Source organism: Pan troglodytes, chromosome 14 (genome assembly GCF_028858775.2).
Source record: "Pan troglodytes isolate AG18354 chromosome 14, NHGRI_mPanTro3-v2.0_pri, whole genome shotgun sequence".
Classification (NCBI taxonomy): domain Eukaryota; kingdom Metazoa; phylum Chordata; class Mammalia; order Primates; family Hominidae; genus Pan; species Pan troglodytes.
In genome coordinates, this window is record NC_072412.2 from 24,416,163 (window position 1) to 24,560,341 (window position 144,179).

The 144,179-nt window shown below is 39.4% G+C and overlaps 3 protein-coding genes and 1 pseudogene across 11 annotated transcripts in view; 2 read left to right on the forward strand and 2 right to left on the reverse strand.

Annotated features, from left to right (window-relative positions):
* Nucleotides 1–1,001: 1,001 nt before the first annotated feature.
* On the reverse strand, nucleotides 1,002–41,590 carry MTMR6 (myotubularin related protein 6). Of its 4 annotated transcripts, XM_016925078.4 has the most exons (15): nucleotides 41,162–41,585; nucleotides 27,860–27,976; nucleotides 21,546–21,708; nucleotides 19,902–20,059; nucleotides 19,592–19,720; nucleotides 15,451–15,585; nucleotides 14,369–14,482; nucleotides 12,357–12,489; nucleotides 11,534–11,643; nucleotides 10,994–11,119; nucleotides 8,166–8,215; nucleotides 7,544–7,744; nucleotides 5,628–5,759; nucleotides 5,424–5,550; nucleotides 1,002–3,266 (listed from the first exon to the last, which is right to left on the reverse strand). In XM_016925078.4, exons 1-15 carry the CDS (start codon nucleotides 41,183–41,185, stop codon nucleotides 3,006–3,008), a joined length of 1,980 nt encoding a protein of 659 aa, XP_016780567.3. In that variant the 5' UTR covers nucleotides 41,186–41,585; the 3' UTR covers nucleotides 1,002–3,005. The 4 variants fall into 4 exon arrangements, with proteins under 4 accessions (XP_016780567.3, XP_024204249.2, XP_024204250.2 ...); XM_024348481.3 differs by lacking the exon at nucleotides 14,369–14,482 and having other exon boundaries at nucleotides 41,162–41,590; XM_024348482.3 differs by lacking the exon at nucleotides 5,424–5,550 and having other exon boundaries at nucleotides 41,162–41,552.
* A 12,880-nt stretch (nucleotides 41,591–54,470) lies between these two features.
* On the forward strand, nucleotides 54,471–103,811 carry NUP58 (nucleoporin 58). 6 transcript variants are annotated; one of them, XM_001155775.7, is made up of 16 exons: nucleotides 54,471–55,809; nucleotides 61,681–61,823; nucleotides 63,127–63,162; nucleotides 66,747–66,896; nucleotides 67,480–67,617; nucleotides 69,223–69,333; nucleotides 73,187–73,211; nucleotides 74,387–74,452; nucleotides 74,773–74,947; nucleotides 78,844–78,923; nucleotides 80,754–80,872; nucleotides 81,275–81,357; nucleotides 85,208–85,409; nucleotides 90,784–90,882; nucleotides 92,482–92,577; nucleotides 93,811–96,248. In XM_001155775.7, exons 1-16 carry the CDS (start codon nucleotides 55,703–55,705, stop codon nucleotides 93,978–93,980), a joined length of 1,800 nt encoding a protein of 599 aa, XP_001155775.1. In that variant the 5' UTR covers nucleotides 54,471–55,702; the 3' UTR covers nucleotides 93,981–96,248. The 6 variants fall into 6 exon arrangements, with proteins under 6 accessions (XP_001155775.1, XP_001155721.1, XP_016780568.1 ...); XM_016925079.4 differs by lacking the exon at nucleotides 93,811–96,248 and adding an exon at nucleotides 103,426–103,811 and having other exon boundaries at nucleotides 54,958–55,809; XM_001155721.6 differs by lacking the exon at nucleotides 63,127–63,162 and having other exon boundaries at nucleotides 54,794–55,809.
* A 15,714-nt stretch (nucleotides 103,812–119,525) lies between these two features.
* Nucleotides 119,526–119,922, reverse strand: LOC467237 (elongin-B-like; annotated as a pseudogene).
* Nucleotides 119,923–125,830: 5,908 nt separating this feature from the next.
* ATP8A2 (ATPase phospholipid transporting 8A2) overlaps nucleotides 125,831–144,179 on the forward strand; it is a 648,977-nt gene continuing 630,628 nt past the window's right edge. The window contains exon 1 of the mRNA XM_522636.9: nucleotides 125,831–125,995. Within this exon, the coding sequence (XP_522636.4) occupies nucleotides 125,920–125,995 (76 nt within the window). The 5' untranslated portion in view covers nucleotides 125,831–125,919. The remainder of the gene's footprint in view (nucleotides 125,996–144,179) is intronic.

Here is a 144,179-nt window from a genome sequence, read left to right on the forward strand (position 1 = left end):
ACAAATACTGTTTATTAAAATGTCAAGGTTTCATGTTTACATTTTCTTATATCAAGTACAATGGTATATATACTTTTTTTTGAGATAATTATTCTAGATTCCAGGCTTTCTTCTAGATGTAAGTTCCTAAAGCTTATAGTTTACATTGATATCTAGACATATATCTTAAACAGTCTCCAAATTTTCTTTAATTAATCAAAGTATGTTAATGCCACTTGGAATTCTACATGGAAAAGCCAACAAAATAACTAAAACTTGACTAATGAAGATCAGCGTCACTAATAAAAGTCTGCAACTGTAGTATTAGGTTGGTGCAAAAGTAATTGCGGTTTTGGTCATCACTTTCAATGGCAAAAGCCCCAATTACTTTTGCAGCAACTATATAGTTTTATAAATGATCAGCATTTAATCCAACTTAGCATGTCAACTGGAAATTTTTCAATATTTTAAAGCTGACCTTCTGCAAAAAATGTTTCAAAACAGGCTTGACTGACACCACCTCCCTGCTCTGCTACCCGACCAAATAAATTGAATTTGTTTTAAAAGAGTTCCCTTCATCTTTACTCAAGATTCCCTGAGCTACTTCTAGCCTAGCTGACCTTTTCAAAACACCCTCAATAAAATTATCCTCTTGTCAGCCAGTTATTTTCTTCCTCATATTTACATCCAGATCTGCCTTTGGAGAGACATTTCACCTCGAATGTTTGTACTCAATGGACCCTGCCTTCCATCAAGTTGGCAAGGGCACAAAAAAATAGTGATTGTGACATAAGCAAGTGACAGGAACAAAATGAAAACTTAATGACATTATTACCTACATCTGATGGGCCTTTTAGCCCACTATACCTATTTTAAATATTCTGGAAATTATTTTTGTATGAAACAGGTATTATTTATCAACAAACTTTTGGAAAATAAACTCCTCAAACCTTATGCTGTTATGTTAATGTAATGGGCAAGTCTACTTGCCTAGGTGAGAAGAAAAAAAAAACAACTACAACTTGATTCCACTTGTTTTATCCAGAAGAAAAACATTCAAAGTAAAATGTGAACATTTAATTACCTTTAAATAATATATGAAATAATTTACATGCTATACACTTCCAAACACACTGAACATAAATCCAACTTTATAAGACATATACACAGTCTGCTTTTGCCAACATATACCCTGTAGGTCACTTAAGATGTAACTGATTTCTCAGTCCACCTGTGAGCATATAAACACACAAATATATGTCTGAAGTTGAAGATTAAGATAATAAACCAGAGTTGAATACAAGAAGTAAGCCACAGAAGATTCTAAAACCACAATCAGTGACTGGAACACCAAGGCACAAAAACTTCCCTTTGTAGTCACAGAGATTAAGTTTCCATTCCCAGTGCTTAAATATGGAAGCAGGATTGGTTAATCACATACTATATTTTATAGTGCATTTCTGTTGCTGTTTAAAAAGGAAAATTTTTTAAATTACATAATGTATTACAGAAAAGCATTGGAAAAATAAACAGGATAAGATAAGCTCTCATACAATAAAGTTTTTTTTGGTCTGAAAAAGATGTTTATATTCAAAACTAATATAATAGAGGTGTAACAGAAAGTAGCATGAGGAACACTATGCAAATTGCCTAATACTCGAATTGTACTTCATGCCACCATGTTATTTAAATTTTCAATTTTAAAGCCAGTTGGGTGATATTGCTAATTCCAAGTGATAGTTTTGGGGTTTTTATGTTTTGTTTCTTGTTTTTTGGTAATTTAAAGATATGTACTAGTACACAGAATAAACAGTAAATATAACATGGCAAAATGAAATCTTTCCCAGAGTTTATGTTGCTTTTGTTAAACAGTAACTTTGTACTAGAATCTCTTTTTTTTTCTATATTTAACAAGAAGAAAAATAATGCTCCACATAGAAATGACTTCAAAATTCATGCAACCATGCACAACCTAAACTATCTGTACTTCCCTTTTTTATTTACCCAAAAGTTTTTGAGTAAACTGAAAGTTAGATACTCCAGGAACAGCAACTCATTGAGCAATAAGGCAGTTTAAAAATATACATATACATGTACTATTCATTGTTTCTCAGAACAGTTTTAGAGCTTTAGCTCTTTAAACTTACACAGTTGTGAAAGAAATAAAGCCAACCACAAAATAAGAATCAATGGAATGCAGTAATCCATATATAAAAGACAGTCAAATGTGCTTATACGTATTCAAAAAATCAATATTCTGTCTAAGCTGTAAATAATAAATTATCAAATGTAGCACTAAACAAATTATGATCAGAATAAACCTTCAGTTTCATTAATTTTGAATACAAAAGTGGGGCAGGCTAAACGTGAACAGTGTACTTCTACAAGTGTTTATATAGAAGTATTGTAGCATGCAACCCCAGCAGTAATGAGAGCACAATTCTTTACGAACAAAACAAGGCTGACCAGAAGAAAAACAAAACAAAAAATCTTGTTGTAGGCTGTAAAACTTAAGGGTAAAGAATCCACTGGGAATTTAAGGCTTTCTTAGAAATATTTTTCATGGCACTTTAACATTAAATATCACTAAAAGGCAAAATATGTAAATATTCATAGTTACAAAGCTACATAATTGAAAGTACATGCCATATCATTTATTAAGAAACTATGTTGTCAAATTTTGTTTTCTTGAAGTTAAATTGTACTTAAGGAAGGTTATTTATGTTTGGCTGAATTAACATAAATCATAAATGTCAATTCACTAGTGTACAGTGCAAATTGTGTTTTGAGTAAATACATCAAATACCACTCATTTCTTACAGAACTGAATGTCATTCCTTGCTGGAAATGCAATTAAAATGACTTATTTCTCTCACAAGGGCAGTTATTATCCTTCCTTCAACTATTAGCCTACTGTTAAACCCTAAAATTGTTATTAGACAAATTCCTTTTGGTTATGCTTACAGACCATCCTCACAATAATCCTTTTCTTGTACTGCAATCATTGCAGAAAAAACTCTATGAGTCTAACAAGTCATTCTTGCCACACCATACTCTAAGCTGACCACAGCAGGTTCTGATTTAGAAAACTCTTCTGCATATTCACTATAACGATTATCTGCCGGGCTGCTGCCCTCTATAGTTCGAAGAGCATCATTTACGGGTAGCAGAGTCTGCTCTTTAAAACACAGGGAAGTTTTGAGGTTAGGTGATTCAGGATGAACTGAATGTAACAATTCCTTGGTGAGGATGCCATCTGTTTGCTTATTTTTGCGTTGTTTAATTTTCTAGAACAAACACAAATTTGAAAAGAAAATTACTAATTGCATAAACCACAATAAGTTACATGAAAAAAGAAAACATGCTTTTGCAAAATATGTTCTCTGTATGTATAATGCAAAACTAAATCTCAAAAAATTAGAAACATTTAATGCATATGACATGGTTGAAAATCCTAATTGTGTACAATTTTTTGCTGTGGAAAATTGTTAGTTTTTATATTTATTAAACAAACAATCCAGCAAGACTTGACTGCAGGCGATCACTAGGCTTCCACACTTAAAATGGACATATATTACCTAGAAAGCATAACAGGTAAACATTTATAATAAAAGAAATGTGTATGAAACATTCACCCTGAAAACACAACAAACAAACTTGTGTAGCTAAAGGGCTCACTGACTATAAAGAGTTTTTCTTACATGGTTTTCCTACAGTGGTTTGTTAGGTAAAAATAACATACTTTAAACACAACAGAACTTTATTTTTTTAACAGAAGATTTTTAAAGTGTCCTGTGGCAGAGTATCATGCTCTCCAAATTCTTGGACTGTCCCGATAATCTTGTATTACCTATTATCCTGGACTTGCCTCTCTTGACCATATCCTTCTACAATTTACTCAAGCAGTCATTACCTCTTTATCTAAAAGATGACTAAGGGAGACTCCTGCCTGAGAGGTAGATGAGACAGTCGTACTGTTATAACTGTCTAGGATTTAAAAAATATATATATACTTACTGATCCTTTTTGCTTATATAGGATGGCAGAAAAAAGATTATAGGAAAGTCTTAGGGTAGAGAGGGATTTGTTAAACAAGACACACACAGAAAGCATAAAACATTGAGCAATTTGACATGAAAATTCAAAACATCTATATATAGCATACCATAAATAAAGTGGAAAAGACAATAGGCTGGACAAAACCATTTGTAATACATATAACTAACAAAGAATTAGTGCCTGGCATATAAACAACTCTTATAAATCAATAAGAAAAAGGCAAATATGCCAACAGAAAAATGAGCAAAGGTTTGAACAGTCCATTCACAGAAAAGGAAAACCAAATGGCCAACAAATATGGAAAGTCATTTAACTTCATTTGTAATCATGGAAATCCAAAACTGAAAACAATTTAAATATTCATCCATAGCTGAATGGATAGACTGTGATATATTCATATAATATAAAGTTATATAGTAGTTACTAATAAAAAGATGAATAAAAGCTACATGTATCAACATGGATAAATGTCAAAACACTGTTGAGCAAAATGAAGCACATAAACAGTATGGTAACTTTTATATAGTTTTAAAACATCAGTTTCTTAAGCAGAGTGAAGGGTATATTGGCCTATACATTGTCTGTTTCCCTTTACGACTCATACAAACATTATAGATAGTCTTTGGTATTTTTTCAATACACAGTAAAAATATTTTAAGTCAAGAAAAACAGTATTATAAATTGTGATACATGGGTGAAGACTGGGTAAGAGTATAGAGGGTCTTCAAATAGATCTATGTTTTATTTCTTTTTTTTGTTTGTTTTTGTTTTGAGATGGAGTCTCGCTCTGTCACCCAGGCTGGAGTGCAGAGGCATGATCTTGGCTCACTGCAACCTCCGCCTCCCAGGTTCAAGCAATTCTCCTGCTTCAGCCTCCCAAGTAGCTGGGATTACAGGCATGCGCCACCATGCCCGGCTACTTTTTTGTTATTTTTTTAGTAGAGATGGGGTTTCACTGTGCTGACCAGGCTGGTCTCAAACTCTCCTGACCTGGTGATCCACCCGCCTCGGCCTCCCAAAGTGCTGGGATTACAGGCGTGAGCCACTGCGCCCAGCCTATGTTTTATTTCTTAAAACAAGAACAAGAAAGATCTGAGGCATATATAGTAAATGTTAAAATCCCACAAAAGCTAGCTGGTGGGTACACAGATAGTTATTATGTTTATCTATACATTATGCTATATACTTCTGGTATTTTAATGTATTTTAAAATACAAAGAAAGTGATTCGAACTAACGTATTCAATCAAAGTAGGGTTGACCTGATTTTGAAGAAACTGCTTACTTCAGAAGTTTATGTGCTGATTTACACCAACAATACAAATATTAGTCTAATCGTAAGCTAATTTCACATTCCAAATATATTAGATACTTCAGAATACTTACAGATTCTAGGTCTTTAATATCTTTCTCTAATTGTTTATTTTGCTCATTCATATTCATAATTATATTAAATACAGACTGCCTAGGATGCAGTGTTCGATCAAATTGATGGTACATGTTCCTCCAAAACCTTTATGACAAAAAAAAGTTTCAATAAATTGTGTTTGAGAAAATTCAAGTATAAATACTCCAATGATGTCAACTTACTTAAAATTGAAAGATACTGTATTTGGCTCCAAAACTGTAAATCTGTGAGATTCGGAACTGTAGAGAGGATTTAAGTACTTCTTTTGGTCTTCCAAAAGAAATGGCCACAGGGAATAAGTCTTCTCCTTCAACCTTAATATAATGAGAAAAACACACAGATCTTTCCTATAGATGCAAAGTAGTAATGGTAATATTCATTTTTATAAATCAGGCGATGGCTTCCAAAGCAGATTTAAATTTTAGTTTTTTCTTGTATTCACAGTCTAACCTTGTCTCAGAATTCTGTATTATCTCTATTCTCCTTTTTCATTCATAATTAGGTAATAAAGTCATGTTTCTTGAACACAACACAGGTATAACATTTTCTCTCACAACCATATATTTTAAGGGATTCCTCTCAACTCACACAATTTCAAAAACTTGGTCTCTGTTCCACCTACTTCAAATCACCACAAACATACACATAGAACAAGACACTAATGCATCTTTCTGTCTGGCCTTCTCTTAACCCCACGTCTGGGCTGTAGTGGCGAGTATCATAGGGCAGGAGCACACGTAAGTGTGAGTGGGTACAAAAAGGGAACAGGCAAAATCAGGATGTTATGCAAGAATTTTAAAAGCCAATTATTTTGCAAATCTAAGAGTAGCTGGGCAAAGATAAGAATGGTTTTAGACTGGACATTTACCAAGTAAACATAATGTAGGTATCCAGGGGGAAAGTGGAAAATCTCCTGATTTTTCCATAACTCCTAAGATGACCCATAGGTGTGTCTTGGAGAAAAACTACTAGGAAATATCTACTTTTACTTCCATCTTTCCATTTTTGAGAATGTTTGGCACTAATTAAGAATAGTTTTTCCTAAAATAGCTCTGTACTCCAGGAAAAGAGTTACCTCTGTGCTCCAAATTATAATAAACTATTTTGAATCACTGTAACATAGAGCTAAAGCCTCAATGTTCTTTGATTGTTCATCTCCACCATTCTCTATTCACTTTTTATTCCCTTTACGCATTTTTAGAATTTTCCACATGCTCTCAGTTCTGCTGTTAACTCTGTTGGGAGTGTGAGCATGTGGCTATCTTCAAATACTACCAGACTTAGCTTCCTTAATATGTCCCTTGGATGTTCAAAAGTCTGTTAAGTGCTCTTTATTGCCTACTGTAAGAGGCAATAAAGAAATCCAAACTCAGAAGCCCAACCTAAAACAATATACATAGGACCTCTAAGACCTACTCCAGAGATCTTCCTTACAGCAAAATTTAGGCAAAAACCCCTATCCCCGAAGACTGGTCAGGAAATAACATGAACTAGGGTCAAGTCAAGTAGTGTCTCAGGGCTTTTCTGAGACCCTACTCAAGGATGGACACGCTGCAGCCAACATAGCTAGATTTATTTTCCCCAAAGAACTGTCTGTTTAGAAATGTGGGGAGAGCTATAAGGCTCCATCCTATCTTAAAACAAACCAACAGTTTAAAATATTTTACACTTTAAAACTAGCGACTGATACATTCTGGGAAATTAAACAGCATAAGGATTTCTCTGTTCTAAAATATATAAATGCAGACCGAAAAGAAGCATGAGGAGACTTTCCAGGGTGTTGACAACATTTCATATTCTGGGTGCTGGTTACATAGGTGTGTGAGTTAGGTAAGATTTACTGAGCTTCACACTTAACGCTCTATGTACTTTTCTGTATGTATGCTACACTTCAAAACACATTTTATAATGTGCTTTTACTATTAGCTGAAAGGTGGGGGAATATTAGAAGGGTACTCAGCTTTAGAAATACAAAAAATAAAATCTTTACAATAAACTTTCAAATTGTCCAGATATTTTATTAAGTTTCAAACATGATTTTTGTTAGAGCTCGGCTAAGTAGGGGGAAAAGGAGACTCTTTTAATTGAATCATCTTACTTGAGCTCTTCTCTTTCCTTCTGACAATTTCCAAGGAAGTTTCCAAACTGGCATGAATGAATATGCTCATGGATCTGAAGAAGAAATGCTTCACTGAATTCAAAGGCTTGTGGAAACTGTTCGGTCAAATGCCACACACATTCCAAGAACTGAGTAAACACTGGTGAGACTTCCTTTGGGTCACCATCCAACTGGCCACACCTAACCCCACAGAAAGTACAAGCTTTTAAAAACACCTCTGAAAGAGTCCATTGTTCAGGTATTGTTAATCTTAAACATACAAAAATATTCCTAAAGCACTGTTACATTAGCACGCAAAACTAGAATTTTTATTGAAACCATTTATGAGTTTTTAAACCACAGCTTTAAAGGATCTGTTACCATCTCTAAATAAAATGCAGCCCAAAAGGAAGGTAATAAATAGTCATGAAAATTAACAAGCGTACTAGAATTGAAAGAAATTACAGAAAAAAATTAAATGTCTTTACGTAAAATACAGTAAAAACCATGACACTCTTACCTCCCATCACGCATGTGAGTTCATAAGGAACAGAAACATTTTGGCATTCTAAACTTGGTTTACTAATTTTATAAAATATATGACTGTGTAACTGTGACTCACCTCTCTGAAAATTTATGTCCAAAAGAGATCCAATCCTTTTCTATTAAAACCTTAATGAGAAAAAGTAAAATTCACTTTCTGACTACTTTCAATTATTTTGTTTAGGCTGGATTAAATCTTATTAGTTTAAAAACAGTATTTACTGTACACTTTTAACTTATAAACAAAACAGCACAAAAAACCACAGGCAAAAGAATGCCAAAACCTTGATTCGAGGTGGGGTTAAAGAAGAATAAAAATGCATAAAAAGAAATAGAGTAGTTTCGTGACTGAAATTATTCCCGTTGAATTTATTACATTTTAAGTGAAAAGTACATGTTATAAAGCAGTATTACATTTAAGTTTTTGTATGTATGAAGATGATATATCATAGGAAAAAGGCTAGAAAAATGTAAACCAAAACTGCTAACAAAGGATAACTCTAGATGGTAGACTGAGGTGGATATTTTAAAACTTTTGGCTTACTTGTACATTTTTTATATTATTTATATACTACTTTTTTGAAGAAAAAAAAACTAATGATAAAAAGACCAATTATTTTAATCAAATCATCTTACTTGAGTTCATGTTCAGATCCAAGTGTTAACATCTATCCTCTTGAATGGACTGACTTTATGTTTTCCTTGCCACAGCTTCTCTACTTACCCACTCCACTGTAAAAACAGATTTCTAACTTTTTCAGTCTAATCTAAACACATATTTGTAGTATTTAGTACACTTTATCACTTAACTATACAGTCACCAAGCACATTCTTTTCATAGTGTCAAAACTGCTGGTTTTAGCTTCTCTGATTTTGTCTCAAGCCTCTGCTTTCCGCAGAAGGCTATACACTGATGTGGCTGAGGATGTAGTCGCTGGAGCTCAGGCACAGGCTCCAATCCCAGCTTCACCACTTTGTGTGACCTTGGCCAAGTGACCTTTTGGCTGGAGCCACAGATTTTATTCTGGTCTCTCTGCCATTCTTCTACAAAACCATGTTTAAAGCATAACTCAATATCTTTCTCACTAAATGTATTCTTTGGCTTATCTCAGTGAAGAGCCAGAGAGCAGCACCATCCATCCTGGCATCTAATTCAGAAACTTGGAAATCATCCCAGAGGAAGACTCCTCTCTTCTATCCCACATCCAATCCATGATCAATTCTTCCTGACTCTACTTTCTTTTTTTTTGAGACAGAGTCTCACTCTGTTGCCCAGGCTGGAGTGCAGTGGCGCAATCTTGGCTCACTGCAACCTCCGCCTCCTGGGTTCAAGTAATTCTTCTGCCTCAGCCTCCTGAGTAGCTGGGATTATAGGTACACATCACCATGCCCGGCTAATTTTTGTATTTTTAGCAGAGACAGGGTTTCACCATATTGGCCAGGCTGGTCTCGAATTCCTGACCTCATGATCCACCCGCCTTGGCCTCCCAAAGTGCTGGGATTACAGGCGTGAGCCACTGCGCCCAGCCACTGACTCTACTCTCTAAACATCCCTGGAACCCATCACCTCCCCCTTCACTTGTGTGTTACTATTTTAGTTCGGTAAAATTAAAAACTTTTGTCTCATAAGTTATCATAATAGTGTCTACACTGGCCTCCTAGCCTCCATTCCCACTCCCTTTGGCCTTCAAGATACCAAGCCACCTTTTTAAAAAGCACATCTAATCAAGTTACTGTTTGCTTGTTTAAAACTCTTTAATAGCTCCCATTATCCAAAGAGGGCAAAGCCCCATTCCAGCCTTCTGTTTCTCAGGCCCTGACCCCACTCTATTCCTCTGCCTCCAAGCCCCCTACTATTCTAATACTCACTCTGAACTCCACCATCACACATTACCTGCAGTCACCCAAAGAGGTTATGCTTTGGTTTACACTGTTCCTATTGCCTGGGAAGCTCTCACATCATCCCCATTTATTACATGATTTCATTTGGATGTCTAACAAATAATTAAAGCCAAACATGGCAAAGAAAATATTCCTTATCGTACACTCTCAAGGTAAGCTGAGCATTATTTTCTTATTAGCAGCACTCCCGCTTGGCCTGTCCCAGAGTCAGTATGTTAGCAGCAAAAAATAGCGGTGCTGAAAAGGGACTGGTGATTTTAAATCTTCCTTTGCTTTAAGATGGCACTGTATTTAATAATTCTAAACTAATGAAAATTTTCTAACATCTCTTCATTTAATTTACCATGAGTTAAGATGTAAATTTTGAAAACATAAGTTAATCTGCTCACACGTTTAAAAGCAAGCAAATAAAAATCTGATCATACCTTTAAAAGCAAAGAAACAAAAAAAAAGGAACTAGGTCTTTATCTTCACAAAGGAGAAAATCTATTCAACTAGAAATTTTATCTTCAGATGTAAAACATGCCTAATATGTTATTACACTTACTAATGCAGGTGTTTTAAATAGAAGGTTTCCTTCAGAATTTAATTTTAAGTACTCTTATTTGTGCATTGTTTTATTACATTATTTACATTTGTTAGATAAAAATGAGGGAGAAAATACTGAATATTTCCATTGCAACATTTTAGGAAAAAAAATTATTTAAATCTAAAGCTTATTGTCAGTGTTAGCACAAATGGAAATAAGTCTAATTCAAGGTTTCTCAACCTCGACAGTACTGACATTACAGGCCAGATCAGTCTTTGCTGTGAGGCTGAACCCCCAGCAAAAATTTTGTGCATTATAAAATGTTTAGTTAGCAATATCCCTGGCCACTCCCACGGATGCCAGTCTCATCATTTCCTTTAGTGTAAAACTGTCATACAACATTGCCAAATGTCCTCTGGAGGAACATAAAATTACTCCTACTTAAGAATCATTGGTCTAACCAAATAAATCCTTACCATGAATCCTTTGATTGTCCTGTAGTAGGAATCCAATAAAAGAGAACCCAGGGAACAAACCTGGGAAGTCCTATCCCAACCATCGGAACAATGCACCAACACACTTGCATTTTCAACTGTTATTGCCTGAAAAGAAAGATCACATACATTCTAGCGTACTTTAAGGTAAACCAATAAGTTCTACTTGAAAACCATACTAGCAGGTATTGTGTTACAAGGAAGTGCTATGCCTGCAATGATAATGTCACAGCATAATTTCCAAAATACACAACAAAATACGGTAACAACAAAAACACAAGCAAACAAACAAAAAAAAAACAAAGAAAAAATGCCACTTCAAAGTATTTAGGAGCATCTTTTTAAGTTTCTACATTAAGTGCTACATGATATTTTTAAGGCTGAAAATAAAGTGAAGCTCATTAAAGAGGTAAAAAATAATAAAAGTTATCTGATGAATAGATACCAGTCCCCAACAGAATACATCTACTCCTTCCCAATCATTATAGACCCCAAGACCAAATATGAAAGATAAAGTATTACTTTGGCCAAGAAGATTGCAGCATCCATAACAGCTTTGATATGGCGAAGCCATCCCGAGCTCTCCAAACCGGAGTAGAAATCATTGACAGAAAGCCCTTTAGTGCCATTGACTGAAAGAGGTATAAAAATATTTCAATTAGAATATGGCTAGAGTTTCTGCATTTCTTTTTTCAAGATCTCTCTAGATAAGTGAATGAAGAAAGAAGACAAAATAAACAGGCAAGACTCTATAAATGAAAAGATGCTATTAAAAGCTCAATAACTGATTCTTGGATATATTTTTCTATTATTCCCGTGCTTACAAAAATGCTCCAATCTCTTAAAAAACATTGTAGCAAAAGCATCTAACTAAAAATAATCTTATATTTTAATTTTTTAAATTCTATACTATGACTGGAATATTTAAATGAACATTACTATAAATTAGTATTTATTGTACTGACTACTCAAGAATATCTATCTAATAACAATTTTTTTGCAAAACCATTAGAATTGTACTGTCTAATACAGCAGCCACTAACCAAATATGGCTACTAAACATTTGAAATATGGCTTGTCCAAACTCAGATGTGTAGTAAGTGTAAAATACATGCCTGATTTCTAAGAGTTGATGAAAAGAAAAATATCTCATTACTGATTTTTTTATATTGACTACATGTTAAAATAATGTTTATAATATATTAAGTAAGGATATTATTAAAATTAATTTCACTTGTTTCTTTTTACTTTTTAAAATGTGACCACTGGGAAATTCTAAATTACATGTGACTAGCATTAGATTTCTTTTGGACAAGGGTGTCTAAAAAAGTAAGCAATAATATACCTTCCAATAATTTCTGAAGGCTGGACCTCATGACATGAATATTTTCAATTCCAACAAACTGAAATCTAATATTGGAATAGTTGTCTTCATTTTCATAACCTTTTCCAGCTGCTCTGTTGGCCATTGCATTCAGCTAAAATTAAAAGTTTTAGAAATTTAGAGACAAATTACTTTTTTAATTTACCAAAATGTCATGAAAATATTAAATAAGCAGTATTTTAGCTAGGAGGCAGTTTAAAGGAACTCATCAAAACTGAATAAGCTACCATTCATCTTTTAGTAAGTAAAAATGCCACATTATTAAATAGTAATGAAGGAGATAATAAAGTAATACGATTGCTATATAATGGAAAGGTCAAAGTTCCCATAAGTTCATGAAACCAATTCATTTATATTTTAGGCAGTTTCCATATGTTTGTAATATTTTAAAATTAAAAAGAAAGAAATGTCTCCTATATAATTTCTAAATGATTCAGTTGAGCAGAGCTGGCTGGGGGACTTTTCTTTTACAGAATGAACCTATGAGTTTACTTCAGAACAAGCCTAGAGCATTGATCATTCTGAGAGCCATAGGGACCTGAAAATCAGATCTGAAATATGCTTCAGATTACTTGAGGGAGATTATATGAGAGATTATTGGCGGCCCATACATCATATAATATGGCATATAATCGGCTATCCTGATACATCTCTGAGAATTGGGCCAAAAATAAACTGGTCTCCAGGAAAAAACAGATTGCTCATATGCCCATGGTCTTTAGCTATTAGATCAAAATGTTGTCAGCGGTCCCTTAGGATTTGTCATGCTTAATTCTTCCAGGCTAGGATTTCATATAGTATGTTAACACAATTTATTAAAAATTCTTATGAACGTGGATAAAACGAAGCCTAAATTAGAAGAAAAGGAGCTCTTCATTTTGTGGATTGGACCTCAGTTTGGTAACAAGTACAGTTAAATTGTATCCTACTGACTCACTAGTTATTCGGTACCTAAAGTAAAATCTACAGTTAGATGTTAAAAAATGCTTCCACATTATTACTACTTGAGTTACATTTAACTAGTAAAACAATCAAAGAATGATATATTTTCTGTGAAGAAGATAATTATACAAATAAGAGCTATGAGGTCCTGAAAATCACTGTATCAGACCTCATCTTCAAAAAGTCTACAATCGCCTTTTATATCTAATATTATCAAAAGTGTTCCAGAATTTTTCTTATGAGATATCACCAACACTCTCAACTCCTAATAAAGTCTTTTATTTTTAATAAAAGATTATCAAGTTATCAATTTCTATTTTTAAATAATTATTAATTTTTTTTTTTGTCACCCAGTCTGGAGTGCAATGGCACAATCTCGGCTCACTGCAACCTCTGCCTCCTGGGTTCAAGCAATTCTCCTGTCTCAGCCTCCCAAGTAGCTGGGATTACAGGTGCCTGCCATCGCACCCAGCTAATTTTTTGTATTTTTAGTAGAGACGGGGTTTTGCCATGTTGGCCAGGCTGGTCTCAAACTCCTGACCTCAGGTGATCCACCCACCTTAGCCTTCCAAAGTGCTGGGATTACAGGTGTGAGCCACCATGTCCAGCCAGATAATTCTTTTTTTTTTTTTTTTTTTTTTTTGAGACGGAGTTTCGCTCTTGTTGCCCAGGCTGGAGTGCCATGGCGTGATCTCGGCTCACCACAACCTCCGCCTCCCAGGTTCAAGTGATTCTCCTGCCTCAGCCTCCCGAGTAGCTGGGATTACAGGCATTCACCACCATGCCCGGCTAATTATGTATTTTTAGTACAGACAGCGTTTCTCCATGTTGGTCAGACTGGTCTCAAATTCCTGACCTCAGGTGATCCACCCGCCGTGGCCTCCCAAAGTGCAATTTACTCAAATTAATCTCTTCTTCTGGTTTCTAAATTATCTTTTGTGAAATTGCATAATGATGAGAATCACTTCTAAAATAGTGACCGTTCCTTTCACAAAGCTGCCTAAAAACCACTTGCGTTCTATATTGCTCACTCGCTTTTTCTCATTGCTTTCTCTTATTTTCCCATCATTCCGGATTTTTGAAGAAATCCTCACTATAATTCTGCCAATGTCCTTTTGTGTAGCCCACCAGCTCTGCATGCGACGCTATAACAAAAATTAAAAGTAACGTTAGCTATTACCACTGAGAATTTTAATTATTTTAGTTTCAGGATCCTATATGAATTGGTTGTTTAACTATGTTAATAAAAAGAAGAAGGGACTCTGAAATTTGTCCCAATGATAAAAATTTGGCCCCATAGCACACAAGATGCCTAAGATAACCCAAATTCCTGTTCACTATTTAAAATTCTCTAGTTCAATGTTTCCTAAGTTAACTGTTTTCCTTATTTTCTTGAAAATTTCAAGCTAAAATCCATTATTTTAACATAAAAATGTTTTGTCAATTGAAAATTCTTCAAAAAAGAATAATAAGAATTTAGGCTGGGCGCAGTGGCTCATGCCTGTAATCCCAACACTTTGGGAGGCCAACTGAGGTGGGCGGATCACTTGAGGCCAGGAGTTCGAGACCAGCCTGGTCAACATGATGAAACCCCATCTCTACTAAAAATACAAAAAATTAGCCAGGCATGGTGGTAAGTGCCTGTAATACCAGCTACTCAGGAGGCTGAAGCAGGAGAATTGCTTGAACTGGGAGGCAGAGGTTGCAGTGAGCCGAGATCACACCACTGCACTCCAGGGTGACAGAGTGCAACTCTGTCTTTAAAAAAAAAAAAAAAAAAGAATAGTAACAATTTATTTTTCATAACACACATTTTATTATTTCTTCACAATAACATAAGACTTGTATACTAGCAAGAGTTCTCAATATACAATTCAGCTTTCCTGAATTTATATATATCAGAAGTATAAGAAATCACCATGAGTTACTCAGAAATTGGTTTTCTAAATTGGTATCCTTTAAATAGAGGATTGATTTCCTTAGTATCATTAGCCTTAGTTAATTTAAAACTAGGATTCAGATATTTTAAATATGGGCAAGTTTATTAACTCTCATTAAGTAAAGTAATAAAAATAATTAAACTAGCAGACTGTACTGTATTTAAAATACATACTTTTGGCCTGGTATCCATGACGTACATATAGCGATTGACTGGATTGGCTTTACTAATGGCTTGAAGCAAATGTTCATCCTCCAGGCACCTGGCACTGAATCCAGAGAGTGGTTGACTACATCGACAAATGGCAGCCTATTTTTTAAAGGACAGAAAAGAGATTACGCAAAGATCTCTAAAATGTGTCTTTAAAGATGCTTACAAGAAAAAAAAGCCAAAAGTGTTAAAATCAAATATGACAATTAGGAGGCATTAACTTTAAGATCCTCTTTGAATTAAATTCTATTTCAATATTTTGACATTCCTAAGTTTTCCCAATATTCTATTCTCATAAGAAAACTAAATACCTCCTTATCTAGTTTGATGAAGAAACCTGGGTCCTAAGAAATAACACCCAGTCAATTCTCTGTTAAGTAACCTACTGTTATCTTCATTCTGCGCTCCATTTAGATTACAGGATCCTTCCAACTGAAGTTCAAGTAAAAGATTAGTCAATAAAAATAGAACAAGAATTTTTAAGTAGCAACATTGGAACTTTTACTTTCTAAAGGTTTTAAGATCTCTAATTAGAAATCGGCAATCTTAATATAAAATGAGAAAAATGACCTTCAATTCAAATTTGAGTTAAAATACAGTCAATCGAATAGAGCAAGAATTATCTATAAGTAGTGAGTGGTTGGATTCATTATTTACTGTTTTTTGTTTGGCTGGTTGGTTTTTGAGACAAGGTCTTGCTCTGTCACCCAGTTTGGAATGCAGTGGCGTGATCACAGCTCATTGCAGCCTTGACCTCCTGGGCTCAAGCAATCCTTCCAACTCAGCCTCCAGAGTAGCTGGGACTACAGGAACACACCACCACGCCTGACTAATTTTTGTATTTTTTGTTAAGATGGGTTTTTGCCATGTTGCCCAGGCTGGTTGTCAACTCCTGGGCTCAAGCGATCTGCCCACCTCACCTCCCAGCATGCTGGGCTTATAGGCATAAGCCATCATGCCCAGCCTACTATTGTTTAAAGTCCTAAAAAAAGATTTAAAAGATTTAGATCCATATACTTTTTCTCCAATGGAAAACAAAAATACATGCAAATTCACACAATTGCATATTTTAAACTCACAAAATAAAACCACGAAAATATGATAAAACAGTAGAAAATGAACATTGCCTTATTAAATTCTTTTCAGACCTACTTTCTGATTTGTTAAGTTGTTCACAGAATAACTATTTTCAGCCCAACTTTCCAATAAACAATGTTTACACATATGGCTGTGTCAAGAGAGGCCATAACCATTTAACCTCTCTGTGATTTAGTTGTGAAAAGCAGATTAGAAACTTCTGTCTAAACCCTTACCCCTTTGCCTCTGCTCCTTCCCAAAATCCAAGTCAGGTTCGAATAAAGAAAGTTAAAATGCATAAAACCACAGGGACAAAGAGAATGGGAAAAAAGACATAGAGATGTCAATGAAATTTGGGGAGATGATAGCTGACTAGCAAGTGATAACCAATTTTACAGGACAAAGAAAGCTGCTAACTCCCTTAAGTCAATAAGAAGCAAGGTATTTTGTGCAGCAAAATCTCAAAAGGCTCAAAACCTCTGAAGGCTTGAGCAGGTATATAACTGAAAAAAAGGAGAACTGCTTGAATGCCTGTACGAGAACTAGCTAAGACCACCAGATTCTCCCTTACCTTGAAGACAAAGTTTATTCCATGATAAGGATGAACCTGAAGACTCTATAGACAATAGACACAGCTGTGGGCAGCGGTGAAGCCCTATACTCACAAAGACTAGGAGCATTAAGTAAAGTCTACATAACAAAATGTGAAATCCTGACATCACTCTTCTCACCCTTGGATCATGGCCAGACTTACTATACACATTGGGACCAAAATTAGAGGTTTGTTCTTTAAGGAAACCAACTTATACAACAGAAAGAATCCCAAAGCCAGGCACGGTGGCTCACACCTGCAATCCCAGCACTTTGGGAGGCCGAGGCTGGTGGATCACCTGAGGTCAGGAGTTCGAGACCATCCTGGCCAAATGGTGAAACCCAATCTCTACTAAAAATATAAAAATTAGCCAGGCGTAGTGGCACATGCCTGTAATCCCAGCTACTCGGGAGTCTGAGGCAGGAGAATCACTGGAACCCAGGAGGCGGAGGTTGCAGTGAGCCGAGATTGTGCCACTGCACTCCAGCCTGGGAAACAAAGCGAGACCTTGTCTCAAAGAAGAAAAAAGAAAACAAAGAAAGAATCCCAAGATACAAACCATTCCTGCACACAAACTTCAAAACAGCTTGAATATGAGAACTCAGCCAAGAAACAGGTATTTGAAAGACATGAAAGACAAAAACACTAAATAAACAGAAAAAAATGGAACTCTGAGCAAAACAATAACTAATGTGGGAAGCATGAGAATTATTTTTTTAAATCTTTAACATCCTCAAAGAACTAAAACATCACATCCAAGAATAGAAAACTATCTTTAAAAATTTCAGAAAATAGGAAAAGCTCTCAGATATTAAAAACACCACAGCAAAAAAAGGATCTAAGACACAGACTGGAGATGAGGTTGAGGAAATCTTCCAGAAAATCCAAAAAAAAAAATGAAAAATAAAGGAGAAAGTTTTTTAAAAAAGTAGTTTATTCTACAAAGCCCAATTGTCAACTAATAAATAAAAAGGACAAAGAAAATTAATAGAACAGAGGAAATTATCAAAGAAATAGAGAAGCAAATTTCCAAAATTGAGACCTGAGTTTCTGGATGAGATTTAAAAAGACATTACTGTGAAATTTCAGAACAAGCAGGGCGCAGTGGCTCACGCCTGTAATCTTAGCACTTCGGGAGGCCAAGGCAGGTGGATCACTTGACGTCAGGAGTTCAAGACCAGACTAGCCAACACGGTAAAACCCTGTCTCTACTAGAAATACAAAAATTGGCTGGGCGTGGTGGCAGGCGCCTGTAGTCCCAGCTACTCAGGAGGCTGGGGCAGGAGAATCGCTTGAACCCGGGAGGTGGAGGTTGCTGTGAGCTGAGATCACACCATTGAACTCCAGCCTGGGCAACGAGAGAAACTCCATCTCAAAAAAAAAAAAAAAAAAGAAATTTCAGAACACTGGGGAAAAAGAGGATTCTAAAAGTTCTCAGAGAAAACAAAATCAGGTCCCAACGGACTGGGAGTCAGAAATGGCACAGAATTCCTCAACTTACTTGCTGTGAGACAAGGAAGTAATTTACCCTCTTTGAATGTCAGTTTCCCCACTTGAAAGTTACAGGTAATTAGTAAGGCCTACCTTACAAAGTTAGGAAGACATACATGTAAACCATTTAACATACAGTACCTCTTGGCCTTCTATTAGTAGGCTACAAAGGTAAGTTTTACTAATATAAGCAACCCTTATTACAGCATCTCACTATAAAGATGCCTCCTCCAGTGTTTCATGTTGCAAAATCCTTTTGATTTGAGCTTACTATTAAAATGGGACCCTGAAATGCCCTTGGTTCTCTCCCTTGTCTCAGCGGTTGTCTTATCAAAACTATCTGGTTTTCCCAAACACAAGCAGAATCAAAAGAGAACCACAGGAAAGAAAGAGGATCCTATCTGTTAACTAATTCTATTATTTTCAAGTCACTGCTGGAAGGAAGGGAGGGTCAAGAAAAGATGACAAGAAGTATGAAAATTTCTGTATTTGAGTAGTTTTGTTTTAAATTTGCAAAAACGTAATTAAACAAAAAGCCAGTGCTTCCCCATTAGCAATCTTTTAATGTAAAAAATAGTGTTCTTGATCCAGGCACAGTGGCTCACACCTGTAATCCCAGTATTTTGGGAGGTTAAGGCAGGTGGATCACTTGAGGTCAGGAGTTCAAGACCAGCCTGGTCAACGTGGCAAAACCTCGTCTCTACTAAAATTAGCCAGGCATGGTGGCACGCGCCTGCAGTCCCAGGTGCTCAGGAGGCTGAGGCACAAGAACTGCTTGAACCGAGAGGTGGAGGTTGCAGTGAGCCAAGATGGTGCCACTGCACTCCAGCTTCGGCAACAGAGCGAGACCCTATCTCAAAAAAAAAAAAAAAAGTGTTATTTTAGATACTTAAACCTGAAGATGAGTTATACTTTATTTCTAAAATCAAAAGAAAAGCATCCTACCTCCTTATCTTGATGATAGTAGGAAAGAACTGGGAATCTTCCCTTGCTCCGGAACTTGGAACTACCAACAATGATTGGTTTGCTTGCTATCCGGGGAACATAAAGTTCTCTGGGGTAAGTTTCACAAATCTGTAAATATCAAACAAAACATAACCATTGTACTCTTAGTTCAAAACCACTTTAAAAACCTTTAAACCTTATTAAATGCAAGAACAGCACATTTCAGTACACAGACAACTTGCTACGCTGACACTCTCTAACCCTCTGGTACTAACACTTTCTGAATTTCTCCAAAATGTTGTTAAGGTACCTTGTAGTCCCGGTTGGCATCAGACAACTGCCAGTGTGAATTTGGCACTCCCATCCTCTTATATTCCTCAGCGAGATCAATGAGCTGCCAGCCTTGTAGTCGTTCTGAATCATTTCGTTTGGGATTATAAGAAAATGCATAGAGATCTTCATATTTTGCTATAGAATACAAAATTTTAAATGTTAAGTGCAATTTATAAGACTTATACACTACAAATAAATGTAATTTTTCAGTTTTCTTCCTTCATTTTTCTCTTTACAATCTTCAAAGAGATGGCTAATACCTGAATACATTTGATGTTCAGTATGCAAATGATTATACCTAAAAAGCACACATATCAATCTGAGATTGGATTTGTCATCAACAAAAGTAAAGCTAATAAATACGGTCAGAATAGTTAGACTTACACGTTAAATCCTCTATTGCAGTATTTTTCTTAAAAGTAAAATTATAAAGACACTAATAGACATTTCCTACTAATCACTTTCCCAAATGAGATGTAAAATAGACTAATGTTATAATGAGAAGCTAGAGACAGATACAGAACATGAAACTGCATTATACATCCCTATAGGACACTGTTGACTAAAAATGGCAACTGTTGCACAGAGCTCTTGGGGTGCTTCAGAATCATCCTTACTATAAACTCTGGCTTAATTTGAGACAATAGGATGTTACAGGCTGATGTGCTCAGAGAGAAGAATGAACAAAGACCTGCTCTGAGACCACTCTTGCAGGCAGCAATCCAGATTGCTCAACCAAAATCCAGTCCGACATATAATTCAAGTCATGTTTGGGGAAGGAAGTCACCAGATCCACAGGGCATAAGTAGCGATAAGATTCTTCTTTAGTGGCTCATGCCTGCAATCCCAACACTTTGGGAGGCCGAGGAGGGTGGATCACAAGGTCAGGAGTTCAAGACCAGCCTGGCCAAGATGGTGAAACGCCGTCTCTACTAAAAATACAAAAATTAGCCGGGTGTGGTGGTGGCTGCCTGTAATCCCAGCTACTCAGGAAGCTGAGGCAGGGAACTGCTTGAACCTGGGAGGCGGAGGTTGCAGTGAGCTGAGATTGTGCCACTGCACTCCAGTCTGGGCGAGAGAGTAAGATTCCATCTCAAAAAAAAAAAAAGGTTCTTCTTTAGGACTGCTATCCCTCTCAACCTTACTTCTACTAAAATAGAATTCACCCTCTCTTGTTTCTCTGCTTATCTTCTGTATCTCCCACTCAAATCTATTAAATATTTTAGTCCCACTGCCACCAAAGGACCTTGACCTTCCTTTTATCATTCCGTAATATCAACTTCCAAGTCATTCTCTTTGATTGTGAAATACCCACTTAAAAAATACGTTGTGCTACTTGCCATCAATAGACTTAAAAGATTAATATAAACCTGTGGTTTTGTAAGTCTGTACTATAAATGCTTTACTTTTTCCTTACCATTACCCCTTCTGATTACACCATTCTTATATCAGATCAATAGTTTCTAATTACTTTCAGGCCAATATGGGGGAGATAGAGTACACAAGAACCTGACTGTCAGAGTAAAAAAGGATAAAATAACAATAATAAAACATTAAATAAAGTATCTTAGATAACCCATCTCAAATTGAGCATGTAAGCTTTGGTCTCTAAGAACAATACCTTGTTTTGACAGTTGTAGCAAAGAGTTGTAAATATCATGGCAATCTCTTTCTCTGGGAACAATGAAATGCACAGTTCTGAAGTTCTTGCACTGTATCACAAGGGGGCATCCAGAAGTAGTCAAAGCAAGTTTCTCTACTGAGGCAATATGGTGGTGTAATATCTACAGCATGAAAAAACATCCAGGTCATCAACATGGAAAGCACTAAATATTCTCTTCTAGAATGCATAAGTTTAAGAATGTCTTCCTCAAAAAAAGTTGCAAATGTTACATACTCACTCAAACTTCACGTTTTTAAAATGACTGAATACCCAAGTCAGAAATATGGGTGTCACTCTGATCCCTCCTCCATCACTCCACATACTCAAGACGTTATCAGACCCTGGGAACTGCATCTCCTACACGTTTCTGTAACCCATCCACTTCTCTCTATCTCTACTGTCACATCCCTAGTTGTAATGTCCCCACTGTTTCTCACCTGAACTACTATAAACAAACAACCTCCTAAATGCTCTCTCCATACCTACCCCTGACCCTCTGATCCATTTTCTACAACACAGTAGTGAACATTGAAAAGCAGATTAAGAAAAGGAAGGGAATCTAGTCATTTCCAGTCCCTCTCCCGATCACTGACTATGTTCTAGGGACAACAGCCTTCTTTTGGCTCCTCAAATGCACCGAGCTCCTTTACACATGGTCAGATGCTCCCACTAACTGGAATATTGTTAACACTACCGCTTCATCTAAGAACTTCTAGACACATTTCTGGTCTTTGCTCAAAACTCATAATATCACCAAAAGCGTAGCCTGACATGCCCCACAACTCTTTCCAAGTAAGTTAGGCCCCCTCCCTTTTCTTCCTGCAGATCAAGCTATACTTTTCCTTCATAGTGATGGCCACTGTGAGGATGCCAGCTGCAGTGGGGGAGGTGCAGCCAGGGTTGCGCGCTCTGCAGAGCAGGCAAGACCTGGGAACAGGTGATCCCAGTGGAAGCCCCATACCCTACCGAGTTGGCAGGGCAGGAGCCACACTCCTGGGCACAGCTGCAGCCGCCCAGCCATGGCTCTGGACCCAGGCATCCCTGTGCTCTTGGGGGCCTAGGAAACCCCCTCCCCCTGCAGGTTCGGAAGTGCCTGCTCTCACTCCCTGGCCTCTCCCAACCCCCATTGCCTGTTCTGTGGTAGAGCAAAGTTGTGGACATGTCCCAATAGCCGAGCCCAGATACTGTCGTGATCTAGCTGGGTGTGCATGTGCTTGGGGCGGTACTGACACACCAGCCCCTAGCTGCCTTGGCCCCTCTGGAAACTGCTTCTGAGGCTGAAACTTTGGGTGCCCATGAGCACAGGAGGGTGGCTGAGGACCTTGGGGGTGGCATGGTGCAGAGTTGATCAACATTACATCTCCAGCACCTAACACAGTACCTGGAACATTATAATTGCCCTCCTCAAATCAAAAAGCTTGCAAATGTTATATATCACACACTTCAACTTTAATTTTCTAAATGTGAATGCCCAAGCCAGAAATATGGATGTCATCCCTGATACCTCCTTTATCACAATAAGAGTTTACTAAATGAATGAATAAAAAGTCCTACTATAAACTCAATACTTGATGGTATTTTAAACATATGCTTATCGTTCTCACCTACTACCAATAATATTTTGTTTGCTACTAAAAATGCCTACTTTTTCTTAATACCACTCCTATTAAAATATTTATAGAAAACTTTTCTGGAGAATAAAAGATCATAGGCTCCTAATCATGCAAGAGATCCATTAATCCCAAATTAATCTAAAAATTCAACATAAATTTCAGTTTAAAAATTCCAATCTGCTTTGTTTTGTAGTGAGGGATGATTATTTATATAATACACATATATTATGTAATTATTACATTATATGTTAATATTAATTGTACATCTTAAATCTAAAGTTCACCTGCAAAATTAAATGCATTTAAATAATCAAGAAAAGCTTGAAAAACAATGAGAGAAGCAGTTGTCAATGGAAATTAAAACTACATAGAGAACAAATACACACACACACACACACACACACACACACACACATATATAGACCTTACGGCTAAGATTTAGCACCATGATGACTTATATTAATGCGCCTGTGACAAGTTACTAAAAATGATCTAATAATAACATTTAAACAGAGAATAAGGAATAAAAGCTAACTGTAATATTACAAGTTGAGAACCCTTTATCCAAAATGTTTGGGACTAGAAGTATTTCAAATTTTGGATTTTTAAAGATTTTGGTATATTTGCATTATACTTATCAATTGACATCCCTAATCTGAAAATCTGAAATCTGAAATGCTCCAATGAGCATTTCCTTTGAACATCATGTCAGTGCTGAATTTTTGGATTGGGGATATTCAACCTGTACATCACTGTTCTGATTTTAATTATAAAAACCCAAAAGTATTTGCAGGAAGAAAATGATGAAGAAACCTGGTCCTACCACTAACTAGTTATGTGATTTTGAAAACATAATCAACTGTAAAGTGAGAAAAAGGATATAAGGTTGATACGGCCCCTTCTGGATCTAAAATGTTCATTTCTATGGCTCTAGTATATTAAACAAACTTCATTTAGGGCAAACATAAGGGAATATACTGATAAGAAAGCATTTAAAAGACAACAATAGGAGAGTAGAGAATAACACAGACATCTTTTTGTTGCCCCTCAAACTACATTCCCAGCAGCTGAGGGAATAGCTATACGGGAAGCCTTCATTTATATCTCTACGAGATGGATAATAGAGAAAATACTGAAGCAAGTGGACAAAGGAGGGGTAGATGGAGTGGATGATAATATGACTAATTATTTCAGAAGGTACTGCTAGGTAAAATTCCTGGCAATTCTTGGACAAACACTGGATGAAGAAGGGATCCAGTGCCTCTAGGGAATACAACTTCTCCAAGATCAGTATCTCAAGTGAGTTTCCTTAACAGCTGATATAGAATCATATATCAATTGGTTAGCCTTCTTGGGGAAATCAGAAGAGTACAAAGAGAGAAAGAGAAGAGAACAGTATGACAGTATGTGCAGTACAGGGGTGTACCACAGAGCAACATGAATCTCTGGACTGGGAGGCATAATTGACCTCTAATCTTGATTTAACTGCTTAGAAAAATAGTATGAGCAGCTATGATTTACTGCCACTACTATGTTTTAGGCACAGATGTTTTTCATATTTTCTTTCATCTAAGACTCACAAAAGCCCGACATGATGACTGATGCTATATACCCATTTTATGTGGGTGCTAAGCTCGAAAGTTACATACTTTTTGGCAGACACTGTTGGTCTGCCATTCCTCCCCACCTTCCTTACTTGCAACATCCTTTTCCCTCAAGAGATAAAAAATACTAGGATCTGCATTCTCTGCCTCCTTTTCAGGTAGGAGTAGCCAAGTGTCTGGATTTTCAAACAATCAGATGTTAGGGAAAGTTAGCTGGGGGCCTTCTGAGAGAGCTTCTCCTCCCTGATAAGCGATGGGGCTACTGAGGAAAGCCTACCCACCTCTCCTGCTTTGCAAGGTTTGGCACCATGTTCAGTCAGGTATTCATTTACTTACAGCCAAAAGCACCCTGACATAGTCACCCAAGCAGTGAACAGCAGAGCTGACATTTGAACCCAAAGCTACCTGACAACACAGCCTACATGAGCTCCTTTTACTTCTCTACACTGCCTGTGTAACAATGAATGAATTGCCACTTGCCTGAGCTTCAGCTTCTTCATCTATAAAGTGGAGGTTCTAAAAGCTGGCAGAGCTAGTGGCACAGAAACATGCCCAAGTCTCTTCCTCTCAGGCACAGAGACACAAGCCCCATATTCTAACCACCTTTCCTACTTCTTTTTCTGCTTAGCACTTATCACTATGTATTTTACTTATCTACCTATTTATTGGTGATGTTATCCATATCTCTCAGCACTAGAAAGTTGGCTCCATGAGGATAGAATTTGTACCTGTTATTATTGGCTATTGTTTCCAAAATATCTAGAATAGTGATATGAAACACACTGTATATGCTCAATAAATGTGTGCTAAATGAATGAGTGAATGAATTCTAAAACAGAAAAGGAAGAACAAAGAGTCCAAAATAGTCATGGCAATTTTGAAGAACAAGTTGGGAGGGTATGCTCTACTTGATATCAAAATTTATTTAAAAGCTATAGTCAATAAAACAGTGTGGTACAGTGTAGTCAGTATACCAAACGAATAGAAAAGAAAACTCAAAAGCAGAGCCTCACATACATGGAAGATGTTTTTATGACAGAGCTGGTACTAAAGACGAATGGAATGAAACAGTCAATAAATGGCGCCAGTCGTCTATACGAAAAAATAAAAATGAATCCCTAGTCACATCATATACCAAAATATTTCCCAGATGTATTAACAACTTACAGGATCAAACTTAAGCTTTTAGAAGAAAATATAGAAGAACCTTTATGACTTTGACATAGGAAAGGATTTCTTAAGTCACAACAGAGCACAAACAATAAAAGAAAAAAATGAAAAATCTATAACATTAAAAATATAAACTTTAACTGAAAGACATATAAAATAAAAAACAGAGAAGACAAGCCACACACTGGGAAAAGCTATCTATGACACACACATCTGACAAAGCATTATAACCTAGAACTCTTTATTTCTTTTCTTGAATAGTACTTTTTTTTTTAATTCAGTGGGCACATGTGCAGGTTTGTAATATGAATATACTGAATGATTCTGAGGTTTGAGCTTTGACTGAACCCATAGCCCAGATAGTGAACACAGTACCCAAGAGGTAGTTTTTCAACCCTTGTTCCTCTACTTCCCTCCCTCCCACCTCTATTAGTCTATTAATGTCTATTGTTCCCATCTTTGTGCTCATATGTACCCAATGTTAAGCTCCCACTTATAAGTGAGAACATGCAGTATACGGTTTTTTGTTTGTGTTAGTTCACTTAGAATAATGGCTTCCACCTGCATCCATGTTGCTGTAAAGGCCATGATTTTGTTCTCTTTTTATGGCTGTGGTGAATATGCACCACTTTTTCTTTATCCAATCCACTGCTAATGGGCACCTAGGTTGATTCCATATCTTTGCTATTGTGAACAGTGCTGCAACAAACATGCAAATGCCCGTTTCTTTTTGGTTGATTTATTTTCCTTTGAGTATATATCCAGTAAAAGGATTGCTGGGTTGAATGGTAATTCTATTTGTAGCCCAGAACTTTTATAAAATCAATAAAAGACAAACAACCCAATAAAAAAAGAAAAGGAAACTCTTTCCTTTTTCTTTATCTGAAAAGGGTAAATTCTTTATAATCAGCTCATTAACATTACAGTTGGACATCTACTAGATAGGCAAAAAATTTTAAGTTGACAATATCAATGTTGTTGAGGATGTACAACATTGTGTAATACACTACTGAGAATAAATTGGAACAACCATTTTGAAGAGGTGACAAACTTAGTAAGGTTATATATGCACTTATTCAAGACCCAATAATTTTACTCCCAGACAAATATCCCAGAGAAACTCTGGCAAATATACAGAAAGAAACATATACATATGTCTCATATAAATACACAAAATGTTGTTTACATGTATATGTACATTGCAACATTTATACTAGCAAAAAAAATAAGTACCCTAATTAAAATTTGTATAAAAACACTGTGGAATATACCAAACAATCCATTTGATCTGTTAATGTGTACATATTTTTTAGATTTTTAAAAATTAAAAGGAACAATAGGTTTTTTTTTTTTTTTTTGAGACAGAGTCTCACACTGTCACCCAGGCTGGAGTGCAATGGCGCGATCTTGGCTCACTGCAACCTCCGCCTCTCAAGTTCAAGCAATTCTCCTGCCTCACCCTCCCAAGTAGCTGGGATTATAGGCACCCACCGCCATGCCCCGCTAATTTTTTGTATTTTTAGTACAGATGGGGTTTCACTATGTTGGCCAGGCTGGTCTTGAACTCCTGACCTCGTGATCCACCCACCTCGGCCTCCCAAAGTGCTGGGATTACAGGAGTGAGACACCGCATCCGGCCTAGGAACGACAGGTATTTCATAATTATTTATGGAGATAAGAGTGTGGTATTTTATAGAATTCCATGTTACATATTCTATAACTGATTTATTAGAAGGGAGGGCAGGAGTGATCTGGAGACCAAAAAATATTTTGGTTGAGATAGGTAACCAATGATTAAAAATTGTGTTATACACATTCAAAATAAAACATGACAGACCAAGTCCATTATTATTATGATAAATAGTACAGCTGCGGTCCTCCTTACCCAGGTTTCTTTTTGATGAGAGTCGATAAATAATAGATGTGTAGCCGTAAGATACAGTGTTCCTGTTAATGACTTGTTGCTGGTACTGAATCGGTCAAGTAATTTTACTTGTTCGACCTAAAAGAAAAAAAGATATTATTTCTCATTTCAAAAGTAGTATAAATTATTTTTCTGTTAGCCCAGGTCTTACATGCACCATTCTCAATTTTTTCTTCCTCCTGTCTAAAATCATAAGAGCTTATTTAATACTTACTGTTAAATTCCATATATCTTTTTGGGGAATGTATAAGCCACAAATAACATAGAGATTATTTACAGTTACAAATGTAACCAATAGAGAACCACATTGTAAAAAACAGTAACACTTATATTGAGGGTAGCAAGAAACAGGGGTACAGTACAAATAAGCAAAAACATTTTTCATACCCAAGAGTCAACATTTTTATCTAAAGTTGGAAAATCAAAAAATAAATATATTATTATCTAGTTTTAGAGTAAACTACCAGAAAAATTAAATCAGGAAACATTTAAATGGTTGCCAACTCCAACTTAGTCTCTATATTCTCTTCACTATCCCACACCAGGGCAATGATTGTTTTTTGTCCACCTCTGGGCTTTTACTCACACTGTTCTCTGTTTCTAAAATGGTCTCTTCTGCTTAGCTAAGTGGCAAGCATTCTTCAAGACTCACTAACATCCTGCCTCCTAACATTAATCCTTATTAGAAAATCAGTTCATTACTTATGTTTTGGCTTTGTATTCCTCTGCAGCTCTGAATTCCCTGGCATAGATTATGTCCTATGCTGCTTTGGCCTCCTCTAGTGCCTGAGCTGATAAGGCACATAGTATGTCTTTATGAATACTAGTAGACAGACACACACACACACACACACACACACACACACACACACACACACACGATGTTGCTACTGGCGTGGAGAGTAGGACTAGGGCTAACCAGGAATGTGCAGGAGGCTACTGCTGGAAATTTTTGTGTTATTCATCCTTATGAAAAAAAGTAAAATAACCACTACCAACCTAAAAAATGTTAATTTGGGCCAGGCACGGTGGCTCATGCTTGTAATCCCAGCACTTTGGGAGGCCAACACGGGTGCATCACCTAAGGGCAGGAGTTCAAGACCAGCCTGGCCAACATGATGAGACCTCTACTAAAAATATAAAAATCAGCTGGACATGGTGGCACACGTCTGTAATCCCAGCTACTTGGGAGGCTGAGGCAGGAGAATTGCTTGAACCCAGAAGGTGGAGGTTGCAGTGAGCCAAGATTGTGCCACTGCACTCCAGCCTGGGCAATAGAGTGAGACTCCATCTCAAAAAAACAAACAAACAAAAAAAGTTAATTTATGTGTACCAGCAGGTTGCAGACAGTTTTTTAAATTGTTTATATCTTCAAAATCATCTAGATAGCTAAACACTAGCTCATTAATTCTACAATTTTCTCCCATATATTAATATATTTCATTACCGCCGGGTGTGGTGGCTCACGCCTGTAATCCCAGCACTTTGGGAGGCTAAGGCAGGCGAATCATGAGGTCAGGAGTTCAAGACCAGCCTGCCCAACATGGTGAAACCCCGTCTCTATCAAAAATACAAAAAATTAGCTAGGTGTAGTGGCGGGCGCCTATAATCCTAGCTACTCGGGAGGCTGAGGCAGGAGAATCACCTGAATCTGGGGGTCAGAGGTTGCAGTGAGCCAAGATTGCACCACCGCACTCCCGCCTGGGCAACAAGAGCGAAACTCCGTCTCAAAAAAGAAGAAGGGAGGGGAGAGGAGGGGAGGGGAGGGGAGGGGAGAGGGGGGAAGGGAGGGGAGAGGAGGGAGGGGAGGGGAGAGGGGGGAGGGGAGGGGAGGGGAGAGGGGGGAGGGGAGGGGAGAGCGGGGAGGGGAGGGGAGAGCGGGGAGGGGAGGGGAGAGGGGGGAGGGGAGGGGGGAGGGGGGGGAGGGGAGGGGAGGGGAGGGGAGGGGAGGGGAGAGGAGAGGAAGGCTTTCTACTTAAAAACCTGAATAAAGATTTCTCTTAGAGGTCAACATTTATTTCACTGTTTAGGACTATTTCTCCCTTAAATAAAAATCTAGCTTCATTTTACAACACACTGCAAATCCAAACTTAAACACCTTTTAAGACAAATGGGATCAACTACTGTTTACTCCTCTTCATTGTGCGTGACTTGGCTGGAAAGGGCACTGTGGCCAACCACCACTGAGGAATTATTGCAATATAGATCTCACCTGTCTTTTCGGGTGGAGCGACAGAGCCAAACCATATCATTTCCTAAGCTATTAAAACAAAGTTTTTAAGGCTCTAACAAGAAGACAGTTGATGAATATATATGGAAATAAAGGTTACCATAAAGTATCAACACTACTCAAGCAAATAATTTGTGTCCACATCATTCAGTAGAGTTTCAAATAGCTTCTCAGAAAAAATTAAAAAGTCTACTGGCAAGTAGTTTAAAAGTGGGGAGGGGCTGATTTTATTATTATTTAAATAGGAAGTTTACTTTAAAAAGAAATCCATGTGAAAATTTAAATTTGTGGATTTTTTGAAGATCATAAATATTCCTGGTTGTGCTCCAATTATAAACCTCAAATTGTAACTTCTCTATGAGGCACAAGTATCTACAAAGCTTCTATACATGCAAAACAATCACACCTCTTTTCATTTGGATTTTATTCCTCTTCTGTCCATCCCCTGTTCACTATTACTCTTCCTCAGGGGTCCATTCTCTATAGGAATCTTACCTACTGTCATTATGTTAGCCTATATGTTAATGACTCCCAAAACCGTATGTCCAGCTCTGCTGTCTCCTGAGTTCACACTGTCTGCTACACAGATAATATTTCCTGACATACTAGTGAGGTCTCACTATGTGCCTAGTGCTGTGATAAGTGCTTACCATACATTATTTCTTTTAATTTTCACAACTCCTGTGTAGTATGTACTAGTACTGTCCCCACAGAAACTGGGACTTGGTGAGGTTGGTTAGTCATCTCAAAGTCATACAGCTAGAAGCAGCTAGTGGTATAGCTTAGTCATAAACCTATGTGATCTGATTCCCAAGCCAAAACACCTTCCCACTATGCTATACTGCCTCCACTTAGATGTGTTTGAGCCATGTTATACATACTGAACGCAAAACTGATTTCCCCTCTCACCCTTCACAAATACATTTCTAATTCTGTATTTTGGATGTGAGTTAATGTTACTCCTCCATCCTTATCAAGTCACCCACACTGGAAATCCGTGAATGATCCTGTGACTTCTTCTCAACCCCCAACATTCAATAAATCACCAATTCCTACCATTTTTATCACCTAAATATTTTTAAATCTGCCCCTTTCACCACTATTAAAGTAATTCCTAAATTATAATGAAAGCCTCTGTTCATGTATCTGTCTTTTCCACTAAAGACTAACATAGGCCAGGGCAAAGACTGTCTTTCATTTATGCATGAATATCTCCTAACGGCTAGTAGAGTGTCTGACACAATAAATGTTTGTTGAACTAAGATGAACGGCCACAGAAAAATTATTCCCCCAGGTGAAAACCAGAAGGTGTGCCCAATTTACCAGTGATCCCTTTTGTTGAAATCATTTGATTTATTAAATAAGATTCTTCTTTATCCCATTATACTTTTCCTCATCTCTCTGCTATCTTTTCCCTACACAGTGGGTGAACAGTAGGTACTCATTCAGTAATTCTTGAATAAACCAGCAACAAACTAAAAGCAAATAGAAAACTACTAGTAGAACACATAGGTATAGTTCAGTTTTTGGTTTTGGGTTTTTTTCTGTGTGTAGTACATGTCTGGACTTTCAATCCTCTATCCCCACTCCATCATTCAATTAGAATAAAATCACTCCTCTAGAACTGTATAGTTCTTTCTGGCTGGGTCTCTTATCAAGGTGGGAAATTTGTGGTGAAAATGTTCTTTCCAACACTCTAAGCCTATTTCCTGACTCCCCCTAGTTTTATATGCAAAATAATCTGAAATTCTCTTTGTTAGATCTTTAATTTTGGTCAGCTATACACGATTCAAATCCTAGCTGTTCATATGAATCACCTCTAAAACTTTGCAAAAGTACAAATCCAAAGCTTCACCCCAACTTCACTCAGTTATCTGAGGAGACAGAGACTAAGAATCCGTATTTTTCATAAGTTCACCTGCTCATCTTATGCAACTGACATTTCTTCTAACTTTAACTCCAAATTAATTCCTCTGACTCTTAACACACGAGGCTAGCTTCCTTCTCTACCTTTAGGCTCTTTTCCCAAATATTTACAGCCTCAGCTTATCTATTTCTCCCACTTTTTAAAGGAGCTTATTACAACTTTGATCCTTTAAAATGCACAACTGCTACTGGGTGTGGTGGCTCACACCTGTAATCTCAGCACTTTGGGAGGCAGAGGTAAGGCAATCACTTGAGCCCAAGAGTTTGAGACCAGCCTGGCCAACATGGCGAAACCCTGCTTTACTAAACATATAAAAATTAGCAGCCGGGTGCAGCTTGCAATCCCAGCACTTTGGGAGGCCAAGGTGGGTGGATCACCTCAGGTCAGGAGTTCGAAACCAGCCTGGCCAACAAGGTGAAACCCTGTCTCTACTAAAAATACAAAAATTAGCTGGGCAGGCACCTGTAATCCCAGCTACTCGGGAGGCTGAGGCAGGAGAATCGCTTGAACCCAGGAGGTGGAGGTTGCAGTGAGCCGAAATTGCATCACTGCACTCCAGCCTGGGCACAAGAGCAAGACTCTGTTAAAAAAAAAAAATTAGCTGGGCATGGTGGTGCACACCTGTAATCCCAGCTACTTAGGAGGCTGAGGCATGAGAATCACTTGAACCTTAGAGGCAGAGGTTGCACAGAGCAGAGGCTGAGTCATTGCACTCCAGCTTGAGTGACAGAGCGAGACTCTGTCATAAAATAAAATAAATAAAACAGATGCACAACTCCATTACATGCACGCACACACTCACACACATCTTTGAAGAACATGTAGATAAATATATACTATCAGGAAAGAGTTTACTAATTCACTCAACAAAAATGTACTGGCTATCAACTAAGGGCCAATCTATCTGTATCTCATTTCTTTATCTCTAAAATAAGGACAATAATCTCTTTTCAGAAAGCTACTGAAAGGTTGGATAATAAATGTCAGGTACTGATATGGTTTGGCTCTGTGTCCCCATCCAAATTTCATCTTGGATTGTAATCCCCATGTGTGCACGAAGTGACCTGGTGGGAGGTGATTGGATCATGGGGGTGGTTTCCCCCATGCTGTTCTCTCTTCACAGTGAGTCCTCATGAGTTCTAATGGTTTTAAAGTGGGACACTTTCCCCCTTTGCTCTCTCTCTCTCCTGCCACCATGAGAAGACGTGTCTTGCTTCCCTTCACCTTACACCAAGATTGTAAGTTTCCTGAGGCCTCTCCAGCCATGTGGAACTTGAGTCAATTAAACCTCTTTCCTCTATAAATTACCCAGTCTTGAGTTGTTCTTTATAGCAGTGTGAAAATGGACTAACACAGGTACTTTATTTGCCTAATAAATATAAGCAATAATATTTGTGCTCAAGTATATATTTGCAAAACTACTGTAGTTAGTAATCTAGTCAAGTAGGTAGAGCCCTGACAGTCCTCTATGTCAAGCTACTGTCCAGATAAGTTCAAATGGAGAAAGGAAGAAGGATGCATATGGAGTTTAAAAGGCAAATTCCATATTTTAAGGTGCTCCATAGTTGGAAAAAACTACTGTAAATGATGAAAGCACAGATCAGCAAAATGTTCTTCACTAATGGGAATAGAGAAAATACAAAATTCTCAACAGAGGAAATATAACATTTATGTCTCAATAGCAGAGGCATAACATTTTATCTGATGAAAAAAAAACCATATGTTAAGGTACAAAATCTGTGCTGTAGATTAAAAAAGATACAGAGGTTTTTAAGCACAGTAGTCCATTAGGAAATATGGCTTGTAAGATCATTCCAGTGTGAATGTGGAGAAAATGCTGAGTTGATTAAGGGCAACCAGGTAAGAAGCTAATGAAGCCATCTAAGTGACTGGCTGATATAATTAGGGCCTGGAGTAAGCTGTGACAGAGAGGAAGTCCATCTTGAGATAATAACAAAACTGGTAACGGAAGGAAGAGAGGAGGAAAAACAGAGATTCCTTAAGGGTTTTAAGCTTGTCACACTGGTTGCCATTCACTAAGATAAAGTAGTACAGAGAAGAAAATGTCTGAAAGAAAGGAATGTCTTTAATATAATAAACTGAGGACTATCTTAGCATATACCAACTTATATTCAAATCTATATAACAGAAAATCATTACATACAACTGCTTCAAAAGGGTAATCTCCATATGAATGTGACAGATAGTGAAATTAATCTGAAATCATTCCACAACATTTATTTAGTATTTACACTAAAGTTCTCAAGAAAATAAGAGAATTTCTGAGAAAATACACTGATTATTTTGCTCTTTGTGGCAAATCCCACCCCTCACCCCTAAGGAGGGGAAATCAAATGTTTTTCTTTGCTAAAATCATCGGCATACAAATTTCAAACCACAGACTTAGTCAACTTCTAAAAACCAACTGCTTCTTTATATTTCCCCCTTTCAGCAAGGAACTGAAAGTATTTTACAGATGTTGCTACAGATTTTCCCCAGTCTGTTCTTGGAAATGTGTTAAGTCAGAGGTTTAGGAAGCAACTACAATTCTTTCCGGTCACTAACACTGAAGTACTAAGAAACTATTAGGATCCTTAAATTATAGGTATCATCACAGCCAAAAAGTAAATGAAAAAAAAAAGAAAAAAAGACTTTGGGAAAAGAAAGAACAAACGAAAAACGAAAATGTGGCAAGGAGAAAGGAATTGGAAGATGTCACTTTGGTGAGGAATGGTAAATGCCAACACGCATTACTTTAAGGACTATTTAGTTGAATTGTTGCCAACTACGGGCCTGCACTAAAAGGTACCCTAATGGTCCACGCAGAAAGTTCAAATTTCAGCCAATTATAAAATTAGAACTGGAAAACACAGAGAACCCCACACATACAGAATCACACTCAGAAAATGTTGGGGCCACTACAGGTGTAGTAGCTTACGCTTGTAATCCCAACACTTTGGGAGGCCGAGGCAGGAGGATTGCTTGAGACCAGGAGTCTGAGAACCAGTCTGAGCAACATAGTGACACCCTCATCTCTACAGAAAAAGAAAATTATTTTCTAATTAGCCAGGCATGGTGGCATGCTCCTGTAGACCCAGCTACTTGGGAGGTAAAGGCAGGAGGATCGTTTGAGCCCAGGAGGTAGAGGCTGCAATGAGTTATGATCATACCACTGCACTCCAGCCTAGGTGACAGAGCAAGATCTTGTTGGAAAGGAAAGGAGAAAGACAGGAGAAAGGACAAAGAAGAAAGGAGAAGGGAAAGGGAAAAGAGAAAAGAGGAAAGGAAAAGAAAAGGAAAAGGAAGGAAAGGAAGAGAAAAGAAAAAAAAGAAGAAAAGATTCCAAATGAAAAACACAGGGAGTCACACAAACAGAATCACATTCAGAAAATTCAGACACCTCTTTATCCCCGAGGAAAAAGTGGCCTCTGGGACAGGAAGGGACCAATGGCCTTCTTCAGACTTCTGTGACCAACAGTTGTACTTATTCTACAACTACATAACAATAGACACTGTGGCTACTGAAGCAGAAAGTGCACCCTCACTGTTCCTCTGGCTTGTCGCACTCCTTCCCTATAGCCAGGCACTCATCTAGGACTCTCAGAATCATTTCACACTGACATCCTGCCAAGAATTAGCTTTCAAAAAGAAAGCACATCAAGTTGTGTGCAGGAAGTGGAGGGCAGAGATTATGTTTTCTGTTCATGTATCCCAATTTCTAGAACAGTGTCTGGCTGCATAAATTATCAAATGAAACAGTCATGGACCTCAAGAGGGGAGAGAGTAACCTCAGATCGTAAATCCAGTGGGCACTTTTCAGTTTTTTCTTACTTTGCTTATTCCATCAATGGCTTCCTATCTCACTCAAAAAAAGCAAAGATTTTACAGTGGCCTTCAAGACTACAGTAACTTGCCCCTGTCCCCCAACTTTAATCTTCTACTGTGCTCTCCTTCACTCACCCTGCTCTAGCTGTCTTGCTTGTTCTTAGCAACCAGGCATGCCCTCAAAGGGTTTCTGCCCCTGTTGTTCCCTTTGTTGGGACTCTCCCCGCCATCCCCCATGTGGGGATGGCTTACTCCCTCACCAGTTTCAGGTTTACACTCAAGAGTCACCTTCCCTGTAAGAGCTTCCCTAACCACTCAATTTACAGCAGTCCTCCCTTAAACCCCCTCCTCAACCCTCACACTCTTCAGAGCCCTGGCTTGCTTTATTTTATCCATAGCATCTACCACCATCTAACATACAATACATTGAACTTAATTTTGTTTATTGTTACCTCTTCTCCAACTAGGTAAGTTATAAGGGCAGGAGTTTTTGTCTGAACCTAGAACAGTGCCTGGCCCAAGGAGGAGGAAGCAGCCAGAGGATGGAGCAGAGAAGGAAATTAGAACACGGAAGACTGTCCCCTTCCCATCTGTGCTTCACCTCTTCCAAATGCATCCGGCTTCTCCTCCTCTGCTTGCCCGCCCTCTTCTTTTTTCTTTTCTTTTTTTTTTTTTTTTTTGAGACAGAGTGTTGCTCTGTGACCCAGGCTGGATGCTGTGGCGCGATCTCGGCTCACTGCAATCTCCATCTCCTGGGTTCAAGTGATTATCATGCCTCAGCCACCCAAGTAGCTGGGATTACAGGTGCCCGCCACCATGCCCAGCTAATTTTTTGTATTTTTAGTAAGACAGGGTTTCACCATGTTGGCCAGGCTGGTTTCAAACTCCTGACCCCAAGTGATCCTACTGCCTCGACCTCCCAAAGTGCTAGGATTACAGGTGTGAACCACCATGCCCGGCCTGCTTGTCCCTTTTTAAGTGTTTAGACTTTTCTCCACAGAGTCTCAACATATTCTCCTTGCATAAACTCATTCACAATAGAAATTTCAATGATTTACCTAAACACAAACAACTCCCTCCCAAATCTACTCAAGGCCAGACCTTTTCCCTCACACTAGATCCTCACATTCAGCTAGCTACTAGAAAAAAATCTGACGACCTAAGCTTCTTCTATCCACCCCTCCTCTCTGTTCTTACTCACACTGCCCCAACTGACTAATCAAATCTCTTGATTAGATTATTATTCTGTGAGGCAAGAGAGTGTGGTTAAGAGAATAGGCTTGCTATCAGAAAGACCTACATTCAAGTTCCCACCTCCACCTCTTCTTTGGTAGAACTAACTGTGTGAGCCAGGACAAGTTATTTTATTTATTCTCTCAGGGTTTCAGTTTCCTCACCTGTAAAATGGGATAGTATTAGTGAAAATCAAAATAGCACTTTACTTGGAAAAAAGCATTCAGGTGCTCCTCAAAACCTATTGGCTCTTATTTCAAAGACAATTTAAATAATATCAGTTTCTCCTTATTCTTGATCCATTCTTATTTTTATATCTCCTTTCTTCTTTCAGAGGGAAGGTATATTTGTATACATACATAGATGATCTCACATTCTAATGACAAAAAGAGGGAGCAAGCTAAAGAACAAGTTAGGCATAACTTTTGGAATAACTCAATTTGGGCCTTAGTAGGATCAGATTTTTATGGGACATTCCATTTGATTACAAACGCTAGCAATCAGTCTTTCATTTATAGCTTAAAAAAGGTTCTTCCATTCCATTCAGTAAAGTTCCATTCACAGGTAAGACAATATCATTTGACATCAATATATAATGTCAGCCAAAGTACTGGCAGGGAAAGGAGAAAGACTGCATGAAGAACTGTCTCTGCATATTTCTCATTGTTTCTTGGCAGGACTATGTCATTATGGCAAAATGAGAGCTCAAAGCGATAGGTAGTAGCTACATGATTCATAAGTGTAGCTTGGAAATACTCTTTCAGAAATCCAGATTCAGGGACTTGGCATCTTTGATGCTATACAGTTAGTAAACCAAATGTGACCAAAACAGAATGATATATATGTTCATTAGTATTCAGCTAAAATACTTAATCTGATAAATCTCTGGTTAGCAAGCAATAATGATCCTAAATATTATTTAAAAACAATACCGCATAAATATTATTTATTTATGACAAAAAGAGGTTTGGGGGGGAAGCTCTTAGAATTATCATCAGCATTTATTTCTGAATTAATACTAATGCACATTTAACAATTAGATTAAAACTAGAGAGGCACTGGAAAGAGCATACATAGTCTTTGGAGTTAAACACACCTTAGTTTAAATACTAATTCTATCTCTTGTGAGCTAATTGAGCAGGTTACTTAAATTCTCTAAGCCTATTTCCTCCTCACCTATAAATGGAGATAATACTACCCAACTGACAGGGTTATTTAAGAGATCAGTGATGATAATGTATAAATTAACATATTTATACAATTGTACATATTATAAAGTAATAATATTGTATAATTGGCTATATTGACATATAGTTGCTCAATAAATGGTAATTATTACTTTTCAAATAGAACTGACTGAACAACAAAAATCACTAAATAGTCATAAAGGACACTCTACGGTCAATTTTGATCCTAATGACTAAACTACATAGAGGTGAAAACAGCTAATAAATCTAAAACAATCCACTTTTGGTTTTTAAATACTTACACTTATTTTTGCAGCAAACTAACTAAATCCAGGTGAAGGCTATGCATAATGGAAACAAAAGTTTGGCTATGTTCAAACCAATCTTTTAAAAGTAAGTTATTTTCCCAATACATTAATAATTTAAGAAAATGTTACAGTCCCCACAACAATTAACAGAATGTACCCTGAGGTCCACCTCTATCTTGCTGTTATATACCCAGTGTCAATACAGTGTCTGGCACATACTAGGTACCTAGCAAATATTTATTTGCGGTCTACATACACTCACTTAATATTGCTCCAGAGTAGTGATCCAATACTAGAAAAACAACCCAAAGTAATAAAGGAGCATATTTGAAAAGTAGTTTTAATAGAAAATTCATCAGAAATTTCTTAGTCTCTAAAAAGGCCTTATTAAACCACTAGCATGGGACCACTGTGTAAAGATAAGTCAAAATCAGAGCATTACTTGAAGAAAAGTTCATCAGTTGGTAGATAAGGAGGAATATCAGACAAAATGAAAGTCACCAGTGACAACTTTCAAAGAGCTAATAAGAGGGGCTACAACTCTACAAATAAAAACAAAGATATATATTCATAATAAATTGAATGAGGAAAGATTTAAAATAACCAAGGGATCCTAAATATTTTCCAAGTCTGTTCACTCTTATCATCCACCTAAGAATAGGATTTGCTCTAGTTGATCAGATTCAGTTTACTTTTACTGATTTTTTATTCTTTTCCGCCCCCCCTCCCCCAATTATGTCACCCAGGCTGGAGTGCAATGGCGCAATCTTGGCTCACTGCAACCTCCACTTCGTGGGCTCAAGCCATCCTCCCATCTCAGCCTCCCGAGTAGCTGGGACTACAGGTACACACCACCCCACCCGGCTTTTTTTTTTTTTTTTTTGAGACTGAGTCTCGCTTTATTGCCCAGGCTGGAGTGCAGTGGTGCCATCTTGGCTCACTGCAATCTCCACTTCCCCGGTTGAAGCAATTCTCCTGCCTCAGCCTCTGAGTAGCTGGGATTACAGGCGCCTGCCACCATGCCCGGCTAATTTTTGTATTTTTAGTAGAGATGGGGTTTTGCCAGGTTGTCCAGGCTGGTCTCGAACTCCTTACCTCAAGTGATCCGCCCACCTCGGCCTCCCAAAGTGCTGGGTTTACAGGCGTGAGCCACCGTGCCCAGCCTTTTACCGGTTTTCGATTGTGTGCTATGCACCGTAGAAAGCATATGAAAAATAGAGGAGGTTCGAACTGATGCAGAAGGAAGTCACGTGCACTTAGCTACTACATAATACATATCTGGAACCAATACAAGAACCTGATCCAATGTCCACTCTAGTCCTCTTTTCCTCTGTGCACCTTCTACGAGTTTGGTTATAGACTTAAGCACCCTTCCATTTTCAAAATTTAAGTACCCACAACTTGAATTCTCAAGTTATTTTATCTTTCTTCTCTTAAAAAAAATGTTAAGGGGTTAGTTTTCAGCATCTTCAATTTTACTAGATACGGTATGCACAATGTTAAAGACAAGCTCCAATAAAAATTCATGTGTACCTTTAAAAGGTTTGTGAAACATTAAAAAAAATTTTTAAAACACAAATTCTTCTTGGAACAATGAAGATAACGAACATCTGTGGTTCCCTAAATGAGCCGTAATTTTAAGATGGGCAGCAACTAAAGGGCTTCGCTTTGCCAAAACGTGAAGAGGCTGCCTTGCAGTGGGCTCGCAGTGATTTTAAAATGTTATTCTTCTCGTCTCGATCTATGTTTCTCTCCCTCTCAAAGTTAAACTTAAATGTCGCTGGAAACGTAATTTGGTAACATTCTGATGTCATTTCCTTCCGTTTTTAAATTTGTAAGGAAATAAAAATATTTGTTCGTTCTCAAAATGAAGGTCTTCCACACACAAAAATTAAGCATGGAGTGCGATAAGGTCAATCGAATAAAGCTGCATCCGACCTTTTAAAATATGGAATAACATTTTTCCCTTCTCCAGAACTCCTGACTACTGACACAGGACAATGCCTGAAGTATGAAGCACAGACACGGAAAACACCGGATGCGAAAGACTGGAGACCGACACAGCAAAGGGAGGTGGAGCGGAGTGCTGATCTCGGCTCCTCCAAAACTCGTATTGTGAATCTGTGACACGGGACAATGAAATGTGAGCAAGGACAAGCTTACACAGCATCATAATGTTAATTTGAAGACGGTTTTCCGGTTGATGAGGCAACGAAAGGCTGAAAGACTCCAAAGTTAAAGGAGCCCCAATTTTGCCTGAGAAAACGTAGAGCTAGGAGGGCGGTGACCAGTTTTCCCAGACTTATCTCTATGCACTCCGAGATGCTGAAAGTGGGACCCCTGCTCCTGCAGGTACAGAAGGCCTCTGCACCCCGCTTGGCCCAAGCTAACCCTGCCCTCCAAGACCAGGCCTGGCCAGAACCTCCCGCCCCGGGCCGGGTCTCCGCCGGGCCGGCCCCCAGCCCCAGTCAGGCCAGCAGAGCCTTCGTCTCCTCCTGCCTCAGCCGGGTCAGAGCAGGGCCCCTGAAGACTGGCGATCCCGCGCCCGACTACCTTGGTCGTCCGGATATGCTCCATCGCAAGGAGACGTCAGCCGGCAGCCGGTCTCACAGGCGCACCATACGGCTAGAGAAACAGGGCGGTGACAGCGACAGAGAGCAAGCGGGAACTCCCTCCGCCAGCCAGCGCCGCGGGTCTGTCTGCCGGCCCCGGTAGCGTCAACGGCGCAGGCGCAGCCGGTGAGCGCCGTCTCCTAGAAACACTTCCCCAAACCCCACGGCCTCCCGGGGGACTCGGGGCAGGCAGGCAGAGCGTCTGTGGACCGAGAGCGGCTTGCTGGTTCGTCCCGGACAGCGGCGGATCCCACAGCGCCCCCTGCTGGAGGAGGCCGATACTGCTCACCACCCCACCCGAGGCGGTCTTTGTCATCCCACCGAGCGGACGCGCGGGGCGTCGGGGAGGAAGCCTGCGTGAGAATGGATCCCGAGTAAAGGGTTCTTGTGGGGTGAGGGCAAGACTGGAGGATGTTCTGAAGTCCATCGCCATACCAATGGACAGCACCAAATTTAGTTTGAGCTGCAGTTCTACTCATAAGAATGTATTCTAAGGAAATAATCAGATTTGGAGTTATTATTCTAAGGAAATAACCAAATAAGGAAACCAGCCTTATTTGAAACAATCAACTCTCCAATCCTACGGATTCCTTATGTAAAGTATGATGATTAGCTAGTCCTCAATCTGGTCTGGTGTCAGAGTCCCGCCTCCTACCTCAATTTCATACGATGTTAGCACCAGCATCCATTAAAACTCATCCTGTAGAGGGATATCACATAACGAAAATGTTAATGCTGCATTACTGAGTGAAGAAAAAACTGACTATGGAACAATAAGTTCAATGTAGCCGTGCTCTGTAATTTTTATTTATGTAAACAAAAGTTTACATTTCTAGGTGAGGGTTACAGGTAATTTTTTTCTAGGTGAGGGTTACAGGTAATTTTTGTTAGAACACGTCTAATGTGGTACTTCTCAGCCTGGAGTGAGTTTTCTCCCCGGGGGACATTTGGTAACATCTGGAGATATTTTTGGTTGTCTCAAATGGTGGTGGTGGGGGGGTGGCGGCGGGGGGCAACTGGTGGGTGGAGGCCAAGTCGCAAGTCGGCTGCTGAACACCCTACTAGGCACCAGACCAACCCCCTAACTACAGGGAATTATCCGGCCCAGAGATGACAACAGTGCAGAGGTTGAGAAACCCTGCTCTGTGCCAGGCGCGGTGGTTCACGCCTGTAATCCCAGCACTTTGGGAGGCTGAGGCGGGCGGATCACTTGAGGTCAGGAGTTCGAGTCTGAGCAACTCTGCTCTACGTTTTGTAAGTATTCTGTACTAAGCCGGTTAAGGTTTGTAATCATCTTTCATACTGTGATTGGTGTTAGAAAAGCCTAACATCTAAATTTTCTTTTATAATTAAAAATTTTGTTTCACTTATTTGTTTCATTTTGTTCAAGTTGTCTTGGTTTGTTTTGTTTTGAGTGCCTACGATGTTTCAGACAGATTGCCAAAGCAATGGAGATGGTTATTAAACACAACAGCCTTTGCGGTGGAGTTGCTGACTCCTCTAAGCTAAATATGTAATAAGAGTTACATTAAACCACCTAGAAACCAACCTTAGTACAGTATCACATCCACCCCCTCCCCCCGAAAAAAAACCCCACAAATCCTGCTCAGAAAAAAAAAAAAAAATATATATATATATATATATACACACATATAGAGAGAGAGAGAGAGAGAAAAGTAATGTAGGTCTTTACTGAGGATTGCTTTTTGAGAAAACAGAAAGAGGTGAATTGTATAGCATACAGCAAGACTTTCTTAACAAAACTGTTTATATCATTTTCCTCCCAATTTACAACTTCCTCCTTCCCCATTCCCCTACAGATTATCCTCCCTCTTCTCATCTCCTCACTTCCTGTGTCCTCTCTTTACCAATTCTCACAGAGAGGCAATCACAATGATGTCAGGTGACCAAATGTACTGAGTGCTTTACGGGTATTCTGAGGAAAATGCTATTGCTTTCTTTATTTTAGAGATGAGACAAGCGAGACACAATGAAGTGAAGTAACTTGCCCAATATCACATAGCAGATAAAGCCAAGATCCATGTTATAAAGCCAGACTTTATACAGGCTGACTTCAGAGTCTGTATTCTTAACAACTGTTTTGCATTGATTTGCTTCTCAAAATCCATGTTAAAGTTCTATTTATGTTAATATGATAGGCTAGAAAATTACCTAGCTTTACAGAAAGAAAGTAAAATAACAGACAAAATATTAAATGACGTTTCTTTGACTCTTGAGTTGAATACTCTTGCACTAGATAGAATATTCCTTATGGTTAAATCTGGCAATCACTCAGTTCCATTATCTTTCCTCGAGACATCTCTTTAGAGGTCTCCAGATGCTTCTAGGAGCCTTTTCTCCTTTTGCTCCAGTTTGCACTTGTGTTCTCTGAGCCTACTGAATGGATATTATCCTGGGACTCTCCTCACCATGGGCCTGAGAAATGTGTTGGTTACTTGTGCTGAATTTTTAGATCCTGTGGTTTATCTTTCTTGATTTACTTACTTGCATTGTTTTATTTTGATGTAGTATATTCTGTATTAACTTCCTGAGAAAGGGTGAATGGAGCATAAATCCTTGACGGGAAGTTTGGCTAGGTCTAGAATTCTGTAATTTTAATTAGGATTTTGAAAGCTCCCAGAGACATATCCTGACTTTCAATGCAGTTGTTCAGAAATCCGCTGGCATTCCGATTTCCCTTTAGGTGTCGCTTCTACTTTCTCAGGATGCTTTTTGGATCTCTTTATCTCCAATGGTCTAAAATTTCAACATAATAAAACAGCTTTCTTGTTTATTTTTCTGCCCAGTGTTTTGAGCTCTGTAATCTGAAAACATAAGTCCTTCAATTCTGGGACATTTTCTTGTATTATTTCTGTAATAATTACTGTTTCGTTCTTTTTCCTTCTTCCTTTTTCTTTTTTCCCTTTAAAAATTTTTTTTATTCTTCTCACCTGTCTTCTCTCCCTCATCTTTCTTCTTTCCTATTTCCCTCCTGTCCTTTCTCCTTTCTTTTTATTTTGTTTTATTTTTATTTATTTATTTTTGAGACAGGGTCTCACTGTGTCACTGAGGTTGGAGTGCAGTGGCACAATCTCGGCTCACTACAGCCTCAACCTCTCAGGTTCAAGCAATCTTCCCACCTCAACCTCCTGAGTAACTGGGACTACAGGCGTGCACCACCAAGCCTGACTAATTTTTGTATTTTTTGTAGAGACAGGTTTTTTCCATGTTGCCCATGCTGGTCTCAAACTCTCAGGCTCAAGTGATCTGCCTGCCTCAGCCTCCCAAAGTGCTGGAATTACAGATGTGAGCCACTGTGCCCAGCCCCTTTCTTTTTTCAGTAGAAATTCCTGGTCTGACTTCCTAATTTTACTATTCTTTCACTCCTATTTTTTAAGAATTTACCTTTCTAATCTACTCTCTAGGAAATTCTTAATACTTCATTGTTTCTAATATTTTTAGAATACTCCATTATTTCTAATATTTTTAATTGCTGCAATTATATATATGTACATGTGTGTATGTATGTGTATGTATATATATATACACATATACATGCACATACATATATAATTGTAGACAAACCTTGTGCTCAGATCTTGGATTCTTCTTTTTCTTCCTTTTTTGTCTACTGAGCACAAGGTTTGCCTCCCAAAGTGCTGGGATTACAGGCATGAGCCACTGTGCCTGGCTTATATTTTTAATTTCTAAGTGTTTTCACTTTAAATAGACTTTATTTTTATTTATTTATTTATTTTTTAGAGATGAGGTCTCGCTATAGTGCCCAGGCTGGAATGCAGTGGCTGTTCATAGGTGTGATCATAGTGCACTACAGCCTCAAACTCCTGGGCTCAAGCAACCTTCCTGTCTCAGCCTTCTGAGTAGCTGGGAATACAGGTATGCTATACCACAAGATGCTCCAGGCTCATCTTGCATCTTTCCCACCCCAGCCCTAGAATCATCCATTTCCCCAAGGAGCCCTGGTTCCTTTTATTGGAAAATGTTATTAGAATCCAAGATCTGTTCTGAACCCAAGATGACCTAACTGGAAAAAAAAAATCCAAAATCTGAGCACAAGGTTTGTCTACTAGAATGTTATTGTTTCTAAGTGAAGAGATCTTTTTGGTTACATACATTTTCCTATTTTTCTTTGTTTTTCAGTTTGTTCATTTATTTGTTTTCTAGCCTCCTGCTCTGATACATGTAAGAGCTCATCTCTCCTAGGTGAATAATAGTTTTCATTTATTTATATATTTCTTGTAATTTTTGCTTCCTGAACCCTATTCCTTTTAGGTTCTCTCTACGTTTGCTGTTTTGGTCTCTGACTTTGATGTCAGAAGCGATCCTCCAATATCTAATCATCTTTAATGGTCCTTTCCAGCAATAAAATGCTGATTGGAAACTTACTCTTTATAGGAGAATTTGCCTATTGTTAAGCTTCATTATTGAATGATGGGGTAGGGGCTTGGTACTTTTGTTGGGGGTCCCTACATCATTATTTGAAGACCCTGTGCATGTGAAGGGCACAGGGAGCTCTGGGAACAGATGTCCTGTTAGCAGCAGTAGCTGAGTAGAAGCCCCAGTCAGGTACCATATATAGGATCCAGATGATCCAGGCCATCTGCTTCTCTGTTGCCAGCTCTCCCCTTGGTGATTACTGCAAGGAACAAAGAGACCCATTTCCCCTCAATACAAGGGGTGGGAAATGAAGAGACATTGGAAAGAGAAGAGGTTCATTCACTAATATTTGTTTTATTGTTAGTAATATTTATAAAGCACATGATCCAGTTTCAGAGGATTCAATATGCACCTGTGTTCCTACATTCCTATCCTTCCCTTTAAAAATGTTGACATACAATAAAATTCATCAGATTAAGCGTTTTCTGCTGCCTGATCTCATCAATTATGCCAAGAGCACACTTAATACTGTTACAATTCAATTGAGTAGTCCACTGCAACTTACAAACTAATCTGAAGGAAGATAATCAGGAAGAGATTTGTTTTTAGGGTTAGTTAGACTGGTGAATATCAAAATACCAGTGTAATCATTGACCACAAGAAAGCAGATGGGAATGAAAGTCAGCATGTTCTCTTCCTATAAAGCTTGGGGGGAGGTCACATTACAGTTGAGAAGATTGCTTAGTTAGCATGAATTCAGAGCAGGGGAAACTAGCTGCATGATAGGAGAGGCTGTTGCCATTCAGCAAAGATCTTGATGCATCAGTCAGCCTATCAGGATGTACCAACCACAAGAAAAGGCAGGAGGGGCTCTGGGCCAGCCAGGCCTCTAGAGGCAGCCCTGAAGATTCATTATTTGAGGGAAATATTAGATTTCCCTAAACTAGGCCTCATTATTGAACAATCCTCCCTCTAAGGGCCCTATTCTGTCTTTAGATATGCCATTTCATCTGCTAGGTTCATATCAAGATGTGGTATAGAAGCTATGCTGTCTTTTTAAGGAGACATATCTGTAACTTAATTAATTTTGTTTTAATGTATATATTTATAATTTCCTTTATCATCCAACTTCTAGGAGACATCAGGTTTTTTCTTACATGTGCCTACAAAAACAACTTAAAATAGTGACATGACTAATAATTGATGATTTTAATAAAATATCATTTTCTTAATTGACTTTGCAATTAAAGACGGAGTTTTTTTGCACAAAAAGTTGAAAGTTAAAATTCACAAAAAGCATCAAAGAAACTATTATTACGATTTGAAATAATGAGGAATCAGATTTTTTTTTTTTTGAGACAGAGTCTTACTCTGTTGCCCAGGCTGGAGTGCAGTGGCACCATCTCAGCTCACTGTAAGCTCTGCCCCCTGGGTTCAAGCCTTAGTCTCCTGAGTAGCTGGGACTACAGGTGTGCGTTACCACACCCAACTAATTTTGTATTTTTTAGTGGAGACGGGGTTTCGCCATGTTGGCCGGGCTGGTCTCGTACTCCTGTACTCAAGTGATCTGCCCACCTCGGCCTCCCAAAGTGCTAGGATTACAGGCATGAGCCACCATGTAATCAGAGTTTTCTGCATTTGTTTCTCTGTAATGTTTAATGCTTATTTTTACACTACTAAAAAAAAAATGAAAAGTGCCCCTATAAAAGGCACAAGAGATATTTGATATTTTGATTATTATGTAAGAAAATATTTTACATTTAACAATAAAATATTGGTGCTGTTTTTTGGGGGGGAGGCTTAAACAACAGAAATTTATTGTCTTGCAATTTTTTTTTTTTTTTACTTTAAGGTCTGGGATACATGTGCAGAATGTGCAGGTTTGTTACATATGTATTAATGTGGCATGGTGATTCGCTGTACCTATCAACTCATCATCTAGGTTGTTCTGTTGTTGTTGTTGTTGTTGTTTTGAGATGGAGTCTTGCTCTGTTGCCCTGGCTGGAATGCAGTGCACGATGATCTCGACTCACTGCAACCTCTGCCTCCTGGGTTCAAGCGATTCTCCTGCCTCAGCCTCCTGAGTAGCTGGGACTACAGGCACATGCCACCACGCCCAGCTAATTTTTTGTATTTTTAGTAGAGACGGGGTTTCACCTTGTTAGCCAGGATGGTCTCGATCTCCTGACCTCGTGACCCGCCTGCCTCGGCCTCCCAAAGTGCTGGGATTATAGGCGTGAGCCACCACACCCTGCTGGCCCATCTAGATTTTAAGCCTTGCATGCATTAGGTATTTGTTCTAATGCTCTCCCTCCCCTTGCCCCCTAACCCCTGACAGGCCCCAGTGTATGATGTTCCCCTCCCTGTGTCCATGTGTTCTCATTGTTCAACTCCCACTTATGAGTGAGAACATGCGGTGTTTGTTTTGCGGCTCCTGTGTGTTTGCTGAGAATGATGGCTTCCACCTTCATTCATGTCCCTGCAAAGGACATGAACTCATTCTTTTTTATGGCTGCATAGTATTCCATGGTGTATATGTGCCACATTTTCTTTATCCAGTCTATCACTGATGGGCATTTGGGTTGGTTCCAAGTCTTTTGCTATTGTAAATAGTGGATGCTTTTATAATTATGTTTACTGTTTACCAGCGAATGGAATATTATAAAAGCAATCACAATTCCTAATCTTGGTGCTTCTTAAGTAAGCATAAATCGTTAAAAGAGCAAGAATATTTCACTTGATTTCATTTCTTGGCTTTTATTTCTAGGAGTTTTATGGAAGAAGGTAAAGTCTATGATTAGAATTCTCTGTGAAATCAAAGGTATCTGAATTCAGATCTCATTTCTGCCACTTTCTAGCTGTGAATTTAGTCAAATTATTTAACTTCTCTAACTCTTGATGTCCTTATCTGTAAACAGTGGTACTTATCATTATGTTATCCATTGAGTTATTTGTACGGGTTAATGAAATAATGAACAGAAGTACTTAGCATAGTAGCTGGCCTCGATAAGTGCTCAATAGCTGGATATAGCAGCCTTTGCCTATAGTCCCAGCTACTCAGGAGGCTAAGGCAGGAGCAATCAGAGCTCACTCAGCTCACTTGAGCCCAGCAGTTCGAAGCTGCAGTGAGCTATGATTGCACTATTGCACTCCAGCCTAGGTGACAGAGGAAGACCCCCATCTCTAAAAATAATAATAATAAATAAATGCTCAATAAATAATAGTTGTGTGTATGTACATGTTAAGCAGAATAAATCCTAGAGTTCCCAGAAATATCTAGATACCTGTCGATCCTCATTCTAGATCTTCACCATGGAGTTCAGAAATGTGCTTGGATCAGGCTGTGTTCATTTGGGGAGACTGAACTTGTCTCAGGATGAAATTTGTCTGAATGCACTGTATACTGTATTCAAGTGATCACATTATGTATTCTGCACCTCTGCAATTGAGGAGGTACACCTGGCCCAAGGAAGTGCACATGTCCAGGTTATACTCATGCTGGGCTGGAGGAAGACATACTAGTATTATGTTTCCATAAGGTTGGTGTGATGCTTACTCTTTCAGGACCTAGGGGTTCAGAGACTGGCTCCTCATTCTGTCTTTAAAAAGGTTACTAGCCATTTTTTTTTCTAAGTGTCCTTCTCTCTAAATCCTTTAGATAAGTAAACCTTGATGATTTAGCCAAGTGGTATCTGAGTCTGGGTTTTTGCACTTGCTATTGACATTGGCTGACACAGTGGTTAGTCATGCTTTAGTCTACATGACCACTTTATTGAACACTGGGTTCTGTGGGGTGCGAGCAGACAGTATCTTTCTTTTGCTCCACTGCTACCCTTCAAGCCTGCTTTGCTGGCTGTCTCTTCACCTCTCCTCAATAGGAGCTTGAGCTGATCCTGGAGAAGTACCTGTTTCTCTCATATTTTAGAGTAATCTGACATATATACTTCAAAATGTATCCAGTTCAAAGCTTCTCCTTTTCCCTATACCACCCAGGTTTGATGACAGTGGGATGGAGGTGGGACGGGGTAGGAGAATCTGTTTTGACCGTCTTGGCCCACTTTCTTCCTGCTTGCTTTCTAGCTCCTATTTTGGCTCCCCGAGCATCAGGTCTTACTTGACAAAACCTTTTATAATCTGGCATCACTGATTTGTGTGCAGCAGATGCCTGAATGCCTCCTCTTTCTCCCTTGGGAAACTCAGTCAATTACTTAACCCTTCATCCAACCTCTGGGGCTTGCAGAATGCCTTAATTCCCTGAAGTAGGTGCAGCTCTCTCTAGTTCATTTCTTACAAGCTGACTCTTGGTTTCTGATATACACAAGGCTTGGCTACTCCTGTTTTTCTGGATTCCCTTGAAACTTGTCTGTGTCTGTACAATAACTCTGTGTTCCCACACCTCCATCATATATGCACACATTTATGCTTGAACTACCTTGAGAGAGTTCCTGTTCTTAGCAATAAAAGAGGTCTAATTAGATTATGGGGAAACTGCTCAGAGCAAAGGGAACTGGGCAGGCTTAGGGAACTTTTATCCATGACATGGAAAAGACATGAATATACTCCTGCTTCATGGAGGTGGACATCTGTCTAGTGACCAGAATATGTGTATCCCTCAAGCACAATGACTTGTTTCCATGAAAGGTGAGAGCAATAAGTGCAGATATATTGTTCCTCTTTGGCTCCCATTTTTTTGAGACTACATGTTGACCACTGCCTTTCTGTTGGCGTGTTTCAAGGCAATTACATAATAGGTTGTTGGTGGCATTTTTTTGTTATATTCCAGCCCTATATATATTATTGACTTCTGTCAATCTTGGATATTTCCTAGGTTTCCTCAGTAACGCATGTAAAATTCATCTTTTGGGGTGAACTCCTACTAAAAAGGCATACTACATTTAGTTATGAATAATAAAGATTCAGCTCTAATGGACTAAATAACATACAAATAGACTTTTCTCTCATTTAAAAGAAATCTGAAGGTAGATAGTATAGGGCTGGTATGGTGCCTCTACAGTATACCATCATGGACCTAAGCTCATACTATTTTTTTGTGATACCCTCCTTTGCATATGACTTCCATTCTTAAAGTCACTCATGGACCAAGATGGCTATTGGAGATCCAGCCATTGTGTCTAAGTTCCAGGTAGTAGGAAGAAAGGAGAAGAAAGTTAAAACAGATGTATGCCAGCTATCTGTCCCCAAGAAAATGAGTGATTCTGGAAGTCTCATCTCATGTTTCCTACCCACCTCTACCTATAAAGGAAGCTGGAGACATATAGTTGTTTATCTGGTTAGTTTGCCACTTTGGAGAAAACTGAGGTTTTAAGGAAGAAGGAAGGAAAGAATAAATATTGGTGGCCAGAAGATAGCGTCCATCATTTATCTTATGTTGACATTGCTTAGTTTCTCTTCTCATCCTTCCTTATCCACTAAAGTTGTCAAGTCATAAAAGCAACTTTCTCAGGTCCCATCTCTGCCAATAGGAAGGGTGTATTTCAAAATAAATGACTATAGTTTGAATTACATACATTTAGCTTTATGGATAACTCCTTACATTTATTTTTCTCATTTATTGGGTGATGAGTGAAAACATTCATCAGGAAATAGACAATTACTGTTCTGACCTGTGATTGGGAACTTTTGTTTTAGCTTTAAGCTTTTCCCCCTTAACTTTTTAGTTTGAAAATTTCAAACCTACAGAAAAGCTGTAAAATTATTACAATGAACACCCATATACCTTGTTTTGACAGTCATCCTATAATTTGCATTATTGATTTATCTCTCTATATACATTTGGTTGTTGCTGTTGTTCAATCACTTGAGAACTTAATGAATTTTTAAAGTGGAAGGACACTACTCAAATATTTAAAACCCTAAAATATTTAAGACCTTTTCTGAGAATAATTTTCAAGATAAAGACTGTGATTGAAGGCAAATGGTTACATGTAATTTCTAAAAGATAACCTCTCTTCTGGATATTTCAGAGGACCAGAACTGGAGATATTACAGACTCCTTTCAATAGACTTCAGATTCCCACTTCCTTTCTGTCTTAGAACCGCTGCTGAGAGAGGTTCTCAAATGGTTATCCTGATCTGAACACTCCCACCAAAGCAAACCTATTTTAGATATATTAATGCAAACACAAATTAGAAGTTTTAGCCTGGGCAACACGGTGAAAACCCATCTTTACAAATAAACAAATTAGCCGGGCATGGTGGTGGACACCTTTATGTAGTCCGAGCTACTCGGGTGGCTGAGGTGGGAGGATCGCTTGAGCCAGACAGGCAGAGGTTGCAGTGAGCCAAGATGGTGCCACTGCACTCCAGCCTGGGCACAGAGCCAGACCCTGTCTCAAAAAGGAAGAAAAAAAAAAGAAAATTTTTTACAGTGCTATTTCTGTTTGGATAATTCAGTTTGATTATGACATTAACAATGTCATCATCCTGCTGGCAAATCAGCAAAAGATGCAGTTCTCTAACAGAATGCTTACGATATAAGAAGCAAGAAAAGACAAAATGGCCTACTCTAGAATTTAGAATCTGAAGCACTTGCTTCATCCCTGGAAGCAGCAATTCACATAGAACTGACACATAGGTTCAAGTCCTCTAATGTTAAAAAGCGTAATATTTAGAAGATCCTTTCGGATAGGATTTGTTACTCTACCTAGACTAGGTCAGGAAGGTTAAGCCAGATTCCAGTGCTCCATGGTTCTGCTCGGTTGCAGATAGGATTCAGACTTATGTATGCGTAATGCTCAGTTTCTGCTATTTTACTGTTTTCCATTCACTAACCAAACCATTGAGCTTATTGAAAACTGCTTTCTTTGGAGTTTCATTTCTGTAGAATGTAAGGATGTAATTTCTTTCTTCACTAATAGGACAAGTGGCACAAGGTATATGAGATGAGAAGGGGTCTCCGAGATCTAGTATTATACTTAGTGCATCTAGTGGTAGATTGCAATACTGCTCATCAAATATTCCAGATTTTGTCTCTGCAGTGCTCCTCCTTGAGTGATTTGGGGATTTATTATGTAGTATAACTTAAAATATTCTGCCAGATACAAGGCAAGAAATGCTACACTAAAATTTTGATAAAACAAAGTTAAAAGGATAGTTTGCTTGTTAATTGGAATGGCTTCCCCCAAAACCCAAACTTTAATCTAAGTCAGACTTCCTTTATTTCCTTTATAAACGTTCAGCTTCAAAACAGTTATAGATGTGGCTGGGCGCGGTGGCTTACGCCTGTAATCCCAGTACTTTGGGAGGCCGAGGCAGGCAGATCACAAGGTCAGGAGATTGAGACCATCCTGGCCAACATGGTGAAACTCCAGCTCTACTAAAAATACAAAAATTAGCTGGGCATGGTGGCGCATGCCTGTCATCTCAGCTACTTAGGAGGCTGAGGCAGGAGACTCGCTTGAACCAGGGAGTCGGAGGTTGCAGTGAGCCAGGATCTAGCCAGTGCACTCCAGCCTAGTGACAGAGTGAGACCCCATCCAAAAAAAAAAAAAAGTTACAGATTTACAGAATTATTACATAGTGTGGTCATATTCCTCACACCCAGTTTCCCCTATTAGGAAATTAGTCCCTATGATATTTTTACATGTTCTTTCTTTCCTGTGAATATTACAAGTCTTGTTCATTATTATATATTTAAGTGCCAGCCATTTTGCTATTACTAATTGTAGGTTGGTATTCTTCAATAGTTTTGGAAAGAATACACGAGAAAATCAAAAGACATAGGGAGTGCCTTTCTATCTTCCCATAAAAATCATGTGGATCTTTTTTTTTTTCAGTCAAAAGGAAGTCTCCTAGACTTTATGTGAACAATCCTCTTACTGACCACCCTATAGCCATCACTGAAAATAGCTTTCTCTATATCACCGAAGCTTTAAAACTCACAACAATCTTTTATTTTTGCCTCCTGTTCGATAACTATGAAGTTTTTATTTATATCTTAATCCAAATATATCCCTTTTTTCTTTTTTATCATTCCCATTATGACTTCCATGACGTTTAAAATGTTATGGCCGGGCACGGTGGCTTACGCCTGTAATCCCAGCACTTTGGGAGGCCTAGGTGGGCAGATCGCTTGAGGCCAGGAGTTCAAGACCAGCCTGGCCAACATGGTGAAAACCCATCTCTACTGAAAAATACAGAAATTAACCGGGCGTGGTGGCGTGCGCCTGTGATCCCAGTTACTTGGGAGGCTGAGGCAGGAGAATCGCTTGAACTCAGGAGACAGAGGTTGCAGTGAGTCGAGATGGTGCCACTGTATTCCAGCCTGGGCAACAGAGCGAGACTCTGTCTCAAAATAAAGTAAAATATAAATTAAATTTAAAAAACAAAATAAAATGTACGTTTCTTTTAATTATACAAACACAGAGGTGGTGTATTAGTCTGCTTGGCTGATACAACAAAATACCACAGACTGAGGTGGCTATAACAACAGACATTTACTTCTCTCAATTCTGGACGCTAAGTCCCAGATAAAGATGGGGCAGTTTGGGTTCCAGGTGAAAGCCCCTTCTTGCTCTGTCCTCACATGGCACACAGAGGAGAACAAGCTCTTCGTTGTTTTTTCTCATAAGGGCACTAATCTCGCCATGGGGGACCCACCAAGGTGACCTCATCTAAATTGAATTACCTCGCAAAGGCTCCATCTCCAAATACCAACATATTGGGGTGGGGTAGGGCTTTAACATATGGATTGGGGGAGGAGGGAAATAGTTCAGTCCACAGCTGGTGGCAATGCCCAAGCTCAACGGAAGATTAAAGTACTGAATTAGGGAGAACTGTGAGATGAGGTTAGAAAGACTAATCATACGGAGGTCATCAAGTGCCAAACTAAAGAGCCACTGGGCTTTTTAGATCATAAATCCGGGGGTTGCTTATGGGATGGATTTTGTTAGAGATCACGAGTAGGAAAACCATCTGGGGGAGTAATATAACAATCCCTGAGGGAAAAATAAAAACTAACACTATGATGACAACCCTCGAATGCACCACCACCAGGAAGCCTTTCCTGATGCTTCGCCAGAGAGGTTCTCTTTAAACGCGAATTTTTCTTGAGTTATCCTAGAAATGTAAGTTACACCTCACATTTCGCCTTCTTTCGTACATGTTCTTGTGCGTTTCCTAATCCTTCCACTTTGTAGTTCCTCCAGCACCGGTTGTGTCCGAGGGCCCTTCTGGCGGAGCCACACTCGCTCGGCCCAAGGTCCCGCCCTCCAGCATCAGGATGCACGGACAGTATTTGTGGACTTGACCGCATCCCAGGAAATCCAGCGGGCCTGGCCACTTCTGGGCGCCAGGACCACAGCCGGCCACCCCACGGACGCCTGGGACGCTCTTCTGGGCCCCCTTCGGGGCTGGGCGTCGGGCTCGCAACAACTGCGACCAACTGGCTCCGCGAGGCCTGGGGCGCAGGGGTGGGGCTCACGTCGTGGGACGGTTGTATGGATTATTTTCGATTGATTTCCGAACCTTCAGGAAGCAGACACGCTCCCCTTCCTTCTTAGGGATGGGGCGGCAGCCAACGAAAGCCCGAAGCCGCCTCCTTTTCTGTGTGGGGAGCTTGGAGATGCTCAGGAGGGACCTCCCCGATTCTGCGATTCTGAGCATCATTTTTGGCAGGAGGCTAGATAGTAGTAATTGACATTCATCACCCTAAAGTGCGGATTATGTCAGTACAGATGCTACGATAGAAGAACTAAAAAATGACAGAAATGGTTTTATTGTTTTTAAACTCTGGGAGCCTACTCCTTTAAGAGATTAGGCAGGGCGCCTATTACCGCCTGGTCCCAGCGTGCCTTGCGCGGCTCGCCGTCCCCTACTCACTTACCAGGGCTCATTGCGTGACGGTTACACTTCCGGCGGGCTACGTGCGCGCGGCGAGCGCCGGGCGTACTTTTGCGTGGTTGCTCCACCCCCTCAGCCTTGCCTTCGCTGCCGTTGGGGCTGGAAGTTCTCGCCAGGTCCGTGCCGGGCGAGAGAGATGCTGCCCGGCCGGCCTCGGCTTTGAGGCGAGAGAAGTGTCTCAGACCCATTTCGCCTTGCTGACGGCGTCGAGCCCTGGCCAGACATGTCCACAGTGTTCTCCTTCGGGTCCGGGACTCTGGGCTCCACCACCGTGGCCGCCGGCGGGACCAGCACAGGCGGCGGTTTCTCTTTCGGAACGGGAGCATCTAGGTAACCACACTTTCTCGCCTTCCTGGCCCGGATTCACCCCCACCCCCACCCCCGCAAAGCTCCCTTGGTGTCCCCATCCTCTCTCTTCCTGCTGGCTTCCTTCCCAGTGGGGCTGGAGAGAAGCACTTAATCTAGCCGCCCGGCGTCGTAGGCCTCTCGCCGCGGTACCCGGGCCCAGCGCGGCCTGGTGAAGTGGAGGGCGGGATGGGTTCTGTGCTGTGAGGTTTCCAGAATCCACGTATAGTTCAGGCATTGTTTGGACCTAGTGGGGTCTTGACTGCGTGGAAGGGCCTGGGGGTCTACCCCGGAGCTTTAGCGATGTGTCAGTCTTAGGCATAGAATGAACATTGAATGAATGAATGAAATTATAGCATACTGTGGAGTTTTATGATAGATAATTCCGATTTCATTGCAGCATTTGCGGTTTCGGATATGACGGTGTTTTAATAACTTTGTGGTTTTTAACCAGCTTTTCAAGCTTTTGTGCCACATGGGACCTTATCTGTTTTTGTTAAAAGAAAAAAACAAAAACACTTTTTTACAGTGTTTATTAGTGGTAATTTTCTGCAGTATGTGCAGATTAGTATATCTGATGCAAGAATGTTGTGTTGTAGTAACTCAATTTGTCTTTTACTTAAATTACAAAACGTAGGTAGCATGTTTCTTGTTTTTGTGCAACCCATTAGTTCAGGTGGCGACAAAAACATAACTATCCAGAAAGAAACAAAGTGGTGAGACATTTTAATGAGAGATTTAAGCTTTAGAACTCAATTTTTTTTAAGATAAAGGTGGAGGGGTTCATAAAGTTAAGGAATGTGCACACTGTCAGCAAGATACTTCCTGAAGCTTAAAAGATGTGACTGTAGATTTAAAAGGCAAATACTTAAGCATGACCTGCAGTTTAAAAAGGGAGGGAGGAGGAACCACGGACTACACAGTCAATTCAGAAATTTGAATTTTCATCCATACCTCCGTTATTCTTATTCTACTCGCTCAACAACAGGTCCTGATAATGTTACTTCTGCCATTTCTGTTTGTCTTTATTTCCAGTTCCACAACCCTGCTCAGGCTATTGTCATTCGTGGAACAAATATTTATTGGACAGATTCCCATGTGCAAGGCTCTGTTTTAGGTATTAAGAGTCTTGCTCTCTTGATCCTTACATTCTTATGAAAATAATTTTGATTCTTGTCAGATTTTTAACCAGCTGTCTTTCTTGTTTTAGATGAAAACTACTCCAATCAACTTCTTCAATCTGTTCTGCCACATTGTAGCCAGAGTAATTGAAAAACAAAATTCCCATTGCTCTCTCTTTAATCATTACCCGCCATCGTTAGAATGAAGTTTAAAAAAGAAAAAAAAACTTACCATAGTCTGCAAGGTCCACTTCTGCTGGAACCTCTGGGGACTCATCTTGAGCGGGACTCATCTTGAGCCCATCTTTTTATTTTAGCTATCCAGACCCACTGTTAAAAACAAACACACAACTACCACCCTAAATAACTGAAATAAAGTTTCAGAGAAAGATACCTTTACTTCATGGGATGCACTTTGATATTTTCTATTTCTTTTTTTTTTTAATGTTGCTTATGACTTGATGAATTAATTTTTATATTTCTCTCATGGTCCTGATCTTAGAAAGCCTGTCCTAGCAACATGGCCTTTTCTCTTTTCAAGTGGGCTTTGCCAGCCCCTTCCTTGCAAATATCAAATGGTCTTTTCCCCAGAGAGGCCTTTTCTGACCTGTCAGTCTAGGGGAGATTTCCATTCTCCTAGTACTCTTAGAGTGCTGATCACAATTGTAATCTGTTTGTTATATTTATTGTTAACTTGTTTGTTGTCAGATCTCAGCACTAGAATAATTAATATCTATGTCTCTCACTGACTAGAAACTGCCTGAGGGCAAGGTCTGAGTCTAATTTACCACCTCATTGTCAGTCCCAAGGACAGTGCCTGGCATAGAAAAAGGGCTTTAATAACAATTTGAATGACTGAGCAAATGAGTTATTAGTAATAAGCTATAAAAAATTACCCAAGTTTTAGAGAGGCTTGGATAAATTAATGAAAGAGGAGACTGTCCGACATAAATTTGTTAGAGTGCTGGTTGGGAGGCCTGACAGCCCCTAGTGCCACCTAGTGATTTGATGTCTTGAGGTTGGTCATTTTAGGGGAGTTCTCACATCTGGAAAAGGAGTATAATATATTACCTGAGTTGATGAGTGAGATGAAGTATTTAAATATTTAGCATCAAGTCTGGCACTTGCTAAGTGCTCAGTAAATCTTAGCTATTATGTTAGCTACCAAGTCTGCATTAGGGCAAGCTGGGCAAGTTAAAATGACATTCCAGATGTGATTGAGTCAAGTTGCCTTTTCTACAGTACATCCTATCAAGTCCTTGGCAGATAACATTGGTTTGAGGCAATAATTGGTCAAGTCTAGGGTAGCTTTTGTTTTTCTTGAATTTAGTAAATTTCACTGCCACCAAAATTTCTTTCTTGCTTTTGTGGTAGAGAAAAATTTCATTTTGATGTGTTTCTTTGGCAGTATTTTCAACTTTCATTATGTAATACTTCATAATGTCTTCAGTTATGTTGTCAAGACATTATATATATATACATATATATATATATATATTTTTTTAAGACAGAGTCTCACTCTTGTTACCCAGCCTGGAGTGCAATGGCGCGATCTTGGCTCATTGCAACCTCCACCTTACGGGTTCAAGCAATTCTCCTGCCTCAGCCTCCCAAATAGCTGGGATTACAGGCACGCCACCACACCTGGCTAAATTTTTTTTTTTTTTTTTTTTTTTGGTATTTTTAGTAGAGATGGGGTTTCACCATGTTGGCCAGGCTGGTCTCAAACTCCTGACTTCAGGTGATCCATCCACCTCGGCATCCCAAGGTGCTGGGATTACAGGCGTGAGCCACCACACCCAGCCGCCAGTAATGTTTTAGTATCCCCCAAATACTCATTTACCCTACTCCACATTATACACACAACAGTGTCAAAATAACAATACGATCAGACTACTACCAGCTAAGCTAAATGTTTTGGCATATATGCCCCTTTTATGGTTGTACTACCTATGTTGTCTGGATATAGCCATTACATACTATATTCTTTTGCTTGTAGCGCTCACTTAGGGTTTCTGTGTGTGTGATCTCACTTAGTTTTGATTGTAGCAATATGTTGTTAAAAATACATTTTAAATTAAGACTAAATGTTTAAAGATCTGTGGGGGTTTTTTTTGTTTTTTTGTTTTTTTGTTTTTTTTGAGACGGGGCCTCGCTCTGTCTCCCAGGCTGGAATGCAGTGGCGCAATCTCAGCCCGCTACAACCTCCACCTCCTGGGCTAAAGTGGTCTTTCCACCTCAGCTTCCTGAGTAGCTGGGATTACATTCAGGTGTGCATCGGCACGCCTGGCTAATTTTTGTTTTTTGGAAGTTTTTTGTTGTTGTTTTTTCGGTAGAGAGAGTTTCACCATGTGGCCCAGGCTGGGCTCAAGCTTCTGGGCTCAAGCAGTCTGCCTACCTCAACCTCCCAAAGTGCTGGGATTACAGGTGTGAGCCACCCGGCCTGGTCAAGATCTGTGTTTTAATTGTTAGCGAGAGCTTACCGCCCTGCTTTGTCTCCTGCCTCGCCTTCATATGCCCAAGGTGCACACAATCACATTTTAAAAATCAGTACTTCTCCTTTTACCTACTCAGTATGGATGGCACATCTCAAGTTCTACCCTTAATAAGCTCCTCCACCTCCATTCCCCTCACAGTGATTAGCTCTTTGCCTCAAACTTCTGCATTATCTCTTTGCCATCGTTTGGTACTTGATTATAATCTGCCTTATAGTAATTCTAAACTTACTGAAGGTGTGTACATTTCTACTGCTTGAATTATCTCCTGCTTGAGTATTTCTTTTCCTCCTTGTCCCCCAGTGTTTGCAAAAATTTGAGTGGCTTCTTAAGCTGATTATGAAATTGAAGACACCCGGACCCAAGTAACTTGGAGAACTCTTCTGGCTTGGAGTACAGTTATTTGTGTTGTTTATCCCCCTGGTAAACGGCATGTTCCTTGACTAGGGGACATCTTTCTGCTCCTTTGCTATTCCTGGCATAACGCCTTGTACATAATGTGTTTAGTTAAATTTATAAGTATCCCTAATGATAACAGTCATAACAACATTTATTGAAGTTAATTCATCCTGTGCTCTGAACCCTTATATTTAAAAAAAAATTCTGCTGGCCGGGTGCGGTGGCTCACGCCTGTAATCCCAGCACTTTGGGAGGCCGAGGCAGGTGGATCACGAGGTCAGGAGATTGAGACCATCCTGGCTAACATGGTGAAACCCTGTCTCTAGTAAAAATACAAAAAATTAGCTGGGTGTGGTGGCAGGCACCTATAGTCTGAGCTACTCCGGAGGCTGAGGTAGGAGAATGGTGTGAACCCGGGAGGCGGAGCTTGCAGAGTGCCACTGCACTCCAGCCTGGGCAACAGAGTGAGACTCCGTCTCAAAAAAAAAAAAAAAAAATCTGCTAAGTGGGTACTGTTAATTCCTATTTTGCAGATGAGGAAATAGAGGCTCAGAAAGGTTAAGTAATGGCACACAAGTACCAGAACATGGGGGGATTGGTACTGGAACCCAGCCACACTACTGCTGCCAGGGCTTTTGAGACTTTAAAAATGACATTGGGTTCTCCCATGGTGATTATTCTTTATGGAAGGGCAGCAAAGGAAATAATAAAGATAACTATGTAGGATAAAGAGAATTCGCCATTATGCTGTATAGTCTCCCTTAAATCTCCTACATAATTTTTGAAGTGTCAACTTGTCAAAATTTGCTTATTTTCACAGTTTGTCTTCCCACCTTTTCATAGCAAATCTGAACCCCTGAGTCTTGATAAGAGTAGTTGAAAAGTTGTGAAGTTTGTTCACTTTCACTTGTTTTTATCAGCTGTTTTTTTAAGCTTTGCAACGTGCTCTGAAGAGTTTCTGTTAATGAATACATGATCCTGAGACAGGGTGATTTTGCTTTGCGTTTAACTTTTGCCAGGAAATGTCCCCACTAGTTTTTCTATGCTTTTTTTGGTGGTAAAATACCTAACTCTATGCTCTCCCCAACACCACATTGCCCCATGAATGTGGTAATGTAGCAATGGAAAGCTAGTGAAGATAACTTAAAATAACTTTTCTATGGCCATTTAAAAATATGCTAGGTTTCAAAAATTGGTGAAAGCAGAATAATTGTGATCCCTACTTATGATTACCTTGAGATCTGGAATCCTTATTGCTGTAGACTGCTTTTCTTGAAATCTGGTATTGTATTTTTTTTCTTTTTGAGAGGGAGTCTCGCTCTGTCACTCAAACTGGAGTGCAGTGACACTATCTTGGCTGACTGCGACCTGCCTCCCGGGTTCAAGCAATTCTCCTGCCTCAGCCTCCTGAGTAGCTGGAATTACAGGCGTGTGCCACCACCACGCCTGGCTAATTTTTGTATTTTTGGAAGAGACGAGGTTTCACCCTGTCTCGAACCTGTTGCGAACTCCTGACCTTGTGATCCACCTGCCTCGGCCTCCCAAAGTGCTGGAATTACAGGCGTGAGCCACCACACCCAGCCTGAAATCTGGTATTGTATTTTTTAAGACTACTTTTACATGTGGATTTATTTTTAAGGAAGAACAGAAACATATTTGAACTTGGTGGGTTAAAGGTAAATTTATTTTTCTTTTTAGGTCCTATGACAATGTATTAGATATGTTACGTGAATGAAATTATCTTGAAGAGTTAATTTTTATTTTTCTTAAGTAAATATTGGCTCTAGCAGACTTCCTTTTGTGCATGTGATTTTTGTTTTGTTTTTGTTTCTTTAAATAAGCAACCCTTCTGTGGGGCTCAATTTTGGAAATCTTGGAAGTACTTCAACTCCAGCAACTACATCTGCTCCTTCAAGTGGTTTTGGAACCGGGCTCTTTGGATCTAAACCTGCCACTGGGTTCACTCTAGGAGGAACAAATACAGGTGAGGAGGATCTGATCACATTGTCAGAGAGTAGGCTTGGGATATTCTTTCCTAAATTGTGTCCTGTATCTCTCTTTACAAGGATCATCACTGGTAGTAGACCTTAAAAAATGGTAAATGCTAAGATGAAAAGAAATGCAAGGAATTGGAATTAAGGGCTAGTGATAGGCCCAATCATTGACTGTCATCTACTCTGATATAAGGAAGGAAAACATACAATTATTAATTTAAATTTTTGGATTATATAATGTAGTGTTTTTCCTTAGTGGAGATTGTTGTTTAAGCCAGCTTTATCAATTTGGAACATTAACATACATGAGATAATCAGCACCCTTACTGTAACATAATTTCTATTGTTTTTCTTTTTTTAGATACACAGTCTTGCTCTGTTGTCTAGGCTGGAGTGCAGTGGCATGATCATGGCTCACTGTAGCCTTGCAGCCTCTCGGGCCCAAGTGATCCTCCCACCTCAGCCTCCTGAGTAGATGGGACCACACGTGTGCACCACCATGCCTGGCTAATTTTTTTTTTTTTTTTTTTTTACTTTTTTACTTTTTGTAGAGAAGAGGTCTCCTCCTGGTCTTAAATTCCTGAGGTCAAGTGATCCTCCTGCTTTGGCCTCTCAGAGTGCTGGGATTATAGGCCTGAGTTACCATGCCTGGTCTATAATTTACGTTCCTAAGAGATGTTTTACATTTTTGTATTATTAAAACAATAAGTGGGAAAAGGGCGATAGGTAAAGGACTTGAAGGTTTCAAAACAATAGAAAGTTTTTGTTTTTAGTACAGCTGGAAAAATAATGTTTCACTGGAGCTGACCATTTAAAAAGTTTGCTTCTTTATTTACCCCTTATTTTCTACCCTTAGAGCCTCTTGGTCATTCTTACTACTTTTTGCGTTGATCTTCCAGCTTTGAGTGCAGCACATTTCACAGCCACATCTAGAAAAATGGAAGAACTACAGGAATAAATATGAGCAAATTAGTCAGTGAGCTGCTTGAGACAGCTCAGTATAGCATTTTGTTTGGAGTTGCTTTTTTTGGTCTTGCTTAATTTTGTTATAAGCAATAGTTATTTGCATTTTATAAATTTTATTCCTTAATCAAATTATGTATGGCTTGTAATATGAAAACCAGTGCTATGGGAAAAATGCGTGATTAGTGGCAGATACTATGATATGTATTGTTCTAATTAGAAGTGTTGTCACTCCCTGAGGGTGATTTTAAGTCTTTCCCTTATGACAGGTAAACCAAAAGAATGTCATCTTCATTGATGATTAAATTTTATTTCTCTTTTTGTCCCCAGGAATAGCAACAACTATAACTACAGGATTAACTCTGGGTAAGATTTTTGAGGAAAGATCCCAGCTCTGTGGTCTTCTAATAATTTTAATAAATTGAGTGATCTTTCTACTCTTCTCTCTTCTAATATTTCACAGAGCTGGGGTATAGAAAAAAGTGTGTATCACAGATGGTGACTTATCGGAGATCCTTTCAGTATTTGAGTAGTGAAAAAAAGGAATGACTTCGTAGAGTACTTTTATAATTCAGAAAAGTATTTTAAATGCAGAAATTGTTTTTAATGTGGAAGTTTATTTCATATTACTTTTTTAGTCATTTGACTCCAGTTAGTGGAAAAAACACCAAACTTTAAGCCAGAAATTTTGGAATTAAGCCTCTAAAATACTTGTGAGGCCTTAGGTAATGTTTGGGGGCTTTTAGTTATCTATAAAATTGAGGGTATTGAACTAATATCCGAAGACATAATACTTTCTGTAGTGTTAATGCTAAAGGGAATGTGAATAACTAGGGTTTCAGCCAGCTTTCAATCTGGATGGCAGTAAACAATGTGAAAGCAAAGGAAAAGGAAATGAAAGAACATTCAGAAGCTCTTAAATTTAATTTTAAGTTAAAGGAAAGGAAAAGGAAATGAAAGAACATTCAGAAGCTCTTAAATTGAGTTTTAAGTTAAGGATTGGCAGACTTTCTTCATTTGGATGCTACACCTGTTATTAACAGAAAACAACACATCTGTTTATCAGCAAAGTTTTGGACTGGATTAGCTGCAAAGACAAGCAAGTGAATCTTCTTGTTTTCTTTTTTGCTTTTTTTCCCCCCATCAGACAGGTTCTTCCTCTGTTGCCCAGGCTGGAGTGCAGTGGCACCATCACAGCTCACTGCAACCTCAAACTCTTGGGCTCAAGCGATCTTCTCTGGGGTTCCCAAGTAGCTAGGACTACAGGCACATACCACAACCCTTAGCTAATTTTTTTTTTTTTTTTTTTTTTAGAGACGGAATTTTGCTCTTGTTGCCCAGGCTGGAGTGCAATGGTGCAATCTTGGCTCACCGCAACTTCCGCCTCCTGGGTTCAAGTGATTCTCCTGCCTCAGCTTCCTGAGTAGCTGGGATTACAGGCATGTGCCACCACGCCTGGCTAATTTTGTATTTTTTGTAGAGATGGGGTTTCTCCATGTTGGTCAGGCTGGTCTCGAACTCCCAGCCTCAGGTGATCCACCCACCTTGGCCTCCTGAAGTGCTGGGATTACAGGCGTGAGCCACTGTGCCTGGCCTTTTTTTTTTTTTTTTTTTTTTTGGTAGAGACAAGGTCTCAGTATGTTGCCTAGGCTGGTCATGGACTCCTAGCCTCAAGCCACGTGCCCTCTTTGGCCTCCCAAAGTGCTGGGATTACAGACTTGAGCCACACCAAGCTTGAGTCTTGTTTTCTGAGGTTGTAACCCCATACGTGATTTCAAAGCACTGCACTCTGGCAGGAACTTCTAGTTGTGATCAGGGCAATCCAGAAGCATAGTTTCTGGCTTCTTTTCTCTCAGTGATTTCAGGTTAAGTCATGCAGGTCATTCATACATTTCTTTATTTAATATTGTTTGAGCAGTTACTACTTCCTAACCATGCAGCCTTGTGTATACATAATGCCTTGAACATTGAATATTGTGGCACTGCTGGTGAGGATGGTCCTTGATGATGACATTGGGAACTGCTAAGGGTTGGAGCAAGACAGTCAGTCTGTTGTGAGGTGAAAGGGATAGGCAGGTATATTAACATGTTCTTGTATAATCTGATAAATGTCTTAAAAGATGTAGAGGCACCATGAAAGGCAGAGGAAGAAAACAGTATGGTTTACTTTATGGGCAGGAAGCATTTCAGAGAGAGGAGTGGCAAGTGCAAAGGCCCAGTCATAAAAGCGTTCTGGGAAATATGAAGTATTTTGGTTTTGGAGCTTAGAAATCAGAGGTGGAAATGGTGGGCAGAGTTGAGAATTGAGGAGCAGGTTGGGACCAGATAGGAAAGGGAGGTATATGTCATGCCTTTAGACTCTATTTTAAAGACAATCTAGAGCCAATAGGAATCTTAAATTGGGCAGAATCACCAGGATATTTGTGGGGGTTTTTTGTTTGTGTTTTCTTTTTGTTTTTGTTTTTTATGAGACGGAGTTTTGGTCTTGTTGCGCAGGCTGGAGTGCAATGGCGTGATCTCAGCTCACCACAACCTCTGCCTCCCAGGTTCAAACAATTCTCCTGTCTCAGCCTCCCAAGTAGCTGGGATTACAGGCATGCGCCACCACACCCAGCTAATTTTGTATTTTTAGTAGAAACGGGGTTTCACCATGTTGGCCAGGCTGGTCTTGAACTCCTGACCTAAGGTGATCTGCCCACCTCGGCTTCCCAAAGTGCTGGGATTACAGACGTGAGCCACTGCACCTGGCTTTTTTTTTTTTTTTTTAAGGTAACCGAGATAATTTTAAGAATAGATTAGAGGTTAGAGGAGACTGATACCAGAGAAATAAATGCTGTTGTTGTAGTTCTTAAGAGAGTTATGGCCTAAGCTAAGGTTTTTAAGGATGCTTGTAGTACAGGATATTTCTGAGGTAGGATCGACAGGATTTGTAACTAATGGAGTACAGGAGAAGGAAAGGATGTCAAGGATGACTGGTTTCTGGCTTGAGCAATTGAACTGAGCAAGGTTGGAGATTTAGCAAAAAATGTTTGTGGTGAGATACGTAGGAGGCCAAAGGGACATCAAGATAGAACTAGACAATGAGGACTTAGGTGAATGTCAGTTTAGACTTAATCACCTGTAGGAGAAATGATGAAAGTGAGTGAGTCATTGGGGAAGTAAGGAGGTAGGAATGGAACTCTAGGAAGTGTCAGTTAAGACATGAACAGAGGAAAGAGAGCTACAGAAAAAAAGGACTGAAAAGGAATAGGGAGACAGCTGGGGGCTGACAGAGACACAAGGGCCAGAAGAAAGGAATAGAGAATGGTTATTGATAGAGTATTAGAGAGGAGGGACCATTTTTCTGCTGAGAGGGAAAGGAGGAGGATAAATGCTGCATTAGAGGTAAATCTAGGAGTAGAATAAAAATTGATATGTTACATCGATTGGATTTTCTTTTCTGTTTTTATATTTTTTGAGACAGAGTCTCACTCTTGTCTCCCAGGCTGGAGTGCAGTGGCACGATTTCAGCTCACTGCAACCTCCCCCTCCCAGGTTCAAGTGACTCTCATACCTCAGCCTCCCGAGTAGCTGGGGTTACAAGTGTGCACCGCCACATTCAGCTAATTTTTGTATTTTAGCTAGAGGCAGGGTTTCACCATGTTGGCCAGGCTGGTCTTGAACTCCTGACCTCAAGCAATCTGCCCATCTTGGCCTTCCAAAGTTTTGGGGTCACAGGCGTGAGCCACTGTACCTGGCCATTCTTTTGTTTTTCTTAAAGAGCCATCTTTTTTGTGTTCACCATGGTTTAGTCTCAACTTTTACATATTTTCTCTCACAGATACACCCTTCTTCTATTGGTAAAAGGTAGTATCATGAACTTTTAGGGATCCTTATTGAAACCAGTATAATAGAACACTTACAGGTAAAGTAGGATTTTTGTTTGTTTATTTATTTATTTATTTAAATAGGAACGCCAGCCACTACATCTGCAGCTACAACAGGCTTCAGTTTAGGATTCAATAAACCTGCAGCATCTGCCACACCATTTGCTCTACCTATTACCTCTACCTCAGCTAGCGGTCTGACTCTTTCGTCTGCTCTGACATCAACTCCAGCAGGTGAGGCAGAATGAAAAACCGTTGCATTTAATGGTTAAATTTCAGTTTTATCTGGTTAGAGAACATAGATAGTCACCTTACTACAGAAATTATTGATTTATAAAGAAGAAAATTCAGCTTTGAGCATTGAAGCAGGAGAGGCTGTCTTGGGAGATAGTCCCTATTTAGAGAGCAAAGCAGGGGAGAGGGCTAGAGAGGTAAAATGTAAAGCTGTTAATATTGACTTTGTTTTCAAGGAGGCATTTAGTGACGGGAAGACAAAGACTTGGCATAAACCTTGCCTGGCTTATGATTCATTTAATATGAAGGTGAAGTTGGTGGCCTGGGTTGAAGACAATATTGCTATCTAGAATCAGATACCTGGTACCATTCTAATACTCCTCAAAGCCCTTATTTCTGTCACAGATTTTCGTTTGAAGCTGCTATTTCTCTTTATTCTTAAGTATGTAATTTTTAGCAAGTAGTTCTTCCAAAGAGCCAATTTTATCATGGATGTCAGTTTTTAAAAACATCGTATTTGTATTTTTCTATGGTGCTGTTAAATAAGTTGCCTTTTGAAAGCTTACTATCTCTCTTTTTATAGCATCCACAGGATTTACTCTAAATAATTTGGGTGGGACAACAGCCACAACTACAACTGCATCAACAGGCCTCTCTTTAGGGGGAGCCTTAGCTGGTTTGGGAGGTTCACTTTTCCAGAGTACAAACACAGGAACATCAGGTAATTGATGGTATTTATTCTCCAGAATAGTAAATATTTATATTTAAATGTACTTATTTTTATTTTAGTACTTTCAGCAGGTCACTTTTTAATCTGCATATTTTCCTTTAAATATGAAAACCAGATTATAAAATGATGGTTTTCATACATAATTGGATGTATTAGCCGTATTCTATTTATTTATTTATTTATTTTGAGATGGAGTCTTGCTCTGTCACCCAGGCTGGAGTGCAGTGGTGTGATCTTGGTTCACTGTAACCTCCACCTCCAGGGTTCAAGAGAGATTCTCCTGCCTCAGCCTCCTGAGTAGCTGGGATTACAGGTGTGTGCCAGCACACCTGGCTTAGTTTTGTATTTTTAGTAGAGATGAGGGGGTTCACCATGTTGGCCAAGCTGGTCTCAAACTTCTGACCTCAAGTGATCCGGCTGCCTTGGCCTCCCAAAGTGCTGAGATTACAGGCGTAAGCCACCGCACCCAGCCTATTAGCCATATTTTAGAAATACATTTTCCTCTTTCTCAATATTGACTAACCAGATAAGGAAACAAAGAAGAGCCTGTTTAAGGAGTCAGTCAACTGATCTAGAGATAACATCTCTTCTAAAAAGAACAAAAATTGTATCAGCTCAGGAATGCATGGTCTTATAGAAGTATAGATTTATTAGGCTGGGCACGGTGGCTCACACCTGTAATCCCAGCACTTTGGGAGGCCAGGGCAGGTGGATCATCTGAGGTCAGGAGTTCGAGATCAGCCTGACCAACATGGTGAAACCCCATCTCTACTAAAAATACAAAATTAGCTGGGCATGGTGATGCATGCCTGTAATCCAAGCTGTTTGGGAGGCTGAGGCAGGACAATCACTTGAACCTGGGAAGCAGAGGTTGCAGTGAGCCAAGATCGTGCCGTTGCACTCCAGCCTGGGCAACAAGAGCGAAACTCCATCTCAAAAACAATAATAACAATAAAAAAGAAATACAGATTTATCAACACAAGATTCTTGAAATCTTGCGCTTGACTCACAAGTATACGTTAATGACTTGTGATTAACCATAGTCTGGTCCTTTTTTTTCCTTTTGTCAGTGAGGGAAGATTTAAAAAAACAAATGAATTCTAATACTTTTTTTTAAGTTTTGTGAAACGAACTTGGGAGTATGAAATTATATTCAATACATGTTATATTCAAATCTTATAAATTCACACTAGATTATCTTAAAAGTATGTAGTTCCAAAGTGTGTTTGGAAGACAAGATGTATTCACCTGAAAATACACCAACTGAAACTGCTTTTGTAGAGAGGGTTTAAAAGCCCTCTGTTACAAAACCCCTTTATAACAAATAAAGATTGAGTGCCTACATACTGAATTGATATATGTTCTGGCCCTCGTAATAATGAAAAATCGCATCATCCAAACTGCATATACCATCGAATTCAAGAAAGGTTATCAGTCTTTGGCCAAAACATCTCCAGGCTTGTTTCTTGTTATTTGCCTAAATCAAATATGAAGAAAATCTAGGATCCAACTTTAAAAGCATTAGAGTCCTTTGATCAGTAAGGGGAAATTGTTGTAGTCTTTCGATGGAATTTATAAGTTATGTTTTATTTATAGGACTTGGACAGAATGCTTTAGGGTTGACTTTGGGAACTACAGCAGCTACTTCAACTGCAGGCAATGAAGGCCTTGGTGGTATAGATTTCAGTAGCTCCTCAGATAAAAAGAGTAAGTAATGCTGTTGTAACTTTATGTTTTAACAGTTCTGTTGAGGGAATGTCTAGGTTGCTCGAAATTCCTTTGTGTGGAAGATTAGCAGTTATATATTTAGTAGTAACAGTTTTTACTTTTAAATTTGTTTGTATTAATATTTCACAAATGTTGTGTGTGTTGTTCATTTAAGGTTTTATTTTTGTAGATAACAGATTTGTATATGCATATGTCTTATGTAGCTATCTTAATGTGTATACGAATATGTATTTTTTAATAGGGATCATGATACATATGCAGTATTGTTTTGTAGTCTGTTCTTATCTAACATCAGAAGCATTTGTCTGTCAGTAACTGTTTTTAAATATTTTAATGCTGCTTAATATCAGTTTTATGGATGGATAAGTTAGTCAACCATTGTTCTCTTGTTAGATGTTTATTTCCATATGTTTTACTCTGGGAAGTAAAACACTGGGCATTTATCTAAAAAGGCAACATAATATAGTAGTTTAAGAGTGTCTGCTCTGGAGTGGAATTGCCCGGGTTCAGATCCTGGCTCAACTGCTTATAAGCTCTCTGACCTTACTGAAGTTACTTATATTATGTGCTTTGGTTTTTCCTTATCTGTTAAATGGTTTGAGGGTTACTATTTGTAAAACCCTAGCAGAGCCAGACATGTAGGTGTCTCCTTTTATTATCAATGCTTGTTTATATTTTTGGTTATTTCATAGGGAAAATACCTGGAAATTGGATCATTGGCTTAAAGAGAGGGATATTTTGGAGACTCTTAGTGTATAGTTTGTGAAATCGCTTTCCCAGAAAGATTTTACCAGTTTACCCCCTAACCAGTATGAAAATACCTTTCTTGCTGTGCCCTTGCCACATTGAATCTTGGTTTTAAAAATTTGCTAATCCAAATTCATTTTGAAAATGTTTTCATTGTTTTTTGTGTTACTTTGTTCTGCACCATCTCTTCTGCTTCTGATGAAAGCATGTTTCACTAGAATATATACTATATATACTAGGGTATATATATACATATTGAACTTCTCTGAAGAAAGATAAATGGATGAAGCTGTGAAATAGTATCTGTGTATCTATATGACTTTTTTTAAAAAACTGGACACAGGTTTTATTATAAGGAGATACTATTCTAGGGTGAATTACTATTTTAAAGTTGGTAAAACCTTTTTAAACTTTTACAAAGTTTAGATTTCTCTTTCAATGAAAATGGACAAATTTCTAAACAAAGTTTGTTTTTACGTAGTTTTCTCTGTAGCAACTCCATAATTAGGAAAGCAGCCTTAGCAGCTTATTTGTTTACTCAAGTGGAATAGCTTGGTACCACTTTTATTACTTTTATTTTAAGCATGAGAGTACTTCTCTATTATAATTGTTTTTAGGCTCAAAGAGCAGGCTAAGGCAGAAGAGTAAGATAAATAAATGTAAGAAATTTATCTCCTCTCCTCTGCCCCTCCCCACATCTTCCTGCTTTCATAGTGTACCTAAGATAGAGTTGAGCAAGGAGAATATATAGAATAAATGAAATAAATGTCTTAGATATGACATTAAATTTTATAAATATTTATGTACACACAAACATGTATATAAAAAACTTGGGTGTGTTTCTACTATGGATCTCTGATTACTACATCCCAGTTCCCTTTTATCTATTGCTTATATCAAGGGATTCTTTTTTTTTAATCCAAATGATTTCTGTGTTTCTAGTAGCTGTATCAGTTAGCTTGGGCCCTGCAGTACCAGTGTGGGATTTAACCAGATAGAGAGTAGCAATAAACAGCATTCAGTGAAGAGGGGACAGCGTCAAGTGAGACTAGAGATGAGAAGGACCTTGACCCTTTTGAGGAAATGATAGAAGGCCAGATTAGCCATAGAGCAGAAAGATGAGGTTCCAGAAGTCATGGAGTCCTTATTTGCCATGTTGAGTTTTGTCATTATATTAATACCTCAGGCAATTTGGGTCTATTAAAGGGATTTGATGAGATTTGTATTTTAAGATTAAGAGCATTCTGACAGCCATATGGAAAATAGCATTCAGTAAGGCAAGAATTGTCATGGAGAACTGTTAGGAAGCTTTTGTAGAGCTCCACGTGTATTACTGAGGCAAAGCTAGGTAGATTAAGTGGGGGTCCATGGTAATCAGGGATCCATGGTAGAAACAGGCTCAAGTTTTTTTTATATACATGTTTGTGTGTACGTAAGTATTTACAAAATATAATAAAATGTCATATCAAAGAAATAATATGCTAGTCAATTTAAAAGTTGGTGAATTATTTGGAGAAACATAAAATTAAATCCTTATTTTTATTTCCATGTCTCATAAAATCTAGGACATCTATAGAAGATAGGTGGCAATTTTAGAGATACTAAATATGAAAGAAAAAATCTTAATAAAATACAAAACATGGAAACATAAATTACAGTTGGATGAAAGAGGTAAAAAAGTAAAACCCCATGTGCAGAGGTAAAAGGTAAATGAGGAAAGTAAAATGCTTGATTTTTTTTTTTTTTTGGATACAGTGTCTTGCTGTGTCATGCAGGTTGGAATGCAGTGGTGTGATCTCACCTCACCGCAACCTCCACCTCCCTGGCTCAAGTGATTGTCCTACCTTAACCTCCTAAGTAGCTGGGACCACAAGTACGCAGCACCACGCCTAGCTAATTTTTAAAAAATTTTTTGGCCAGGCGCGGTGGCTCACGCCTGTAATCCCAGCACTTTGGGAGGCCGGGGCAGGTGGATCATGAGGTCGGGAGATCAAGACCAGCCTGGCCAAGATGGTAAAACCCCGTCTCTACTAAAAATGCAAAAACTAGCCGGGCACAGTGGCAGGCACCTGTAATCCCAGCTACTCGGGAAGCTGAGGCAGGAGAATTGCTTGAACCTGGGCAGCAGAGGTTGCAGTGAGCTGAGATCACGCCACTGCACTCCAGCCTGGGCACTAGAGTGAGACTCCGTCTCAGAAATAAAAAAAAAAAATTGTAGCCACAGGGTTTTGCCCTGTTGCCCAGGCTGGTCTCCAATTCCTGGGTTCAAGCAGTCTGCCCAAAATGCTTGATTTTTAGGTGCTTATTTTTTCACATTTTAACATCTCTGAAATTGAGATACATCTTACAAGAGTCTAATATTAGAAATACATATGAAATTATGTAAATGAGACAAATAATATACTTAATGTTGAAATAGCTCTTAGAAATATATAAGAAAAATACCGTAAGAAAAGTGTGCAAATCACAAGTAAGCAGTTCATGAGAGGAGAAATATACTTGTCTCATGAGCATTTGAAGAAAATGGTTTTCTTCACCAAATATAAACTAAGAATTATTATGAAGTGGCATTTTTCACCTACATAACTGGCAAGGTTTTTTATAAAATATGTCCGTTGTTGTGAGGGTGTGATAAGGTATTCATGGCAGATGGGAAGATAAATTGTGATAGTTGTTTTAAGGGATTGTCAGATTGGAGAAGTTCAGGTAATCTGACATAGTATTCTGTACTGATAGGGCCTTAAAAAGTGTCAGGTAAAGTTATCAGGAGTTAAACTGGTAGGCAACAACGTAAATTTTCCATACAGGATATTTTTCACGGAAGATGGTTGAGAAAGGGAAATTCTTGCCCTTGAAAGTATATGTACATCTGCCATATATCTGCTTATGTGTACAGATGTCTTCATAAAATGCTTTGCTTTTGAGTTCATGACGAGTCATGACATCACATGATGTTTATGAGGCAAGCAAAGAAATGCTTAACAGTTTATATTTATACTTTAATTTGTGTTAATTTAAAGCTTGTATTTGGAGTATGTTGTTCAATTACCAATTTTTTTTACATGAAGCTTCTTGAATTTTCTAGGTGATAAAACGGGAACAAGACCAGAGTAAGTTTACAAATTTACCCTTAAGGCATTTTAATTGAAGAGTTTAACTTATTAAATTGTAGGCAGATGGTATAATTGAAAGTAAATATCATATACATTTAGGAGAAAAAACTTTTTTGTAATGGTATTCGTTAAAAGTAAAATAATAGACGTATGTTCTGGTAAGATAATGAAAGGTCAAATCTTTAGTTTTTAGTCATTAAGAAAATTTAAAACTATTTCTGGAAAGGTGTTTGGTATTTCTCTGATATAAATAAATACAAATATGTGTTTATTTCTTTAGTCTGTTAAATATTGAACAACTCATGGAACTTTACTTTTGGAGCATTTAAAAAATATATGAATTATTGTGCCAGTCCTGTTTTATGTCCTGGTGTTTTCAGTGAAGAGAATAGCCTCCATATACATCATATATATGTTTGAAGATGGTCATTCTTCTTATTACCAATTATATTTTCTCACATGATTTGTACTATATTAAATAAAGCATTCACAAATAAATGACAAATTCACTCCTTACAAACATCCTGTGTATATTTTAGCTTACTATTTAAATGAAGAAGATTAGAGAAACTAAGATCTGCATAAGGGTTATGAAATCTAACTCACGATTCCATTGCGGTATGCCAAATATCACTTGTTCTTGTTCTCATTAAATATTTATTATTCCTGTAAGCTCTGCCTAGGTCTTATTTTTTCATTCTAATGCATGTTGAAGAACTAACTGAAGTTATTTTTCAAAAGTATTTTGAGCATCTCGTTGTGAGAAGTTTTGTAGACTTTCTTTAATGAATACATTAATATTTTGGAATGGAATAAATTGTCAGTCAGAATCTTTAAGCCAGAGGGAACTTAGTTTAATATCTCACCCAATTTGCAGTATTCTCTGATTTTTTTGTTAGACATTTAGTCAAATGCTTTTAAGTATGTTTTTAATAGATGCCAGTCTTCTTAGATAAGAAATCTTCATGTCAGATGAATTGTTAAAATTATTTTATAGATCCTATTTACAATAAATTTGTTTTTTATAAAGAGCTTTGAAATCATCCAGAGAAGCCATACGTGCTTTTTTGCTATATTTTCTTGTGTCTTAATACTCTAATACTCTATTAAAACTCAGCTGTCAACTTTTTAAAATCTCAATGACCTTAATACATGTTTTGCATTTTTCTTAGGGATAGTAAAGCTCTGAAGGATGAAAATCTACCTCCTGTCATCTGCCAGGATGTTGAAAATCTCCAGTAAGTGTCAAATATAATTAGATAAATAACACTTGAAGAATTCTAGAATACTTCTTAAGGGGAGCATCTCTTCCTTCTAAAATCGCATCCTAGAGGAGCATCTCTTAACTAGGGTTAAAATGTTAATGCTTTTAGAAATCAGAAAAGCAGAACAACAGGAATTAAAATTGTATAACTTCCATTCTGTAAAAAAGCGTGAACTATAGATGAATTTTTAGTTTTGTATTTTAAAACACTTGGACTGTTTTAAGTATATATATATTTTTTGTAGGAAACCAAAGATACATTTTTTAAAACTCAGTTTTAAATATATTTTTTAGGAAATTTGTGAAGGAGCAGAAACAAGTTCAAGAAGAAATTAGTAGAATGTCTTCAAAAGCAATGCTTAAGGTACAAGAAGATATTAAAGCTCTGAAGCAGCTCCTGTCGTTGGCTGCCAATGGAATACAGAGAAACACTCTCAACATTGACAAATTGAAAATAGAAACTGCTCAGGTATACCAACTTATGGCCATTTTACCGTAGGGTTTTTTTGTTTTGTTTTTTCCGAAATGGAAATAAGGTGTTTTGTTTTGTTTTTAATTATAAAATTTGATACATGCATACCGGTAGAAAACTAGATAACTCATATACTTTAATAATGAGTTTTTATTAAGCGTTTTCTGTATACAAGACAGTATCCTAAGCAATTTATATCTGTTAAAACCATTAAGTATTTCTGAAAAGACCCAACAAGGTAGGAATTATTATCCCCATTATATAAATAAGAAAAAAAGCACAGAGCTTTGTTAGTAAGTTGAAGGGCCTAGATTCAGACCCTGGTAATCCAACTCCAGAGTTTATGCTGTTAACTAACTAGGTTTCATAAGTGTGGTTGCTGGCTAAATTGGCCTATTATATAAGAGGAAACATAGCTAGTCAGAAAATAATGTTTTTTAACTGTCGGTTTTTAAATAAAAATTATATCATGCTGTGTGGATATTAAATTTGATGACTTGCAAGTCGTGGTTAAATCTTAGTTAATAAAAATAGTAGGCCGGCCCTGGTGGCCCACTTCTATAATCCCAGCACTTTTGGAAGCCAGGGCAGGTAAATCACCTGATGTCAGGAGTTCGAGACCAGTCTGACCAACATGCTGAAATCCCGTCTCTACTAAAAATACAATAATTAGCCAGGCGTGGTGGCGCATGCCTGTAATCCCAGCTATTCCGGAGGCTGAGGCAGGAGAATCGCTTGAACCTGGGAGGCGGAGGTTGCAGTGAGCCAAGATTGCACCATTGTACTCCAGCCTGGGCAACAAGAGCAAAACTCCGTCTCAAAAAAATACAAATAAAAATAAATAGTAACGTGGCTAATGTTGTCTGTCACTAATGTCTACTTGTTTTTCCTCCTTATGGTGTAATATACAATACATATTAAATATATGTCGTTCTTTTCTACCTCAGTGGGAAAGGATGACGATAGGTGATTTATTTGTGTTGTAGTTATCGTAATTACAGAATATACTTGATCTCATCATAGCAGTCTAGAAATCTTTCCGTGAAGTTGTCCCTGATCTGTTAATGAACTTCATGTGAGATACGCCTTTTTGCTGTGGATTTATCAGAGGGCTGTGATCTTCACAAACGAAGTGGTAGTATTTTAAGTAAAATTTTTAAAGGTGCTTTTGGGTCTTTAAGTCCACTATTGGAGAATATCTTGTAATCTTTTTAATAATGATGTGTTACTAAAAGAGCTACTCTAAACTGTAACGGCTAAAGGGATTTCAAAGACTTTATTGTCTGTCCTCAGACTTCCTGGTCTCTTAACACATTTATTTGGTTAAATATGAATGTAATACAGGTTGAGCATCCCTAATGCAAAATCTGAAATGTTGCAAAGTCCAAAACTTTTTGAGTGCTAACATGATGCCACAGGTGGAAAATTCCACACCTGAACTCATGGGATAGGTTACAGTTAAAACTTTATTTCATGTACGAAATTATTAAAATTGTATACAGTTACTTTCAGGCTATGTGTATAAGAAACACAAATGAATTTTGTGTTTAAATTTGGGTTCTATCCCCTGTCCCCAAGGTGCCTGATTTTATGTATGCAGATATTCCAGAATCAGAAAAATTCTGAAATCCAAAACACTTCTGGTCCCAAGCTTTTTGAATATGGGATACTCAACCTGTATTGCCCCATGTTTCCTTTCCACTTACTCTTCCTAATCATCACCTATGTCCTTTCTAGGGAATAGAAAGAGTTAATTATGTTTTTATACTGGAGAATGTTTAGACTGTGATTAAACATCACATGAAACTACGTGAAATATTTGAAATTATATATAAGTTATTTAGAAAACATAATTAGAGCAAAATAATGGAGGAGGCAAACTCGAAAGAAAGAAGTGAATGCTGTAATGGGACCCATTTTAACTCGAAAACTGAATGATTGCATTCACCGCTGTTTGTGGAGTAGCTGTCATATAATGGGCACATTAATAGTCTTTTGGAGATAAAAAGACAACTCCAAAGGTACTAAAAGTCTAGTAGGGTGAATGAAATAATAAAAGATTGAGAAGAGCATAAAGGTGGCAAAGGAATAAGAGGTTGGGAGTCAAAGTTTCCTTAAGGAAGAATCATCTGAGCTGAATTCAGGAATTTTATAGTTAATGCATGCTGGGCTTAATACCTAGGTGATGAGTTGATAGGTGCAGCAAACGACCATGGCACACGTTTACCTATGTAACAAACCTGCACATCTACCCTGGAACTTAAAAAATTAAATTAAATTTTAAAAAAAGATTTTTATTTCATGCTCACCAGGTCAAAGGGGAAGAAGAAAAAGAGAAAAAAAATAAAAAAACATTTTTAAAGAAATTTGATCTAAGATTACTCTAATGTCTAGTAGCTAGGAACTCTTACTAAGAGTCTAGTGAATTACCAATTGAAAAAAATATTCTGAATCCTCTATAAAGTATCAATCTTATTTAACCCTAAAACCTTTTCTTCAAAGAAAGCCTTTCTGGGAAATATAAGCAGTTCTGCAGTTAGAACTGATGTAGACCAGATTCTTATGGAAGACAAAGTCTTTTATATACTTCATTTTTAATAAGTAACTTGAGTTTAAATTAAAATAGGATGGTTCTTCTTTTGGGGTAAGTGGGGGCCGCATGGTTTATTGAAGTTAAATTACTGAGTTCAGCTCTCCAGTCATTCAACTAACATTTTTAAAAGATCTGTTATGTGCCAGGTGCTTCAGCAGGCATTAGGGATCAAGACTTAGACTAGGGAGAGAGTTAAATCCATCAGGTGATATGATCCAGGTACAAGGGTTTTGTAGGGGCACAGAGGCCTCAAGTGGGCATTTTTATCATCTGTCCAGTGTAGAATAATACCTTTACATTGAGTCTTGAAAAAGAGGAAAGTATCATGAACGAGAGTATGGGCATGTCTGAAGATCTACAAGCAGTTTAGTGTTAGGAGAGTCTGGGCCTGGCTAGAGTCAGTGCTTAGAGAGGTAGCAGGGGTCAGAGTCTTGAATCATCTACACATGTATTTGTACTGGAGTAGGGTGGGATGGAAGCCTGAGTTGAGTGAAAAGGATGTAGAAAAAACAGTCATCAGCTTAGCAGCTTGGCAGTTTAATGAGGAAGAGATGTTGCCACAGGGAATATAAAGTTAAAGTAACTCATTGTGAAATAAAGAATACTTAAATAGAGGTCAAAAATATAGTGAAATGATAGGAATGTGGAATGTAAGGGGGTAAACAATACTAATCTTGAAAAAACATTGGCTGGAATTGTAGAAAGCAATATAAGAATGGTTGAGTGTGTAAGCTTTAAAAGATCCAGTTCTCCGGTCTTCTAGCAGCATGATATTGGGCAAGTTACTTAATGGCTTTGTAAATCCATTTCTTCATCTATAAAAAGAGAAACATTCCCTACATTGTAATGTTGTCCTTGAGAAGTAACTTTTAGCATAGTGTTTGGTACATAGCAAGCACCCAAATGTTAATTGTGCCTGCCTCAGCCTCAACATCATTATTGCCACCTGCCTTTAAAAAAAAAAAAAGTATTTTCTGCGTTTATATTAATGATTTTAAGTAGTATAATCTTTACGCTGTAAATGAATTCACTTCGTGAATCCTACAGAAATCTATAGTTTTAAAAATAGATCTACAGCTCTTTATAAGTTTGTTAAAACTGTAATTTGTCTGCTCTTGAAAGGTTTTAGCAACTTGTGAAGCAGCTTCATCCATAATATGTTCTTATAGCATGAACCTCCAAGGTATTGTTTGAAGTTTCAGTCCAGAGACTGAATATTTTTTTTCGTATGGTATTTTTAACATAACTCTTAACTGGCTTTTTTTTTTTTTTTTTTTTTTTAAATCCTCTGGTATATTAGGAGTTAAAGAATGCTGAAATAGCTTTAAGAACCCAGAAGACACCACCTGGACTTCAACATGAATATGCAGCTCCTGCTGAGTAAGTTGCTGGATTTTTAAAAACAAATGTTTCTCACTTTCAGAAAGCAGAACAGTAATAATAGTATACAAACTAAATAATTTTAGTATACTATGTGGAAAGGCTAAGCCAATAAGCACTTTACATGGATTTTAAATTTCATAATAACCCTAAAAAGTTTATCTCCATTAACACCATTTGACTGCAGGGTAAGTGAAGGCTAAGATCTGAGCTTTTCACCACTATTATGCCTTTATACTTCATGTACATATTACTTACAGAGTCTACTCCATTTTATTAAATTTTACTGGTAATGGAAAATTACCATTATTCATTTAAATAGGTAATACGTGTTCTGGAAGAAAAATTAGAAAATATACATAAGTAGAAGAAAAAACCAACCTGTAATCACATCACTCAGCTTGTATATACATTTGGCTTTCATACATGTAAAATACATCTTATCTGTTTATGTCCTTCCATGTTGATGAAGATAATAACAACTGATGTTTACCAAATGCTTACTATTTCCCATGCAGTGTGCTTAGGACTATACATGCTTTACCTTCATATTTCACAAGATCTCTGTAGCTGTTGTTATTCCAGTTTTAGCGATAAAGAGACTGAGGTATGCAAAAGTGAGTTGAGTGGTGGAGGTCTGTTTGATTCCTGGTCCCTCACAATTAATTAATTAACTTGTAGAGATGCCATTTCACAGTGTTGCCTAGGCTGGTCCTAGGCTAAAGTGCTTCTCCTGCCTCAGACTCCTAAAGTGCTGGGATTACAGATGTGAGCCACCATGCCTGGCCCCTTACTTATTTTATTCTTTTAGTTTTTTATTATAATTTTGGTCTACAGAAAAGTTTCAAGATGAGAACTAAAAATTCCTGTATGCCTTTCATTCCAATTTCCTACATATTAACATTTTTACCATATTTTTGTTCCTCACATTCTATGTGTATATATACATTTCTCCCCCAAGCAGAAATAATGTTCACTATGCTAAAGTACTTCAGTGGATATTTCTTAAAAATAAGGATATTCTGATACTTAACAGTTCTCAAAATCAGGAAATTCATAATGCCCATGATATTCGTCTTACTCAGATTGGCATGAGATATGCTTCCTCACTGGACTTCCTCTACTATTTTATCCCTCTGTCTTGTACTTAATACTGCCATCAGAGCTAATTTTGCAAAATGCATTCGTGGTTGCCCGTTTTTTACTGAAAGACATTCAGATTCCTTTGTATACTATTCAAGATACCTTCTTTTTTTTTTTTTTTTATCTATCTAGCACTCTCTGTGGGTAAATTTATTAGAAAAGTAGCAATAATTACATGTGCTTTCTGTAGTATACTATGGTGTTCTCAGATTATAAATTTCATTGATAAAATGACTATAAATTCTTAATTCTGAAATCTGGTTGGTAGACGTTTCTACTTTATTTTAAATTTATTTTAACCTTACAGAAAACTTCCAAAATAGTAGTACAGAGAATTTATTTATATCACTTCCCTTGCTTCCCCTAATGTTAACTTACAACTATAGTATAATTACCAAGAACAGGAAACTAAAATTGTTACAATATTATTAACTAAACTACTAAACGTACTGAAATTCAACCAGTTTTTCCACTAATGTACTTCTGTTTCAGCATCCTATTTGGGATTCACAGTGCATTTGTAATTTCTCCTTAATATCTTCCAGTCACAGTTATTCAGTCCTTCCTTTCCTTGGATAACCTTGATACTTTTGAAGACTATTAAATTATTGCAGAATATTCCTTAATTTGGATTTGTCACTCCAAATTAAAAAAAATTTGATCTGACTTTTTAAATGTTTTTTAAAGCTACTTCAGAATCTTGGTTCAGCAATTTGAGGTACAGCTTCAGCAGTACAGGCAGCAGATTGAAGAACTAGAAAACCATCTTGCCACTCAAGCAAATAATTCACATATAACCCCTCAAGGTAACATGCTTACTGTGGTAATTTTTTTTGAACTTTTGTTTGTAGGAGATAGATGTGGTTATATAATAGGTATTTTGGATAACTACTGGTAGCCCCTTTAAGAAAATTTCCTTAAAAGTCATTTACTACTCCTTTATTCCCTATAAATATAATATGCTTTATTATATGAATTGTTACTGTGGTAACAAGGACAGAAATCTTAGGGCCTTCCCCCCAGATTTCTTTTGTAGACATTCTTCTCTCAGTCTGCTACTCTGTATGTTCTCTGGCCATGAGAACGTTGATAGAGTTTTTTTCTCCTACACGTTAACTGTGCCAAAAATTGGACTCAAATAGAAAAATAAAATGGATTGTGCTATATATGTGTATATATTTGGGTGATAATGTAATTTTCTTTTATAGATTTGTCAATGGCTATGCAGAAAATTTATCAAACATTTGTAGCTTTAGCGGCACAACTTCAGTCTATTCATGAAAATGTAAAGGTAAGTTTTCATTGCCCATTTATCTACCTGGATATGTAGACCCAAGTATTTGTTCATCTGGGGACAAATGTGTCCATGCTTGATACAGAAATAGCTAAAATTACATATAAGTGAAAAGATGAAAACTACTCTAATCCATAACATACCCAGACATAACGATTGATAATACCTGTTCTTTTAAAAAAGATCCAAGTACCCTGTAGTCTGTTATTATAACTTTTTTTTAAGCAGTGCATTGTGAATAACTTTCTATGTTAATACACATATTTCCTGAATATCATTTTTAATAGTTAACGTAGGAGTTTGTTGTATGGTTGTACATTGTTTAACCCATTTTCTGTTGGATATTTAGGTGGTTTCTATTTCTTTACTACTATAAATAGCACTATAGAAAATAGGCATTCTTAGTCAGGCACAGTGGCTTACACCTGAAATCCCAGCACTTTGGGAGGCCGAGGCGGGCGAATCACAAGGTCAGGAGTTCAAGACCAGCCTGGCCAATATGGTGAAACCCCGTCTCTACTAAAATTACAAAAATTAGCCGGGTATGGTGGCGGGCACTTGTAGTCCCAGCTACCTGGAAGGCTGAGGCAGGAGAATCGCTTGAACCCAGGAGGTGGAGGTTGCAGTGAGCCGAGATCGCACCACTGCACTCCAGCCTGGGCAACAGAGCAAGATTCCGTCTCAAAAAAAAAGAAAATAAGCATTCTTAGTAGCAAATGATTTTGTACTACCTTAATTTTATCTGTTTTAAGTGTTTATTGGCCACTGCATTAAAAACCGGCTTACAGCATTTCTCCCTTTTAAATACAGGGAACTGTTTGTGTTTATTAAATAATGTAAATAAAATGATTTATCACTGAATATTTAGACTGACTCTCGCTTTTTTTTTTTTTTTTTTTTTTTGAGACAGACTCTTGCTCTGTCGCCCAGGCTGGAGTTCAGTGGCATGATCTTGGTTCACTGCAACCTCCACCTCCTGGGTTCAAGTGATTCTCATGCCTCAGCCTCCTGAATAGCTGGGACTACAGGCACGTGTCACTACGCCTGGCTAATTTTTTGTATTTTTAGTAGAGATAGGGTTTTGCCATGTTGCACAGGCTGGTCTCGAACTACTAAATTCAGGCGATCCTCCCTCCTCGGCCTCCCAAAGTGCTAGGATTTACGGGCATGAGCCACTGCACCCAGCCTGAATATTTTGACTCTCATATAATAACGTTAGTTTTTAAAATGTATTTAAGTGAAATGTTCAAGGTAAGTACATCTTTTCTAACTAACTGAGCAAATGTAATTAAACTCTTTAATCTTGGAGTGTATGTGGTCCAAAATACCTTTAAAATTCAAGCGGCGAAACCTGAGTCTAGATAAATTATCAACTGTGTAGACTAGAGTTTAATTGGAATTATCAACATTTTCATTTTTATTTTGATTTCATGCATAGTAACAGAATTTTTTTAAGTAAACCATTTAAATTACACCATTTTTGAAATGGTAGTGCACTTTAGACCTTTTGCTTTAGTAGATTTAAAACTGTAACCCAAATCTTTAAATTTTGTTCTAAAGGAGGAATTTTATCAGATTTAAAAAAATTCTATTAGTCTATAATAAATGTTACTTTAATTTTTTAATAAAATTAATGTATGGCACTTTGAAGTCCATTGCACAGAATTCTTTTCCTTAATTTTTATTATGAAATCTTTCAAATATACACAAAAGTAGGCTATCATTATACTGAATGCCCAGGTATGACTACCTAATTGCAACCATTATCAAAACCCTGCTGAACTTGTTTTATCAATGCTCCACAGAAGATGCTTTTTCCCCCCCATGAAGTATTTCAGAGCAAATGCCAGGTGTAAACGTACATTTTTTTTAGCAGCACTGTCTCCTCTCTGGTTTGGAAAATATATCATTTTTGGTAATATGACCATAAAACAGTGAGACCAAGACCACATAAAACTGCCCTAGATCACTTCAAATAAACGTTGTAGACATAAAATTTTGACCTACTCTTTAAGCAACCCAAGAACGAAAGGATATTCCCAAGAACCAAAGAATATTTTATAATCAGATTTGGTATGTTGCCATTATTTTTAGCTTAGTTTAGTGAGCAAACTAAGCTCTAGGTTTCTTTATTTCTTGTAGAAATCTCACAAGACATTTTTTTGTTCGTTTTGTTTTTCATTAGGTAATCTGTTGAAACAGGCGTTAACTATTCTATCCAGCCAGGCCTCAGGAACATTAACACATTTGGAAGTTTTAGCAATTTGTTTTATAAATCATGGCTGATGTCAAGGTTTTTGTTTGTTTGTTTTATTATTTTGTTTTGTTTTGTTGAGACGGGCTTGCTCTGTTGCCGATGCTAGAGTGCAGTGGCGTAATCATGACTCATTGCAGTCTCAATCTCCTGGGCCCAAGCGATCCTCCCGCCTCAGGCTCAGCCTCTTGAGTAGCTAGGACTACAGGCATGCACCACCACACCTAGCTAATTTTTTAACTTTTTGTAGAGAGGGGCACTTGCTGTGTTGTCCAGGCTGATCTTAACTGCTGGCCTCAAGGAGTCCTCCTGCCTAGACCTCCCTAAGGGCTGGGATTATAGGTGGGAGCCACCGCGGCCAGGCTGTTTCTTTTAACTAATGGTCTTGGTCTTAAGTTTCTAAGGTGGATCATTATTTTCCATTATCTGAAGCAGAACTAAAATTTATGGGATACTGATGCTTGCCCAGGACAAGGAAGGGTGGATTTGCAAGAGATCGGTAGTGCTTGTTTTTCTTACATCATATGTCTTGATTCTGGCTTTGTATCTTCCCCAATATCCAGTTCTTGGCAGGCCCCCTTTTTTAATACGTCATAAATGTAGCAAAGTTTGGAATTGGAACATCAAACACTGACATCCACACAAAAAGGGCGATGATAGCTTTTAAATACCATAAACAACAGTAAGATTTTTAAGTGCTGTATTTGTTATAATCAGAACCTAATGTTTACTAATTTCTGCTAAGAAATGTAAGAAATATGAAAAATCTGTGTCTTTTCAAAAAGTGGTTAAAAACCTATCTAAATTAGGCTAAATCTTCAATGAAAGCATAAAACAATTCTAAAGTGAAACAATTGTTGCTGTTGATGGCCTTAATCAAGGCAGATGCTGCATTGGGTAAGAGCAGCTCACTTTATGAACTTGGGAATTTTTCTTACTCTGGAGTTACAAACACTTTTTTTCTTTGAGGTGGGTGGTTGGGTTCATAACTTTAACATGAATCAAGTCTCATTGTACAATGGTCAAATAATAGCAATAAAGTAGAAGCCCTCATCATACCCTCCAACCACTGCTGAGGTGCAACACCTTATTTTAGCATGTGTTACCCAGGCCTTCTAAAAAATGTATTTAAAAGTATATATATTTAGTGCTGACTTTTTTTTCTTTCTTTTTTTTTTAAACTTTTAATCAAAAGGCTATGAAAAGGTTGGACATTTGAGGGGAAAGTTTCTTGAAAAACTGGAATATTTATTTTTAAATTCTTTTCATCCATCCATCTGCACATTGATGGAGTATTTAAATATTACTCTTGTCTAAAAGCTTAGCTGATTTATTTTAAACAAGGCCTCACAAAGACAGTATTTTAGAAGCATATTGTAAAGATAGGGAGTAAACTATTCAAGGGAGCAGTAGAACTCTTGAACTCATCACTTCCTACACCAAAGTGCATTATTAGCACTCTAATTTGCAGTTTGGATTGAATGTATAATATTGGGACTGTCTTTGGTAACTTATGGTTATATTCATCCACGTATTAACCATAGTCAATGTGAAACTTCATTTAGCCGTTTTGTTTATTTTTTATTCTTTTAGGTTCTGAAAGAACAGTACCTTGGCTACAGGAAAATGTTCTTGGGAGATGCTGTTGATGTGTTTGAAACAAGGCGAGCAGAAGCCAAGAAGTGGCAGAACACACCCAGAGTTACTACTGGACCCACTCCTTTCAGCACCATGCCAAACGCAGCAGCCGTTGCCATGGCTGCAACACTTACACAGCAGCAACAGCCTGCTACAGGTCTGAACGCATTCAAGTTATAGCTTCTTACTGTTCCAATGCAGAACATTTATGTGCGTTTTTATAAGTCTTCCATTTGTGTGAGCACTGAAGAAATTTCTATGAGTAGCTGTTCCAATACAATCTAAAATTGTGATGGACACAATTATAAACATACCTGATAAAAAAGGCAGGGTAGTCTTAGCAATAATTATACATCAATTAGATATTGAATATTGTGAATCTACTTAATGTTATTTGCTGTATTGCTATAAATGCCCTTTAGAACATGGTGTTTCACTAGTGAATTACATTTAAGAATAACATTAGATTCTGAAATCATGATTGTACCATTTATTGTTTTAAAGTCAGAGATCATCCATCCATTCGTTGAATTTTTCATATATGATACTGATAGATGGTGCATTCTCATTTTCCTCATACATAGTGATTACAAAGTACCCACATTCAGGATGAAGTATGCTTTTATTGACTGAAGGTATGTTGAAGATCAATAGGCTTGTTTGTATGTATGTTGACTGTAAACAGAATACAAGCCCTCTAAACCAAATTTTGAAGACGATACATGCTAGAATTGTACCTTTCCAAGGTGAACAGAACAGCAAGAGCAGGAAAAAGATGTTTTGAGATGTGGATTGCACATTAAGGAGCAACTGGGAAGTTGAACAGTGAAAATAATTGGTGACATGGAAAGCAGATTGTTTTATTCCTTGGTTTAGTTACACTTCTAATTAGAGAAACATTTTTTGTGGTCATTCTACAGTGTTTTATTTGGTCCTGTGTCTTTTGGAGGTTAATAGTTATCTTAATCCTGCTATCCCTTTTGTCAGGTTTGAAGCTTGACATGGAAAAATAGTCTTAATTGATATTGATTTTTTTATTTTAATCATTCATAAATTTCTTAGTAATGCTTATTATTCAATAGCATGTGTCTTTCTGAGAGTTCCATATAGTCCAGTAGTACATTATAATACACACAAAAAAATTAATACATATTTAGATTGCATTCAAGCTACCTATACTAGGGAAGCATTCTCTGGTTTTCACTATTGGCAGTTTAAAAAATTGTTCTTCATATTTGGAGATGACAGAATTGACTTGCCATAAGTAAAGGGTTGATGATAGATTTATGCTAAATCCTCCATATCCCGTGGCTGGACCCATGTGAATAGTGGCTCGCATGAGCACTGTCTGGTAGCTCTCTAGCTGGCTGGAGTGTAGGATTGCATTGTTAAGATATGGAGGGAAAAAGTCATTATGGGATTGATTCCTTTGAGGATTGATATTTCTTCTTAAAAGGACTCAATCCCATAATTATGACCATCAGCTCTCATGATTACTTAACCAGTTAATCAAACCAACCATAGTACTAGTTTACTTTTTAGAGCCAGTATTAATCCTAAAGTAGATAAGTGTAGATTTGGTTAAGTGTTCTTTAAACATAGTGAATTTCCATTCTATTAAATAGAACTTGAGAAATGTCAGTTATATAAAAAGTTATGTTGTAAGTGAATATATTCTATGATAAATACCTAAACTTGAAGCAAAACCTCCTGTCAAGGGTTTGTGTGTGTGTGTGTGTTTAACTTTCTTATCTATAGACTATTATTTTGAGAAATTCATAGGTTTTCACTTATACATTTTGAGCTCGTGGACATATGGAGATGTGTGTTCATTTTCTAAATGAGTGCCTACTATGTGCTGGGCTCGAGGAATACAAAGGTAGACAATATAGATTTGGTCTTTGCCCTCTGTGGTGGTTGACAACGTTAGCTTAATCTGGAGTATTCTTGAGGAGCCTTTTGCTCATAGGCTTTAATTTTGTCTGTGACTTTTGCCAGGCTTTGGGGAAATTGACTGCCTTCACTCTTCCCTGAAACTTTGAAGTCCACATAAGGGCTTTCTAATCAGATGGCAGAAATTATAATTTATTAACCTAAACAACCTTACAGTGTTTTCGCTTTGAATTGTATGAATTCTTAGAACTGAGAAGCTAAACAACAGTGATAACAATTTTACGTTATCTTTTCTTTCTCCTTTTGTTTCTCTAAAGGTCTCCCAGGCCTTCCCAGTCAAAATTTTCGTTATTTTTAGTCATGTCACCATGATGTGAGATTTCTGAGCTCTGTTAGATACATTTAGAAATGTCCCTATTTGTCAAATGGTGTTTTGTACCCCATAAGTTATCCCTTATGCCCTGTGACTTCTGTGAAATCTTTGTTTTTAAGTGCCAATAACAAATTTTAGACCATCTAGATGAAGGTAGAGAGAGCTTATGCATTGTTTTTATACATCACTGTTGATCTATACAAGATTTGAGTTATCAGAAGGGTTTTGCTTTTATTTGCATATGAAATTTTTATTAACATGAATATGGGCACAGAGCAAATAGCTTCTTAGACTGCTGCCTTCTGAAGGTGGCTTCTGTATCTTTCTCAGAGGAGGAGGAATAGACTTAAACGACTTCTTTGTCCTCCTTCAATTTTTTTTTAATGAAAAAGTATACTAGGGCTTAGGCATGTGTGATTTACAGTTATTTGTTCTGAAGGCTGCAGAGAATTGAAAATCCAGCAGGCTATTTGTGTATGAAATCATGAGCATCGATACGTGGATAACGTAGTTTCATGTTGGCAGAACTTGACACTTGTCTGTAAGTGCTTCCCAAGCCTCCTGAAAAACTGAAGACATTTACATTAGGCTTTTCAGTATAATTTTAATTTAGGATAGGTTTTTTAGCAATGTACCTGGGATTGAGTTTTGCTATTGTGTTTTGACACTTTAAGAGTTCTTGATGTTTACATAATAAGACTTTCTTATGTGACTTAGCTGCTGTTTTAAGGAGAGCCAAGATGTTTTGTTAGGAATTCCTACTTTTTAGCTTAGTGTAGGTTTGGACATTTAAGGTGTAGTGTTAAATAGGAAACATTAAGTATTTCATCTTAGTTTCTTGTGGTTTTGTGATTTTGTTGTATTTAATAACCAAAGGAACATTCCCCATTAAATCAGTAAGAGTAAAATTTTTCAAACTGGGGAAAACGCATTTTAGGTTTTTTAAAGAAAAATTATTTTAAAATGTGACTTAGAAATAACCATACTAATTACATTAGGCATTTGGGGTGATCATGGAAAATTATAAAATATTTTTAGCACTTTAGTCCTTTTTCTGTTAATGCAGTTTTACTTTTAAGAAAGTAAAATTTATTCTGGAAAATATGAATTACAGTGCTAAACCTGGTTTTGTTGTGTGTGAATATATTATATGGTAACTTTTGTAAAATGTTACTCTACATGAAGATTTCACTTTGGCCAGTCATTGGTATATATCACTACAAACTTAATTTTATTTATGGAAATAAGAACCTCTCATTGAATGACTATTCAAATTTCAAAGCAGACTTCTTGAATTGTTTACGTAACTTTTGCCTGAAGGATTTAGACTGCTTTCTAATAGTGAAACTAATATATATGGTGGCCAGAGTGTAATATATGCTAATACTTTGGCATGGGAGATATTTATCATGAGTTTTTACTATTAAAAAATGTTATACATTTGCCTACGAGTTTTATAAATGATGTTGCCTTCAGAATTTGTGTGAAGGTACAAAACTAAAAATATCATGTATCTGATGTGCAATGGAAAGTCTTGTCATCATTAGATATGAGTTCTTGATTATATTCTGAATATTGATGATTAGAAAAATCTTATGTTCTGTTGCTCTTAACAACAGACCCACACACAACAAAAAGCATGCTATTTGAGTAACTCTTATGACTTACAAGGCTGAGGGCTGTGGTGTGCATTATTCTTTAGGGTCTTCCACCAGCAGTGCCTCCTATTAACCTGTGACAAACAAGTCTCTCAATGTTAAAGAACTGGACATGTGTTTTTTATGTTTTTTGTTAGGAATCAGAAAGTATAATAATATGCTTGGTTTCTTTTTCCTATAGTAACATTTTACAAAAGAGCTGCTAGGCAGGTATTTTATTCTCAAAGTGATCTCAAACTGGATGTAAAATTTTAAATTATTTTTTTAATAGTAGTATAAGAATTCTGGCTGCTATTAGTTATTGTTTGTTTTCTGGGTTAGAAGCTATTCGAAAAGTCCAGTTTCTGTCCCAGTGTAGCAAAATGTAGTTCCTCGGTTGTTTTTCTTTAAATGCTTTATAATTTTACACTACCTTTTTAATATACAAACCTCATTCTTCATTGGATAACTTGAAGGCTTTGATTTCTTTAAAAATTTAAATTTTAGTGTGTATATTACTTTGACAGTTCCCTCATCTTTGAGATGCACTGATCACTGTGCTTGAAAAAGACAATACTGAAGATTGTACTATGAAGTTTATTGAATAATTTTCATAAATTATTTATCCAAATGAGAGATTTTTAGATTTTTGTATTCTGCTTAGTTTTAAAAAAAAAATAGTAGTTTAAAAGAGAGGCTAGTAAGTTTGATGCTATTCTTGCCAAACAAACTCAGCCAAAATCTTTAAAGTAACAAGTGGGAAAAGGATGACTAATCGTTCTGCTTCTGAGTACATTTTCCAAAACGTTGGAAAGAAACTTCTGAATTGAAATCTTGAATGTATTGAATCTGTCAAGGTACACAGCGGTGCCTTTGTAAATGTTCATTACTTTATTTAATCAGGTGATAAGTGGTGTAATGTAGCAGAGCTTAAGAATAGAACTCAATTATCACTTTTTGTGAACAAGTTGGAATTGTCATGTTACTGTGTAATTGATTTGCTTTACAATGAACAATAAATTTAATAAAATAAAACATTGTCTTGTTTTTTTATCTACTAATTGTATATATCATTTATATTTCATATGAGAAATCATGCCTAGTTTTTTGGGTACTTACTCTTATGAAATAACATGATAGTTTTGCCATGTTAGTGTCAGTCTCTCTTGATCAGTTGAGACTTGACTCTAACACTAAGGAGCTCGATTAAAAAAAGTAAAAACCATTTACTGATTATACCAACTAGTTTTATCAGAAAACAAGTGAGGAGATCTAAAATAATTCTAGAAGTAAATCTAAAGGAACGATAATTTATGATACATTAAAGATTTCAAATTATTTAGTAGATTAAACTAACGTCTTTCATTGCGGTAAGCCTCTTTTAATTGTCTAGTTCTGAACAGGTTAATTTTTTTAAAATCTTTTTTTAATTTTTAGATAGATAAATCAGTTTGGATAGATAAGTTAGACTGGAGAGACATCCTGAAAACTAAGTTTTAACAAATGGAATCAGTTAAAAGTAATCACTGTTCATTTTAAAAATAATTTCATAAAGAATCTTTAATCTTGAAAGAGTAAGGCAAATTTGTTTTTTTTCCCCCCCATTTTTTTTTTTTTTTTTATACCAGGGCCACAGCCATCTCTGGGAGTTAGTTTTGGAACGCCATTCGGCTCAGGTATTGGCACTGGCTTGCAATCAAGTGGCTTAGGTTCTTCAAACCTTGGAGGTACACTTTAACTTTTCTAATATTTCATTGAACTATTATATATTTGAATTGATACTAGCCTGTAAAAAAAAATTTCTAAGAGAATCTCCTGCTATTTTGGAAGTTAAGGTTCCATCTGGCAAAAACGATTCTCAAACATAATTATTGCTTTCTAATATTAGATTTAGAACTTAAAGAATCATTCCATCTTCTGTGAACAGCAAATATAAAGTATTAAAATTAAGTGGTAGGCATGTTCATGTTTTCAAAGCAATATGCTGACACATGAACTTGAGAATTCTTTAGTTTTAATCATCTTAATTAAAAATCTTAAAATTAATAGTCTTAATGTTAGTTTGGAGTCTGAACTACTTCTGGATGATATACATTCTCCTAATCAGTATCTTCTTTTTTCTGAAAATGAGTACTTAGGGAAATTATTATGAATTGAACAGCTCAACTCATGTCCATTTCTAAGCACATTTGGCAAATTTGCCTATATACATACTTGTTTACATAAGCAATTGAGCTTATTTTAATACTTTAATAAGTTTAGTAAGGTAAGTCCTGCAAAAACATCATGCTAAATACAAATGCATTCACAATTCTTTGATATGGATAACTGAAAGTTGGTTGTATTTTCACAGGCACATTATAATGTAATGAATAAGTTGCCCTTATTTCCACTAAAATATAAGACGGGAGACCTATAAGCTATTACGGTTGTTTAATATAGACTCTGTTCTAAATTAGGAATTATTAGAATCTGGCAGATAGCATAATTCCTATAATCTATAATTAATTTGCCATCACATTTCTTATTGTTACAGGCAATGATACTGTCACACTCAGTATTTTAGATAAGCTATTGCAAAATAACCGAAAAAGAATTTGAACTTTATTTGTAGAGCACCTGTCTCTTAGGAGAGTGGAAACTAGTCTTCAAGTACTTAGAATGTCATGAACTTTGTGTGATGAAAAATACTTCTTTTTTTAAATGATGAAGATAGTATTGTTAAGAGAAAAACCATGATCTTCTCACCACCAATTTTTCACTGTTAAACTGGCTGGTAGTATGGCAGGAATCTACTGTTACTGAGTAGATTTAAAGTGCTTGATTATGTAGTTATGCAGAGTTTTTCAGCGGTTCAGATTCTTAATTAAAAATGTTTTGGGAAAGAGCAGAGTAAAATAACCTTGTAGTATTTAGTGTTTACATTGTAGTGCATGTCATGCTTATTAATGTATTTAGTCCTTTTTTTGTGAAATGAAATACCCCTAAAGTGGAAATGGTTATAACTGACTAAAATCATACTTGAATGGTGGGTAAAATTTTCTAGCACATTTAAAAGAGAAAATACTAATTTCTTTTTTATGGCCTTGTTCTTTAAAAATTGATGGGTCACAAACTTAGTCTAAATAGATATAAACGTTTTATTTCAGAATTAGTCTAGTTCTTCTAAAAGTCTCATGCAAAGGAGTAAGCAGATTTCCTTAATAAGGCCATGTTTTTCAGCACTGTATCTGTTAGACCTCTGATGATTTTCGGTTGTACTTGTCCATATCCTTTAACCTGTGTTTTATGTGCCATTGTATATTTTTCTATTACCCTTCCACTAGGATTTGGAACTAGCTCTGGTTTTGGATGCAGCACCACAGGGGCCTCCACATTTGGATTTGGAACAACAAATAAACCCTCAGGAAGTCTTAGTGCAGGTTTGTGTGTTTCTGCCTGGATTTCAGGCAAATTTAAAGGTGTAAATTATTTAATTTAAAAGTATGTGTTGTTATTTCCAGTAACCCAAAAAGTTCCCTCCCTGATTCAGTTTTTACTCCCTGGATGAAGTGTGCAAGCCTAACTAATCATTTTACTTTATCTCTCTCATAAACTAAAGGGCAGGTTTGTAAAATACTTCTAACGAGACTTCTTAGTTTGATTTAATAATTAATTACATCTTCTAACTCAGAGATTCATTTGAACTCTAGTGACTAACTTCATGGTTAAATAATTTTCTTCATTATTACAAAAAGGAACCCATCATTGTGAAAGTTTAAGTTTTTTGTCATAATTCATCCTGGAGAATGATTTCTATTCCAGGGTCCCTCTGGTTTTAAGAATACCACAGTCTTACAAATGATTATTAATTTAGTTTCTTGTTCATTTTTGAAATAGGTATAATTTTTTGACTCTTCTTATGAAAAATTCCAAATTTCATCTGCTTTTGCATTTATATTGGTAAATATGGCTTGTTTTAATGTGCGGTGCTTAGGGACAAATACCATATCTAATATAATGACATAATACTGTGGAAGATGTGTTTAAATTTAGAGAATTTGAAGGAATTAAGTAGCGTTTAAAATCAGCAGTTCCAGTGGAGGAAGATAATAATAGGATTCCATGTTATCAGGATTATAATTGAAATATTGTATTAGTTAACTACGCAGTAGTAGTACTAGATCTTAATTTTGCAAAAGCTCTTATAAAATCAAAACAGTAAGTACTGCTCTTTTGTTTGTTCATTGTCTTGAACGTTGTGGGTTGAAGCTTTCCTGGAGGACTTGGGATTGCAAGGGTAGGTCCAGATATGTGAATGTCTCTCTTCTACATGTTGATAAAATGTTTTTGGTGGGTCTAAGGAGGAAGGCACCTTGACATATTTAATTAACAGGAAAGTTTCTGGCAACTTGAAGTTTCTATAGATTTTAGTAATTTGTGCTAAGGTTTCTCTTTTGGCCTGCATCACTACACTCTCTTTCAGGGTGCCACTTAGTTGTTAGCTAAATTATTTTCCTGTTAAAATTTCATGTTAGAAATTTAGGGCTTTAATATATTTGCTATTCTTACAGATTATGTATTCTTTTAGATAGAAATTTACTGCTCCTCCCTGTTTTTATATTTGTTTTTGGAATTCAACTTCTGATATGAATATTTTTTTCCCTAAACATAAGGCTTTGGCAGCTCAAGTACATCTGGGTTTAACTTCAGCAATCCTGGCATCACGGCATCAGCTGGTTTGACTTTTGGGGTGTCCAATCCTGCCTCTGCAGGTTTTGGAACAGGAGGACAACTCCTTCAGTTGAAGAAACCTCCAGCTGGAAACAAAAGAGGAAAAAGATAAACATGGGTTGATGTGTTGAGAGAATCCATAGCAGCACCGTTCATTCTATGAGTCTATTTTTCTAATGATGCAGTAATTAAATTGCGTCCCAGGAGATTTATAAAGTTTTGATATTTTTCCCTACTCTGGAATTTGAACTTTCTTCATGTTTGCCATACTGAACATCTTTTTTCTTGTGAATTTAAAGTCCAGTTGTGTTTTCTTTTTAATTTGATTCTCAGTGTAAGAAATGTTCTGATTACATCACTGATTGGTAATGGTTAGAAACCATTAACCTAAAACTTACTATTTAACCTAGTGTTTTTGTTGATGAGGTTTACATTATGTGAATACATGCACATTTGTTTCTTATACAGGTGGTGTGAACTCTAGGGCCTATACTAGAATCAATTTGTTCCTTGTTAAAGGCCTTTTGAATTATACTGCAGGGCATCTTGTGAATATGTATGTAAATATATACAGAATAATACACACAGTTGTGTGTGCATATAAAATACATATTTACGCCAGGCGTGGTGGCTCACGCCTGTAATCCCAGCACTTTGGGAGGCTGAGGCAGGCGGATCACCTGAGGTCAGGAGTTTGAGACCAGCCTGACATGGTGAAACCCCATCTCTACGAAAAATACAAAAATTAGCTGGGCATAGTGGCGGGTACCTATAATCCCAGCTACTCGGGAGGCTGAGGCATGAGAATCACTTGAAGCCGGGAGGTGGAGGTTGCAGTGAGCCGAGATCGCACCACTGCACTCCAGCCTGGGCAACAAGAGCAAAACTCCGTCTCAAAAAAGATGAAAATAAAATAAAATATGTATTTACAGGCCTACAACTTTTGCCTCAAACTGTTCCCCTTTTCTAAGGGTATTCAAGTTTTCACCTTTTAAGCTTCATATCCTCAGTGCTTGTAGAATGATGAGCTAGAGGTACCAGGTCATTGCAGTTGTTTGCTTAAAGACTTACTGAAATGGTTACTGGCGTAAATACTTGGCCAACTCAACTTTATTGCCCCTGGTCTTTTCCATTTTTGTTTCCACCTTAACCTATAGCAGCTCCTCCAAATGAGGAATGCTGTAAGACTCATCAAACAGATTTTAACCATTTTATTATCCTGTGTGTCCTTACATTGCTTCTGTGAGATGTTTTTTTCTTATCTGAGATGAACTTTCAGGAGCCTATTTGAACTCCAGACTGGTGTTCTGGGGCAAAGAGCTATTAGCCAAACTGATTCTATGCAGGTGAAGGATGCACTAAAGTTCTCACTTTAGTGAGAACTTTTCTAGCTATTCCAATACAGAGTTCTTTCTTATAGGGCTATTGATATTGACACCAAATGGAGTGGCTTCTCAGCCTCTTAATGTCTTAGGTAAGTGCTTAATTTGGAATAGAGAAACCAGTATATTTTAAAAAAGAAAAATATTCTTTGTAGCAACTGTAAATTCTCCCATTATAACAGTGAACAGAGCTCCAGGTAATAACGCATAGGCATGTCAGGTTGCATCTGTATATTTGACTACATTAGTATTAGTGACATCAGGTGGATATAAAAGAAAACCCTTGGAAAGAGAACTGCCTTAGCCATGATTTCGTTAGTAGACCTATTTATGATTCAATTGCAGTTTTCAGATAGGATGTGAACATGGAATTTCATTGAAAATAGTTTAATTTTTTATATAAAAGGTTTTGTATATAATGTGTGTCAGTGACTATTTTCAAAATCATTTTCATCAAGACACCTTTTTTCTAAAATAGGCATTGCATACACATATGCACACGTATGTGCGTGTGCCACACATATTTTTTGTATAATGTTGGGTTTGATTATAAAAGTGTTGTCACATGTTTTATTTATCTGCATATAGCAGTGGTTGGCTTTTTTGAATTGAAATTTTTGCGCATTGATGCATTGAAATAAGGAAAATTATTTATCTCTGAGTACTAAACTTATTTTTGCATATTTCTGTAATATTGCAGTCCCCAGATCCAGAACATGGGAAGTTAGGGAAAATGTGTGATTTTGTGTTTTGAATTACTGTCAGAATTAGATACACAATTACAACAAACTTTTTTTAAAAGACATTTCATTGTACTGCAAAAATCTGAATATTTATATTTCTTGTTTTTTTCTTTATATATTTTGCATTTTAAGATGTTGAGCCACTGGAAATTTGTAACAGATTAATTTGTTATAGGAGTTTAAATGTGTTGTCATTGTCTCCATTGTCTTTGTCCAGAGCCTATTATTATGGAAACAATAAAATTTATTGTGTCAGTTGCTTTGATTCTTTATAGGTGTCAGTAGCTGTTCTTAATATGTAATTTTCTTATTATTGCTCTTTTAGTCTCCGGTTGGGTTTTAGTATATTCCCTTCATTGGTTTATACATCTTGCTCTTTTTTAAACAGAAGAGTGAACATAAGATAGTAAATTATTTCTCACTTGCTTTTGCCTTCTCAAAATGACAAAAACAGTGAACATTTTTAGTTATAAAGAATAATATTGAGTAAAAAAGGAAAAATCCCTTTGAACTTTTGGGCCCTAATTCCTTTCCATTTCCTAGTGTGCAGTCTAATGGTTTGATATGTATCCTTGTAGACCCTTTTAAATATGTCTTAAAAGAATATATAAATGTTACTTCTCTTTTCTTTTTCTTTTATGTTCTCTCTGATTTTTTATCACATTTTATTCTCTTGGATCCCTTTTTACTTTTTTAACAAATAGGTTAAAAAGTCTGTGTTCTGGACTTGTTCTTTTTCCCTTCTATTGGTATATCATCAGCATCTTTCTGTGTCTATATAGATTTACTTTTTACATACTGTCCCATAGAATGGGTGTACAATGATCTGTTCCAACGATTGTGTGGTTTTTTTAGGAAATGTAATTTAAAATTTTTTTTTTATTTCCATAGATTATTGGTGAACAGGTGGTATTTGGTTGCATGAGTAAGTTCTTTAGTGGTGATTTGTGAGATTTTGGTGCACCCATCACCTGAGCAGTATGCACTGACCCAGTTTGTAGCCTTTTATCCCTCACCCTCTTCCCACCCCTTCCCCTCTTAAGTTCCCATAGTCCATTGTATCATTCTTAATGCCTTTGTATCCTCATAGCTTAGCTCCCACTTAGAGAACATAGGATGTTTGGTTTTCCATTCCTGAGTTTCTTCTCTCTTTTTTTTTTTAATTTTTATTTATTTATTTAAATTTATTATTATTATACTTTAAGTTTTAGGGTACATGTGCACAATGTGCAGGTTAGTTACATATGTATACATGTGCAGTTTCTTCTCAGAGTAATAGTCTCCAATCCCATCCAGGCTGCAAATGCCATTAATTCATTCCTTTTTTTTTTTTTTTTTGAGATGGAGTTTCACTCTTGTCGCCCAGGCTGATGCCATCTCGGCTCACTGCAGCCTCTGCCTCCTGGGTTCAGGCAGTTCTCCCTCAGCCTCCTGAGTAGCTGGGATTGCAGGCATGATTACGCCTGGCTAATTTTTGTATTTTTAGTAGAGATTTTAGTAGAGATGTATTTTACCATGTTGGCCAGCCTGGTCTCAAACTCCTGACCTCAGGTGATCTGCCCGCCTCGGCCTCCCAAAGTGCTGAGATTATAGGCGTGAGCTACCATGCCCAGCCAATTCATCCATTCCTTTTTAGTGGCTGTGTAGTATTCCATATATATATATATATATATATATATATATATATATATATATATACACACACACACACACACACACACACACACACACACACACCCCCCACACCAACTATTCTCTGTTATGGATGGTTAGGTTCATTTGACTATTTCAGTTTCTTCGGGGTTGATTCTGGAAATAAATTGCTGAAAAGTCATATAAATTGTGTGTTTTAATGTCACATTGCCTTCCCAAAATGCTATACAAATATATACTCCTACCAGCATGTATATCCATTTCCTAGTTTTCTTTGTGATCCCAGTTAATTGTAATCCTAATTATAAGTCTTTGTGAGGTCAACCTTTTTAATATGTATCAGCTATTTGTATGTTAATGTAATTGCTTATTATATCCTTTGACAATTTTTATACCAAATTAGGGTTTTTTCTTAATGATTTGTAGGACCTCTGTAGATAATAGGTATTAATATTTTTCCTGAGAGATATGTCTAGTCAGCTGTGTTCAGAATCCCGCCTTGACCATGTGTGATCTTAAGCAAGTTATGTAACTTCTAGACTTCAGCTTTATCCTGTAGAAAATAAGGATGATATACATGGGTGGTTATATTAATAATATAATCTAAAGCATTTGGATAGTGTAACCCCTGACACCTGAGAAGCATTAGGTCTTCCTGCACCAATACCCCACTGCCTTAATCATTGTAGCCGGATGCTTTATTTGTATACCTTATAGGAAGCTGCTTTATCTTAGCCTTTTTGTTTGTTTTTGTGTGGGGAGGCTATTCTAGGACACTTAGTCTTTAAGATGAACTTTAGTGTCTATTTTATTGAGTTTGATTTTTCTTTAAAAATTCTGAGATTTTTATTGGATTTACACAAAATATGTCCTGGGGGAAATTGACAACAATAAGCACAGCATGATATATGCATCTGTTGGGTCTTTTGTTCTTTTAGCAAAGTTTTTATTAGATTCTTGTTTGATTATTTTTACTAACCATCTTGATTTGAATTGAGTGCAAATTTTTATCCTGTAGTAGGTATGAGGTCATTTACATTATTACAACCAGTTATTTCCTGTCCTTTCTGATGATGATATAGTAAATCCGAGTTAATGTCCTACCTTTTCTGTGAATAAGGCTGACTTTGCCACACTTTTTGAAGCACACACCAAGACAGGCTTATTCAGTCACAGGATTCTGGGCCTTGCTAACATGAGCCAGTGTCCTGGGAAGTCTGAGTTGGCATACCTAACTTAAATCTCATGCACAAAGTCCTCTTTGCCTCTTACATCACATCTCCATTTATTGGGTGCATAGTCTGTCCTGGGTACCACTCGGCATTTTATATACTTGACCATGTTTAGTCTGAATATTACTGTGTAAAGCAGAAATACCCAATTTATAGATGAAGGAACTGAGGCTAAGGTTAAGCAATTTACTTGAGGTCACATAGCTAAGTCATAGGGCTGGGTTTTAAACCCAGACCTGTTTAATTCCAAAGCACAATATTTTACTGCCTGTCTCTGATCAAGGAATAGCGTGCTGATTTTCATGACTAACTGAAAGGCACTGAAGGTAATGTGATTACACAGTTCATATGGGGGAAACTACAAGTATGTGATAGATTAGATCAGGGCAAAGTAAGGTAAGTACCTAGGTCTATGTGATTTAAAAGCAGAGGGAATACTATCTGTGGTGTAAAGAGCGTTATAAAGAAGCAAGAGCTGGACTTGAGCAGCCCATCTTTGACCTTTTCTTGCTGGTTCCCTATGAAGAGGTTTATGGAGAAAAGCATCATCCCAGCAACTGGATGATGGGGGCGGTGGGGGGGTCTCTCCACCTTGGAAAAGGTAAGCAGAGCCATTTTGACTATTTGAATTTTAGGTACTGTCAAAGAGAAGTTTAACAAGAAAACCCTTCCTGGAAGGCTTGTATGACTCCCCTGTGACTCAAAAGAGCACCACATGCTCAGACCAAGTGAGACTTGCTGGTACAGATCAACTGGCCCTTTAAAAAGCTCAAGAGAACCAGGGAGACAGGCAAGAATGAGAGGCCGCAACATACATAGGAGAGAGTAGGGATTAATGGAAAAATTGATTGTGGCCCAGAATGGTTTTTGCCTTTTTCCCATTCATTCAGTAGAATGCGTTTGTTTTTTTCTACCTAGTCTATTTGTCAGCTAATGGAAACAAAAAACCTACCAGGCTTACAAAGGTTTCATTGCTGACAAGTGTGCTGCAGAATTAACTTGGGGAGAACTCCTTTCTTGTCATCACCACCCCTCTTTTAATCCCCCGGGAAGCAAGTCAGTTTAATTCAGTAAACATTCCTTAATAATTTGTGTGATCCACTGCTGGGAATTTAGGAATATAAATACATATGGGTAGGATATTGTCTATACTCAGTAGCTAACAGTGCTAAGCAGGGGCCAGGATCTACTCTTACGAGCTGCCATACGTTAACTCATTTAGTCCTCAATCCTGTGAGCTGGGTAGTGGTGTTCCTTTTTTTTTACAGGTGAGAAAACAGGCACAGTTGTTAAATAATATCACCACTCAACTAGCAAGCGAATGGGCCAGAATTCAAACCCAGGCAGTCTATGTAGAGTCTATGTAGGCTTTTAACTTTACATAAATTAATGATATAAAGTGGGCTTTCTTAAGTTAAAGGGATACAAGAAGGCCAGGCGTGGTGCTCGTGCCTGTAATCCCAGCACTTTGGGAGGCTGAGGTGGGCAGATCACCTGAGGTCGGGAGTTCAAGACCAACCTGACCAACATGGAGAAACCCTGTCTCTACTAAAAATACAAAAATTAGCCAGGTGTGGTGGCACATGCCTATAATCTCAGCTACTCGGGAGGCTGAGGCAGGAGAATCGCTTGAACCCAGGAGGCGGAGGTTGCAGTGAGCAGAGATCGCGCCATTGCACTCCAGCCTGGGCAAAAAGAGCAAAACTCCATCTCAAAAAAAAAAAAAAAAGATACAAGAAAAATTCTCGAGTATATGAGGAGATTAATTTGGCCTGAGGGAATCAAGAAAATAGGTGGCTTTGAGGAATAAATATGAATATGGTTTATATTTTATGAAGTATTTACAAGTTTAAAGAACCATGTATTTAAAATGTTAAATTTGAACAACATAAAGGGGTTCAAAATAAAAAGCAACTAACACTTCACCCTCCAGAGGAGGTTTGTATCCCTTATCTCAAATGCTTGGGACAAGAAGTATTTCAGATTTTAGAATATTTTCATATACATAATGACATCTTGGGGATGGGATCCAAGTTTAAACATGAAATTCATTTATGTTTTTTATACACATAGCCTGAGGGTAATATTATACAATATTTTAAATAATTTTTTGTGTGAAATATAGTATTGACTGACCCTTCACATGAGGTCAGATGTGGAATTTTCCATTTGTGGCTTCATGTTGGCACTCAAGTTTCAAGTTAGGGATTCTCAACCTGTATTTGCATTCCAGCTCATGGGAAGAAGGAATGAGTGAAGAGAATACCTTTCCTTTCAGGAGTATGAGCCAGCAGTTGCATACTTCTGCTCATACCACATTGGCCAGCACCTAGTCACATAGCTGCAAGTAGGTCTGGGGAATGTCTTTTGCTAGGTGCCCTGCACTCAGCTAAAACCAGCACTGGTAAGGAAGAAGGGGAGAATTTACCTAGGGTACAATAAGTAAATCTCCACAGGCTGCTGGGCCTCGGCTTGCCTCCTGAGCAGGGTTATAACCTCGATGTCTTTGTTAGCAACCACAAGTCTCAGTGCTCCAACGTTTTCACACTTTCACTTCATTTTTGGTTTCCAAGGATTTACTTTTTGGCTAATTCAGCTATGCATCTAAAAGACGTTTTTAAAAATTGCCCTCATTATTTTCAGGTGTTTTGTAGTGGGGCTGTGTTTTAGGAGTCTACTGCATATACAGCTAACAGAAGGCCATAATGGAGCTTGTTTTTGTAGATGTTTTTATAGGTGCATTAGTAAAAATTCTTTCAAATCATTGTTTACATCTTCTCAATTAGCCAAACAAGGATCGATCTAAAGAACAATACTCTTGTTTTAGTAACTTAAAAAACAATAATGTGCTGAGCATTTACTCCTTCTGGTGTCGAGAATTTCTACTCCTCTATACCATGTTTTACTTGCAGTTGATTTAGAACGAGAAATTCTTCCGTTTTAAATCCTGATAATAAACATATTTTGTGGACATCTATTATAATCCAACAAGGGAGTGTCTGGCAAGTGGTTCTCCCTTGGTTGAGAAGCAGTGCAGTCTGCACTGTCCACAGTGGTAACCACTGGCCATGTGTGGTGGGCGTGATTGAGGAACTGAACTTTTAACTTTAATTTTTATCTATTTAAATTTAAAAACTGACACACCATTCAAATATTGGGCAACATTTAAGTGTGTTTGGAAAAACTTGAGTATATGAGTCTACATTGTCAATTGTAAAATTTATAAAATCTAAATGCAAATTAAATTTCAAAGGAAATTTAGCATTCAAATTGAAAATTCTTTAGGTATAAAATTCACACTGGATTTTGAAGACAGTATGAAAAATGCCAAATATTTTGTTAATGATTTTGTATTGATGACATGTTGAAATATATTAAGTATATTTCAAAATGTTTGTTTCCTTGTTTTAATGTGGTTAGTATAAAATGTATTATTATTATTTTGAGATAGGAGGGTCTTGTTACATTGCCCAGGCTGGTCTTGAACTCCTGGGATAAGTAATCTTTCCACCTTAGCCTCCCAAGTAGCTAGGATTACAGGCACACACCATCACACCTGGCTAGTATAAAATTTAAAGATATATATGTGGATCGCATTATATTTCTGTTAGACTATGCTGCCTTAGACGGTGCAGACCGTGGTTCTGGGACCAAATACGGCTTATATGTCTAAAAGAGAAATAAATTACAGATAATTTAATTTGCTTCTTTTGCCTCTTATGTCAATTGTTAAAGCACTTTCCTACTTGGTATCCCTGCTTTCTTTGTCTACCCTTGTTCATCATCAGAGCTCCTACAGTTATCTTCACAAACAGGGTCATGTCAAGCCGATACTCATTGGTGCTCTTTATTTCAAACTCTTTTTCGTAACATACAAAGCCCCTCATAGTCTGGCCTCTACTTTTACCAGTCCCTTCTGACACGTTCCCACACCAAGACCATTCCCGAACACTATGCTCTTTCACACCAGGGGCTGTTTCTTTTGTCTGGAGTAACTGTTAGCCCTTCAGCATCATCTTTCCTCATCCTTCTCTAACTCCCCCCGACAAAGTTAGTTTGTACCTCTTCACTCTGGTTAATACAGGCTTCTAATACAGGCTTACCAAGTTATATTTTTATTATTTGGTGGTATCTTTGTCTCCCATATTAGGCTGCATAATCCCAGGACAGGAGCCCTGTCTTAGTTTGGGTTTATTTTTGCTTACGGTCTAACCAGATTCTATTAATGTTTATTAATTAAATAATGCAGTGGGAAAAGGGTTACTTCAGTGACCCTCCCTGCTGATCTTTCTCCATATAGGCCTTGGAACCATGCTACTAGGGTTAGAATCTCAGCTTTATCACTTGGTAGCTCTAGTTAGGCAAGTTATTTAACATCTTTGTGCCTCATTAGTGAAATGAAGATAAGAATCCATCTTATAGGTTGACTGTGAAGATAAACATGGGTTAGCTTACGTAAGGTGCTTAAATATATTCCTGGTGTAAGCTAAGATGCAATAAATATTAACTATTGTCATAATACAGTCTAAACGATTTTTCTCTTTCAGGCAACAAATCACAGGTTTTAACTGAATTTCGAAAACCCAGTGTTACAGAAACCAATGAAATAGGAAGAAAAATACAGTTCTGAGCAGTCCTTGAATCAACAAATATCTACCTTTAAGGAACTTCTAATTCTCATTTTGTAAATCGCATTATTCAAGAAAAGCACATTAAGCTTAGAGTAGGTTTGATCAAGATGTTTAGAATTCAGGAAATAAAACTTGCCTTTGGTGTTTAAGGACAATCTAATGGCTCATATACCAGATCCTCGGAGTATTTAGAGGAACTGGGAAGCAGACCACTAATTCAATGTATAGAAGGCACTGGTGGAAAACTCATGGAGTAGGAAAAGTCGGTGCAAAATAAAATTTACCAAGTATAGTGAATGAAATACTTCTAAGTTCCAATTATGCAACTCACTCTTTTTTTTTAAAAAAACACATTTTATTGAGATATAATTCACATACCATTACAGTTCACCCATTTGAAGTAAAATTCAGTAGTTTTTAGTGTATTCACAAAGTTGTACAATATTATCACAATCTAGTTTTAATTAAAAAAAATTTTTTTTCGGATTGCCGGAGCTCAGAAGTTCAAAACCAGCCTGGGCAACATGGCAAAACCCCGACTCTACTAAAAATACAAAAATTCGCCGGGCATGGTGGCAGCACCTGTACTCCCAGGTACGCGGGAGGCTGAGGCACAAGAATCGCTTGAATTTGGCGGCGGAGGTTGCAGTGAGTCGAGATTGCATCACTGTACTCGAGCTTGGGTGATAGAGCGAGACTCTGTCTCAAAAAAAAATTTTTTTTTAGAGATAGTCTCTGTCACCCAGGCTGGAGTGCAGTGGGGTGATTATAGCTCACTGCAGCCTCCATCTCCTGGGCTCAAGCAGTCCTTCCGCATCTGCCTCCCAAGTAGCTGGAACTATAGGCATGTGCCACCATACCTGGTTAATTTTTTTTTTTTTTTTTTTTTTTTTTTTTTGAGATAGGAGCTCTCTATGTTGCCCAGACTGGTCTCGAACTCCTGGCCTCTAATGATCATCCCACTTTGGCCTCCCAAGGGGCTGGCATTACAGGCATGAGCCACGATGCCCGGCCACAGTCTAGTTTTAGAACATTTTTTTCACCACCCTCCCGACCCCCCCCCAAAAAAACCCATAAGAACATTTTGTCACTCCTTATTCCACCCTAAGTCCTAGGTAATCATTACTCTCTGCCTCTGTAGCCTGTTCTGGATTCGTTTATATAAATGTGACCTTCTTTCACTTCTTTTTTTCATCTTCTTTCACTTCACATAATGTTTTCAAGGGCCATCCATGTTGTAGCACATATGAGTAGTACTTCATTCCTTTCTATTGTCAAATAATTTTGTTTTGTTTGGCTTTTTTTTTTGGAGATGGAGTCTCACTCTGTCACCCAGGCTGGAGTGCAACAGCATGATCTCGGCTCACTGCCATCTCCGCCTCATGGGTTCATGCCATTCTCCTGCCTCAGCCTCCCAAGTAGCTGGGACTACAGGCGCCCGCCACCATGCTTGGCTAATTTTTTGTATTTTAGTAGAGACGGGGTTTCACCTCATTGCGCAGGCTGGTCTCAAACTCCTGAGCTCAGGCAATCCACCCGCCTCAGCCTCCCAAAGTGCTAGGATTACAGGCATGAGCCACCATGCCTGTCAAATAATATTTGATTGTGTGGGTATAACACATTTTATTTATCCATGCATCAGCCGATGAACATCTGTTTCCATTTTTTGGCTATTGAGTATTACTGCTGTGAATATGCATGGACAGATTTTTGTGTCAATGCATGATTCCAATTATCTTGGGGTATATACCTAGAAGCAGAGGTGCTAAGTCATATGGTAACTCTATATTTAATATTTTGAGGAACTGCCAAACTTTTCCAAAGTTGCTGCACCATTTTACATTCTTACCCGCAATGTAGAAGGGTTCCATATCCTTTATTGTCTGTCTTTTTTACTAATAGCCATCCCAGTGAGCATGAAGTAGTATCTCATTGTGCTTTTGATTTGCATTTCCCTAATGACTAATGTTGAACATCTTTATTCACATACTTATTGTCCATTTGCATATTATGCAACTCATTCTTATGTATATACCATTTCTGTGTTCATCCAATTAGCCAACAAATATTTGTGAACAACTATTATGTGTCAGACATTTTTTAAAGTGTTGGAATAGGTAAGTGCACACATCAAACAAAAATTCCAGGCCAGGTGCAGTGGCTCACGCCTGTAATCCCTGCACTTTGGGAGGCCCAGGCTGGAAGATCACTTGAACTCAGGAGTTCAAGACCAGCCTGGGCAACATGGTGAAAGCCTGTCTCTACAAAAAATACAAAAATAAGCCGGGAGTGTTGGCGCCCACCTGTAGTCCCAGCTACTCAGGAAGGTGATGTGGGAAGATCGCTTGAGTCTAGGAATTCGAGGCTGCAGTGAGTCAAGATCACACTCCTACACTTCAGCCTGGGTGACAAAGTGAGACCCTGTCTAAAACAAAACAAAACAAACAAAAAAAATCCAGCCCTCTAGTTGGGGGACATTCAACTAGAACATATATTCTAGTTGGGGGACATAGGCAATATATAAGATAAATAAGTTAAATATGTAGGCTGTTAGGGGGTGATAGTACTATGGAAAGAAAAAAAGTAGAGAAGGATAGAGACTGCCGGGGGTGAAGCTTGAAATTTTAAATAAAGCAGCTAGAGAAAGTCTTGCTGAGAAAATGGTGACTGAGTAAAGACAGATGGCCATAAGGGAGGAAGCCATGCAGAGATAAGGAGAAAAGAGGCCCAGAAAATAGCATTTGAGAACAGAGAGATGAAATGTCATCAGATTGCATAGAGCCTTGTGGGCTTTGATAAAGACTTTGGCTTTCACTGTGAGATCCTGTTTTTGGAGGATTTGTATGGAGAGGTAACATCTGGCCCCATCTTAACAGGATGTTGGAGGTGTGTGTATGTGCATGTGTGTGAGGGGGTACTGGTTGCCACAATGACTGGGGACCAGGGATGCTAAACATTTTGCAACAGAGAACGATCTTCCACAAACTGTGAATTTAGAAGCCAAGCTGGGAAACACCACAGCAAGAAGGAATGAGGACATGAGTTGAGAGGCTATTCCTGCAATTCAGGTGAGAAGTGAGGGTGATTTTGTTGCCAGAGAAAGGGTCTTGATCCAGACCCCAAGAAAGGATTCTTGGATCTCGTGCAGGAAAGAATTCAAGGTGAGTTGCAGAGTGCAGTGAGAAGAGATAGTTGTATTGAAAGCTACTCAGATACAGAGTAGGGTATCCTCAGAAGGCAAGAGGAGGAACGTGCCATCTTTGTATTAAACTTTTCTTATATAAGGGTCTTATCTACGTAAAAGCTAAGCTAAGTTATGTCTATGTGTGGGTGGACTGACAGCATGACAAAATTTAGTACTTTGTTGATTTAAAGAAAGTTATTTTTGGCATTTTAGTGCATGAGTACATCAACACATGGCTACATCTTAAAAGCATATATTGTTATGCGATATTGGGACATCTGGACATTCTGCTGTCATGGTCGTTTGTCCTTGCAGGCATTCCTAAATTGCTTCCTTAGCTGTAAACATCTTTTTTTTCTTTTTTTTTTTTTTTGAGACGGAGTCTCGCTCTGTCACCCAGGCTGGAGTGCAGTGGCATGATCTCAGCTCACTGCAACCTTTGCCTCCTGGGTTCAAGCAATTCTCTTGCCTCAGCCTCCTGAGCAACTGGGATTACAGGCACTTGCCACCATGCCCAGCTAATTTTTATATTTTTAGTAGAGACAGGATTTCACCATGTTGGCCAGGCTGGTCTCAAACTCCTGACCTCCGGTGATCTACCTGCCTGGGCCTTCCAAAGTGCTGGGATTACAGGCGTGACCCACCGTGCCCAGCCTTTAGCTGTAAACATCTTATGATCATGGGTCATCACTGGCAAAGGAGTGTGCCTTGCTGGCTTTAAGATGGAGTTGATTTCAAAATGGTGTCATCCTGGCTCTCCTATGCTCCTGTTTCCCTATGAATTTGGAGCAGGCTGGGGCAGTGTGGAGGATGACTCTGGATATATTCTGAAGTTGGAGTTGAGAGTACTAGCTGACAGATGGAATGTAGGGTGAGAATAAGAATCAGAGAAGACTTTGAGGATTTTGGTCTGAGTGTTGGGAAAAGTGGAGTTGGCATTAATTGAAAAGGGTAAGACTGGAGGAGGAATAGGTGGGGAAAGGGCTGCAGAATCACGCGTGCAGTCTGAGACATCTGAAGTTTGAGATGTCTTTAGACATACAAGTGGGCATGAGGAGCAGACAGCTGGAAACACAAGTCCAGTTTAGAAGAGAGGCCTGAGGGGTGATATGAATGTGGGAATCTCATCAGGTCAGATGATCAACAGATGAGTGACTTAGAAAAGAGATAAGGTCTGGGGCTTCCCAACATGAAGAAGTCGGAGTAGTGAGCAGGAAGCAGCAGGGAGGCTCTGCATGTCCATGAGATAGGAGAAAGGAGTGAACTGTCAAGGATGGGAATATCTGGTTGCATTGAGAAGTGTGGGTGAGTGGAGCGCTAAGGAGGACAGCCCGACTGGAGTGGGGTCCTAGGAGCGTGGGGGGAGTCCCAATCTGGCTATTATGGTCTATTCCTCCAGTAGCCAATCCTTTCTGCTGATTACAGATATATACTCTGGATAAAACACAAAAAAGCTACTTGAGGGTTTTGAATAGTATGTAACAGAAGGCAGACTGTGGAAGGGAGTCAAAACTTAGAGAACTTCATGGGGCTGTTTCCCATTATCTTTTTTTGTTCTTTGGGGTGTTTTTTTTTTTTTAATATTTTGTGTTTTATTTTTTGTTTTTGTTTTTTTTCCCCCTCAATACTTTGCCCCAGGGGCAGGCTTCAGTGGCTGATCAGTGCAATTCAGGTGGCTAAAACTCCAGTAGAAACTTCTCAGTCAGGGCCAGGCACGGTGGCTCACGGCTGTAATCCCAGCACTTTGCACTTTGGGAGGGTGAGGTGGGAGGATTGCTGGAGCCCAGGAGTCCAAGACCAGCTGGGCAAAATGGCAAAACCCTGTCTCTATAAAAAAATTAAAAATTAACTGGGCATGGTGGTGCATGCCTGTAGTCCCAGCTACTTGCAAGGTTGGGGTGAAAGGATTCCTTGAAACCAGGAGGTCGAGGCTGCAGTGAGCCATGATTGTGCCACTGCACACCAGCCTGGAAGACAGAGGGAGACCTTGCCTCACACACACACACAAAATAAAATAAAATAAATTCAGTCTTTCTGACTACAGGAAGTCGGGCAAAAGAGTCCCTGTAGACTAGAGAGAGCGTATGTGTGGTAGGGGGGACTTGAGACGGGAAAAAGCCAGAGAAGGGAATTCCATAATCTGTGTAAGTCTCAGATTAACCCCAAACCACGCATGTGCAGGGCAGACCCAAACCAGGTGAGCAAATGCTTAAAGAACTGAACTGAGGCTTGAATCACTGAAGGCAAAACAGAGCTTATGGTCTGAATTTAACCAGGGTGATTGTATGATAGAACAAAATATCAGCATTCTCTAAGGGATTAGAATAAAATCCAGAGTTTATATGACATAGCATGGACAGTGTTCCCAGGACATTGTACAAAATTTACCACCTACAGAGAACCAAAAAAATGTGACCCATCCCCAAGACAAAAGACAACCCTGAGATGCTCAATGAAGTGAGGAAAATAAAACAAAAAACAAAAAACCCCCCACACACATGCACACAAAACCAACCCAGGAAATCTCAGTGGAGAAATAAAAACTACAATAAAGAACCAAATGAATATCTTAGAACTGAAAACTATGGTATCTGTAATAAAAATTTACTGTAGAGGCCAGGCACGGTGGCTCATACCTGTAATCCCAGCACTTGGGAGACCGAGGCGGGCGGATCACCTGAGGTCAGGAGTTTGAGACCAGCCTGGCCAACATGGTGAAACCCCGTCTCTACTAAAAATACAAAAATTAGCCGAGTGTGGTAGCGGGCACCTGTAATCCCAGCTACTCAGGAGGCTGAGGCAGGAGAATCGCTTGAAGCAGGGAGGTGGAGGTTGCAGTGAGCCAAGATCAAGCCATTGCACTCCAGGCTGGGTGACAAGAGCAAGACTCCATCTCAAAATAAATAAATAAATAATAAATAAAAATTACTGTAGAAATCAATAACAATGAAAATGATAGAAGAGTCAGTGAACTTGAAGATCGATTAAAATGATCAAATCTGAACTGAGAGAAAAATGATTGAAAGAATGAATATGAGCGCTCCTGCTGCAGAGCCAGCCGCGCCAAATAATGTCTCTATGATACTCGAGAACTTTCATTTTTTTCCAGGCTCGTTCGGATTTGCGGTGGTTTTTGGTTTTGTTCCCCTCCCCAACTCTTCCCCTCACCTTTTTTTTTTTTTCAATTTTTTTACTGGTGTTATATCTTCGATTCTCCTTCAGCCCTCCCCGTTCTCATTTTTCTTGATCAACATCTTTTCTTGCTTCTGTCCCCTTCTCTCACCACATCTCTTAGCTCCCCTCCAACCTGGGGGGCAGTGGTGTGGAGAAGCCTCAGGCCTGAGATTCCATCTGCTTTCCTTCCTGGAGCCCAGAGTGGGGCAGGAGAAGGGGGTGGCATCTTCAGCTCCTCAGCACTGAGGAAGAATGGGGCTCTTCTCATTTCACCCCTCCCTTTCTCCCCTGCCCCCAGGACTGGGCCACTTCTGGGTGGGGCAGTGGGTAACAGATCGGCTCACACTGAAAATGTAAGAACTACAAACAAAATTTCTATTAAATCAAGTTTTGTGTCTCCAGAAAAAAAAAAAAAGAATGAATGAATATAGTTTTAGGGACCTGTGGTATAATATCAAAACATCTAACATCTGTGTAATAAGAACACCAGTGTTAGAGTTAAAGAGTGGGCCAAAGACAACATTTAAAGACATACTAGCCAGAAACTGTCTAAATTTGGTGAAAGGCATACATGTACAGATTCAAAAGGATCACCAAACTCTAAGCAGAACAAGTTTAAAGACATCATGCCCAGACATAATCAAACTGTATAAGACCAAAGATAAAGAAAAATTCTAACTCACTGTAGAAAAATGACAAATTGCACGTGAAGGAAAACTATTTGAATAATCATGGATTTCACATTAGAAACCATGAAAGACAGTGGACCAACATCTTTAAAGTGCTAAAAGAAAAAAACTGTCAATCCAGGATTCTATATCTAGTGAAAATATACTTTTAGGAATGAAAATGAATAGAAACATTGTCAGATAAAGGAAAACAAATCATTTGTCTCTAGGAGACCTCTATAAGAAATGCTAACGGGGTTTCTTGAGGTTGAAAGAAAATGATACAAGATGGAAATTTGGATCCTATTAAGTTCTTTAAAACACATATGACTATTTAAAACCTAAATTATGACATTGTTAGGCAGGGTTTTCAAGGTACGTTGATATAATACTTATGATAACTCCTGACATAAAGAGTATTTGGCAGAGAGGAAAGGGACCTCCACGGTTGCAAGGTTTTAACGGTTTATGAACCCTAAATAGATTTGAAAGTTTAAGTATGTATATTGTAATGCCTAGAGCAATTACCACCACCAATAAATATACAAAGAGAGACAGCCAAAAGGTCAATAGAGGCTGGGCATGGTGGCTCTCACCTGTAATACCAGCATTTTAGGAGGCCGAGGTGGGCGGATCACTTGAGGTCAGGAGTTTGAGATCAGCCTGGCCAACATGGTGAAACCCTGTCTCTACTAAAAATACAAAATTAGCCGGACCTGTGGCACACACCTGTAATCCCAGCTACTCAGGAGGCTGAGGCAGGAGAATCGCTTGAACCCAGGAGGCAGAGGTTGCAGTGAGCCAAGATTGTGCCACTGCACTCCAGCCTGGGCGACAGAGTGAGACTGTGTCTCAAAAAAAAAAAAAAAAAAAAAAGGGGGGACGAATCTGAAGTAAGAGCAGAGACGTAGTAACAAAAGAAAGTGCAGAGTTCATGGGCACAGATGCTAGAAGGTGGGAGATGGGCGGGTGGAAGCTTGTGAAAGCTAATAGTGGTGATGCAAGTGGAGATAGGGACGTCTGAAGAGAGAGAAGATATAAAATAGTTACCCCGGCGCAGCAGTAGAGTGAAGAAGTTAGCTTGCCAAGCAATGCCCAGACATGCTCTTGAGGTTGGCAGTCATGAATTCAATGAGCTGGGCATTTTTTTTTTTTTTTGAGATGGAGTCTCATTCTGTTGCCCAGGCTGGAGTGCAGTGGCGCGATCTCAGCTCACTGCAAGCTCCACCTCCCGGGTTCACGGCACTCTCCTGCCTCAGCTTCCCAAGTAGCTGGGACTACAGGCTCCCACCACCACGCCCAGTTAATTTTGTATTTTTAGTAGAGACAGGGTTTCACCGTGTTAGCCAGGATGGTCTCTATCTCCTGACCTCGTGATCCGCCTGTCTCGCTCGGCCTCCCAAACTGCTGGGATTACAGACGTGAGTCACCGCGCCCGGCCGAGCTGGGCATTTTTCATCTCCACATTGAGATGTGAAGATTTCAGCATGTAGATGGAAGAGACTCAGATTAAATCAGGTTTCAGTTTTTGCCAAACAGAAACAATGAAGCTGGTGAAGGACAAGTGTTTGGGAGATGATGGCATTCAAAATGGGCGAGGGGGGAAAATGCAGAATCGAGGGACAATGGACTAGTTGTAGAATCAGTGGGTTTTAGGTCTCATAGGGTTGGAAGGATCACTGGATTTGATATTAGAAAAAATGTGCTGGAAAAATAGAAGCTGTTAGTAGAACGTGATGATTAGTAGAGTGTAATGATTGAAAATGAGGTTGGGAGAGAGGCTTTCCAGTTACTGATCATGACAATGTCCAGAGCTGTGTTTTCCAAAACAATAGCCACTGGCCTTGGGTGGCTATTTGAATTTAGATTAATGAAAAGTAAATCAAATGAAAATTTCATTTCCTCAGTCACACTAGCCACATTTTTTGTTTGTTTTTTAGACGGAGTTTTGCTCTTGTTGCCCAGGTTGGAGTGCAATGGAATGATCTCAGCTCACCAAAACCTCCTCCTCCCGGGTTCAAGTGATTCTCCTGCTTCAGCTTCCTGAGTATCTGGGATTACAGGCATGAGCCACCGAGCCCAGCTAATTTTTGTATTTTTGGTAGAGATAGGGCTTCACCATGTTGGCCAGGCTGGTCTCGAACTCGTGACTTCAGGTGATCCACCTGCCTCAGCCTCCCAAAGTGCTGGGATTACAGGCGTGAGCCACTGCGCCTGGCATAGCTGTTCCTTTTACTGCATGCGTAGGAATCTCCCAGAAAGTTGATATTGCAGACACGAAGGGAATGCGTACTATTCTCAGATGAAGATCCCACAAATGTTATCACAGCAAAACTGGAAAGAATCTAAAATGTGAAATACCATGCGGGGGAAATTGTTGGATCAAAGAAGGTATTTGTCGGGAGAATTAATGTGCAATTTAAGTATATTAAGTCCTGTAATTAACTGAGATAACTTCCAGGAACGTGAAGAGAAACAATGGGGGAAAAAAAACGAAAGTGAAAAAACAGAAACAACAGGGTTCATCCTACTTCACCCCAGAAAAATCTGTTAATGAAGGCCCAAGGTAAAGAGTCCAAACTGCCAGAATTGACTCTATAAATTTATGTAGGACTGGTACAAAAGACATGAAGACTGTTATATGAAAAAATATAAAATATCAGAGCATATCACATATAGTAAGAGCAAGTATTGTTTTGTTAAACTGATTTTACTTGTAAGCATGTTGGCACACTGGGTTGGGATATAAAATGTGTTTCTTATTATGGTGATGGTCAAAAGGTTTACAGACACTCCTCCAGAATATGTGAGTATGCAAATGTTCAAAGTCTTTTACGTTGTGAATTTACGCTCCCACCTGCAGCGTTTGAGAAGCCCCGTTCTACATCTCTACTAGCCTTAGTGAAGAGAAATTCCTTTATTTTTGCTAGTCTAATTGGTATTAAATGGAATCTCCCAGTGGTTTAAATTTTTAGCTCCTAAATGACTAATAAGGTTTAAGGAAGGAGACCACCCCTCATATTGTCTTATGCCCAATTTCTGCCTCCAAAGAAAGAAGAAGTAAAAACTAAAAGGCAGAAATGAAATCCACAAGCAGACAGCCCGGCGCCGTGCCCTGGGCCTGGTAGTTAAAGGTAGACCCCTGACCTAATCGGTTATGTTATCTATAGATTATAGACATTGTATAGAAAAGCACTGCGAAAATCCCTGTCCTGTTCTGCTCCAATCTAATTACCAGTGCACGCAGCCCCCAGTCACGTACTCCCTGCTTGCTCAATCGATCATGACCCTCTCATGCGGACGCCCTTAGAGTTGTGAGCCCTTAAAAGGGACAGGAATTGCTCACTCGGGGAGCTCCGTTGTTGGAGACATGAGTCTTGCAGAAGCTGCTGGCTGAATAAAGCCCTTCCTTCTTTAACTCAGTGTCTGAAGGGTTTTGTCTGAGGCTTGTCCTGCTACAGCTTGAGAATATTTTCATATGCTTATGGACCTGTTCACGTTTCTTTTCTGTTAAATATCTGTGATATGTTTTGCCCGTTTTTTTATTGCATTATCTTTTTCTCATTAACTCAAAAATGTCAGCTGTTCATCCTTTGTTGGTTAACTATCTTACGCATATTTAATCCCAGTTCATGGCTTGTTTTTTCTATCTTTCATGTCTTTTGATGAGCAGAAATTCTTAGTTTTAATGCTGTTGAACTTACTCATTTTTTCCTTTATGGCTTGTGTTATGTTTGTTTATTTAAAAAAATCTTTCTTTACTTAGAAGTTATAAAGGTATTATTCTCAAAAAAGAAAAAAGAAAGAAAATAAACAACCCAATTCTTGGGAGATGGGGAACGAAACAAAAGTTATTTTCCATATTACACTATGATAGTTTTACTCTTTCCAACTGAAATTGACTCAGTTGGAAACTGACTCGTGTGTATGATGTGAGAAATCTGGTTTCATTTTTATTTATTTATTTATTTATTTATTTTTTGAGACAGAGTTTCACTGTTGTTGCCCACGCTGGAGTGCAATTGCATGATCTCGGCTCACTGCAACCTCTGCCTCCTGGGTTCGAGCGATTCTCCTGCCTCAGCCTCCCAAGTTGCTGGGCATACAGGCGTGGGCCACCATGCCTGGCTGATTTTGTATTTTTAGTAGAGATGGGGTTTCACCATGTTAGTCAGGCTGGTCTTGAACTCCTGACCTCAAGTGACCCACCCACCTCGGTCTCCCAAAGTGCTGGGATTACAGGTGCCAGCCACTGTGCCAGGCCAATTTTATTTTTTTTCACATGGAAACTGAACACTATTTGTTGAAAAATCTGTTTTTTCCATACTGCTCTAAGTATGACCTGTGTTATAGACCAAGTTTCATGTATGTGTGCATCCTTTTCTGTCTATTCTGCTCTATTGGTCTGTTTCTCTCAGCATTGAAACCACACTTAATTAATATAGAGTCTTAATTACCAACTTCTCTAACTTTATAATGAATCTAGTAGGTTAAGTTCTTCTACTCTGTTCATTTTAAGAGTGTCTTGTCTATTCTTGGCCTTTGGCTTTGCTTTACAAAATTGAGAATTTGCTTTTCAAGTACATGGAAATTCCCACTAGTTTTCCATTTCATTATGTAATCCAAAAAGTGACTGAGGCAGATTTCAATTGATTAGAGGTTTATTTTGCAAAGGGTGACGCCATGTCTGGGAGAAAGAAACACAAGTTACAGTGGGATCTGAATGACCTGTGGTTTTTCCAAAGAGCATTTTGGGAACTTATTCCAGTCAATAGAAAAAGAGGGAACCCTCCCTAACTCATTTTGTGAGGCCAGCATCATCCTGATACCAAAGCCTGGCAGAGACACAACAAAAAAGGAGAATTTTAGACCAATATCCCTGATGAACATCGATGCAAAAATCCTCAATAAAATACTGGCAAACCGAATCCAGCAGCACATCAAAAAGCTTATCTACCACGATCAAGTGGGCATCATCCCTGGGATGCAAGGCTGGTTCAACATATGCAAATCAATAAATGTAATCCATCATATAAACAGAACCAATGACAAAAACAACATGATTCTCTCAATAGATGCAGGAAAGACCTTTGACGAAATTCAACAGCCCTTCATCATAAAAACTTTCAATAAATTAGGTATTGATAGGACGTATCTCAAAATAATAAGAGCTATTTATGACAAAGCCACAGCCGATATCATACTGAATGGACAAAAACTGGAAGCATTGCCCTTGAAAACTGGCACAAGACAGGGACGCCCTCTCTCACCACTCCTATTCAACATAGTGTTGGAAGTTCTGGCCAGGGCAATCAGGCAGGAGAAAGAAATAAAGGGTATTCAATTAGGAAAAGAGGAAGTCAAATTGTCCCTGTTTGCAGATGACGTTATTGTATATTTAGAAAACCCCATCATCTCAGCCCAAAATCTCCTTAAGCTGATAAGCAACTTCAGCAAAGTCTCAGGATACAAAATCAATGTGCAAAAATCACAAGCATTCTTATACACCAATAACAGACAAACAGAGAGCCAAATCATGCGTGAACTCCCATTCGCAATTGCTTCAAAGAGAATAAAATACCTAGGAATCCAACTTACAAGGGATGTGAAGGACCTCTTCAAGGAGAACTACAAACCACTGCTCAACGAAATAAAAGAGGATACAAATAAATGGAAGAACATTCCGTGCTCATGGATAGGAAGAATCAATATGAAAATAGCCATATTGCCCAAGGTAATTTATAGATTCAATGCCATCCCCATCAAGCTACCAATGACTTTCTTCACAGAATTGGAAAAAACTACTTTAAAGTTCATATGGAACCAAAAAAGAGCCCACATTGCCAAGACAATCCTAAGCCAAAAGAACAAAGCTGGAGGCATCATGCTACCTGACTTCAAACTATACTACAAGGCTACAGTAACCAAAACAGCATGGTACTGGTACCAAAACAGAGATATAGACCAATGGAACAGAACAGAGCCCTCAGAAATAATACCACACTTATACAACCATCTGATCTTTGACAAACCTGACGAAAACAAGAAATGGGGAAAAGATTCCCTATTTAATAAACGCTGCTGGGAAAACTGGCTAGCCATATGTAGAAAGCTGAAACTGGATTCCTTCCTTACACCTTATACAAAAATTAATTCAAGATGGATTAAAGACTTAAATGTTAGACCAAAAATCATAAAAACCCTAGAAGAAAACATAGGCATTACCATTCAGGACATAGGCATGGGCAAGGACTTCATGTCTAAAACACCAAAAGCAAAGGCAACAAAAGCCAAAATTGACAAATGGGATCTAATTAAACTAAAGAGCTTCTGCACAGCAAAAGAAACTATCATCAGAGTGAACAGGCAACCTACAGAATGGGAGAAAATTTTTGCAATCTACCCATCTGACAAAGGGCTAATATCCAGAATCTACAAAGAACTTAAACAAATTTATAAGAAAAACTCAAACAACCCCATCAAAAAGTGGGCAAAGGATATGAACACACACTTCTCAAAAGAAGACATTTATGCAGCCAACAGACACATGAAAAAATGCTCATCATCACTGGCCATCAGAGAAAGGCAATCAAAACCACAATGAGATACCATCTCACACCAGTTAGAATGGCAATCACTAAAAAGTCAGGAAACAACAGGTGCTGGAGAGGATGTGGAGAAACAGGAAAGCTTTTACACTGTTGGTGGGACTGTAAACTAGTACAACCATTGTGGAAGTCAGTGTGGTGGTTCCTCAAGGATCTAGAACTAGAAATACCATTTGACCCAGCCATCCCATTACTGGGTGTATACCCAAAGGATTATATATCATGCTGCTGTAAAGACACATGCACACATATGTTTATTGCGGTACTATTCGCAATAGCCAAGACTTGGAACCAACCCAAGTGTCCAACAATGATAGACTGGATTAAGAAAATGTGGCACATAGACACCATGGAATAGTATGCAGCCATAAAAAAGATGAGTTCATGTCCTTTGTAGGGACATGGATGAAGCTGGAAATCAGCATTCTCAGCAAACTATCACTAGGTCAAAAAACCAAACACCGCATGTTCTCACTCATAGGTGGGAATTGAACAATGAGAACACTTGGACACAGGGCGGGGAACATCACACACCGTGGCCTGTCGTGGGATGGGGTGAGGGGGGAGGGATAGCATTAGGAGATATACCTAATGTAAATGACGAGTTAATGGGTGCAGCGCACCAACATGGCACATGTATACATATGTAACAAACCTGCACTTTGTGCACATGTACCCTTAACTTGAAGTACAATAAAACAAACAATAAAATAAAATAAAATAAAAAAGTTAAAACAAAAACAAAAAAATTAAATAGAAACATAATTGAATTTCAGAATTTGTATTCAGTAATTTTGCTAAACCCTTATTAATTCTAATAATTTATCTCTATATGTTTTATAGATTTGTCCTTTGACAATTATATCACTTGAAAATAACCAGTTTTGGGCCTGGCATGGTGGCTCATGCCTGTAATCCCAGCACTTTGGGAGGCTGAGGCGGGCAGATAACGAGGTCAGGAGTTTGAGACCAGCCTAACCAACATGGTGAAACCCCATCTCTACTAAAAATACAAAAATTAGCTGTGCGTGGCGGTGTGCACCTGTAATCCCAGCTACTTGAGGGACTGAGGCGGGAGCATTGCCTGAACCCAGGAGGCGGAGGTTGTGGTGAGCTGAGATTGTGCCATTGCACTCCAGCCTGGGCAATAAGAGCAAAACTCTGTCTCAAAAAAAAAAAAAAACAAACAAACCAGTTTTGTTTCTTCCTTTCTCAACCTTTTATCTTTTATTTGGTTTTATCCTCTTACTTTCCTGGCTGAGTGCTTTGGTACAATGTTGAATAGAAGTGGTAATAATAGCCCATGTCCTTGTCATTTTCCTGATCTTACAGGAAATACTCTCAGAATGTCACTAATAAGGGTTATATATATATATATATATATATACACACACACATATATATACATATATATATATAAATATATTTGTTGTTGTTGTTGTTGTTGAGACGGAGTCTTGCTCTGTTGCCAGGCTGGAGTGCAGTGGCATCTTCTCAACTCACTGAAACCTCTACAGGCGCGCACCACCATGCCCGGCTAAGTTTTTTTTTGTATTTTAGTAGAGACGGGGTTTCGCCATGTTGGCCAGGATGGTCTTGAACTCCTGATCTCGTGATCCGCCTGCCTCAGCCTCCTAAAGTGCTGGGATTACAGGCGTGACCCACCACGCCTGGCCAGTAAGAGTTATATTTTTAAATATTCTCTTTATGTAGTTGAGGCAGTTTTCTTGTATTCCTAGTTTGCCAAATACATTTTTTTTAAACATGAAAATGTTATGACTTTCTTGCTTCTCAAGCAACCATTGAGATAAGTTTCTCCTTTAATCCATTAACGTGGTAAATTGCATGAATTTATTTTCTGTTAAACTACCCTTGCATTCTTAGGACAAGCCCAAATTGGTCATAATGTATTTCCTTTTTTATAAGCTACCTTCTTTCATTCTCTCTCCCCAGGTCCCACCAGCGTTTTATCTATTCTATTAGTCTTTTCAAATAGTAAACGTTAGACCTTGTTGATTCTCTGTATTGTGTCTTTTCTTCCTATTTCATTGATTTCTGTTCTCATATTTAGTATCTTCTGTCTGCTTTGGGTTTAATCTATTGCCCTTTTTCTAATTTCTAAGAATGCACATTTAGCTAATAATTGTATTAAATTTCTTTTTTTCTAATATAAAGATGAGGTTTTAAAATTTACCTCCTTGTATCAATTGAGCATTAGGCCACAAGTTTGATATCTTATATTTATAAATGCTTACTTCTAAGTATTTCTTAATTTTTAGCCTGATTTTTTTGATTCATGAGTTATTTAGAAGGGGTTATTTAGAGTTATTTCCCAACCGTGTTCTTTAAAATACATGTATTTATTTTGTTATTGGTTTCTTTCCCCCCCAAATCTCTTTTACTGGGGGGAACTCGGGTGTCCTCACTGCACGGCTTGTTCATTGGCACTGCTTCCCGAGTCCTGGGGCTTCATCACGTCGGGCAGCTCAGGCAGGCTGGAAAACGGCTCGATGCACAGGGTCTCAAAGCTGTCGTCTGCCCGGAAGGCCAGTCCCACTGTGGCTGGGGACTGTGGCCGTGCTGTTTGGCTGGTGAAGCCACACTCACCCAGTGTCTTGCCATCATCCAACAGTTGGTCGTCCTAGCACAGCCACTGCTCGTCTGGCAGCAGCTTGAGGATGGCCTCAACGATGCGCTTCAGCTCGAACACCGCGCTAGACTCCTTGGCGTCCGTGAAGATGCTGGTCTTGTGGCGCCGGATGGTGAGGAACACGTCCATCCCGGCGGCTGCCTCTCCCCTCGATGAGCTCGCGCGGCCGCGCTTGTTACTGATTTCTAACTTAGTTAAATTGTTCTAGAATATGTTTCAAATATTACTTTAATGTTTTTGAGGCTTATTTTATGATTTAGCACTTGTTCCTTTTTTTTATTATTATTTTTGAGACGGAGTCTTGCTCTGTCGCCCAGGCTGGAGTGCAGTGGTGCCATCTTGGCTCACTGTAACCTCCGCCTCCTGGTTTCAAGTGATTCTCTTGTCTCAGCCTCCCGAGTAACTGGGATTACAGGTGCCTGCCACCACACCTGGCTAATTTTTGTATTTTTAATAGAGACGGGGTTTTGCCGTGTTGGCCAGGCTGGTTTTGAACTTCTGACCTCAGGTGATCCACCTGCCTTGGCCTCCCAAAGTGCTGGGATTTCAGGCGTGAGCCACCTCGCCTGGCCTCCTTCTAGAAGCTTTAGGTGCTTAGCTTTTTACATTTAAGTTTATGATTGATTTTTAGTTAATTATGGTATGTGGTTAAGGGATCAAAGCTTTTTTTTTTTTCCTACATGGGTATAAACTGTTACGGCACCAATTATTGAAAAGGCGATCTTTTCTCTATTGAATGGCCTTAGTGCCTTTGTCAAAATTAGTTAACCATACATGTGTGGATCTATTTTTGGACTCTATTCTGTTTCAATGATCTATTTGTCTATTCATATGCCTACAACACACTGTTTGATTGGTAATGGTATCATAGGAAGGCTTGAAATCAAGTAGCATTAAGTCCTTCAATGTTGTTCTTTGGGAATCCAAATGCCTTGTTTTCAGTGTGGAGGTCTTATACCTCTTTCATTAATTTTTCCATAAATAGTATGTGATTATGGTGCAATTATAAACAAATTTTATTAAAATTGAAATGCTCTTTGCCAGCTTTGATAAATCATATTTCTAGAAATGGCTACAACATTTCCAGCTCCCACATTCTTCCAGAATCTTGTCATTGTCCCATCAAGAGATGGAGTCTATTTCCTTTCCCCTTGGCCTGACCAGGCCTTTGTGACGGCCTTAACAAACAGGTGGTGGGGGAGATGCTGCGTGATTTCCAAGGCTAGGTTAGACTATGTGATACAGCTTCCGCCTGGCACTGTCTCTTGGGATGTCCACCCTTGGGATGTGAGGCAGCCCAGGCAGAAAGACCACAGGTAGGTATACCAGCTGACCACCTGACAGCCCCAGCTAAGGTTCCAGGTGTCAGCCAGCATCAAATGCCAGACATGATGTTAATGAATTAGTGAAATAATTTTGGGGGAGGGGGTCTGGGGCAACTGCCTCATTTGTTGTTAGGAAGACAGAGATTCAGAGTTCTAAATAGTTCTTCCAAGTCTCGTTTGGGACATTGCTCTCTAAAAACAATGTGTAAAATGAGAAGAATTATGAGAAGAGTTAAGAGTCACCAAAATGCATTTACAGAATGCCTAATAAGAACCTCATAAAAGAATAAAGATTTCTGGCCGGGCGCAGTGGCTCATGCCTGTAATCCCAGCACTTTGGGAGTCCGAGGTGGGTGGATCACGAGGTCAAGAGATTGAGACCATCCTGGCCAACATGGTGAAACCCTGTCTCTGCTAAAAATACAAAAATTAGCCGGGCATGGTGGCGCGTGCCTGTAGTCCCAGCTACTCAGGGGGCTGAGGCAGAATTGCTTGAACCCAGGAGGCAGAGATTGCAGTGAGCCGAGATTGCGCCACTGCACTCCAGCCTGGGTGACAGAGCGAGACTCCATCTCAAAAAAAAAAAAAAGAAGACGAAGAATAAAGATTTCCATTAAATCATCTCCCTTCCCGGATCCTTTGCCCAATGCTGTCGGGGTGTCTCTTTTAGTTGTTAGTTTTTAGATAATAATCAAGAGAGAGGAAAGAGATCCTATGAAGATACTGGTCTGCGGACAGAGGGAAAGGAAAGGGATTAGGGGTGAGTACACAAATGGCTTTCAACAGGCCTATACTGCTTTGTTCCTAAACAGGAGAACAGGTACAAGGATGATTGGTACATGCTTATGTATAATTTTTAACATGCTACTTATATGCCATTTTCTTTTTAAAGTGTTTATGTAGACAGATGCGGTAGCTCATGTCTGTAATCCCAGCACTTGGGGAAGGTGAGGCAGGAGGATGGTTTGAGTTCAGGAATTTGAGATCAGCCTGGGCAACATGGTGAAATCCTGTCTCTACAAAAAATACAAAAAGTAGCTGGGTGTGGTGGCACGTGCCTGTGGTCCCAGCTATTTGGGAGGCTAATGGAGGAGAATTGCTTGAGCCTAGGAGGTTGAGGCTTCAGTGAGCCATGTTCACACCAGTATACTCCATCCTGGGCAAAAGGGTGAGACTCTGTCTCAAATAAAAAAGTGATAAAATGTTTACACATATATACATATATGTATACAGATATAAAAGATATAGACACACATAAGCATTTTAAAAAGGAAATGGGACTTTTTTAGTTGGAGGAAAAGAAGGGCTTAAGAGATGGCTTGAAGTCTTCGTTTGTATAAAAGAACTTCTTGAGAAGGATGCCAACTGACTGTTTTCTAGGACCATGAAGACTAAAAAGGAAGGATAGGCTTAAGTTAAAATAGTAGAAATTTAAGATGTTCAGAGGACAAACTGCTTCAAAACACTAGTTCTTGAACACTGGAGTGGGCTGCCAAGAGAAGCGATCTGGCCTCTCCTTCCTTGGGAATCACCAGGAAAGGGAGAGGCAGCCTCTGTGCCGTCACAGCACTGGAGGGTCGGATCCTCTCCTGGGAGATCGGTCTGTCTTGGCTCAACTTATTGCATAAGGAGAGGGGCACACAGAATGAGAGGATGATGACAGCTGCCTTTCAGGGAAAGAAAAAGAATTGTCCCTTTCCCTTCACTTCCTCCTCCAGGAGGAAAGGGCTGCTCTGGCTTAGTTAAGTTCAATGACACTCATCGACCCACAGTGCTAGGGACTTGGTGTGGCTCCTACTGGGGGCTGCAGGCTGCCTTTCTACCTGTCTTGTGAACGCGTAGGGTCGTGGCCCTAAGAATTGAGGCAAACTCTCTTTGTTGAGGAGTGCTTGCTTTCACAGACAGAGCACATTTCCCTGACTGTCCTGGTTGCGGTGCCTTTTGCATTTGCTGTTTCTCCTCACAGGCTTCTTTATCTCCTTTGGTTCTAACCTAGGCTGCCTCTGGCAAGGGTGAAAGGATGTCTCCAAGCCAAGCCTGGGTCACAGGGTGATCCACATCGGCACTGGATTCTAAGCATAATAATAAATACTGTCCATTTGCTAGCTTTTGTCCTTCGTGCATATATTTCCCTTGAAGACCTCAGAGATGGGATTTAGGTCTGACTCTGGCCAATGCCAACCTACTAATCTCCCCAACATCCCAAGAGGCAGTCAGATCAGGGGAATTAACCAAGACATCAAGGAGACAACACAAGTTGCTGTGAAATATTCACCTACTGCTCCTTGCAGTCTATGCTGTGATCTTCAAGGTGCGCCAACCGAGCTATATTTCACACACCTACAAAGCTGTCAGGGCAGTTTGGTTATTGGAAGATAAACATAGAAAGAGCAGCAACAACTCTGTTTCATGATGGGGCTGCACAAAGTCAGGGTGGGACATTTGGTCACTCTTCAGTGATCAAGGCAAATATTCTATATATAACATACTCTGCTTCTTAAAAATTAAAAATAACCTTTATCTACTCTTTCTATTCCCACCTAAGTCAGAGCAAAAAAACCCAAAATGTTTTCTATTTATCTGGAAGTTTGGGGATTGAAAAAAACCACATTTTCCTTTTAAGTTCCTTTCAATTCTGGTTAGGTCCTCAAGGTGTTATCATAGACAGAAGATTTACTGAATCATAGTGACAAGTTTTTGACAAATCCAGTCCTAGGATTAGCCCCAGCTTTAACATTTATCCTCAGCAGCAATGAAGATCCACTGAGAAAACCTCTCCCACTCTGAAGCTTAGCTCAACAATTTAGAAAATTTTATTTTGATTCATCTTCCTGATAAAGATTCATTTCTTATCAGAAAAATTTTTTGAGGGCCCAGAAGAGACAGGTAAAGAATCCTACCTGAAGCTACATTTAGTGTAGATTCTTGCCAGCCTGCAGTTTTCAGTGTAAACCGCCTGTCCCTTTGGATGTTGTTTTTTGTTTTGTTTTGTTTTGTTTTTGGTGGAGTCTTACTCTGGCACCCAGGCTGGAGTGCAGTGGCATGATTTCCGCTCACTGCAACCTCCACCTCCTGGGTTCAAGCGATTCTCCTGCCTCAGCCTCCCAAGTAGCTGGGACTACAGGCACCTGCCACCACACCCGGCGATTTTTTTTTGTATTTTTAGTAGAGACGGGGTTTCACCGCGTTAGCCAGGATGGTCTCCATCTCCTGACCTCATGATCTGACCGCCTTTGCCTCCCAAAGTGCTGGGATTACAGGTGTGAGCCACCGCGCGGCCTGGATGTTTGTTCTTAAGAAAATTAGAAGCAGAGGCCGGGGGTGGTGGCTCACGCTTGTAATCCCAGCACTTTGGGAGGCCGAGGCAGGTGGATCGCCTGAGGTCAGGAGTTCGAGACCAGCTTGGCCAACTTAGTGAAACCCCGTCTCTACTAAAAATACAAAAATTAGCTGGGCGTGGTGGCGGGCGCCTGTAATCCCAGCTACTCGGGAGGCTGAGACACAAGAATCACTTGAACCTGGGCGACGGAGGTTGCAGTGGGCCGAGATAGCGCCATTGCACTCCAGCCTGGGCAACAAGAGCAAAACTCTGTCAAAAAAAAAAAAAAAAAAGTAAAAGAAAATAAAATCAGACGCAGAGGCCAGGCAGGAGGAGCTCAGGCCGCACTGCTGTCTTTGCTAGCACAGATTCTTTTTGCTGAACTCTGTACTACTCCTTGTCAGTCCCTAATGTTAATTTAGGTTAAAAGAAATGTAATGATCGCATCAGTAAAAGCAAGGTCAGACTTTCACCTGAACGGTTTTATTTTTGTTTTGTTCCGTTTTTACTCCGAGGTCAGAATGTCATCAGGCACAATAAAGATAGCTTTTTGTCTTCATGGGATTGTGCCCAGAAAGACCAAGCACAGTCTAAACATTACGCGATAAGAAAAAACAAAAAATAGATCAAGTGACCTTGGACAAGTCACCTTACCTCTCGATGGTTTTGTTTTATGAAAGAAGGTGTGTGTGTGTGTCGATGGGTCTGTGTGTGTGTGTGTGTACGTGCGGGGGGTGGGGGGGGGTTGCTGCTAAGGTTCCCTAGGGCTACCTGCAGCTTTAATATGCATAGTTAGAATGTCAGGCAGGTTGTGGAGAGTGGGGGGCTGGAGACCCCCGACTTCTCTGAGTGCCAAGCCACACATCAGACACTTTGGAAATAGCCCTTCCACGAAGTCCCTACACAGATCCCACCAGGCTGGGCACGGAAGAACAGAAACTGCGAAAAGAAAGGGACAGGATGAGTCCTGGGGGATCACAGCGCCTCCACTTGCACAGGACAAGTGACAGGCAGGTAAATAGGTAGCAGACAGGCAGAGACTCCGAGTCCCCCAGGTGCACCCCTCTCCTGGAAGAGCCCCCGAAAGCACAGGCCCAATCTCCCACCCCACCAAGCCCTCCCCATCGCCTTGCCCGACACCTAAAAGCCCCGGTCCTGCGTAATATTGCGGATCCCTCCCAGCCTCCCGTCCGCTCCTCCTCCCGCGGTGCTCCGCTCAGGGCCGGTCCCCCGCCCCCACGCCGCAGCCCGGGCCAGCGGGGCCCGCCGCGGTGGCGTTCGCGGGTGCTGCCGCATTGGCCGCTGCGGCACGGACGGCGCAGCCTCGGGCGCGGCCCGGCACAGGCGCCGGCGGTCCCCGCCAGCTAGCAGCCCGGCGAGGCGCTGGCCCACCCATGGCCCTCGGGCCGCGGCCCCTGCGCCCAGCCCTGCGCGTAGCCTCCGTCTCTCGCCCGGGGCCGCCGAGCCCCCGACACGGGCGAGATGCTGAACGGCGCAGGCCTGGACAAAGCTCTTAAGATGTCCCTGCCGCGGAGGTCGAGGATCCGCTCGTCCGTGGGTGAGCTGGGAGGGGCGCGGCGAGGGAGGGTGGGCCCGGGGCGGGGGCGGCGCGGGGCGCGCCTGCGGTTATGCGACACTGCCCCGCCCGCGCCCCGCTCCCCTCCCTGGGCTCCCTGGGCTCTCTGGGCTGCAGGATCCGCCGACGCGGCGCGCTGGCCGCACGGGGGCTGGGCGTCGCTGCACCTGCGGGGCCAAAAGGCCCCAGGCCGGGGCGAGGTGAGCGGCGGGCGTCAGAGACCCCCGGCTCGTCCCTGTACAGATGTGTGTGTGTGTGTGCGGGAGCGCGTGTGTGTGTGCGCGCGCGCCCCGTGCGCGTGCCCGTGCGCCCCTACGCGCGGTTGCGGCTCAGGGATGCGACCTAGGCGGCAGTCCCCGCGGTGGTGGGCACGGTTTGGCGGCGCAGAGAAGATGCAGCCTTCCCTGCCGGCGGCCGGCACCGCGGTGCTGCAGAGCTCAAAAGCAGAGGGGGAAAAAGGCATCCGAAGGGTCCCTCGAGTGATTCTCACCACTTGGAGCCCCGGGTCCTCGCGCGCTCACAGCGGCGACGTACTGGCTCATAACCATCCGTGCATACAACCATCTGGAGACGAACACACACCCGCACACGCGCGCGCACACACACAGGTACACACACACGTACACACGCATGCGTGCACACATACCCTGCCTGCAGGCGCCTGGGTGTTGGAACTCGAAACCTAAAGCCAAAAACGCATGTACCATACCCGACCACTCACACTGTTAGAGGCCTGCGTTCTGTGATTATAGAACACATTTAGAAACTATGATGTCGTGGAGCCGGATGTTATGTGGCTATGACACTTGATAGGGTTACCTAGACCATTAGTTAATGCAGACGTAAAGAGGAGCCCCAAAAATGATTTCTTACCGTTTCAGGACTGCGGCAAGTTTGCAGGTAGATCTTTGACATGAGGAAGGTAGAGGGTGTACAGTTTGTAGCTGGGGTCACTTGTCTTCGTGCTTTTTTATTTGTTTTGAGAAAGTAGGCACATAAAAATAAGCGACTTTAGTATTTCTGTAGTTGAGTAACGTGAGAGGGAAGCAAGCTTATCAGGTAATTTAAGCCAATGTTTGTTAAACTTGGGTAAAGTCAGGACACTTTCACATTCATTTTGAGGAGAATCCCAGCCTGAAGGGGTCACGGGGTGCAGGGTCAAGACTAAATAGCAGGGAAGAGCTGTGGCAGAGAGACAGTGGGAGGGCGCAGTCATACAGGTGTGAGAATTTCCCAAGGTGGAGGCAGCCTGAGGAGACCTGGGGACACCATCTGTACCTTTGCAGGTGGGGCCAAAGGCATTTGCTTATGATTTGGATGTGGGGCTTCAGTACAAGAAAAGAATCAAAGATGGCCCCACGGGTTTTGGTCTGAGACACCAGAAGAATGCACCCCTTGCTGAGATGGGGAAACTGCGGAGGACCAGGGTTCTCTTTTGCGGTAAGGGAGGGTGTGAAGAATTTGGTCTGAAATGCCTACCATAGAGCCAAGAGGAGATGATTAGTAGAGAGCTGGATTTATGAGTCTGGGGCTCCGGGGAGTGTGCAAGGCCAGACATAGAGATTCAAGAGTCGTCGGCAGGACCGGCTCCAAGAGTGTATGCCCTGCAGCTGCTCAGAGTCTGGCTCTTACAAGAGTCAGCACTTGCTTGGATGTTCTGCCCAATGTTGCTGCCTTGAAAGTCTTAATTTTTGAACAAGGGGCCCACCTTTTCATTTTACACGGGCCCCTAAGAATTATGTGATCAGCTGTCAATGTGTACAGATGTGACTTAGAAAAGAGGGGTCCTTCGATAGAGTCCTGGGCACTCTAACATTTTGAGGTTAGGGAGATGAGGGTCAACAGAAGGGCCCTGAGAGGATGGCCAGGGAGGTCCCCGGAAACCCGGAGGGAGTGCTCTGAAACTCAGTGTGGAGATGTTCAGGAAGGGGTGGGGTGTACCTGTGCCCAGTGCTGCTGAGCTCAATAAAGATGAGGCTGGAGAACTGTCATGTAAGTGGAGGTCACTGGTGATCTTGAAAAGAGCTGTTAACATATCATTGTGGGGAAGAACGCCTAATAGAGCAGGTGTAAGAGTAACAGGACAGGAACTGGAAACAGCAAGTCCGGAAAACTCTTTTGAGTGAATATTGCAGAAAAGGCAGGGGGAGAAGCAGATCGAGTGGTAGCTGGAGGAAAATGTGAGTTCAAGAGAGGTCGCTTTGTTTTGAGACTGTCCTACAGTCTGACGGCATGAACATCAACGCAGGAAGCTTTTAGGGAGCAGGGGGGAAGGCAGTGATCTGAGAGTAACCATAAGAAGCAGGGTCCTCCTGGCAGAGCAGTTAAGGCAAGAAGTTTCAGGAATAGTCAGAGGGGTCGGGTTGTGAGGGATCTTGCTGATGATAGGCTGAAAGTTCCAGGAGACAGAATGGAGGCTCTGAGATGGGGCCTGTTTAGGGTATTTGCATAATGTATGGAGAAGAAAGAGGATCTGCATAGTGTGGGCTCCTGGGGACACTGATGGGAACGGGGCAGAGGGCCTGACAATCGTGTACTCCCATAAAAATACTAAACAAAGATGTGTGATTTTTAGTGAAGTCTGCTACTTCTCATTATTAAAAAATAAACTAATGATGAAAGGATTGCAGATCACAGTCAGCTTCAAGAGTATATGCTGAGCTGTATACTATTTTTAAAAATAATTCTGGAATATTTTCTTGTCTGAGCCATCTTTGACTCTTATCTTATTCTGCATATTCAATTGCACTTTGATCAGTTTTAGCTTTCCCCAAATATTTACTTGGTGCCAGTGTGTCTCATTTTACCAAATGATGAAAATCCAAAGATTTGTGACCATGGGGATCCTCTTGCCCGTATAGTGCTTACAGTCTGCTCAGGGTGGAGCCCCTTGGAATGGAAACAAAGTCAGTGACAAATATATATCAGTGCCTTCTATGTGCCCGGCATGGTTCTAGGTGCTAGAGACAGAGCAGGGAACACAGCAGTGTGTCTCACAGAGCTTATGGTCTAGGCAGTGACTACAGTGCACGTGGGAAGAGCTCTCAACTCTCTTCTCTCACCTTGACCCAGATGAGTAAGGAAATTAAGGGTGTGCATGTGAATATGGGTGTCGGGGGTTGTGGGAGGGGAGGAGTGGGGACAGAAAGGAAGGAAGTTGTTTTCTATGGACGACAGCATCAGTGCTGTCTATGGCAGAAGCTCTTCCCTATCTTACCGCATTTCTGGACTTAGTGAAAGAACAGGCAGGCAGGAAGTGCACAGACCAAGTGCAGAACCCAGAGGACTATAAATATTCTTTTTTTTTTTTTTTTTTTTTTGAGCCTGTCGTCAGGCTGGTGTGCAGTGGTGTGATCTCGGCTCACTGCAACCTCCGCCTCCCGGGTTCAAGCAATTCTGCTGCCTCAGCCTCCCAAGTAGCTGGGATTACAGGCTCCCGCCACCACACCCAGCTAATTTTTGTATTTTTAGTAGAGACGGGGTTTCACCATGTTGGCCAGGATTGTCTCGATCTCTTGACCTCGTGATCCACCCACCTCGACCTCCCACAGTGCTGGGATTACAGGCGTGAGCCACCGTTTGGACCAGGACTACAAACCTTCTAGAAACTGCCCCTGGAGCCCTCCTCTAAATTCCACACCCAACTCACCCTGCCCTCTGCTGGTCATCAAAGGTATTTTTTAAATGTGTGTTTTCTGTTTTTGCCAGAACAACCTGCCCCAAGTTTCAAGGAGGAGAATCAGGGCAGCTGAAAATACAAGCCGTGCTAATGTGAGAATGTAATAGCTGGAGGATATCTCAGAGATGGTCTGATCCCTTCACTTTACAAATGAAAAAAAAATTCGGAGAAATTCCTTACTTGCTGCTTAATTTCTGCCGGGACAAGCTAATTAGCAAGTCCAGTGTGGTTCTTATCATTGCCCACCTGCCTAGTTCAATATCAGATCTAAACACAACAGAATATGCTCATTGACTCTATATGGTTTTCTCTTCCTTGATAAGAAATAAAGATAATAATCTAATTTCTCCTGCTTCCATTTCCTATACTACCCTTTGTGTGCTCAGTAATTACAGATTTTACTGAACTGTGTCATGGGCAGCTTTTGGACTTGGTCTAGTGGTCTAGATTCTGTTTGGAAGTTTCTTAAGGGCAGTATATCTAGGGGTTAAAACCCCAGAATTTAAGGTTAAAGAGAATTGAATTCAGGTTTTAACACTGTCATTTCTACCTATATGGCATTCAAAAGATTCATTTACTTCTGTTACAGATAAAGATAAAAATAAGAGTTTGCACTTCATGGGTGGTTGGTAGTGGTCTGTGGGTATGTGCATATAAGTGCATGCACTAACTGACACATTATCAAGATGATATCGACAACATGTTAGATTTCTCCCACGCTGCCCATCGTCATCTAAGGCAAAGTCCTCCATCTAGGTATTTATCCTATGTAATAGAAGAATTGGCAAAACTTTTGTTATTATTTTCCTTTCTAAATCTAATGATGGAGGCCTAACTAGGAGAGGACCGCATAGTCATCACAGGAGAATTTAAATGTTCTTTTACTGTCATTATCCAGGTGTAAATGGTTGCAGAAACAAGCGCTTACTCACCAGGAGCTCTGATTCTGGACAGAGTGTTCATCCTGTAGTGGCTCTGAAGGTCATCACCTTCTGTTGAAAGGAGTCCTGACAACAAGGCCGTCTTCTACCCCACAGGTGGCCAATAAGCACCTCTGTGGACGCCTTCCGTTGTCCAATAATTGATTTTACATTTACAACGGATGTGTTATCTTAAACCCTCCTCAGAGGTGCCAGCTAGACAAATGGAATATTTTACAGTTATTTTCGAAAAAGTTTTTAAGCATTTATGAGACGAAGTGTATACAGTGCCTCTAAAGAAGGGTCTCTATTCTTCCTCCTTGGATCTTTACATTTACTAAATATAACTTCTGGTCAATACCACACTGGATACAAGATGTTATTTACATCCACTTAGGCTGGGAAAAGTGCTCAGCACAAATGTTAACAACCATTAAGAAGGGCTAAAAATAAAAGTGACCTCACTTCCATGCCTTGGGAGTTTCTCCCCATCATTATCAAGGGCAAACACAGAAACAGGACCTACTCCAGGACAGGAGAGAGCCCTTCCAGGAATAGAGTAAGGAGTAGGGACCTGTCACACCCCAGTGGCTGCCTGGGTCTGCCTGCATAGATCTGTCGTAAAAGTACCTGGATGGGCTGGGCACAGTGGCTCATGTCTGCAATCCCAGTACTTTGGGAGGCTGAGACGGGTGGATCATATGAGGTCAGGAGTTCAAGACCAGCCTGGCCAACATAGTGAAACCCTAAAAGTACAAAAATTAGCCAAGTGGTAGTGGTGCGTGCCTGTAATCCCTGTAACTCAGCAGGCTGAGGCAGGAGAATGACTTGAGTCTGTGAGGGGGAGGTTGTGGTGAGCCAAGATTGCACCATTGCACTCCAGTCTGGGCAACAGGGTAAGACTCTCTCTCTAACAAAACAAAACAAAGCAAAACAAAACAAAACAGTACTTGAATGGCCAAGCCTGGTGGCTCACGTGTGTAATCTCAGCACTTTGGGAGGCCCAGGTGGGAGGTTCACTTGAGGCCAGGAGTTCGAGACCAGCCTGTACAACATAGTGAGACCCCATCTCTACAAAAAAATTATAAATAGCAAGGCATTGTGGCACATGCCTGTAGTCCCAGCTACTTGAGAGGCTGAGGCAGAAGGATTGCTTGAGCCCAGGAATTTGAGGCTGCAATGAGCTACTGCACCAGTGCATTCCAGCCTGGACAACAGAGCGAGACCCTTCCTCTAAAGAAAAAAAAAAAGAGCACATGAATGATGCTGGTCACTCCCCAGCTGTGGTGGGGGAAGGTTACTGGGCCCAATATTACCATAGATACATGTGTGCTTGTTTATGTGAATAGGTCTCTTGCTCTGACGGTTCATTTCTTCCCTCCCTTACTGCCCCTGTAAAGCTTATCATATAATATTTCATGCTAAAAAGTGATCTAATCCTCATTAACTCTGTTTTTTTTTCCAGAGTTTTGCATTTTTTTTTGTAATCATTAGTTTATAAATACTGCCCATTTTGCTTTCCATCACAATCATTCCCAGGTGAGTGTGGAAAAAGCTGCATTCAGGAATATGGTAAAATATTACAGGAAGATTTATGCCATTTTGATTGGTTTGTTTCAGGTTGCCTGAATTTTTAATACCCCTTTCTTGTCACAGAGAAGAGAACTTTGTTATTTTTGGCTTTCACTGGAGTTCTCACTTCAGAGTTGGTTAGTATGAGTTTCTGCTTTCCAAGCTGACATGTTTTTTTCTTTTTAGCATCTGTTCCATATACAGGGTGAATAGCTACAGGGTTCCAAAACTGCAAGTGAAGCACCTCCTCCACATATTCCTCACTAGCCCGCATAACTGACAGCACTTGGCTGTCTCTGGCCCTGCTGTCCTAGCTACTCTGCAGCTCTGCCCACCTGATACTGCGCCACTGATGGCAGGCAGTGCTGTTGGGAAGAGAGCAAAGGAAGTGAGTCTGGTGGTGTGAGAATAAAGATAATAAAGGTAATTACTAATACGCCTTTAGTGTTTTTCGCATATTTTTCTTACTGATCCTCACACCATCCCTCTGAGAAATATATTATTATTGCCTCCCATTTAAAAATTCTATATACATATTTGTATACTTTTCTTTTAAAATAAAGGCAGGAGAGAAGAAATACTCCAGATAGGAGAAATATTTTTTTCTTTTCTCCTCTTTTGCAGAGAATGTTAAGGCAGGCTCATTAATTTTGATTCAGAGGTTTTGCATTCAGAAGTAAGTGTTCCTGTCTTGTGTAATCTTTTGCCAAATCATCAGCAATGTACATTTCACACATTGCAGGGAAGCATTTGGGTGCTCCTCCTCCCTTTTCTATCTCTAGAGATACTGTGTAAGCCAAACGCAGCACCGAGGATCCCAGGATTACTGTAAATATTTTAAGCACATTATGGAGACTGATTATATAGGAAACTAGGGTAAGCAAACTACTCCATGGAGTGAGTGAGTACTTCTCTATACTGACATTTGGAATCTCATTCCAGATATTTAGTTCAAAGACAGTTGCTTTTTTCCCGGTCATGATATGTTAATATCGGGGAGCAGTTCATTCATATTCAAAGGAGAGAACAGTGGCCTGGCTGATAATATATTTGGTTACTGCACTATGGGATCAGGCCTCTTATCAGCTATTTTTAGTCACATAATGATTATCCTTATTTAAGTCTCTTCCATTTTCTTTTTGTTGTCTTTATTCTAACGCATTGAGGAAACATAACCTTGGTTTTAAAACTGCAGAATTTTTGTTTTTAACCCTCAGTAGTTACTGTATATGTAGCAAACTAAGTGGTCTTCTGGGACTCGGCGGAGCGGGCCCTGCTAAGCGTGTAAGATAGTGTGCCGTTTCTGCTACGTCCCCTGCCCCAGCGTGCCATGTCCCCAGGTTACTCTGCTGTCCATTTGTGCTGGAGAGAATAATAGAAATAAACAGTCTTTCTGGGTCCACTCTAAGTTCATTTTCCTGTTGCCCCTTCCTGAAGCTTGGAAATACATTTATTCAACTCGATTGAACTCTTCTACTGTCTGATTTTCTGGTGTTAGAGTTTGGGCAGATTTTCTGGAAGGGAAGACACCAGCGTGGGCAGGCAACTGAGAAGGGTTCTCGGGTAAGAATAAACTGGGCTGGATGCAAACACAGGGATGAGTGAAGATTGTAAAGGAAATACACAGTTAGGGGCTGTTGTAATACTCCAGGTGTAACACAATGAGGCCTGAACCCATGCAGCATCAGAGAGACGTGCAAGTGATGATGGAAAACAGCTGGGTTGCAATCAAGCCATACAAATGGAAACCAGGGAGATGAGAGATGAGGGAGGAGCTCTCCCTGGTCTTGGGCAAGTAGAATTGTTGAGCTTGTAGCTTGCTTGTCTAATATTTGTCCTTTAGAGAGCCCAAGATACTTTGTACAGAGTAGGCAATACTTTGTAGAGTCAGATTATTGAAGTTGAAGGTGACTTTACAGATCTTTGCCGCGCAGTAGAGTGGCCACTAGCTGCATGTGGCTGAAGAAATGGTGAGTCATGGTTGAGCTGGGCTGTAACGGCAAAATGTGCACTGGATTTCTGAGACTTAGTATGAAAAAGGAAAATAAAACAGTTCATTCATAATGTTTTCTGTTTATTATATATCGAAATAATATTTTGGATATGTGAGATTAAATAAAATATATTATTAAAATTATTTTATGTATCTCTTTGTACTTTTTTAGTGCAGCTGCTAGAAAGTTTAAAATTGTATATGTGGTCTGCATTATATTTCTATTGGTGAACAAATTATAGATCATCTAGTCCAAATATTTTAATTGATTATTTATGGAATTGCAGACTTGCAGAAATAAAATTATCTGACAGTCAACCCCCCCATTGCTACACAGGGAAACCAAGGTCATGAAAGGTGAAGTTCCGGGGACTTGTCTGGTCTCCCAAGGGTAGTACCAGTGTGAAAGAACTAAAGCCACATCTTTGGATTCCCCAAGTATTAAAAAAAATTTGTTTTTCTTCCCTGCCCCCTCCCTCCAGCATTTTTTTCAGGGTTATTTATCTTCCTCTTGAGTTAATATCTCCCTCGGGCACACTCTAAGATATCCACCTTCAGTTAATTTTGAAAATGAACTGGGTCATGGCACTAGGAAATACTATTATATTTCTTTGAACCTAATCTCTAATAGAATCTGGTTGCTTGCGTCTTTTAGTATGGTCTGATATTATCAGTCAGTATTTATGGAGAGGATCTTCAACACACTCACGATTTATGATTAATCTCACTTTTGACTGCATGATAAATCTTAGTGTCCTACACAACAACCTTCCTGAAGACCAGTGGGCGTCTCAGCAGCAATGTTTTTCTTCTCAGAGACCAGTCATTGATGGGAGTTGAGCACCTTTTAAAGCAATACCTTTAAAAATGTGTTCCTGCTACTGCACATTTTCTCCATAACATATTACTTTCTCAAATAAGCATGTCGGAAAAATGGAGGAAGTAAATACAAAAGAGAAGAAGTCTGAATAGATAATGTTCAAATACCGTTAGGTTGTGAGTGGCTCTGAGTCCTGCTAGGAAGACAAAGGTAGGTTTTATTACCAGGGGATGCTGCTGGACTTTTAAAATTGTTCAAGACTTTGAGTTTTTAGGCATTTCTTTTAAACTACATTGATGAAATTATGGACTGTGATAATAAACACAGTGATGGCAACCAAGATAATACTATGTGATGATTAGTTGTCTGATAACTTGTATCAGTGTGTGGTTACTTTGATTTCACTCATAATTTGTGAGTCCATATGATGAGAGCTGTGTTGTCTGCAGTCTGTGATATTTTTCAGTGGAGATCTTGGCCTTCTACGCGTGGGTATAGAGTGTGGCTGAAGAGCCCCAGGGTAGGAGAGCTAGTCCAGAGTTCTCAGACCACCCGCCAGGCTCTTCTATGCAGGATGAGACGTTGACAAGATATTACAGGGCAATGTCGGCAGTGTTGTGCAGAGGAAGTGGGGATGCCGTCTGTGTAAACACTGTGATGATGTCTGTGTTAACACTGTGAATTCAGCACCATAGTGTCACACCATGATGTCACACTGTGTCACACCGTGACAATGTATAATGGCATGTATCCCCCATTGTGGTATCATACAGAAGAGTTTCACTGCCCTAAAAATCCCCTGTGCTCCAGCTGTTCATCCCATCCTTCCTCTCTAACCTCCGGCAACCACTGATCTTTTTACTGTCTCCATAGTTACAGTTTTGCTCTTTACACAATGTCATGTAGTTAGCATCATATAGCATGAAGCCTTTTCAGACTGGCTTCTTTTACTTAGCAATATGCATTTAACATTCCCCCATGTCATTTCATGGCTTGATAGCTCATTTCTTTTTATCCTTGAATAATACTCCATTGCCTATCTGTACCACAGTGTATCAATTCACCTACTGAAGAACATCTTGGGTGCTTTCACTTTTTTGAAATTATAAATAAAGCTGCTATAAATACTTCTGTGCAGGTTTTTGTGTGGACATAAGTTTTCACGTCTTTTGGGAAAATTCCAAGGAGTGTGATTGCTGGTTCGTATGCTAAGAGTATGTTAATTTTGGAAGAAATTGCCAGATTGTCTTCCAAAGTGGCTGTACCATTTTGCATCCCCACCAGCAATGAATGAGAGTTCCTATTGCTCCATATCCTCACCAGCATTTGGTGTTTTCAGTGTTTTGAATTTTAGCCATTTGATAGATGTGTAGTTGTGTCTCGTTATTTAAATTTGTGATTTTCTCATGACATATGACGCTGAGCATCTTTCCATATTTAATTGCCATCTGTATATCTTCTTTGGTGAAACATCTGTTTAGATCTTTTGTCCTTTTTTTTTTTTTTTTTTTTTTGAAACGGAGTCTCACTCTGTCGCCCAGGCTGGAGTGCAGTGGCACGCTCTCGGCTCACTGCAAGCTCCGCCTCCTGGGTTCACGCCATTCTCCTGCCTCAGCCTCCCGAGCAGCTGGGACTACAGGCGCCCGCCACCACACCCAGCTAATTTTTTGTATTTTTAGTAGAGACGGGGTTCCATCGTGTTAGCCAGGATGATCTCAATCTCCTGAGTTCGTGATCCGCCCACCTTGGCCTCCCAAAGTGCTGGGATTACAGGCATGAACCACCGTGCCCGGCCTTTTCTTTTTGAGACAGAGTCTCACTCTGCTGCCAGGCTGGAGCTCAGTGGCACGATCTCAGCTCACTACAACCTCCTCCTCCCGGGTTCAAGAGATTCTCCTGCCTCAGCCTCCCAAGTAGCTGGGACCACAGGCGTGCACCACCATGCCCAGCTAATATTTGTATTTTTAGTAGAGACGGGGTTTCCCCATGTTGGCCAGGATGGTCTCAATCTCCATTTGTATTTTTAGTAGAGACGGGGTTTCACTATGTTGGCCAGGATGGTCTCAATTTCCTGACCTTGTGATCCACCCACCTCAGCCTCCCAAAGTGCTGGGATTACAGGCGTGTGCCTTTTGTCCATTTTTTAATTGGGTTGTTTGTTTTCCTAGTTTTGAGTTTGAAGAGTTCTTTGTATATTTTGGATGCCAGTCCTTTATTAAAAAATCAGAAACATGTTTTCCAAATATCCTCTCCCAGTCCATGGCTTGTCTTTCATTCTCTTAACAGTGCCTTTTGCAGGGTGAAGTTTTAACTTTAGCGAAATCCAACTTATCAATATGTTCTTTCATGAATTATACTTCTGGCGTTTCAAGGTATTTTGATAGTATTTTTGCTTACCTTTTTGAAATTACACATTTAAATTTATTCTTTTAGAGGGTATACTTATATTATGAATATAGTATTTACTTACTTTGTCCCTAACAATGGCTAGAGTTTATTAGTATATATATCCTTTTCTTCTCCATAGTGACCCTCTCCAAACAAAAAGAAGGCAAAAACCTTGGCACAGTTTTACTCCCTACCCCTGACTCTCCCCTACTTTCTCCCTTGTCACAGTCATCTGAGTTGGTTCCAGAGAGTAATTATTTTTCTCTGGGTAACAGGTATGTGTGACTTTCTTTACTCAGCTGTGCTTCCTTGGGTTTTATTCCCGTTGCTAGAGTAGATCCCTGGGGATCTTTTAGGGAGCATCTGTGAGTGGCCATCTGTCTTATTTTTTTCATGTCCCTAAAAACGCTTTCATGTCATCTTCACAAGTAAGTGACAGTTTTGCTGTCTAAGGAATTCTAGATTCAAAATTCTTTTTCTCTGGCACACTGCTTTATTATCTTACTCCTACCCAGATTTGCTGATGAGCATAGACATCAGTCTGGTTCTTGTTCCTTTGCAGCTTAGCTATTTTTTTAGTTTTGATTAGTTTTTAATAATATATCTATCTTTGATGTTCTGAAATTTCAATACGATGGTTTAAGTATTCCTTTTATTCCATTTGTTGTCTGGTCAACACTGGAAAGATCTTGCAATCTGACACTGGGTTTTTCTTTTTTGGGGAGAAGTCCTCTTGTCTCATGTCTTCAAGTGTGGCCTTCCGTGCATTCTCCCTTTTCTGGTGGCAACTCTAGAATTAGACTGCTCTTGCCACTTCTGTCTTTGCTCCCAGCTTTCTTAATTTTCCTTAAATCTCTTTGTGCCCCATTTTTGAAGAATTCTTGTCTTTGTCTTCTTGTTTGGTAATTTGCTCTTCAGCTTTGTTTTGCGTTGTTTTGTTTTTATCCTTTCCAGTTCATAGTATCTATCAAGTTTTTATTTCAACAATTATTTTTTTTCTTGGAAAGATCTCTAACTGACTCTTTTTTCATAACAGCCTAGTATTGCTTCATGTATTGAATATGCACCCATTTCCTGGAGGTTCTGAATTACACTTATTTAAAAATCTTTTTCTGATTGTTTTGTTATTTAAGTTCTGTTTGCCTCCTCTTTTTCTTGGTGTTCATGAATCTTAAATGCCTTATGATTCCAGAACCCCCATCCCAGTTTTTTGGCAGTCGGGAGCCCCAGGAGGAGGCAGTGAAAAGCTGCAGGGCTGTGTGACACTGCCTTGAGCAAGTGCAGGGATGGGTGGGACATGCCCCGGGTTGGGCTGCACCAGTGGCTGCTTTGCTGAGCTATATTGCTCAATGTTTCTTCCACATAAGCAGCTCCATGTTCCATAAACAGCGGGGAAGCCGTCTCCAAAGGGCTTTAGTTAGTCTTTTGATTTTCAGAGGGCCAGTGTTTTAGTGGTTTAACCCTTAACCCAGTGTCGTTAGGGACCACATTAGCCATGCAAGGAGTTTATATTGCTCTTTCCTTTCTTTTGCTGAAATGCCTGCATGCTGGTGGAGGAGGGAAGCCAACTGAGCTGTGCTATTTCATGTGACTTGTGCTGCAGTTTATGCTGAATTCAGCCCTTTGTTTAGGCAAGGTTATAGTCCAGATGAGTCCAGTCAGACCTGCTTTTACATTTTGATCCTGGCACTTACTAGCTGGGTATCTTTGGGGAAGTTACCTAATTCGCTCAGCCTCACTTTGCTCCTCTATAAAATGTCAGTAGTAATACCTCTGACATTACTGAGACTTAAGATAACATATATAAAGCACTTCACACTATCTGAAACTTAATAAGTATTACCTATTCATATAAAATTAATAATTAAAAAAGACATTGTTATTATTTTTAGAATAATATACCAGGGGCATAGAGAGCTGAACCTCTTCCATTTTATTTTGTCTATAACTGGATTGGTAACTTCTCTTCATATAATTCGAATTTCATGTGGATACAATGCCTTTGGACAGTTTAATGATCCCCCTGGTGGGCTTAAGTTTTTTTGTTTTTATTTGAGATGAAGTCTTGCTCTGTTTCCAGGCTGGAGTGCAGTGGTGCAATCAGGGCTCACTGCAGCCTTGACATCCCAGGCTCAAGCAATCCTCTCACCTTAGCCTCCTGAGTAGCTGGGACTACAGGTACACACCACTATGCCCAGCTAATTTTTAAAATTTTTGGTAGAGATGAGGTCTCCCTGTGTTGCCCAGACTTGGGCTTAAATTTTTTTTTTTTTTTTTTTTTTTTTTGTATACAATTTTGCTCTGTTGCCCAGGCTGGAGTGCAGTGGTTCGACCTTAGCGGTACACTGCAACCTCTGCCTCCCGGGTTCTAGCGATTCTCCTGCCTCAGGCTCCCAAGTAGCTGGGATTACAGGCATGAGCCACCACGCCTGGCTAATTTTTGTATTTTTAGTAGAGATGGGGTTTCACCATGTTGGCCAGGCTGGTCTCGCACTCCTGGCCTTAAGTAATCCACCCACCTCGGCCTCCCAAAGTGTTGGGATTACAGGTGTGAGCCACCTCTCCTGGCCGGGCTTAATTTTCAAAGAGCATTATAAAAGTCTGCTCACTTCAGTGAGTGCATGGGAGAATTCAGTTGTTCCTGAGAAACAAAACCAGTTTTCTTTGTGATGATGGTGCTTCGTTAAACTTAGAGGAACTCAGTCATTATGTAGAGTCCTATTAACCAACCTCTCCACCCCTACCCTGGTCACTGATGGGAATATCGAGGCAGGCTGAGGTGGCACCCATTCAAACTTGCACTTCAGCAAACTATGCTAAGCCATGTGGTAGTCTGAAGATTAATAGTGATGAATGGTTCTTCCCTTGGAATCCAAATAGCCATTTCCTCTTCTCTGTAAGAATGAAAGCTATGACCCCCACATTAATTCCAGATTCTGAAACAATTTATTGGTGGCGTTTTTTTCTCTGCCTTGATTTCCCTACAGAACACATCTTCTGGGGACCTCTTGTCAGTGGATCCTGTCAATACAGGATTCTTGGTGTTCAACTACTTATTAAAAAAACACAGGCCGGGCACGGAGGCTCACGCCTGTAATCCCAGCACCTCTGGGAGGCTGAGGCGGGCGGATCACAAGGTCAGGAGATCGAGACCAATCTGGCTAACACGGTGAAACCCCGTCTCTACTAAAAATACAAAAAAGTAGCCGGGCGTGGTGGCGGGCGCCTGTAGTCCCAGCTACTCGGGAGGCTGAGGCAGGACAATGGCGTGAACCCGGGAGGCGGAGCTTGCAGTGAGCCGAGATCGCGCCACTGCACTCCCGCCTGGGCCACAGAGCAAAGCCTCCGTCTCAAAAAAAACAGAACAAAACAAAACAAAAAACAGGATTCAGTCACTTCTCTCTGGACTTTTCTGAAGATAATTTTCCCACTTCCTTAGCCTTGTTAATATAGAGAACTGGCTCATTCCGTGCTTGGGACTAAGGCAGTGAATAACCGGAGAAACATTGCCGAGGTGATTCTGCCTAGAAAGCAATCAAGGATTTCCAGGGCAGCGGTGAGCAGCCATGAGCCTCAAGCTGGATGCTTTAGCAGGAGTTTAAATAGCACAAATGGGTCTGTGCTGCAGGGTCTAAATGGACCTGTCTTTTCCAGACCTGAAACTTTTCTTTCTGCGTGTTTGTACACATTCATCTCTACGCACTTGCTTCTCTTTTGTGGGTCACTTTGAGGTGGTCTCAGTCCTAGCTACGTCCTAGGTTATTGTAGCACATTCTAACTATTTCGGGTGTTGGGCTGAGCTCTTGGTGGGGTTCACCTGCGAGAGCCTGGGTTTAATGGTGGTCCACTTCTGTCGCTGGGATGTGCACAGCTTCACTGCCTTAGTGACCTCACCCGTCGCTAAAATGGGCATAAACGACAAACCCATTTATCAACTTACTTCGAGGCGCACGTAGAGAAATAGGAGAACAATTGGAGTGACTGGAACATTATTTAGAGCTGTAATTTTCTAAAACTTGAATAATTTTAGAATTTTCAGAGTTTTTGATAGGTCTTTAAACTTAAAAGTTTAAAGATAGGGGTTTCGTTCTTTAATCTGCAAATGTTTCTATATACTGATTAAAATCTCTTTACTAGGCCTGGCGTGGTGGCTCATGCCTGTAATCCCAGCACTTTGGGAGGGCAGGGTAGGTGGATCACCTGAGGTCAGGAGTTTGAGACCAGCCTGGACAACATGGTGAAACCCTGTCTCTACTAAAAATATAAAATTAGCCAGGTGTGGTGGCGCATGCCTGGAATCCCAGCTACTCAGGAGGCTGAGGCAGGAGATTCACTTGAGCCTGGGAGGCAGAGGCTGTGGTGAGCCAAGATTGCACCACTGCACTCCAGCCTGGGCAACAGAGTGAGACTCCATCTCAAAAAAAAAAAAAAAAAAAATCTCTTTACTAGTGTTTTCAGTTATTTTTATGGTGAGGGCTGTTTTGGTTGAGATATTGTTGTGTTACCTTATTTAGTGTCAGAATTAAGAAAGGAAGGGAGGGAAGGAGAGAAAGAAGGAGGAAGGAAGGAAGGAAGAAGGGATAAAGGAAGTGAACAGAAGAAAGCTGGCTCCTGGGGGAGAAGTCAAGGACACTTCAGCACAGTTCCCAGTTCCTGTGGTCAGGAGAGCTTGTCTCAGTGTAGCAGGACAAGCCGCAGACAAAACCCCTCAGACACTGAGTTAAAGAAGGAAGGGCTTTATTCAGCCGGGAGCTTTGGCAAGACTCACGTCTCTAACAACCGAGCTCCCCAAGTGAGCAATTCCTGTCCCTTTTAAGGGCTCAGGACTCTAAGGGGGTCCGTGTGAGAGGACCGTGATCGATTGAGCAAGCAGGGAGTACGGGACTGGGGGCTGCGCGCACTGGTAATTAGATTGGAGCAGAACAGGACAGGGATTTTCGCAGTGCTTTTCTATACAATGTCTGGAATCTATAGATAACATAACCGATTAGGTCAGGGGTGGGTCTTTAACTACCAGGCCCAGGTGTGGCGCCGGGCTGTCTGCTTGTGGATTTCATTTCTGCCTTTTAGTTTTTACTTCTTTCTTTGGAGGCAGAAATTGGGCATAAGACAATGTGAGGGGTGGTCTCCTCCCTTATCAGGAGGGAGCTAAACACAGGAGCAGTGACACGGCCAGCGATGGGCAGGAGGGGAAATTGGGGTGAGGGCAGGTGTGCATGAAACACAGGCTGAAGGAAATGATGTCTCCACCTGTTTGATGGAAAACAGATTCACCAGGGAAGAGAAAGCCAATGGGAATCCAATGAAAGGGTCTCGGGCCAAGCTCTGTGATGTGGAAGAAATGCAGCTCTGCAGCAGGGGGATTCAGTAAGCACAGAACCAACTGCCCGCACCCAATAGGAGACTCATCACAATGAAATTACCTGTTATAAGGCTGTGATAAGACAAACAAGAACTTGGTCAAGATGGTGGCACTCAGTGAAATTTGGGGGAAGCCAAGGCTGGAAGTAGCCACTGTTTTACTTCCAGGAATTGAAAATAGGCAAGTTTGGAAATAGGAAACCCTAGCATTTTAGATGTAAGATGAATCAAATAGAAATTGTTGGGTTTTTGTAATATTAAAGTAGAACATGACTTTGTTGAGTATAATAATTATTTCTGTCATATTTTCCCCCCTGAAATACTGAAACTCTGGGCTAAATGAGGCCAGTAATTGTCAGCCAAGGAAATAAGACAACAGGCTGAAAAAAGGCAGCATCAGCACTGGCACAGTCCAAGCACTTTCTGGGAGGTGTGCTAAACTGGTCTAGGGTTACTTGGAAATCTTCAGCCCCTTCTGTTAGTCAGGGACAAATGAACTAGAGCACCGAGGGTGAAATATACGAGTGATTGACTTAGACACCCTGAGAGGCGTTGAGAAAAGTTGTGTTTGGTAATTAATGGAGAAATGCGTTTGTGAGCCTGTTTATCAAATTCAACTTTGGATTGAAGAAGTACACCGAGTAGCTTCACTTAGCTGCTTTTTACTCAAATCAACAAATATTTGTTGAACATCTTTTGTGTCTAATGTGTCAGTCAGTGACCTGGATTCATAGTTGTGGATGAAGGATGCATAATACTCCATAGTTCCCGTTTCCAAGGCGTTTACCATCTGGCTGGGGAGAGAAGACCTGGACATGTAAAAAGGAAACAGTGAAAAGTAAGCGATGTCCAAGGCAATACTAGAAGAGATGCTCACAAGGCATAATTAATTGCTAAAGGAGTTGTGAGGATAAATGAACACTTGAAGCAAAGAGTGGTCATGGTCAACTTTTAAGAAGAAGAGCAAGTTAGGTTTCAATTTTTTGCCTTTTGTTTTGTTTTGTTTTGAGACGGAGTCTTGCTCTGTCACCCAGGCTGGAGTGCAGTGGTGCGATCTCAGCTCACTGCAACTTCCACTTCCCAGGTTCAAATGATTCTCCTACCTCAGCCTTCTCAGTAGCTGGGATTACAGGCATGTGCCATAACGCCCAGCTAATTTTTGTATTTTTAGTACAGATGAGGTTTCACCATCTTGGCCAGGCTGGTTTTGAACTCCTGACCTCAAGTGATCCACCCACCTCGGCCTCCCAAAGTGCTGGGATTACAGGCATGAACCACCGTGCCCAGCCCATTTTTTTGGCTTTTTAAAAGTCAAGGTTATTAAGATATAATTTACACACAGTGAAATGTGCCCTTTTGAGGTGTATAGTATGCATAGTGTATGGGTGTATAATGTGGCTTGATGACTTTGACAAACACATAGCTGTGTACAG

Excerpts from the sequence above, each read along its gene's own strand:
- MTMR6 (XM_016925078.4), bottom strand. The coding sequence starts at position 41,185 with ATGGAGCATATCCGGACGACCAAG. Across the intron at positions 21,709-27,859 it reads CTCATCAAAAAGAAACCTGG|ATATTACACCACCATATTGC; the intron begins GTAAGGAGGACC and ends TTCATGCTGTAG. Across the intron at positions 8,216-10,993 it reads GGACAATCAAAGGATTCATG|GTTTTAATAGAAAAGGATTG; the intron begins GTAAGGATTTAT and ends TTTCTCATTAAG.
- NUP58 (XM_001155775.7), top strand. The coding sequence starts at position 55,703 with ATGTCCACAGTGTTCTCCTTCGGGTCCGGGACTCTGGGCTCCACCACC. Across the intron at positions 61,824-63,126 it reads TCTAGGAGGAACAAATACAG|GAATAGCAACAACTATAACT; the intron begins GTGAGGAGGATC and ends TTTTGTCCCCAG. Across the intron at positions 81,358-85,207 it reads CTATTCATGAAAATGTAAAG|GTTCTGAAAGAACAGTACCT; the intron begins GTAAGTTTTCAT and ends TTATTCTTTTAG.